At 43.5% G+C, this 142,799-nt stretch overlaps 8 protein-coding genes, 1 long non-coding RNA gene and 2 pseudogenes across 17 annotated transcripts in view; 6 read left to right on the forward strand and 5 right to left on the reverse strand.

The window, feature by feature from the left end:
• The window catches only part of LOC307178313, a 22,622-nt gene extending 13,683 nt beyond the window's left edge, over positions 1 to 8,939 (reverse strand). The window contains exons 1-2 of the long non-coding RNA XR_013825171.1: positions 8,743 to 8,939; positions 6,215 to 6,334 (exon numbers count right to left, since the gene is read on the reverse strand). This is a non-coding gene — a long non-coding RNA (uncharacterized lncRNA). The remainder of the gene's footprint in view (positions 1 to 6,214; positions 6,335 to 8,742) is intronic.
• LOC307178311 (mitochondrial import inner membrane translocase subunit Tim8 A-like) lies at positions 105 to 868 on the forward strand. The gene has a single exon (XM_079906380.1). The coding sequence runs from the start codon at positions 399 to 401 to the stop codon at positions 642 to 644; it is 246 nt and encodes an 81-aa protein (XP_079762506.1). The 5' UTR covers positions 105 to 398; the 3' UTR covers positions 645 to 868.
• A 5,428-nt stretch (positions 8,940 to 14,367) lies between the features above and the next one.
• On the forward strand, positions 14,368 to 26,671 carry LOC307178296 (uncharacterized protein). Of its 2 annotated transcripts, none has more exons than XM_079906349.1 (4): positions 14,368 to 15,079; positions 18,379 to 18,417; positions 20,365 to 20,491; positions 21,791 to 26,671. In XM_079906349.1, the coding sequence occupies exons 2-4, from the start codon at positions 18,385 to 18,387 to the stop codon at positions 23,344 to 23,346; spliced, it is 1,716 nt and encodes a 571-aa protein (XP_079762475.1). In that variant the 5' UTR covers positions 14,368 to 15,079; positions 18,379 to 18,384; the 3' UTR covers positions 23,347 to 26,671. The 2 variants fall into 2 exon arrangements, with proteins under 2 accessions (XP_079762475.1, XP_079762474.1); XM_079906348.1 differs by lacking the exon at positions 14,368 to 15,079 and adding an exon at positions 15,467 to 16,207.
• A 4,730-nt stretch (positions 26,672 to 31,401) lies between these two features.
• On the reverse strand, positions 31,402 to 41,496 carry LOC307178298 (uncharacterized protein). Its single transcript, XM_079906352.1, has 4 exons — positions 41,166 to 41,496; positions 40,558 to 40,596; positions 40,005 to 40,131; positions 31,402 to 35,314 (listed from the first exon to the last, which is right to left on the reverse strand). Exons 1-4 carry the CDS (start codon positions 41,196 to 41,198, stop codon positions 33,744 to 33,746), a joined length of 1,770 nt encoding a protein of 589 aa, XP_079762478.1. The 5' UTR covers positions 41,199 to 41,496; the 3' UTR covers positions 31,402 to 33,743.
• A 486-nt stretch (positions 41,497 to 41,982) lies between these two features.
• Positions 41,983 to 48,307, reverse strand: LOC307178504 (vomeronasal type-1 receptor 1-like; the record flags this gene model as incomplete). The annotated part of the gene is made up of 2 exons (XM_079906695.1): positions 41,983 to 42,335; positions 47,419 to 48,307. The coding sequence occupies 2 exons, from the start codon at positions 48,305 to 48,307 to the stop codon at positions 41,983 to 41,985; spliced, it is 1,242 nt and encodes a 413-aa protein (XP_079762821.1).
• A 9,894-nt stretch (positions 48,308 to 58,201) lies between these two features.
• Positions 58,202 to 59,051, reverse strand: LOC307178310 (large ribosomal subunit protein eL6-like; annotated as a pseudogene). The gene has a single exon. The product of its transcript is annotated as a large ribosomal subunit protein eL6-like (transcript).
• Positions 59,052 to 62,703: 3,652 nt separating this feature from the next.
• On the reverse strand, positions 62,704 to 63,428 carry LOC307178312 (large ribosomal subunit protein eL33-like; annotated as a pseudogene). The gene is made up of 2 exons: positions 63,294 to 63,428; positions 62,704 to 62,922 (listed from the first exon to the last, which is right to left on the reverse strand). The product of its transcript is annotated as a large ribosomal subunit protein eL33-like (transcript).
• A 291-nt stretch (positions 63,429 to 63,719) lies between these two features.
• On the forward strand, positions 63,720 to 96,148 carry LOC307178303 (uncharacterized protein). Of its 3 annotated transcripts, XR_013825168.1 has the most exons (6): positions 63,720 to 63,917; positions 66,879 to 67,005; positions 68,899 to 71,462; positions 72,391 to 72,435; positions 95,955 to 95,992; positions 96,116 to 96,148. XR_013825168.1 is itself a non-coding variant. In XM_079906359.1 (3 exons), the coding sequence occupies exons 1-3, from the start codon at positions 63,885 to 63,887 to the stop codon at positions 70,263 to 70,265; spliced, it is 1,527 nt and encodes a 508-aa protein (XP_079762485.1). In that variant the 5' UTR covers positions 63,720 to 63,884; the 3' UTR covers positions 70,266 to 71,613. The 3 variants fall into 3 exon arrangements, 1 of the variants encoding a protein (XP_079762485.1); XR_013825169.1 differs by lacking the exons at positions 95,955 to 95,992; positions 96,116 to 96,148 and having other exon boundaries at positions 72,394 to 73,305; XM_079906359.1 differs by lacking the exons at positions 72,391 to 72,435; positions 95,955 to 95,992; positions 96,116 to 96,148 and having other exon boundaries at positions 68,899 to 71,613.
• LOC307178301 (uncharacterized protein) lies at positions 80,777 to 88,423 on the forward strand. The gene is made up of 3 exons (XM_079906356.1): positions 80,777 to 81,127; positions 83,982 to 84,108; positions 85,366 to 88,423. Exons 1-3 carry the CDS (start codon positions 80,822 to 80,824, stop codon positions 86,580 to 86,582), a joined length of 1,650 nt encoding a protein of 549 aa, XP_079762482.1. The 5' UTR covers positions 80,777 to 80,821; the 3' UTR covers positions 86,583 to 88,423.
• A 1,804-nt stretch (positions 96,149 to 97,952) lies between the features above and the next one.
• On the forward strand, positions 97,953 to 108,158 carry ZNF134 (zinc finger protein 134). Of its 4 annotated transcripts, none has more exons than XM_079906377.1 (3): positions 97,953 to 98,505; positions 103,383 to 103,477; positions 104,144 to 108,158. In XM_079906377.1, the coding sequence occupies exon 3, from the start codon at positions 104,245 to 104,247 to the stop codon at positions 105,382 to 105,384; it is 1,140 nt and encodes a 379-aa protein (XP_079762503.1). In that variant the 5' UTR covers positions 97,953 to 98,505; positions 103,383 to 103,477; positions 104,144 to 104,244; the 3' UTR covers positions 105,385 to 108,158. The 4 variants fall into 4 exon arrangements, with proteins under 4 accessions (XP_079762503.1, XP_079762502.1, XP_079762504.1 ...); XM_079906378.1 differs by lacking the exon at positions 97,953 to 98,505 and adding an exon at positions 100,882 to 101,637; XM_079906376.1 differs by lacking the exon at positions 103,383 to 103,477.
• Positions 105,593 to 116,273, forward strand: LOC307178505 (vomeronasal type-1 receptor 1-like). The gene is made up of 3 exons (XM_079906696.1): positions 105,593 to 105,731; positions 111,276 to 111,686; positions 112,371 to 116,273. The coding sequence occupies exons 2-3, from the start codon at positions 111,519 to 111,521 to the stop codon at positions 112,755 to 112,757; spliced, it is 555 nt and encodes a 184-aa protein (XP_079762822.1). The 5' UTR covers positions 105,593 to 105,731; positions 111,276 to 111,518; the 3' UTR covers positions 112,758 to 116,273.
• The last annotated feature ends 26,526 nt before the right edge of the window (positions 116,274 to 142,799 follow it).

The raw sequence follows: 142,799 nt of genomic DNA on the forward strand, positions 1-142,799 counted from the left end.
CCTGCCAATGACATGAGTTCGAGTCCTGATCTGGGAAGATCCCACATGCCACGAAGCAACTAAGCCCGTGCACCACAACTATTGAGCCCGCGCTCTAGAGCCCTCTAACCACAGCTACTGAGCATGCACACCACAGCTACTGAAGCCTGCACGCCTAGAGCCCGTGCTCTGCAACGAGAAGCCACCACAATGAGAAGCCCACGCACCCCAACAAAGAGTAGCCCCACTCGCCACAACTAGAGAAAGCCCGTGCGCAGCAACGAAAACCCAATGCAGCCAAAAATAAATGGTAATAAATAAAATATTAAAAAGTCTTAACAAACAAAACAAAACAGAAGCAGACGTGAAGGTTGGTGAGTTGGTGCGGAGTTCGTCTCAGCACACGTGGCCGCGCTGGGATGGATTCCTCCTCATCTTCCTCCACAGTGGGTTTGGGCTCGGTTGACTGGCAGCTGCAGCATTTCATGGACGTAGAGACTCAGAAGCAGCGCTTCCAGCAGCTGGTGCACCAGATGACGAAACTTTGTTGGGAAAAGTGCACAGACAAGCCTGGGCCAAAGTTGGACAGTCTGGCTGAGGCCTGTTTTGTGAACTGCATTGGGCACTTCATTGATACAAGCCAATTCAACTTGAATCGACTGTAACAGACCCAGAAATCCAAGCCAGTCTTCTCAGAAAGCTGTTCTGACTGACTTCAGCATTATCTCTTTGGAAAAGGAAGGTAGTTCAAGAAAAGAAGAGCAGTTGATGGGATGGTTGAAGAAAAGGTGGGGGATCGGCTCCCACTTTGTCACTCTTGGGACATCCTGTCATCTGAGAATGAACAAAGACCAATTTTTTTGTGGGAGGGGTGTTTGAGGGTCAAATGTGTTTGGGGTTGTGTTTTTTAATGTTAATCTGGGGAAAACAAATGACAGATGAATGGAAAATTCTACTAGATGTATATTACTCTATGTGGGATGAAGCTTTTCTCATAGTCCCATTAACTGCTCCCTACAATTTTAATAGGGGAACTGCTCTATAATTTGATAGTGGGGCCACATAAGTAATAATCTGTTATTTGTGTGGATTCGTTTCAGATTTCTAGAGAGATCGACATACGTCTTTGTGTCTCTCAGAAAGGGCAGCAGCAGGGGAAAGAGTAATTTGGTACTTGACTGTAGCCCTCCTTATCTAGTGTTTGACTATCAGTGCTGGAAAAAAAGATGTATTGAATATTCATACAGTACATTTCACCTTTCTAGATTATCTCTCTCCCTTATACTGTGATTCACTTAAATATCTATATAAATTACAGTCTTGAGCTAGTACAGGTAACCTGAGAGTCTAGAGGCCTTTGGTTAAAGGAATCTAGCCAGTGAACATAATTCTCATACTAAACTGCCACAAGGAAGAAGTTAACTTACCCTGTATATTGGGGTCCAAAAAAATTGAAAGATGTGCCTAAATGAAAAAATAAGTTATAAAGATTTAGGCCACTCAAAAACTAACAGCCGTTTCAGGTAGATGTGCATGCCTAATGTAAATCAGCATAGTTTCCGTTTAGTGCGTTCTTTTAATCACTGAAATAAAAGATTCTACAAGAAAAAAAAAACAGAAAAAGAAACAGACTCACAGATACAGAAAACAAACTTAAGGTTACCAAAAGGGAAAGGGAGTGGAGGAAGGGATAAGTTAGGAGCTTAGGATAAACAGATACAAACTACTATATACAGATAAACAACAAGGTCCTACTGTAGAGCACAGGGAACTATATTCAATATTTGTAATAAACCATAATGGAAAAGACAAGAGTAAATGAGGCCAGCTGGGAGTCTCTTGGGCTGTGGTGAGAGAGGTGGGGTTGGGCTTTGGATGAGAGGAGGTAGATAGAAAAAAGGTGTGACTGGTGTAGAGTCAGCACATGCAATACTGGAGAGGACGTAGGGCTTGTGACTTCCACACAAGGTCAAAACCTGCGTTCCTGTTTTATCGGGTTGACCAAAAAGTTCGTTCAGGTTTTCCCGTAAGATGCTACCGAAAAACCCGAACCAATATTTTTGGCCAACCCAGTATTTTGTAACTCTCGCAGTTTTAGGTTTTTCTATATATGTCTATGATCCATAGTTATTTAATTTTTATAAGTTCTCTTTGCATACCCAATTGCATACCCAACTGCTACCACACACTGATCTAACAAATCATTCTTTCTATACCAAATTGCTTTTGTCCCTTCACTGAAAAACAACTGATCAGTTGTGTGTATGTTTATTTCTAGACCTCCTATTCCCTTACATTTATCTATTTGTATTTATGCTAGCACTTTCTTGTTTCCAGGTTGTTTGGCTATTCTTGGTCCTTTGCACTTGCATTTTCATTGTAGAATCCACTTCGCAATTTCTATTAAAAAAAAAAAGAGCTTACCGAGATTTTGACTTGGATTTCACTTAACACATAGATCAATTTAGAAGGAAATATTGAGCGTTACAATCCGTAAATGTGAGATATCTCTCCTTTTACTTGGGTCTTAATTTTTTTTCTCTAATTTTTAAAATTCTGTTTACCCATCTTGCATGTATTTTCTACATCTGATGGTATGCTAAATTTTAATTGTATTGACTATATTTTCTTATTTTTTTGTATTTTTCCTACTCTGGCCTTTGGGGCCTTATTCCTGGCAAGGCTATCCCTCTCAGAGCTAGTTAATTCCTGCAGGTAAAAAATCCCTCCCCTATAAGCATGCTTGTTATACACAAACCGACCAATCTGGAGCCCACACCCCCAACCATAACCTTATCAAACTCACATACCAAACCAATAATCCTCCCTGCCCTATACCGTACCTAGCTCTGGTACCTATACCAGAGCTAGGTACGGGACAACTAGTGTCCACCCTTCCAAAACAGAGGCCGCTGAAAAATTTCAAACTGTCTGTCTTAGTCTTATAGGTCTGCTATAACAGAACACCATAGACTGGGTGATTTATGAAGAACAGACATTCATTTATCCCAATTCTGGTGACTGGAAGTCCTCCAATGCCATAAAGGTGCCTCATGATTGGGTGAAGATCCTCTTCTGGATGGCAACTAGGGATGACCCCTGAAACCCAAAGTCTGCCAGAATTTTTCAAGGCTGTGAGCCATGCTCTTCTTGACCTGCCTCCTGAGCAGAAGGTGGAGGCCCAGCATATGCGGCCCAGTATGACATGCTGTGCTTCCTGTTTCTAGGGAACCGTGTAAGTGTCCTTCTTCAAAGTAACTTCCATGTCTGCATGTCTCACAGTGCATGATTAAAACAAGTCCCTGGTACATTTCAACACAGACATTTGGGGCGGGGAGGGGGGATCTGAAGTTCTCAACTGTTTATTGCTATTGCAAATAGAATGGTTTCTTTTATATGGATCTTGAATTCTTCAAGCTTCAGATACTCAGTCGTTCTAGCAGGGTCTTTTGGTTAATGTTATGTTTTGTTTTTTATTGAAGTATAGCTGATGTACAATATTATATAAATTAGAGGAGTACAATATAGTGATTCACAATTTTTAAAGGTTGTACTCCATTTATAGTTATAGAATATTGGCTATATTCCCTGTGTTGTACAATACATCCTTGTAGCTTATTTTGTACATCACAGTTTGTACCTCTGATTCCCCTACCCTTATATGGCCCCTCGCCACTTCCCTTTCCTCACAGGTAACCACTAGTTTGTTCTCTGTACCTGTGAGTCAGCTTCTTTTTTGTTATATTCACTAGTTTGTTGTATTTTTAAGATTCCACATATAAGTGATATTATACAGTATTTGTCTTTCTTTATCTGACTTATTTCCCTTAGCATAATACCCTCCAAGTCCATCCATGTTGTTGCAAATGGCAAAATTTCATTCTTTTTTATGGCTGAGTAGTATTCCATTGTATATGTTTATTCTGGGTTATGCTTTGTTTGGAGATCCCATAGAGTTTTCTCCGTAGATCAGTTTTATTTTTTCCTTAGCAATGTGAGTAATTTTACTTTTTATTGCCTCATTATTGTGACAATAACCTCCATCTCAATATTGAATAGAAGTCTAGTTTTATTAAAATTTCCAGTATAATATTGAACCAAAGTCTTGTTTAATTTGGCTTTGTCTTATTTTTCTACTTTTTTAAGGGACAACATGCCATTAAATTGAGGCCATTCTTTTCGCACATGTGTTTGGTCTATAAATTTAAAAATTACAAATAAAAATATAGGTATTTACTCCATTAAAAAAAAGCTTCACAGTGAAATCTAGACTGGTATTTGAACAATATTCAGGTATCACAGCCGAGTCAAGTTGATATATAAAATTAATCATCACAAGTTCACCTCTTGTCAACTTGGCACCATACAAACTTAAACCACTCCTTATCTCCAAATAAAGACAACAACAAGGTCATGATACAACTATCCTGTGTACAACCAAAAATACAATAACTCTTTCTTCAGAAAGGAGACAGATTCCCTGGGTAACATTCACTCTCCTCCTTGATATCCTATAACCAAATACTATGATATAAATTTAACAATACTTAAATACTGTGATGTGAAGTCAACACATCATCTGTTAAATGACAAGGGCGTGAAAGAAGGAAGAAAAAGATATTGGCTGGAGCTTCCCTGGTGGCGCAGTGGTTGAGAGTCCGCCTGCTGATGCAGGGGACACGGGTTCGTGCCCCGGTCCTGGAGGATCCCACATGCTGTGGAGCGGCTGAGCCTGTGAGCCATGGCCGCTGAGCCTGCACGTCCGGAGCCTGTACTCCGCAACGGGAGAGGCCAAAACAGTGAGAGGCCCGCGTACCGAAAAAAAAAAATTAGGAAGAAATACTCATGACATTACTGATTACTATCCTCACTTCTGTTAATGGTCACATGAGCTAACTAATATGTAGCTCTTCCACAATCCATTCCATGCTCCTTTTGTCCTCAGCAGCACCTCGAATGGTCTTTTTTTCTTCTTTTTTTTGCGGTACGGGGGCATCTCACTGTTGTGGCCTCTCCCGCTGTGGCACGCAGGCTCCGGACACGCAGTCTCAGCGGCCATGGCTCACAGGCCTAGCCGCTCCGTGGCATGTGGGATCCTCCCGGACCGGGACACGAACCCGTGCCCCCTGCATCGGCAGGCGGACTCTCAACCACTGCGCCACTAGGGAAGCCCTCGAATGATTATTTTTTATTCCCTGGTGGGGTGACCAAAGCATTCTTTCCTGAAGGGTCTGGGCCATGAGTTGTCCTGCCTGAAGTAAGTTGTGGATAGTTTTCCATTGACTTTACCATAGATCATGACAAGACATCTTAAGGGATCTCTGCATTCCAGACACACACTTCCTTTGTGCAAGTACCAGTGGGAAGTATAGTCCAATTTGCACCTGATAATCACATTCAGTCACCAGAGCCAGCACAGTAACTCTTACTTTTCCTGTTGATTCAGAAGCATGAGTAGTGCACAGTGGCAGACTGGCAGTGTTACTCTCCAGGACAATGGAATCATTCTACTGCAGTAGTGAAAGCACTCTTCCCTTTGCAACTAAGACCTCTACACAATCAGTGCTTCATGAAGACAGGAAGCAAAAATTTTCCCTAGTGCCTCTCTATGGATAACTGTCAGTGGTGCCACTCACATATCTACCCCTTGATTCCTGGACGCATCAATCCAGGCTATGGGACAAATAGTCCTATTTGTTGTTTGATGATTCAGAGCCTATACAGCTTCCTGGGGAATCTTTCCCTGGCCCTCCAAATATTGCCACATAGCAATCTGCCCAGGCCACAGGAAACATGTGAGGATCATGTAGACACCAGGGACCTTTGAACAAAGATTGTGCTGTTTAGGAAGATCCCTGGGTGGCACTGATGACAAATGCCATGTAGGGGTCTGCCTGACTCACCATCTCTTCTGAGAACAGCCCTGCTAACTGGGCTGTGGGGACACCTGACCTCAGCAGGCTGGGCCAGTCAGCTTCCCTCCTGTGGAATCAGGAACAGGGACCTCAGACTGAGGCCCAAGGGTGCTGGACACTGGGATGGGGGCTGGTGTTCAGAAGGACATTGTTTCTATCCCACCAATCACTGCTACAGACACAGCGAGACCAGGCAGGAGAAGGGACCAGAAAACTGCAGGACCTGTGGGGAGGAGGAAAGGTGACTCCTGTGTCCTTCCTGATCAACCCAGAAACAAGGTGGGTGGGGTCCCTCACAGGTGTGAGAGCTGAGCACTTACCCAGTGAGAATAGTAGCTCACAGGTCTCCAGCATCACATCCTGGTACAGAGTCCTCTGGTCCAGGTCAAGTTGTCCCCACTCCTCTTGGTCACAGCCACATTCTTAAAGGTCACCACCACCTGGAGAGTCAAACACAGGTAGTGGTGTTGGCCTTGTGCACTTGGCTGGGATCAACCCTGTCACTCTGTTGCTGGTGAAGATGCAGAGAAACCCAGGCTTGAATCACCGAGGCCTCTGGATCGCCAAGTTCTGTGTTGGGCTCAAGGGGGAAGCAGATGCAACCTTGGAACATAATGCAATTGTGGCTGAGAGAAAAACCTCCCATGAAGGAAGTCACTGGAGATGACATAGACAGTGTCACAGTGACACAGACAGTGGTGTTCCATGAGGACTGGGGAGAGATGGTAAGTGCTCTGGGAAAATGATCATGATGATAATTCCAACAATGGTAACAGTAAAGTGATAGCACTTAAGCCTCCCTGGTCCTCACAGTGCACCTGCCCCAAGTTGAGGCCTTTACACAATAAGATTCCTTGCTCGGGAACCAGACTTCCAGGGTTTGAATCAAGACTCTGGAATTTGACACTTCCTGCCAGTGTGACCACAGAGAGGACATCCCATCATTTCTCTAAGCCTCGATTTCTGCATCAATAGAACAATCAGTCCCACTTCACCAGGCCATTTGGAGAACTAAAGAGAAAATGTTTACATGTGAGATGCTGGACTGCCTGGCACAGTTATGTGTTCAATGTATTTTGTGACTCTTACTAACCCTCCCACAGCCCATGAGGTAAATGCCATCATCACCTCCGTGTCACAGCCAGAGGTCTGAGCCCCAGGCAGCTCTAGAAAATCAGCCACAACCTCAAATTTAAGGAGCAGAAGTGGGAATTGAACATCCAGTAAAAGCGGGAACAGAGTTGCCGGAAGATTGGCAGGTGGGGGCAGGGGTACCTTAGCCAGAATTATTATAAAACAGCCAGGAAAAGACTATCCTAAGAGGTGACACTGATGCACAGGAAGGGTGGGGAGAGATAGCCCTGCAGAGATCTGGGAACAGGGCCCCAGACAAAGAGAAGTGCAAGCTGAAGCTGGAAACTGGGCAGGAGTTTAACAAGTTCAGGACTGCCTGGCCATGTGCGGTGAGTGAGGGAAAAATGGAGGGAAAAAACCTTGGAGGTAAGCAAGGGGCAGATCAAGTAGAGAGAGCACTGTGGGCCATATATAGTTGGGAGAAAGACTGTATTTATTATAAGTGTGAAGCAAGCACCTGAGGGGGAGACCCATTCATTCACTGAACCATTTGTTGAGTACCTTTTATAAGCCCAGGCTGTTGTTCTATGTCCTAAGCAGCAACAGGTGCTCATGCTCAGGGGCTGGGAAGAGATCCTAAACAAGCAACTAAATAAATGAACAAGACAATGTCACAGGGACCCAAAGATTCCAAAGTCAAGAAAATAGCGCGAGATGACAAGAGGTTACAGTCTGCTTTAGACAGGGCACCACGAAAAGCCTCTTTCAGGACAGTACACTGGAGTGAGTCTGATATAAAGTGAGGAAGGAGCCAAGTGAATGGGAAGTTAACAAATAAGACAAGTCCTGACAGCGATCAGGACTATGATGAGGGTACTCAGGGTCACGGCTATGGAATTACCCAGGACCTGTTGTGTTTTAATGTCCAAAGGGACACCACACTCCTGCACACTATCACCACTTACCATATGTAACTGAACCTCAAACAGGAAAACAGATTCAGTGGGAAGCCAGTTCGACTGGCTGTAAACTGAAAGACAAATTCCTTGGCCTTCTGGGCGCCCTGTCTTTCCTGACACCTTTTCTATCCTAGCAGGGCTGCAATCCCCAAGCTGCTGCAGGCTACTCCTGCCTCTTCCCCACCCCAGCCCTTATCTCTGTAGAGGTTACACAGCTGGGAAACCCAAGGGTCAGATTCTCCCAGGAATGAGCCTCTAACATCAGCAAAGGCTCAAGAGGCACCTCCGTGGAAAGAGAACCAGAGCAATGCTCCCTGCACCGTGCTGGACGCGGGGGGATACACGTCACCCATGTGCTTTTTCTAGTTCCCTCAAACCCAGTTGGAGGAACTTTAATATTCCTGTTTTGTGCCCGAGAAAACAGAAACCAAGGGCAACAGGGAAAGCTGCTCAAGGTCCTAGACTCGGGAAGGGGCGGGGCCGCAACACACAGAAAGGTCTCCGGACTGTGCGGCCTGCACTCCTCCCTGCGGGTCCTTCCACGCCAGCGGTATGGGGTCAGGGAGATTCGAGAAACCACATCTCTCCCTACCACACAGCGTCCCACTGACTGACAGAAATGAGACACTCCGCCTGAAGCTCCTAACCTGGATTCCCACCCGGAGCACAAGCGACCCCATCCCGAGGCTCCGACAAACAATGCCCTGGGGAGGACAAGGTGACGACTCACAGGACACCACCATCCTGCACAGCAGGGCGCCTCGGCCACTTGGGTGGGGTCCAAGCGGGCGTGGCCTGGCGCACCTTCCACTCACCTGCGCCGGGGTCACCAGCGTTGCCATCGCACCGCGGGGAGCGTAGGGCCACGTGAGGGCGCCGGAGACCGGCGGGTCCAGCGGGCTTAGCTGACCCTCCCCCAGGTCGTACAAAGGCACAGGTGGGCCCTCCAGGCTGTCCTCCCCGCTCCTTCCCTAAGTCCCGGGAAGAGCTCGTAGTGGGTGGGGACACACCAGCCTCACCACAAAGAAAACCCCGCTCCTCCGGCGCAGGAAGTCCCGCCCCTGACAACGCGAGCCAGTAACGCCCCTTTTCTGTGACGCCATCATTCCGGCCCTCACAGCCATCCCGCAAAGCACAGCCTACTGGGTAGTGTGATTCCTTTTTAAAAATTATTTTATTTATTCACTCATTCATTCATTCATTGTGCGCTACGTCTTCATTGGGGCCCGCGGGCTTCTCTGGTTGTGGCGCACGTGGTAGCGTAGTTCTTGTTCTGCAGCCGGCCGGGAGAGGCTGTCTCTGTTTCTTCTAGGAGCCTGGGGTCCAGAGGCCTGGAGAGGAGCTGGCAAAGGAAATGCAGAGGCTCTAATGAAGGAGGCGAGGCATGGGATGTTCCTAAAGGGAACGATCCAGATTTCCCTGTTGTGTTTTTTGCGTCTTGTCATTTAAGATGCTCGGAACATAACAAGTGGACATACTGTATTGTAAATTTTTTAATGTTCGTATTCTGCTGCCTCAACATCCCCACAGACTGGCTGTGAGCACATCCCCACCCCACCACCCCACCCCGGGTGACTGGGTACACCAGAGTGATGAGGCTGTGGCCCCAACTCAAGTTCCCCTTCTTGTCCTCCCATGACTTAGTGACATTCCAACCCACCAATGAAATCCCCCCATGACTTCTGCCTGGGTACTCCGCCCTGATCCCCAGTAATGGCACTTACCTAGGGGGCCCCACTCTTCTGCTTCGTTGAGGATGCTCTCCAGGTGCTCCTCCTATATGGCTCCTGTGTGAGGTGGCATGCCAGTCTCTCCTAGGACCTGTGAATATAATAAATCCTTTATATGCCTCTAAGGGTACAATTTCCACAACTGTGTTGTAGTGCTCCATAAAGACCCCACAGGTGGGACTTATTTCTCTCTTCACCATATGGGGGAGTAACACATGATATGATATCACTCAGATACAAAGTACCTTCACTCATAGCCGCAAACTAATAAACATTATCTTGTTTCTTTTCAAATACATGTGGATGGAAGCTTTACAATCAGTTTTCTCAGTTTCACTATGTTTGCTCAGAGTCAAGAGAGAAAGGGCTTCACACAGGGCCATTACTGGGATGTTGGGGAGGAAGAGGTTGGTGTCCCTAAAAAAGATGGACAGTAGTGAAATCTTTTCTATAAACTTTTAAATAAATTGATGAAGTTCATCAAAAGTAAGTTGGGAAAATATAGGGTAGATTTTTTTTAAATGAGGGTGCTTTGACATAAATTATAATTTTAAGCATATGTTATTATCCAAGTATCTTTATTTTGTCTCTTCTGTTTTTTGAAGAGGTATTCCCTTTAAAGGGAGATATTGTTTTGTAGACTGCATTCAGCCAACAGGAACACAAAGGAAAACCTGAAAGCACACACTGCAATGTCATTCCGTCACAAACTGCATGCTTTTTTTTTTTTTCTGGCCGGGCTGCACGGATTTCGGGGATCTTAGTTCCCCGACTAGGGATCAAACCTGGAGCCATGGCAGTGAAAGTGCCAAGTCCTAACTACTGGACTGCCAGGGAATTCCCAATAAACTGCACTGCTCTTCAACTCTATGTAGCTCAAAGCTTCAGAGATAATTTTGTAGGCTTCAGTATGTGCAATCAAGGAACAATTAAAAAAGAGTTAAGCCGGGATCATGACAGGGGAAATGGATGATATCTGTCAGGATGCCAAGTCGGAAGTAGATGATGTGGTATTCTGCCTGTTTCCCACACAAAATAATTCTTTCCTGCATGAGTACATCTCAGTGTTTCTGTTGAAACCCCAACAAGTCCAACTATTTTTTCCATATATTTCTAACTCAATTTCCTGAAATAGATACTGCTATGGTCTCAATGTTTGTTTTCCCCTCAATTCTTATGTTCAAAACCTAATGCCTAATGTCATGATATTAGGACATAGGATACTTGGTAGGTGGTTAGGTCAGAAGGGCTCTACCCTCATGAAAGGAACTGTGCCCTTATAAAAGAGGGCCCGGAAAGTTCACTGCTTTTACAATGTGAGGACATGGCAAGAAAAAGGAGGCTTTCTATGAAACAGGAAGTGGGCTCTCACCAGACACTGAATCCATGGGAAACTTGAGTTTGGACTTCCAGCCTCCAGAGCTGTGAGAAATAAATGCCTGTTGATTATAAGCCACCCAGTATATGATGTTTTCTTACAGCAGTTCGAATGGACTAAAACAGATAAAATTAATTTTAAAATATGAGACTTATCTGGGACTTCCCTGGCAGTCAAGTGCTTAAGATTCAGCACTCCCAATGTGGGGGGTATGGGTTCGATCACTGGGAGGGAAACTAATATCCTGCTTGCTGCATGGCGCAGCCAAATAAATAAATAAATAATAAAATAAAATAAGATGGACTTCCCTGGTGGTCCAGTGGGTACTTCCTGCTCCCAATGCAGGGTGCCTGGGTTCGAACCCTGGTCGGGGAACTAGATCCCGCATGCATGCCACAGCTAAGAGTTCCCATGCCACAACTAAGAGTCTGCAAGCTGCAACTAACAGCCCACATGCCACAACTAAAAAAGATCCCGCATGCCACAACTAAACATGCCACAACGAGGATCCCACGCACTGCAACTAAGACAGGGCACAGCCTAAATAAATAAATAAATATTTTTTTAAATAACAAAATAAAATAAGAGACTTATCTGAAAAGAAGAGCCACTTACTAAATGTTTTTTCCTACTAGGAGAGTGCCTACCACGATCACAGTCTTAGTATGTGTGCAACAGGGACACCTTATCCCTGAGATAAACATTTCATTATTATTTGAGCATGATGTTAGTTGTCCAAATAATTATCCTGAAAAATTGCTAGAGTTGAGGGATCAAGCTCTTGCCTCCCTGATCTTTACAAACTGTATTTTGAGGTAACTGAACGGAAGATTATGGAAAAACTCTTCTTTACAGAGGATTTCTAGCTAATAAATGCAGAAATAGCAGAAGTAGGTGAAATGTTTCAACAGCTTATAAAATAATTAACGACATCAGTGCATGCTGATACAATAGATGAAATAGATAAAAATACAATAGATAAAAGATGCATGGAAACTTCGTACCTGGAGAGAAACGCTAATAACATTGGAAACCAAACACAAAAGAGAGACACCCAGACATCAGAACAGGCTTATGTGATACAGTCACAATTTCTTAACATTGTATGTGGAGTATTAAGGCCAAAGGATGAATCTGAATTTCAAACTTGTTTGGATGGCAAGACTATTCACTGAAATTGGAAATGAATTTCTGTTATTCATGATGAGTTCATGGTGTGTTTAAGACATTCAAGTGGACGCTTTGGATTGAGGAGGTTGATGGGCATTCGGAACAGAATTAGGATCTGAGTTAGGGCTGGACACAGACACTTACCAGCTGGCTGAGCAGAATGAAGGATGTTTTGAAAACAAGAAATATGAAAATATTTTTCTTCTTATTTAAGAATTTACTGTATATCTACACTAACTTTAGAGCAATGGGAAAGCGTAGAGAATGTAGATATTTACAAACCCTAATAATGTCAATTTATTTCCTGTAAAGTTGCCAAAGGCATGTAAGGGGGAAAGGATAATATATTGAACAAATTTGCCGGAAAAATTATATGGTGGGGCTTATGTTAAAAGTAAATTTAGGGGGCTTCCCTGGTGGCGCAGTGGTTGAGAGTCCGCCTGCCGATGCAGGGGACACGGGTTCCTGCCCCGGTCCGGGAGGATCCCACATGCTGCGGGGCGGCTGGGCCCATGAGCCATGGCCGCTGAGCCTGCGTGTCCGGAGCCTGTGCTCCGCAACGGGAGAGGCCACAACAGTGAGAGGCCCGCGTACCGAAAAAATAAATAAATAAATAAATAAATAAATAAATAAATAAATAAATTTAGGGACTTCCCTGGTGGTACAGTGGTTAAGAATCTGCCTGCCAATACAGGTGACACGGTTTCGATCCCTGGTCCAGGAACATCCTACATGCTGTGGCGCCACTAAGCCTGTGAGCTGCAACTACAGACCCCGCGTGCCTATTGCCCACGAGCCACAACTACTGAAGCCTGTGAGCCACAACTACTGAGCCCACATGCTGCAACTACTAAAGCCCATGTGCCCAGAGTCCGTGCTCCGCAACAAGGGAAGCCACCGCCACAAGAAGCCCGTGCACCGCAACAGAGTAGCCCCCGCTCTCTGCAACTAGAGAAAGCCTGCACGCAGCAACGAAGACCCAGCACAGCCAAATATAATAAATCAATAAAATAAATAAATTAAAAAAAAAAAAGAATGTTGCCTTCAGTAGCTCCCTGGTGGTCCAGTGGTTAGGACTCGGCCGTGGGCCTGGGTTCAATCCCTATGCGGGGAACTAAGATCATGCAAGCCGGGCAGTGGGGCCAAAAAAAAAAAGAATATTGCCTTCTCAGGTTTTAAATCTTCCTCTTTTTAATTTGTAGTACTTAAAAAAATAGTAGTAGTTATTGAATTTATTATTTATATATTAACTCTTTTAAAATTATAGGTAGCTCAATATCTTCTTAAAGGGTTTTTTTCTTGTTTCAATTTTAATTTTTTTTAAATAAAAGAAGCCTGCTATTATCATATAGTTTGTGCATATGCTATGAAAATTTTTATATTTGCTTTGAGAACTCCTGCAAGGCATGACAAATTAATAGTGTTGTAGAATGTGAAATAAAGTGGAATCACTGATGTCAAGGGGTTTTAACGTGGAGCTGGGAGGCTATTAATTAGTGGACATCCTGCACCTCCCCACCTGGTGAAACCATGAACTTTTGATCTGAGCCAACCTGCAAATATTCCAAGGACTCTGCAATAACACTTGCAACTTGTCACACTAATGGACTATTACTTCCTTCTAGTGATAGTCTTAGTACATAATCCTGTTCAACCAAGACTAACTTCTGCCTCCAATTCCAATTAAAATTCTGTAATACAAAACTCTCTTTGCATTTAAAATCCCCTGTATTTTACTCCCTAGCAGAATACCTTTTGGGTTGCTACTTGAATGCGTGTCCCGAATTGCAATTCTGTGATCCCAAGTAAATGTGTTGTGCTTGATTACTGCCTCTCAGGTTTACTGAGGTGGACAGTATCAACGATAGACTAATGTTATCTAACTTTATGTAGTTATTATTTTAGACAATAATGAAGCACACCGAGATATTTTTTTGCATATAATTCCCTTTTTCATTCCAAAATCTTATTGAATTGATTTTTCTTACTTGAAAACTCTTCCAAGATTTTCATAAAGAAACAAAAACAACAAATAAGGACTGTGGCTTGTCTCAGTCTTTTCACAACTGGAATGCATTTTTTTCTAATCCTATATAAAGTTTTATGCTGAGAAATAGGAGCTAAAGCAGAATTTTATAAATGTGGATACAGGTTTTGCTGGGTCTAATTTTATGTGTTTTATTTATTTATTTTTTTTAATTTGAAATATAGTCGAAACTAAGGTTCCCTTAGTTTCAGGTGCTGTAAATACATTTTTTTCCTGGCCGCGCCATGCACCTTGGGGGATCTTATTTCCCTGACTAAGGATCGAACCCGCCCCCGCTGCAGTGGAAGCCCGGAGTCTTACCCACTTTACCGCCAGGGAAATCCCTTGACGCGTTTTTAATTTGTCCTTCCCGCACCTACTTGGCCCATTAATGCCCAAACAGGTTGGGGGTGGGTCTAGTCCGCACCGCACTCGGTGGCTTGAGGGGAACTACATTACCTAGAAGACTGTGCGCGGATCGGCTTGTTCTCCGCACCAATGAAGGCCCCAAACAGAGGTTCTTCCGGGATTGTGAAATACGAGGGGACGGAACTTCCGGTGTCTTTCTGTTGGCGGCGGTTTGGGGACTTTCCTGCGTTTGCAGGACCCAAAGCTCTAGATCACTAGGTGCAGCCCAGGTAACGGAAACTGGAAAAAGCTCGAGGGGACGCCGTCCACACTCCGCGGGAGTGAGCGGGATGCGGAACCTGCTTCCGGAATATTCGGACCACGTTACCACCATTATCCCGCCGCGCTCAACGGGTCCTACGGCAACCAGCGGGCTACAAGACCCGACCTGTAAGGTCGGATCTTAACAAACGGCACCGCGAAACAGAGGAAAGCTTCAAGTGAGCTTTATTAGGGAGCGCTCCCGGGCGAGGTTCACTGGTCCGAGAGAAAGGGGTCAGAGAAGTCGCGCCCAGTACTGGATGAGAGGGATTTTTATTGGGGTAAAAGCAGAAGGCGGCTTGCAAGGGGAGGGGGTGGTTTGCTATACAGGGTAATTCCTTATTTGGTGAGGATACAGCAGGGCCAGGTGTTGGTTGGTCTGTTGTGGGGCGTAAGCCCATTTTCCCTTCCCATCAGCCCCATGGTTTTCTGGGCAGGAAGTTAGAGTCTCTTGTTGATTCCCAGAACAGGTGAGGTCGTTATGTCCCAATGCCTCTCCTACCTCATACTGGTCGATGTTTACTCTTACCCCCCGGGCCTCCTTTCACCCGGGCCAACAGACCTTACACGACCTAGGTGACTGTTGGGGCCCCCCAGATCCTGACCCGAATCCTCAAGCCTACAATGAGGGTCTCCTGTTCAGGGCACTGCGGTTCAGGCCCCTGTCTCCAGAACTTTAGGTGTGCGTGTGTGGTGGCCCTATTTCTGACAGGCCGTGTGGACAGTGTTAAAGGCTGGGGGCTTGGCACGTGCAAATCCTTGGAGAGTCACAAGAGCCGGGAACATTCTGGAAACCTGGGGTTGGAGTCCCTTCTTCAGAGACGTGGCATTATGGAGGAGTCGTATGAGCCCTTCTGGGCCAACAGTCGGCATTTTGGAAGTCATGGAGGGTTGTGAATAAATCAGGAAGACACACTGAGTTAGTTTTAAAGTATTTCAGAGGCTGTTCAGGGGAGAACAGACTGGGAAGGGGGAGCTGAGGGTGGAGGCAGGGAGACCTGGGAGAGCCTAGTGCATTCCACTCCAGAGAGTAAGTTGGTTTCTGGACCAGAGTGGTGCCTATGGAACTTATTGACCTGAAACAAATAGCCTCCCAGCTATTTCTTCTGCAAAGATGAGTTTTTTTCGGGATCATCAGGGAATTGCAATTGAGATGTGTGGCCATGATGAACTAACACTTTTATAGAGATTAAAGAGGGAAGTTAGAAGGGCTATAGTCACCAGAGTCCATGGCTTTTCGTTGCCTGAGTCCTTTCCAGGAGAGAAGAGAGTCGTCTTCTTCCTTTTGGATACTGTTATTGTCTCAGGTCAGTAAGGGCTCCCCCTTCTGGTGTGCCAACTCTAACTGAGGTTTCTGTTTATTAATTTTTTACAAAGGAATACAACTAATAAGGTTCATAATAAATCTGCAAGATAATTGACAATGAATGTTGTTCTAAGCAAAAGGACAGAGTAAAGGACAATAAAGATTTTCTTTTGGCTGAGCATCTGGAAGACATGTCAGGGAGAGATTAAAATTGGATTTTGGAGGGAGTTCCCTGGTGGTCCAGTGGTTAACACTTGGCGCTTTCACTGTTGTGGCCCTGGGTTCAACCCCTGGCGGGGGAACTAAGTAAGATCTTGCAAGTTGTGTGGGGCAGCCAAAAAAAAAAAGTAAGGAGTTAACAGTCGGGGCCAATTGGTGACACAGGGGCTGCTGGAGTCCCTAATCTGGAATTGGGGGAGGAGGTCACTAGCTCAGTAATGTCCATGTGGTGACAGCCTAAGTCCTGGACTCTGGCCATGTCTGGACTCAAATTTAGGAGGGAAAGTCTTGTCACTTTTCTGTGCAAGGAGACCTCAGATCAAAGTAGAGAGACCTGGGGTTGGAGGGCAGGGCAAACTGGGTGGGACTTTCTGAGGTTGCCTGAAGATGGGAGGGTCCTGTGGTTCCAGGGCTTTCTGGGGAAGCAAGGGTATAAGGAGTAAGGAGCCTTGCCTGAGATGGAGATGGAGAAGGAGTTGTGAGATTGTATAGATTCACTGTTCTGAACACTCAGCCGACTGCCCACTCCTTGTGGAGTCAGAAAAATGTCAGCCATGCTGGTGGAGCAGCCCAGGCCCAGTCAAGGGCACACGTGCCTCAGCTCTCCCAGGAAACTACAAGGTTAAAAATGTATAGATTTGGCAAGTTAATCTTGTGTAAGCAAGTAATAACTGCTTAAAATGAGAATATATATCTGTGTTATAATAATATATATATGTTTAGGTTTTGTCTTGAGTTCTTCACATAGAGCTCTGAACCCCTTAGAATTGCCTGGGAATTAGGACTGTTTTTGTTATTCACAACTAGCCCTTTTTATCACGTGGAAGTTTATTATAATGAAGTGACATAGGGTGGATTCTCCAGATACCCTCAGGATGGGACTGCTCTCTAGAAAAAACAAGTGAGTAGAAGTTTCAACTCCCAGACCTACCCGGCAACTCCTAAGGATCTGAGGGGACCTGGAGATTAAGTATAAAAACTGCTGAACAATGAAGTTCAAGGTTCCTTCAGATTGGTGAACACATTGAAATTGTGGAAGTGCTGGAAGGGTGGCATGTACTGAAAGGGCCTGGAAACCCCTGATGCCCTCTACCTCCCCCACCCTGACGTAGACGTCATTTCCATTTGACTGTTCCTAAATTGTATACATTACAGTAAACCGGAAAAAGTAAGAAAAGTGTTTTCCTAACTTCATGGGTCATTTCAGCAAATTATCAAAACCGAGGAGGGGTTTATGGGAAACCCTGAATTTGTAGCCAAGTGGGACAGAAGTCCTGGTAGCCTGGGGACCAGGGATCGGAACTGGTTTCTCAAAAGAGGGCAGTTTATTGGCCTGATGCCTTAAACCAGTGGATTCTATCACTAATTTCAGGTAGTGTAATAATAGGAATGAATTGTAGGGCACCAGGGTGGTGTCATAAAATTAGATAATTGGTGGTTGAGAAAAGATACTTTGTCTCAGAAAGCCTTGAAAGACATGTAAGAAAAACGTAATTTTCAAAAACATTTATAGAAATCTTAATCCTGTGTTCTGTAATAGCTGAATCTTACCATGGGAGAGGTAATAATGCATTTGGTATGTACACATTATGAGACAGACATCCTAAGTGTTGCCGTTTACATGAAGACACTGAGACTCAAAGAGGGTGAGTGGGTTCTTTTTGCCACACCACACGGCATGTGGGATCTTAGTTCCCCAACCAGGGATGGCACCTGGGCTCCCTGCAGTGGAAGCTTGAAGTCTTAACCACTGGACCACCAGGGAAGTCCCAAGGACATTGAGTCTTTGTCTAAGGCTATCGAGTTGTCAAGCTATAGTTCTGAAGAGTGAGGATCTGAGGTCAGAGGTCAGCCTCAGATGACTCATGTCCAGGAAAAGGAAGGGAAGAAACAGCTCAGCCTTTACATCCTCACCATAATCACCTTTATCTCAGATACTCCCTCTTTTCACAGGTTCCCATGGTAGAAGCAGCATTTATGGTCCCTGGACAGGTAAGTGGAAGAAGCCCCTGTACCTACCCAGACGTCATCCCTACCCCTGGTCCTGACACACAGATATAGGAGACAGTGTTGTCCTGGGATTATGGACCCTTAGGTCTGGACCCTGGCATCATCTCAGGCACAGGATCATTAATCAAGGCAGAAGTTGTACAGAGGTGTTCCCATGTGTCCAGTGGAGAAGGTCAAGTGGTGACATGTCCTTGGGCACAGCCTGGAGATGAAACTGAGAGGGGAATGTTCAGGGAACTGCAGGACCCATGACTTGGGCTGATAAAGACTGAAGTCATGAGTCATTCCTGGGATGGGAGCCTGAGGAGCTGGGCCTCTCCTGAAGGGGCGGGTCCATGCCATGTTGGCCGCAGAGGAGGGAAGTGATCTGACGCTGGGTCTGAAGAGGCTGCTCTGCCTGCAGAGAGGAGGAAGATGGTGGTGGTAGTGGGGGTGGGGTGCAAAGGAGCCAGGGGTCCAGTGGAAGGCACAGTCCTGTTGAATGTCGATTGTGGCTGGATCCTGGCAATGGCTCTGTAGCAGGAGAGGAAGTGAGTTTCTCAATCTCATTGGTGGTACACCTGACTTTCTGCTGTACAGGATGAGAAAGAATAGTCTGACATGACCCCAGGATGTTTGCCTCTAAGTGATGGTGGGGATGCCATGTCTGAGACGGGAAGTCAAAAGTAGGAGTAATGGACAGAAGGAATCTCCAGAGTTCTGTGTCCCCATGCTGAGTCTGAGATATTGTTGGGGTGTCTCACAGGAGGTGTCAACTGGGCCATTGGAAACACACCTGGAGTTCAGGGAAGGTGGGGTTCAGGATTGAAGATACCCCTTAGCAGGTGGATGGCATGTGGACCATGTCAGATTCCAGGCCCTCAGGTCATGTGTGGGTGCCATGAAAGTTGTAGGGTGGGGAGGGTGTTCTCCGTGGACTGGCTCATCTCCCTGGGCACAGGGACAGGGGTGGCTGTCATCACTAAGATGGATGAGGCAGTGCAGTGACCATGAGTGTGGGGGGGGGTGCAAGTGGCCTCAGGGGAAGTCCTTGTCGTGGCACAGGATTTGAAAGGGTGGATAAGGTATGGATTCAGAGCAAAGCAGGAATGGAGGTCAGATGACAGGGAGGTAAGGCCTGGGGCATTGTTTCCCCTCCACAGGTTCAAAGTTTTGTGATGACAGTGGTTGGAACCTGAAGAGTGTGAGACTGGATGACAGAACAGCTGAGGGCAGATGAGAGCAGCTGGGACAGCGTCTTGGGCTTGGCTGGGGGGTGGGGGGCGGGGCTTGGAAACAGAGGAGCAGAGAGAGGAAGGGGTGAGTGCTGCGGGGTCAGCACGTGGGACACTGTGGAGGACTAGGGCTCTGGGCATCTGACCCCACACAATGTCTGGGTGCTGATGTGGGAACAGGGATCAAGGCCTTGTGGGGGTATGGAAAAAAGTGCTGGGACCACCTGTAGCAGCGGGTCCTACAGAGGCCTGGGGAAGCACCGCGTGCTGGGTGGCACATGGGGAACAGAGTGAGGTGCCGAAGGCCTGAGGCTGAGGTGGTGGCGTGGGGGTCACGGTCGGGCACATGAGGGAGTTGTGAACCTGCAGCGCTGGGCAATGGAGAGGGAGGGAGTGTGAGCATGGACTCAGGGCCTTTATCCCCACACTTTACTCCAGGGGGCTGAGGACAAGTGTCATTGTATGTGGGATGGTCTGTTTGATCTCAGGAGAGTCGACTCTGAGGAGAGTGGCTGGGGTTTTGTGTGGCAGCCCCAAAGCATCTGTGAGACTGCTTGTCTCCCTCTCTGTTTTAACTGAATGATGTAATTCTAGCAGGTTCCTGTGACATGAGGACCTGGTGTGTCCTCTGAGCTGGGTCACTGGGGTAGACGACCATGATCTGGGGTCCTGGTTGCAGAGGCTGCTGTGAACTCACTTGTCCCCCTCATGACAGGGCCATGTGATCTTTGAGGATGTGGCTGTGTCCTTCTCCCAGGAGGAGTGGGATCTCCTTAACGATGCTCAGAGACTCCTGTACTGTGACGTGATGCTGGAGAACCTGTCACTTATAGCCTCCCTGGGTAAGGACCCCTGTTCCACACCATTGCCCCGTATGGGACTCTGCCCTTCTTTTTGCATGGCTCACTCCATCCTTCCCAGCCTGGACCTTGGACATTGCTTACTTCCCCGATTTCCTGGCACTTGAGCTGCATTCCCCCACCCTGTGTGTGTTCAGCCCTGTACCATAGGCTCTGAAGCCTTTCACAGAAGCCTTTGGTCTCAGAGGCTTGAAGCCTGTCCAGCTGATGCCACTTAGCTTTGCCACTGCTAGGTGTGTTGACTGTTCAGATGTGTGCAAGATCCGTGTCACACATTCTAACCCTTTTTTTGCACTGCCTGTGTCAGGAATTACAGACACTTACATGGTCAGCATTTGTGGTCAACCCTAGATTATTTTTGCAAGACTCCTTAAGGTTCTTCTAGTGATACATTTTTTTTCCTGAAATCTGTCATTGGTTGGTTCACTCTGGGCCAGTGTCTTTCTCCTAATGGCCCTATTTTCCTCTGAGGAGTTTGATCTGGTAGGGCTCATAGTCACCCAGCCTGAGCTGAGAGGTGGAGGCAACCCTGGGTGCCTGACGAGGTAGGCCCCTGTCTAGTCATAGGACGAGGGTTAATTACATCCTGAGCCTGGTGAGCAGGAGCTGTAGGAAGGCATGATATCATTGATGAGTTCTAATCCTACAGGAAAATGTCCTTTGCTCTCTCTTCTTTCAGCGTCAAGACTCATCATGCTCATACTTAATTTCTTTCTTCCACTTCTCCCCATTTTGACACTTTGCCCACTTTTCATTTCTACTGTGATTTCTGACTCCTGTTTTCCACCTTAGTGTCCTCCACACCTCTCCTTTCCCCCTGTTTGCACTGTTCTCCAATTTTATGTATTTTGTATATTGTATATGCATATCGTTAATGTATCATGAGAGATACATGTTTACTTATATTGTCTTTGAACACTGATAGTCCGGTGTAATTGCATTTTCCTGGATTGAGACACGCATTCTACAGAGCTGACCCTTGTCACCACCAGAAAGTCTTGCTGAAAGCCATTGGCCGAGGAGTGGGTTGTTCTAGCCTCTCCTCTCAGCACGGCGCGACATCCTGGTATCCTGTGTTCTTGCGGGTTTGAGACATTTCCTATTCTGTGACCATCAGAGCCCTAGTATTGCACAGTATCCCCTTCTACCACTTGACCCTTCCTCCCTTGTTTTAATAACAAACCCATGGGCTTACACCTACATGTGTCATGCACAAATTTGTAGTAGACTCCTGTACCACCAATGTCTCCATACAGTTTATCAGCATTTTTGTGCTTTCAGGGTGTTGGTGTGCAGTAGGTACTGAGGAGGCTGCTTCTGAACAATGTGTTTCTGTAGAACTAGTGACACAAGACAGGAATCCAAATCCAGACAGATCTATCCTGAAGACTCTTACTTTGGATATGGGTGCCCTGGTAGAGAAATGTGTTTTGTACCTGGCTGAGCACCAAGGAGTGCATTCTGGGCTGAAACCATCCTCTTCTGGGGCCTGTGGGAAAATGTTCACTTCTCACCTACAACATCACCAGAAGCAGCCCAGTGGAGAGAAACACCTCAGAAGCGAGGAAAATGGAGCCTTGCTTATGACAAGCTGCAAAGTCTTTTTACCCAACAATATGTTCACATGCAGAGAGGTTGAGAAGGCATTCCTAAGAAGCTTGGGCTTTCCCCATCACCAGCCGTCCCACGATGGAGAGCACCCAGGTAGAAGCAGGCAGAGCAGGGAGGTCTCTCACCCTGGGCAAGGGCATTATGAGTGCAATGAATGTGGCAAAGCCTTCAGTAAGAAGTATAAATTCATGGAGCACCTGAGAGTTCACACTGGTGAAAAACCTTATGAGTGCAGTGACTGCGGGAAGTTCTTTAGACTCACCTCCAGTCTTACTCACCATAGGAAGGTTCACATAGGAAAAAGGCTTCATGAGTGCCCTAATTGTGGGAAAGTGTTTGCCCACAAATATAAACTTGTTGAGCACCAGAGAATCCACACTGGAGAAAGACCCTATGAGTGTAATCAATGTGGGAAAGCTTTCCTTCAAAAGGATACACTTGTTAGGCACCAAAAAGTCCACACTGGAGAAAGTTCTCATAAGAGCAGTGAATGTGGGAAGCCCTTCCTTTACAAAAAAAACCTCCTTGTGCATCAGAGGAGAAAAGAAAAGCCTTATGAGTGTAGCAAATGTGGGAAGTCATTCGTCTTCAAAAAAAGGCTTCTTGATCACCAGCGAATCCACACCGGAGAAAAGCCTTATATGTGCAGTGAATGTGGGAAAGCCTATGTCTACAAAGGAAGTCTTGTTGTGCATAAGAGAAGTCATACTGGAGAAAAGGCTTATGGATGTAAATGTGGGAAGTTCTTTACAAGCAGCTCTGCCCTCAGTAAACACCAGAATGTTCACACTGCAGAAAGGCCTTATGAGTGCAGTGAATGTGGGAAAGCTTTCAAGGTCAAAATTAAACTTGTTGAGCACCAGAGAATCCACACTGGAGAAAAACCCTATGAGTGTAATCAGTGTGGGAAAGCCTTCAAGCTCAAGTATTCACTTGTTCGGCACCAAACTGTCCACACTGGAGAAAAGCCTTTTAATTGCAATGAATGTGGCAAGCCTTTCAGTTACAAAACAAGTCTTCTTGAGCACCAGAGAATCCACACTGGAGAAAGGCCTCACACATGCAATAAATGTGGGGAAGGCTTTGTCTACAGAAGAAGTCTTGTTGTCCACCAGAGAATCCATACTGGAGAAAGGCCTTATATGTGCAGTGAATGTGGAGAAGCCTTTGTCTATAGAAGAGGTCTTATTGCCCACCAGGGAATCCATACTAGAGGAAAACCTTGAGTGTAGTTCCTTGCAGGCAGCTCCAGGCTCATAAAAAACAAGAAAGTTCACACTGGAGAAATGCCCTCCAGACTTAAACTTTCCTTCACTTGAGTTAATATCTAGCAGCATATAGAGTAGGTGTCATAGAGTAAGTGAAAATTTAACTTACGTGGAGCCAAACTTTCGTAGACTGGTAGTATCCTGTTACAGTCTTACCAGAAGCACCAGAACGTGAGTTCCTGTTCTTTACATTCTTATCAACACTTGGTATGGTCAGGCTTTCTAACTTCAGTGATGTAAGAGGTGTATAGTGGTATCTAGTGATTTTAACTAGTATTTCCCTATTGACATGATGTTGAGTGGTTTTTCATGTGATAATTTCATTCATAGTTTTTTGAAATTTCTGTTTATATGATTTGTCATCTTAATTACTGAGTTTTGACATTTCTTCATGGATTATTGATTAAGGTTCTCTAATGGAAATATCTGACATTATTTTCATCCAGAATTGGTCTTCTCATTTCAGTAGGTTTTCCAGAGAAAAAGTTTTCAGCTTTAATGGAGTCTTACTTGTGCATTTATTCTTTTACTGCTTATGCTTTTGGTGTTCTATCAATAAATGAAAAATGTTTCCCAAATTTAAAGACAGAAGTTTTTCTATGTTTCCTTCTGAAACTTTAAAGTTTAGTTTTTTTTATTGATGTAAATGATTCATATTTAGTTCATTTTTGGAAGTTCTTTTTAAAATATGGATACCCAGTTGCTCCAGTGATACTGACTTAAATACCTTCTCCACTGAATTGCTTTTGTATCCTCATTGAAGGTCAATCATATGTATATGTTTACTTCTGAACTTTATCTTCTGTTGCATTTATCTACTTTATTTATGTCAATCCTTTCATGTGTTGAATAATTTGTTGTTTTAATATGCCTTGAAATCAAGGTGATGTACTCCTTGGACTTTCTTTTTCAAAGTTGTTATGGCCATTCTTACTCCTTTGCCTTTCCATGTGAATTTTAGAATCCACTTGTGAATTTGAACATCCCCAAAACCAACTAGGATTTTGACTGGAATTGCATTTAATCTTTAATTTAGAAAGGCATACTGAGTGTCCCAATTCATAAACATGATAGCTTATTTTATTTAGATCTTAGATTAATTTTTGTTAGCAATGTTTTTTAGTTTTCTGTTTATAAGTCTCGTATGACTTAAACATCCCCAGGTATTTTCTACATAGACTGATATAGTGAATGGAAACTTTAAAAAAATTTTTCAATTTCTGAATTTTTCATAGCTATTACAGTTAGATATTAAACTAAGGATAGAAGCAATCCTTCTTGATCTTATAAACATCTACAAAGAGTTATTAGAGGGACTTCCCTGGTGGTGCAGTGGCTTAGAATCCACCTGCCCTGGTCCGAGAAGATCCCACGTGCTGCGAAGCAACTAAACCCATGTACTACAACTACTAAGCCTGCACTCTAGAGCCCATGAGCCACGACTACTGAGCCCATGTGCCACAACTACTGAAGCCTGCATGCCTAGAGCCCGTGCTCTGCAACAAGAGAAGCCACCACAATGAGCAAGTCAAGCACCACAACAAAGAGTAACTTCCACTTGCTGCAACTAGAGGAAGCCTGCCTGCAGCAATGAAGACCCAACACAGCCAAAATTAAAAATAAATAAATTTATTTAAAAGAGCTATTAGAAATACTATACCTTTGATTGATTATTAAAATATTTGTGTTAGAATAAAAGGAGGACAGCTGCTTATTGTTCTGGAGCAGGCCCAGACCAAGAGTACTCCCTGGTGAGTGCCTTGGAAGGGTGGCTGGGTTGGAGCAGCCCAGGCAGGGAACAGTTTATTGGGGTTTTCTTTTTTGTTTTTTTGTTTTTAATTTATTTGGCTACATTGGCTCTTAGTTGTGGCAAGCAGGATATTCACTGCAGCATGCAGGATCTTTTCATTGCGGTGCATAGGCTCTTAGTTGCACAGGCTTCTCTAGTTGTGGCCCATGGGCTCCAGAGTGTGTGGGCTCAGTAGTTGAGGTGCATGGGCTTAGTTGCCCTGCAGCATGTGGGATCTTATTTCCCTGACCAGGAATTGGACCTGCGTCCTTTGCATTGGAAGGTGGATTCTTAACCACCAGACCACCAGAGCATTCCTTTTATTGACGATTTCTTTTCTCTTTCTTTTTAAAATTAATTTATTAAATTTATTTTTGGCTGCGCTGGGTCTTGTGGCTGTGTGTGGCCTTTTCTCTAGTTGCAGCGAGCAGGGGGTACTCTTTGTTGTGGTGGCTTTTCTTGTTGCAGAGCACACACAGGCTTTAGGCATGAGGGCTTTGGTAGTTGCAGCATATGGGCTCAGTTGTGGCACGTGGGCCCTAGAGCACATGGGTTTCAGTAGTTGCAGGGCGTGGGCTCAGTAGTTGTGGCACATGTGCTTAGTTGATCCACCACATGTGGGATCTTCCTGGACCAGGGATCGAACCTGTGTCCCCTGCATTGGCAGGCAGATTCTTAACCACTGGACCACCAGGGAAGTCCTATTGGCGTTTTCTTAAGCAGTACTTTAGGGAAAATTTATCCCACATTTAACACTTATAGAAAAAAATGTGTCAAATCAAGGAACTCAGATTCCACCTTCAGAAACTAGGAAAAGAAAAGAGAAATCCAGAGAAAGCAGAAGAAATTAATATCAAATCAAATATGAATGCCCTACAACTACTGAGCCTGTGCTGTAGGGCCTGCATGCTGCAACTTCTGAAGCCCATGCACCTAGAGCCCATGCTCCAAAACAAAGAGAAGCCAGTGCAATGAGAAGCCTGTGCACCACAATGAAGAGTAGCCTCTGCTCGCCACAACTAGAGAAAGCCTGTGCTTAGCAACAAAGACCCAACGCAGCCAAAAATAAAAATAAAATTTATTAAAAAAAACAAAAAACAAAAAAATAAAATTAACAAAAAACAACCCAATCGAGAAATGGACAAAATGGGAATTCCCTGGCAGTACATAGGTGGCCAACAGGCACATGAAAAGATGCTCAACATCACTAATTATTAGAGAAATGCAGATGAAAACTACAATGAAGTACCACGTCACACTGGTCAGAATGGCCATCATCAAGAAGTCTACAAATAACGTGCTGGAGAGGGTGTGGAGAAAACGGAAGCCTTCTACACTGTTGGTGGGAATTAAATTGGTGCAGCCACTGTGGAGAACAGTATGGAGGTTCCTTAAAAAACTAAAAATAAGAGCTGTCATATGATCCAACAATCCCACTCCTGGGCATACATCTGGAGAAAACTCTAATTGGAAAATATAGTGCACTGCTATGTTCATAGCAGCACTATATACAATCACCAGGGCATGGAACCAACCCACGTGTCCATCTATAGATGAATGGATAAAGATGTATATGTTAGGAGTATGGGATTAACAGATACACACCACTATATATAAATAGATAAACAATAGGATTTACTGTATAGCATAGTGAACCATATTCATTATCCTGTAATAACTTGCAATGGAAAAGAATCTGAAAGAATATGTTTTACATATATAATTTTGTAAAATATATGTATATATTTTACATATTTTTTCATATTTTGATAGATGTACTGCAAAGCAATTCAGTACACCAGAAACTAACGCAACATTGTAAATCAACTATATGACCATAAAAAGACATTTTTTAGAAAATACACATACCAAATGAAAGTATTAAAATAGATACGAAAATTTTTCTTTTTTACAAGATCCTCAGCAAGTGAAAGGAGAGCCCAGTCTACAAGCATGATAAGAACCTACTAAAGAATAAACTATTAGGCTATTTCTTGGGGTGGAACTATCAGAGTCTGACTTGGGATGGAAAGGGCTTTGAGCCAGGGTTGCCAGTTCAGGATGTGTAGTGAATTCCATCAGTGACCTCATTCTATCCACGTGCTCCCCATCTCCTCCAATGCTGCCACCCCAGCCCTCCCTACAGAGAGAAGGTGACCACCGACTCCTCACCTGTTCCATCTTGCCCTTCCTGCCAACGCCCTGAGTTCTGCCGCCTGCCATGGTCTTCATGGGATAACCCCCATCCAGGCCAGAAGAACTCCGTATGGGTGGGGGAATCTTGTGTGATGGGGCTGCCAAGAACACCTCAGTGGGCCGTACCAGCCACTGCAGGTCTGGGCTGGTCCGGATGGCAGTCACCCTTGGGATGAGGTTGGCACTGGAGCCGGCCAGGTCTATGCACAAGTCCTAGAAGGAAACAGGAGGGGAAAGCTGAGGGGACCAAGCAGGTTCTGGATACAGGTGGAGTGAGAGGGAGGAGAAACTGTCCTGGACTGCTCATTTCTTTTTATATGCCCCTCATCCTCGATGGAAGCTCTCCCCCTTTCTTCCCAAGAATTCTGTCCCCTCATCCTGGATGGAAAGTCTCCCCCTTTCCTCCCAAGAATTCTGTCCCTTCATCCTGAATGGAAGGTCGCCCATTTCCTCCCAAGAATTCTGCCGCGCACTGCCTTTCTCCTCCATCCTGCGACTGCGTTCCCATTATGCCCTCAGCATCACCGGCTCGAAAGGGGGTTCTTATAAATGTACTCGACTTCTGTACTGACGCAGGAGCCCCTCAAGAGTTTCCCGAGTGAACTCGCTTTTTATCGGTGAACCGCCTTACCACCAGCCCGCTTCCCCTCCTCCCCGCCCCTCCTGCCTGCTCCAGGCTGCCAGCGGAGGGAGGGCGCCCACTTTCTGCCGTCTCCCCGGGGAGCCGGGGTCCTGTGAGCAAGTCTCTGCTTGGCACGCGTTTGCTCGGCTCCCGCCGGACACAAGCCACAGCGCGCGGGCCGGAGCGCTCCGAAACAGCCGGCGCGGAAAAGGGACCATTCTTACCGGGACAAGCGTGCGTGCGCTTCCAGCAAGTCCAGGGCTCCCGGGACCGGGATGCTCCGGCCGGGACAGCCTCCCTCCCCGGCGAAGGAGGGACGCCGAACCGCGAGTCCCGCGAGCCCAGCCTTCCTGCGCATGGTCGGGAGAGCCAGTGCCGGAGGACTCGGCCAGGAAGTGACAGCAGGAGGAACCGTCCACGGCCCGGAAAGCGATGCAGCAGCGGGAGGACACCACGTGGTAGCACGCCAGGGGGTAGCGGGCGCTGAAGCGTGGCGTGCGTTGAAGCCGGAAGAATTCAGGGTGGTGGTAGGGTGCGGCTGGAGCGGGGCCGGGGCGGGGCGCGGTCCCTGCCCATCAGGCCGGCGGCTGGGTCCCCGACTGAGGAGCTAGCAGCCCAGAGGCGGGGAGCACTCGGCACCGCCTCCACTCTTTATAACAGTGTTTATGAATGAGACCTTACGTCACGGGGGTAAACCATCGCGGCGCCGGAGGGGTGGCGTGCGGGCCTGGACACATCTGCGCCCTCTTGGCCGCCCTCGCTTCTCTCGCAGCCCCTGCCGCCCGTCTGCCTGTGTTCCTTTATCATACGAGCGTTTAAGTAATGGGGTGTTAGGGTCCCGTGAAGCCCCCTAATTGAGCGAATTCGGGGATGACCTCCCTCAAGAAGGCAAGGAACGTCCGTGAAGCCTGCTGACGTAGACCTCCTTTGGGCATTACCTAATTTGGGGGAGGAACAGGCGGGAGCCGCTCCCGGGTACAGCCCGCCAGAAGATGCAGGGCGAGGCAGACAGGGCCGCGCAGAGCTCCCGGGACACTCGCACGTGTTCAAGGCGGACCCTTGTGCCCCGGGTCTGGTGGGGGCGCCTTTTTGCCAGTGTAGGAAGAGAGCCGGAACAATTCTGGGTCTCATGTATAGAAGAAACAGGTCCATGACTGCAAGGGGGTAAGCCGCGGTCCTGGAAGGAATGCGCCCCGACCCCCATTTCCGATGTTAGTCCTAATTCAGTGCGAACGGTGGAAGCAGACCCTCACCCCCTCGCCCCAAGCCCCCGGGCCCGACCAATACTAGGATTGTCACTGCGTATGGAAGCAGAAAGTCGGGGGTGTCCAAAATAAGAGACTAGGATAAACGACTTCCATGCTGGGTTTTGTTTTGTAAAACTTTTTAAATGGAAACAGCGCATTTATTATTATTTTTCTCGGCCTATGTGAGGATATTAGTGTTACTGTCAAATTCCGGCAGAATTTTCGGAAGCTGCATGCAAGGATGTCTGAGCAGATCGTTAGCCTCGTTCTGAGCTGGGGCTCCGGAGATGCGTGGAGGGGGCACGTTTTGTGGACAAGATCGTCAGCTCTGGGGAACCGGGTGGGGTGAGCTTCTTGGGGGAGCGCAAGTCCGAGCTGGGGAGGTGAGAGAGGTTCGTTCCTCCAGGGTGCTAGGCTGACTGACTGGGAGCCCCCAGCTGGTGATTTTCCAGCGCGGACTTGGGGCGCTGGAAGGACGGTGCACAGCACAGCCCAGGGCAGAGAACACTTACACACACACACACACACACACACACACACACACGCACCCCAAATCCAGAACATGGCAAATTCTGATGGGCAAACGACAGAGCAACTTCAACAAATGAATGGCCCAAGAATTTTAAAAAATGAAGTGATATCTATAAGTGAATTGAGACTTCCCAGATACATCTACTAAAAGTCATATAGATCCATTTTGGATCTGACTACCTTAAAGAACAAACATATTTTTGGGAAAATTGAAAAAGACACTGAACACTGAAAAAATATATATACTTTAAAATGTATTTATTTATTTTTGGCTGCATTGGGTCTTCGTTGCTGTGCGCTGGCTTTCTCTAGTTGCAGAGAGCACGGGCTTCTCATTACGGTGACATCTCTTGTTGCTGAGCATGGGCTCTAGGCACGTGGTCTTCAGTAGTTGTGGCACACGGGCTCAGTAGTTGTGGCTCATGGGATCTAGAGCGCAGGCTCAGTAGTTGTGGTGCATGGGCTTAGTTGCTCTGCCACATGTGGGATCTTTCCAGACCAGGGATAGAACCCGTGTCCCCTGCATTAGCAGGCAAATTCTTAACCACTGCACCACCAGGAAAGTCCTGAAAATATATTTTTAACAACTCAAAATTTTGTCTGAAAGTTATTAGGATTATGAAAGAGTCCTTACGTTTTGGAAGTACATTCTGAGGAGATTAGGCATTGAATGACAAGATGTTGGGATTATAAGTAACACAACCCAGTTATATGCGTGAGGACAGGTGAAACAAGAATGGCCATGAGTTGATCAATAATGATGGGGTTGAGGCTTCCCTGGTGGTGAAGTGGTTAAGAATCTGCCTGCCAATGCAGGGGACATGGGTTTGAGCCCTTGTCTGGGAAGATCCCACATGCCACGGAGCAACAAAGTCCATGCGTCACAACTACTGTGCCTACGCTCTAGGGCCTGTGAGCCACAACTACTGAAGCCCACGTGCCACAACTACTGAAGCCCACGTGCCACAACTACTGAAGCCCAAGCACTTAGAGTCTGTGCTCCACAATAAGAGAAGCCACTGCAATGAGAAGCCTGCACACTGCAACAAAGAGTAGCCCCCACTCACCACAACTAGAGAAAGCCTGCGTGCAGGAACAAAGACCCAATGCAGCCAAAAATAAATAAATAAAACCAATTACTTAATTAATTAATTTTAAAAAAAGAGTTGTCATTTCCAAATTATTTTACTATGTTTTACTCATATATATTCCTGAGGTTATTTGTGACCACTCCATCAGCATGGTGGAAATACATTATAATATTGTTCTACTGCACACTCTTCCCAAATCCATGTTTAGTGCCATCCTTTTGGCAACTTGAAATTGGCCAGGATGGGCATAGATACACCAGAAAAACTGACAAAAACTCTACCTTGTTTATTTGAATGGCTAGACTTACGAAAGTGGTGGAGAATATGTTAGGAAGGTAGACAACGCTTGAAAGTATATAGACTCTGGGAGTGTTACACTCCCAGAATAGCAACAAACAATTGAGAAAATATTCTGATAGTATTCAAAAATAATACTTCCTTTTAGTAAAGATGACACATCATTGCTGAGGAATGAGTGAAGTTCCAACACCTGTCTTTGTTAGACATATGTCTTTTATTTATTAATGGAAAGGGAAACATCAGCCAACATCCATTTCAAAATAAGCAACTGGTAGTAATAGTCGTTAAAGAAGATATACAAGTGGCAAATAAACAGGAAAAAAATGCTGGACATCATGAACATCAGAGAACTGCAATTAAAATCACAGTGAGATGCTATTACACCCCTGTTAAAACAGCTAAAATTAAACAGACTGACAATACCGAGTATTGGCAGGATGTGGAGGAATAGGAGCTCTCATATACTGTTGGTGGGAACACAGAAGTGTCCAACCAGTTCACAATTTGGCCGTTTGTTAAATATTGAAACATTCACATACTCTGAAGTAGTGGCACAAGAGAATTAAAACACATATTCATATAAAGAACTGTATGCCTATGTTCATTGCAGCTTTATTTCTAACAACACCAAACTGGAAACAACCCAACTGCCCATTAGCAGATGGATGGATAAACACATAGTAACATATCCATAGACAAGAATACTACTCAACAGTAAAAAAATGAACTATTCATACAAGCAACATTGATGAATTTCAAAATAATTAGGCAGTATGAAAAATATCAAAAAAAAAAGAGCAAACACTTTTATACTTCAATTCAACTAAAATTCTAGACAATGCAAACTAATTTATTGTTGAAGGCAGTAAATCACTGGACTCCTGTAGGCTTGGGAAGGGCAACAAGAGATTGTAAAGGGGCATGAGGTAAATCATGGTTATGTTCATTATCGTGATTCTGATGGTTTTATGGGTTTATACATATGGCAAAATTTTTCAAACTATACACCTTAAATATGTATAGGTTACTGCATGTCAATTATGCCTCAATAAAGTTTCTAAAACAAATGGTTCAAAATAAAAAATATCTGGACCTCCCCCTCTTTCTGGAAACCATAAAGTTTAACAACTCAATATTGACTCCACTCTATTTTTTTCCTTTCCTCAGGAAGGGCAGCCCTGAATCAGTGCTGGAAATATGGGCAAGCAATGGAGGCCGCTGCAGTCTGGGACAACAGGACCACTGGCTAGACCACAAAAGACACATCCCTGGACAACAGGATCTCCATTCTCTGTTCTCATTTCCCTGCCTTTACAGCAATGGACTTGAGTTGACCAGCCCAGAAAGACAATGAGAATTTACAAAACCTTTAGATTGTTTGCTGACAATGAATTCAGCTATAGGAGGTACACAGCCTTTGGAGGGTCTGTGATTCCTCACAACCACAGTCTCTGGAAGATTTATGGATGCACATTAGAAGAGGCACACTCCATTTAATTTGCTGCATGCTCTTCCACTGACTATTAATCCCACCCAGGATTTTACTACCAAGTATGGTTGAAACCCAGCTCCTGTAGTGTGAGAAGGGATACCAGTCCACAGAATTATGAACATCGGGACACTTGGTTCCTTTGTAGAACCTGGTGAAAAGCTTCCCCTCAACAGTACTGGGCATTATAGGACACGCTCTGGGAATATGAGACAAAGTCATGGCAGTCCCAAAGGCCCTGGAGCTTGCCAAAATAAGTGACCCCTCCTCAAGGTAACCTGTGGTCATACAATATGTAGACTGCCAGGTCCCAAATTAGGACCACAAAGCATTATTTTAGTTCCTAGGAGGTCTTGGGGAGCAATGCAAATTAGGCTAAAACTGGAATGAAAACTATTCTCCTGTCATTATACTGTCCCTGCTGAGGCACAAGAGGCTGAGGACCCATCCCTTCATACAAACAGGCCAATTCTGTTTTCCACCCACCCCCCCACAGTGAATACAACCCCCAAGATTAAAGGTAGATTAAACAATAAGACCTTTATTGCTGCACAAACCAGAGCAATGGGGGGGGGGAGGGGGCAAGGCAATTACCAGTTGGTGACTTTGAGGCAGGAATATCAACCACAAATGTCATGTGAAACCAACAATTTTGATGAAGGGTCAGACTCATACTTAATCAACTGGAAATAGGAAAATGTAAGGGCACAGACTACTCAAGATTTCCTCCAGGGAAAAGGAGAGAGCACAGACATCTGCCTTGTGTGTTAGCACATCAGGGTGACCAATGAAATACTGTGCAAGGCAGGAGAGGTGAGGTGGGTTCTACCAGAGAAAATGTCAGAGATGTAACTCTGACAAGGGCCCTGGGGAGTTTAGAACATGGACTGTAGCTCCTGTAAGCTTCACAGGTCCCTGGAACTCATTGGGAATTTCACCCCTCTGGAAAGTGGGAGGTATGAGGTTCAATTTCAAGGCAGACGGCTCCCTCACAGAAGCTGTCTAGTGCTATTATAATGAATGAGGAGACAGCAATTCCTTGAGGTCTAAGGCCTTTCTCAGAGTGTGGACTTCCTGGTACTAAACAATGTTAGCTGTTTGGAGTAAAGTATTTCCCATACTTCCTGTGTTCATGGGGCCTCTCCCTGGTGTGAAATTTTCGGTGGAGATTGAGGCTGGAGCGCTGGCTAAAGGATTTCCAACATTCGCCACATTCATAAGGCCTTTCTCCAGTGTGAACTACCTGGTGTTGAATAAGGACAGACTTTTGCCTGAAGAATTTTCCACACTGCCCACACTCATAAGGCCTTGCCCCAGTGTGAATACTGTAGTGCTGAATAAGGCTGGTGCTTCTACTAAAGGATTTCCCACACTCGCCACATTTATAAGGCCTTTCTCCAGTGTGAATTCTCTGGTGTTTAGTGAAGATGGCTCTTCTGCTAAAGGACTTCCCACGCTGGCCACACTCAAAGGGTCTTGTTCTACTATGAATTCGCTGGTGTTCAACGAGGCTGTAGCTTTGTCTGAAAGACTTCCCACATTCACCACACTCATAAGGCCTTTCTCCAGTGTGACTTCTGTTGTGCCGATCGAGTTTGGATTTGGATCCAAAGGCTTTCCCACATGCCCCACACTCATAAGACCTTTCACTAGTGTGAACTCTCTGGTGTCTAACGAGAGTGGCTCTTTGGCTAAAGGATTTCCCACACTGGACACACACAAAAGGCCTTGCCGTGGTGTGAATTCTCCGGTGTTGAACAAGCGTGAAGCTTTGTCTAAAGAATTTCCCACATTCACTGCACTCATAAGACTTTTCTCCAGTGTGGGTTCTCTGGTACCGAACAAGATTGGATTTGCACCCAAAGGCTTTTCCACATTCCTCACACCCATAAAGCCTTTCTCCACTGTGAATTCTGTAGTGTTCAATAAGATTGGAGCACTGACTAAAGGATTTTCCACACTGGCCACATTTATAAGGCCTTTCTCCAGTGTGAACTCTCTGGTGTATAATGAGGGTGGCTCTTTGCCTAAACGATTTTCCACATTCACTGCACTCGTAAGGCCTTTCTCCAGTGTGGACTCTCTGGAGCTGAACAAGTGAGTACTTACAGCGCAAGGCTTTCCCATATTTGCTAGACTCATAAACCCTTTTCCTAGTAGAGACACTTGGGTGGTAAACAAGATTCTGTTTGTAGCTGGAAGCTTTCCCACATTCACACAACTTGTAATGACTTTTCCTACCATGAAAGGCCTCCCCACACTTGGTGATTTTGTTGAGTTTCTCACAAGTGGGAGTGATCTGGTGCTGGAGAAGACCCAACGTAGCTGGGAAGTCCTTTCCAACCTTCCTACAGGTGAAGGGATGCCCTGACACATGGAATATGCAACTCTTTACAAATGATGCCCTATCCATGTCACTTTTATTTGCACTGAAATGCTTCTGAAGCTGTCGTAGGTTTGCACATGCCCCAGTCAAGTATGGTTTCTGCCCAGGTAGGTAAGCCAAGTGCAAAATGTCTTTCAAGATTGGGACACATTTCTCACTGGGGTGAGCCTTCTGGCTGATTAGACCTACTTTTGGAGTCCTGACCTGTGACAAAACTTCTAGGGAAACATTTTGCCCAGAATGTGTCTCTTTCTTCTCTGTTCCATGCAAACAAACTGAAAGAAGAGAAATATTTGTGAATCATGCTGATTATGATGGGAGAGTATTAATCATGTTCTTTTATAAGCTTTCTGTATAATATGATGTTTTGACATCTTAAAAAACCTTCATGGGCTTCCCTAGTGGTGCAGTGGTTGAGAGTCTGCCTGCCGATGCGGGGGACACGGGTTCGTGCCCCAGTCCGGGAAGATCCCCCATGCCACGGAGCGGCTGGGCCCGTGAGCCATGGCCACTGAGCCTGCGCATCTAGAGCCTGTGCTCTGCAATGGGAGAGGCCACGACAGTGAGAGGCCCGTGTACCGCCAAAAAAAAAAACCCCAAAAACAAAAAACCTTCACGGCCAGGGAAACAGTGGACTTGAACACTATAAACCAAATGTATCTAACAGACATATATAGAACATTTCATCAAATACAGAACACACACTACTCAAGAGTGCAGGGAAAATTCTCCAGGATAGATCATATGGTAGGCTACAAAACAAGTGTTAACCAATTTAAGAAAACTGAAATCATATCAAATATCTTTTCTGACCAAAATAAGATAAACATAGAAAATAATGACAGGAGGAGAATGGGAAGATTCACAAATATGTGGAAATTAAATAACACACTCTTGAACAACCAATGAGTTAAAGATGAAATCAAAAGGGAAATCAAAAAATATATTGAGACAAATGAAAATGGAAACACAAAATACCAAAACTTATGGGACCCAGCAAAAGCAGTTCTAAAAGGGGAAGGTTTTATAGCAGATACATATCTACACTAAGAAAAAAAGAAAGATTGTAAACACACTATCTTCACACTTCAAAGACTAGAAAAAGAACAAACTAAGCACAATGTTATCAGAAGGAGGGAAACAGTAAAGATAAAAGTGGAAATAAACAAAATAAAGACTAGAAAAACAATAGAAAAGATCAAAACTAAGATTTTTTGAAAAAGATAAAATTGACAAACCTCTTAGACTAAGAAAAAAAAGAGAGGACTCATAAATAAAATTATAAATGAAAGAGGAAACATTACCATTGATCCCACAGAAATACAAGGATCATAAGACACTACTATGAATAATTATACACCAACAAATTGGATAACCTAGAAGAAATGGATACATTCCTAGAAATATACAACCTACCAAGATTTAATTTTGAAGAAATAGAAAATCAGAGAAGACCAATAATGAGTAAGGATATTGGATCAGTAATAATAAACCTCCCCCAAAAGAAAATCCCAGTGTTTGATGGTTTCACTGGTAAATTCTATGAAACATTTAATACCAATCCTCAAAAAAACTGAAGAGGAGGGAACACAACAAAACTCATTTTACAAAGCCAGTATCACCCTTACACCAAAGTCAGATAAGAACTCTACAACACAAGAAAATCAAAGGCCAATATCCCTGATGAACATAGATGCAAAAATCCTCAGCAAAATACAGTAAACCAAATTCAACAGCACATTAAAAGTATCATACAGGGCTTTCCTGGTGATGCAGTGGCTAAGAATCTGCCTGCCAATGCAAGGGACATGGGCTAGAGCCCTGGCCCGGGAAGACCCAACATGCCACAAAGCAACTAAGCCCATGTGTCACAACTACTGAGCCTGAGCTGTAGAGACCACAAGCCACAACTACTGAGCCCATGTGCCACAACTACTGAAGCCTGCGTGCCTAGAGCCCATGCTCCACAACAAGAGAAACCACAACAATGAGAAGCCCGTGCACCACAACGAAGAGTAGCCCCTGCTCACCGCAACTAGAGAAAGCCAATGCAAAGCAACAAAGACCCTACACAGCCAAAATTAAATAAATAAATAAATTTATTTTAAAAAAAAAGTATCATACAGCATGTTCAACTGGGATTTACCTTTGGGATGCAAAGACATTTCAGCAAACACAATAAATGTGATATACCACATTAATAGAAAGAAGGATAAAAATCAGATAGCTGCTGAGCCTGCGCGTCCGGAGCCTGTGCTCCGCAATGGGAGAGGCCACAACAGTGAGAGGCCCGTGTACCACAAAAAAAAAAGAAAAAAAAAAAAGAAACTAAGAACCAATTCCTTTTATGATGATAAAAAGACAAAACAAAAAACACCCTTAGGAAGAGATTTAAACATGGAGGTGAAAGGATCTTTACACTGAAAACTATAAAACATTGATAAAAAATATTAAAGACAGAACTAAATGGCAAGAGGTCTTCTGTTCATGGATTGGAAAAATTAATATTCTTAAATATACTACCCAAAGCTATCTACAGACTCAATGCAACCCTTTTCAAAATGCCAATGGCATTTTTCACTGAAGTAGAAAAAAAAAATCCTAAAATTCATATGGAACCACAAAAGACCCTGAATAGCCAAGGCATTCTTAAGCAAGAAGAACAAACCTAGAGGCATCACACTTCTTTTTCTTTTTTTTTTGCTGTACACGGGTCTCTCACTGTTGTGGCATACAGGCTCCGGACGCACAGGCTCAGCAGCCATGGCTCACGGGCCCAGCCGCTCCGTGGCATGTGAGATCTTCCCGGGCCGGGGCACGAACCCATGTCCCCTGCATCGGCAGGCGAACTCTCAACAACTGCGCCACAGGGAAGCCCCGTCACACTTCTTGATTTCAAATTATATATATTACAAAGCTACAGTAATCAAAATAGTATAGTACTGGCATAAAAACAGACACATAGAACAATGGAACAGAGTAGAGAGCACAGAAATAACCCTCTGCATATATGGTCAACTAATGTTTGCGAAGGGGGCCAAGAATACAAACTAGAAAAGGGTAGCCTGTTCAATAAGTGGTGCTGGGAAAACTGGATATCTACATGCAAAAGAATGAAATTGGACCCTTACCTTACACCATACACAAAAACAACTCAAAATGGATTAAAAACTTACATGTAAAAAAACCCCAAAAAACTTACATGTAAACTCAATATCAAAGAAAACAAACAAACAGCCCAATTAAAAAATGAGCAGAGGATGTGAATGGACTTTTTTCCAAAGAAGACATACAGATGGCCAACAGACACATGAAACAATGTTCAACGTCACTAACCATCAAGGAAATGCAAATCAAACCACATGAGGTATCACCTCACACCTCTCAGAATGGCTGTTACCAAGACAACAAATAACAAGTGCTGGTGAGGCTGTGGAGAAAAGGGAACGCTTATGCACTATTGGTGGGAATGTAAATTGTTGCAGCCACTATGGAAAACAATATGGGGACTCCTCAAAAAATTAAAAATAGAACTACCATACAATCCAGCAATTCCACTTCTGGGTACTTATCTGAACAAAACAAAAACACTAATTTGAAAAGATATATGCACCTCTCTGTTCATTGCAGCATTATTTACAATAATTAAGATATGGAAGCAACCTAAGTGTTCTTACCACACACACACACACACACACACACACACACACCAATTAATAATGATGATAATAATAATAAAGGGGTGGGAGGCAGTGGATATGTATGTTTATGGTCTTGATGGTGGTGATGGTTTCAAGGATGTATACTTATTCCCAAACTTATTGAGTTGTATCCAGGAAATGTGTACACCTTTTTAAATGTCAATCATTCCTTAGTACAATGGTTTAAGTATAATGGTTTAAATATAAATAAATAAATAACTTTTAACATTTACTAAAAGGGACCAATGGTCAAACTTCGTAAACGTAATTATTAGTGGGGCTCAAATTATATGTGAGGATTCCACTACTTTTTTGGCCACACAGCATGCAGGATCTTAATTCCCCGACCAGGGATCAAACCCACACCCCCTGCAGTGGAAGGACAGTCTTAACCACAGGACAGTCAGGGAAGTCCCAGGATTACACTATTTTTACACACCATAACTGTATACTCTTAGGAATGTAACTAAATACAAAACAGAGAAAAATAGGTATGTCTCACTTGAACTGTAGCCTTTCTTAAATTTTCCAATGTCATAGCACCCAAAACTATCCCATATTGGGCACAGCTGCTCTAACATGCTGAATAATAATTTTAAATTAACATAAGTCTTTGACACAAATTGGCTTAATAAAATGGTACCTCACAGGCCACCCAGTTAAAATAGGTAATATAGCCCAATGTATGTTAAAACAGGACCTTCAAGGATTAAAACTTACTATAGAAAATCTAATAAATGAAGGGGTGATTATCCCCACTGTCTTTCCATTCTAAAGCCCAATTATGTCTGTCCTTAAATCTGGAAAAATTAAAGGTGCCTCATGATGGATTACTATAATATTGTGGTCCCATCCATCAGGACCCCATATCTAACATCAGTAAAATATATCATATATACATATTGTTAAATACTAATTATAAATATTATTAAAATTACTGACTCAATCAGAACTCGGGACACCAGGTGTCATGGATCTGGACACATTCATTCTGCCAGAGTGAGGGCAAACAAGGTGAGATGCTTTGTTTTAGGCTGGCTGCAAGACTCCTAAATCCGAGATCCTTCCCTGCAAGCTTGGTGCAACAGGATTTAGAACTACTTGGGGCAGGCAGTGCACACAGCTCAGCACTGGTACCCACAACACATATGCCAAGAAAGTGGGGAAGTTAGCAGAGCCCATGGTCTGTCTGTGGAAAGGGCAGAGCTGCCTCTGGGGGACAGAAGGTAAGATAGAGACCAGGACCCTTGGGTGAGGGCCTTACCCATTGAGGCTGTAAGTAAAAAGTTCTCCAGCATCACCTTGTGGTACAGGCGTCTCTGAGCCTCATCAAGGAGCCCCCACTCCTCCTGCGAGAAGTAAAAGGCCACGTCCTCAAAGGTCACACAGCCCTGCCAGGATGAGGACAGATAATTCCATGATCAACTTCTCTTCTAGAACCCAAGTTCCTTCACCCAGACATCCATCCCCTGCTCATCCTCCTTCCAGTGTTCCCACCTTAGAGGAAATATCAGGCCCTGGGGCCTCAGATACCTGCTCTCTTCTCATGGTATCAAGATCACTGTGTCTGCCCACACCAACAACAAGCACCTGGGCAGGGAGACGCCATCTAAACTCTGAGCCTGGCATTAGGGCATATGTCCTCTTGTCAGGTAATTCCCCTGGAGTCCCAAATTGTGCCTCCCAGAGACAACCAAATGTGGGCTTGGGGTTTCTTCAGGGTCTCCAGGTTCATGGACTGGAAAAATCCCAGGACGCAATCCCAGAGACAAAGGGTGGGTCAGGACCATTGAAGGCCTGGAATATCCTCCACTCACCTTTGTACAGTCCATAAGGACTTCTGTAGTCATGGGAGTCTGTAGGAAGAGGGAGGTCATTAGAGAGATGTAATCATGGCAGGTTCAGTAGGCTCAGGTCTCCCTGTACCCCTGTCCAGCCCTGGAGCAAGGTGACCTGGGATGACTGCATTATCTCTGAGTCTCTGTTCTTCGTGCTCTTACAACTGTATGATCTTGGATAAAAACCCAACCGCCCTGTGGCTCAGTGTTTTCATCCCCTTTCCAGTCTGTTCTTACTCTGAGCAACTTCTGGAAAATTTGAAAAGCCTAACTCACACCATGTGCCTCTTCTATTCACAGCCCTCCATACCGTCCTGAGATTAAAACTCCTCAACTTGCCATCCCAAGTGGGAATGATTCTGGCTCAGTCGCCCCTCCACAACTTTACATAAACCGGTCCCTCTGCCTGTAACACTCTCCCAACATCTCATCACACTGTTTTTTAGATATGGGGACTCCACCCATGAGATACTCACTCTTCTGGACACAGGGATCTATACTGCATAGACATGAGCAGGCGCCCCGCACTTGGGTCTTTAGTGTCTGGTGGGGTGAGGGCGGTCAGGGCCAGTAGGACGAGCGTTTACCTGAGGCGGGTCCCTCGGCGCGGCCGCCGCCATCGGAGTCTGGGAGGAGCGGGGTCTTAGGTGGTGGGCGACAGAGACGGAACTCGTGTACAATCGTCATCTACCGCCGCGGCTCTGCAGACTCGCCGCTGTGCAGTGGGGACAACCTCTCCTCTAAAGCCTCCTCGCTCTGGTCACCCCGATCCTGACTCCGCTCTCCTAAAGTACCCGTATCGCTGTTGGACACTGGAGCAGCCATAGTGACTGCCACAACAGCGGCGCCAGAAGTCCCACCCACATCCTCTGGTCCGAACGAGAAAACGCCCTGCTTTCGGGCGTTCATTGGCTGCTAGTCTTGGCCCTCGGCCTCCGGCATTGTGGGTAGCGTAGTTCCCATGGCCCCACCAGCCACAGAGGAGGGAGCTCACACCGAGATCGCGGAGTCCCGGAGGCCGTGTTAGGGCTCTATGGCCCGGGCGGCGGTCTACCCTGTGGGCCTGTACGGAGGTTGCCTGGAAAGTGTCCGGATGAGGGGTCGGCGACGCTTCGACCCCACATGGGAACCCCTACGCTGACCCGGGTTGTCGCGGGCTACATGGGAGGTCTCCCCCGGCGCGGGGATTGGGGGAAGACACAGTCAGCACCCTTTGCGAAAAGTCCTGAGTTCCCTCCCTTGTGTGAGAGCCGCTCCCACCCCTCTCCGACCCCTGACCGCAAAACGGGCTTGTGATCTGACCAGATCAGGGTTGGCAGGTTTGGCTGCGCCTCCTGGGGTGTCGCCTGGAAAGGTCGGGAGTTGACTTTGTAGGCGAAAATTTGAGACTCTGCCTCGAGGGCGTCAGGCGGGGACTCGGCTTCCGGAGAGCAGCGCGGACTTGTCGCTGGCGACCGGGGTGTGCGCTTGACCTCTGTAGGGGGAGGGGTGAGGACCTTCATCCTGGGACCAGCAGTAGAGACCTCGCGCCTGAATCCCAGCGGGGCCGAGGGAGACCGTCTGGGGGCTCCAGGTTGACCCTTCCCAGTAGGACTCTGGTGAACCCAGGAACCTCCGCGGGGTCTGGAGGCCCTTTGAGCGTCCCTGCAGCTCCCTTCTCTCCCCCGGGGAAAGGCCCCAGGGCAACTGGTAGCCCGCATCTCTCCTGGACCGGCCGGCGCCCCCTGGCGGCTGCGTGTGAAAGTTGGGATTCGGCCCTTAGGTGAAAATGGGGGACCGCAGACTCTGCGGCCAGGAATGGAGACTCAACCCCAAGGGGAGTGCCATTAAAGACGTCCACGGAGGTGCCCACTCTCCCTGGATGTCTCCTCCGGCTCCCGCACCCCCCTCCTCTCTGCCTGAGTCACTGTGAGCCCGCAGCCAGCGTGCTCAGTGACTCAGGCAGAGAGGAGGTGCCCACTCTCCCTGGATGTCTCCTCCGGCTCCCGCGCCCCCCTCCTCTCTGCCTGAGTCACTGTGAGCCCGCAACCAGCGGGCACTGTAGGGTCCGGAGTTGCAGCCTGTCCCTCCTGCCACACCCACTGTGCCTAGGCCTCATTGTCCTCTCCAAGATGCGACCTCAGATCACACATGGCTTCGCTGCCTTGAAGTTCCTGGAGGAAAAGTTCCTGTTCCTGGAGGAAAAGAACTAACGGCGTTCCCTTGGAACACGGGAGAAGGGAGAGATTGTCACAGAACCACCACCCCCCCCAGCGTGGAGCACAGGGAGGACCCTAGACCAGCCTGCGCTTGGGCCAGGGTCCTTCTGAGGGAGGCCCTGCTGCGGATGGGGTAGGCTGGCAGTGGTTTCCCCACCGCCCACACCTGCACGTCTTCCCAGAGTCGGGGTGTCTGGAAAAGCGACACAATTCAATGCGCGATTCTGCTGAAGCATAACTCATCCCGTTATTAAAAGAGAGGGTTGTAAATTACTTGAAGAGAATTCCTAGACTAGGAAACCCCTATGGGGAGGTAGGACACCGTCAAAGCCTAAATGCAGGCAGCTAGGGGATCGTTGCTGCTCTCATTCCCTCCTTGCCCCTCCACCAGCTGCTGCAATGCTGCCTGACCAGGGTAGGAGCATATATATTAGGGCACCCTGTTACTCCTAGGTGAAGCCTTTCTGGGGTCTCCACTGACCACCTAAGTTGTTCAGGGAGGTATCCCCACTCTGGTCGGTCAGGATTCTAATATCACCGGCGCTGTGCAGCCTGTGCAATCTCCGGCCGGTTCTCAGCCCTAGCCGCAGTTCTCTGTGCATCCCTGTGAAGTCTCACGCTGAACAGGCACAGTTTAGCTTTCTTCCAGACACCTTGGTGACCCATGCAGATTTCTCAGGCATCTTCATTGCTCACATACCATTTTCGGTCAGGTCCACACAGGAATTCAATCCTCCTCCTCTGCCCTGAGCTTTGACTGCATGGAAATCCACATAGTACAGCATGAAACTTCCAAATAATTTAAAGGCTGGGAGAAATATGATTTGAGTAGGAGCCCCTTCTAGAAAGAGACTTACTGGAGTTAGGGAAATTATTTTTTGAGCTGAATAAGAGGGGAGGAAAATCCCAAAATGACAGGCTCAAGTCATATTATATACTACATCTGTTCCTAATAGGATATGTCTACATCCTGTTGCAATCAGTTTTGCTATGCGTAGTTTACTCACAGAAAGAAAGATGGCTTTCCCTGACTTATTTGGGGAATAGAAGAGGCACTATGAGGAAAGGAATTTTACATGTGGGCTGCAAGCGCGACTGGGATGGGCACGGGGGAAGAGGAGCCAGGGAGCCTCAGAAAATGGAACAGATAAAGCTTTAAGGAAGTGGTGGGCGAAAGGGAGTTTTCCCGTTAAGAAAGTAGGTATCAGTCCATGTTTGTTCACTGATGGGAGGCCAGAAGAGAGGGGAAAATGGAGGAAAAGGATCATGAAAAACAGGAGTAAATTACTGTAAAATAAAGGATCAATAAAAACAGGAGTAAAATACTCCTGTTTTTCAGTAAAATGTCAACATCATTATACACGTGGGAAATTCTAATCAAAACCGTGAGATACCAGTCTACATCTACCAGGATGACTAGGGGGAGAAAAGGGGAAATAACAAGTATGGATGAGACTGTGGAGAAATTGGAACACTCGGACATTGCTGATGGGAATGTAAAATGCTGCAATGTGAAAAACAGTTTAATAATATGAAAACCGGTTTAGCAGCTCCTCAAAAACTTAATACAGAAATGCCACTGGACTCAGCAATTCCACTCCTTGGGAAACCTGAAAGAATTGAAAGCAGGGACACAAACACATTCGTGTGCAACAATTTTCATAGCAACATTATTCACGATAGCCAGAAGGTGGTAACAACTGAAGTGTCCATTAACACATGAATAGATTTTTAAATGTGGTACATTCATACATTGGAATATTATTCAGTCATGAAAAGGAATAAAGTTCTGATACATGCCACAATATGATGAACCTTCAAAACATGCCAAACAATTAAAGCCAGACATGAAAGGAAAAATATTGTACAATTCCACTTGTAAGGAATATCTAGAATAGAAAAGCTTGTACAGACTGAAAGTAGATTAGAGGTTTCCAGGGGCTGGATGGAGAGGGGAATGGGGGATTATTTCTCAATGGATACACATTTTCCATTTGGTTTGATTTTTTTTTTTTAAGCTAGGGGTGGTAGAAGCAAAATATTGAAAATAATCGGTGGGCTAAAAATTTCGTTTTTTTTTTCTGTAAGATGGCTATAGTAGCACTTAGTTGTCTTTAACTTCATTCGAAACAATGTTGTTAGATCTTATGTGACAGCTGTCATATCAGTATGCATTTTAAAAAAGACTTATCGAAATTGGTGAATTTTTGTGTAGCCATTTGAATATTGAACATGGAAGAAAAAAGGCAACCTTTTGGTATATTATACTTTATTATTTCAAGAAAGGTAAAAACACAACTGAAATGCAGAAAAAGATTTGTGCAGTATATGGAGAAGGTGCTGTGACTGATTGAACATGTCAAAAGTGGTTTGCAGGGGCTTCCCTGGTGGCGCAGTAGTTGAGAGTTTGCCTGCTAGTGCGGGGGACACGGGTTCGAGCCCTGGTCTGGGAGGATCCCACATGCCGCGGAGCAACTGGGCCTGTGAGCCACAACTACTGAGCCTGCGCGTCTGGAGACTGTGCTCCACAACAAGAGAAGCCGCGATAGTGAGGGGTCCACGCACCACGATGAAGAGTGGCCCCCGCTTGCCACAACTAGAGAAAGCCCTCGCACAGAAACGAAGACGCAACACAGCAAAAAAAAAAAAAAAGTAAATTAATTAATTAATAAACTCCTACCCCCAACATCCTCTTTAAAAAAAAAAAGTGGTTTGCAAAATTTCATGCTGGAGATTTCTTGCTGGACAATGCTCCACGGTCATGTAGACAAGTTGAAGTTGATAGCGATCAATTAAGACATTAACTGAGAACAATCAACGTTATACCACACAGGAGATAGCCAACATACTCAAAATATCCAAATCAAGCGTTGAAAATAATTTGCACCAGCTGGGTTATGTTCATCGCTTTGATGTTTGGGTTCCACATAAGTTAAGCAAAAAAACCTTCTTGACCATATTTCCACATGTGATTCTCTACTGAAGCATAATGAAAATGTTCCATTTTTAAAACAAATTGTGACGGGCGATGAAAAGTGATACTGTACAATAATGTGGAATGGAAGAGATCATGGGGCAAGTGAAATGAACTACCACCAATCACACCAAAGGCTGGTCTTCATCCAAAGAAGGTGATGTTGTGTATATGGAGGGATTGGAAGGGAGTCCTCTATTATGAGCTCCTTCCGGAAAACCAAACGATTAATTCCAACAAGTACTGCTCCAAATTAGACAAACTGAAAGCAGCACTCGATGAAAAGCGCCCAGAATTAGCCAACAGGAAACGCATAATCTTCCATCAGGGTACCACAAGACTGCATGTTTCTTTGATGACCAGGAAAAAACTGTTACAGCTTGGCTGGGAAGTTCTGATTCGTCCGCTGTATTCAACAGACATTGCACCTTCGCGTTTCCATTTATTTCGGTCTTTACAAAATTCTCTTAATGGAAAAAATTTCAGTTCCTTGGAAGACTGTAAAAGGCACCTGGAACAGGTCTTTGCTCAAAAAGATTAAAAGTTTTGAGAAGATAGAATTATGAAGTTGCCTGAAAAATGGCAGAAGGTAGTGGAACAAAAGGGTGAATACGTTGTTCAATAAAGTTCTTGGTGAAAACGAAAAATGTGTCTTTTATTTTTACTTAAAAAACCGAAGGCACTTTCGGGCCCATATTTAATGCCACTGAATTGTATACTTGAAAATTATTGAAATGGCAAATTTTTAAAAATAAATTTATTTATTTTTGGCTGTGTTGGGTATTCGTTGCTGGGCGCGGGCTTTCTCTAGTTGCGGTGAACGGGGGCTACTCTCCGTTGCGGTGGCTTCTCTTGTTGCAGAGCATGGGTTCTAGGCATGCGGGCTTCAGTAGTTGTGGCACGTGGGCTCAGTAGTTGTGGCTCTCAGGCTCTAGAGTGCAGGCTCAGTAGTTCTGGCGCACGGGCTTAGTTGCTCTGCGGCATGTAGGATCTTCCCGGACCAGGGCTCGATCCCGTGTCCCCTGCATTGGCAGGCGGATTCTTAACCACTGCGCCACCAGGGAAGCCCACAAATTTCTTGTTATAATTTACTAGTATATATACACACACCAAGAAACTGCAAAGTAAAAAAAAACAAAAACTGCAAAGTGACAGATTTTTGTCCAAATTCCCAAATTAAAAAATTTTCTGTTGGACTATTTCAGAATTTCATGAAATTTTTTTTGATGTAGCTAAAACAGCTAGTTTAATTGTATAAATATTCACCTACAATATTAGATCTCTTATAGGAATATGAATTTTAGGACCTAATTGTTCCCATCTGTATAGAATATACTTTCCTATCAAGAATATGAAAATTATTAGTCAACCAAATATTAATAGATGAGGAAAAAAATTGAATTTCTGTAGAGAATAGAATAAAGTGGTCACAACCAAATTAGCAAAAAGTGTTTTCCAGGCTTCCCTGGTGGCGCAGTGGTTGAGAGTCCGCCTGCTGATGCAGGGGACACGGGTTCGTGCCCCGGTCCGGGAAGATCCCACATGCCGCAGAGCGGCTGGGCCCGTGAGCCATGGCCGCTGAGCCTGTGCGTCCGGAGCCTGTGCTCCGCAACAGGAGAGGCCAAAGCGTTTTCCTTGCCTAGAAGATTAAAAAAAAAACTGCCTTACGAGTGACACGAGTATCACTGCAAATCAGCAGAAAGGGGCTGAATGTTGGGAAACATAAAGACAAAAATATAGAGGTATCCACCAGCCACTGGTCTGGAATAACAAATGAACTCATCCAAATAGACAAAAGAGAAGACAGTGAGTAAAAGGAGAAAAAGGAGCTCACAAGGATTAAGATGGTATATGTGGCTCTGGCCTCAGCAGCATATCTAGAAGAATGGCTGTTGCTATGAATGTGTTGGACTTGATACATGTGCCTGTACAGGGAAAAGACCATGGAGCCACTAGTCCAGACCATGAGGCCTGAACATATGAAGTCTATTGTGAAGAATATGGTTGTAACTACAAAACTTATAATCCTGTCTGGATTCAGTGAGGAACAGTATCCATAATTTACTTTTATATTAGTACTAAAGTTTTCACTGTGCTTTGGATTAGTCATTTGAAAAGGAATAAGGATATTTACCAAAAAATGCAAGATCCAGCAAAGGAAGCAACAGAAGGCAATGCACTTTGGTGATCTCATTCTGAGCTCCATCCACTTAGAGAAATTGGGGCAAAACCTAATGCTTTGGAAGCCACTGAGGATGGAAGTAGTGCTAAGACAAATCCCTCTGGCCACCCTTTGAAAATAGAAGAGAAATTTACATCCAGCCTCACTCAGGAAATATTTTGATCCAAAAGCTGTCATCGTATGAGGGATCCCTCTAGAGAAAAGCACCAAGGAGTTGGCTAGGACTGGTTGATTGAGAATCAAATCTGTGGGTCTGACCTTGTGTCCAGTGAGCAAAGTGAAGTTATAAAGGCAAAGGAGGAATGAGTTCCCGAGGATTCCCACTCCCATCTGAGTGACTAAGATAATTCCCATTTCCCACTTTGAAGAAGCCATCACATCAGTATCTATGGGACATTGATTTTAGTTGGAGCCAGAGGAATTCGCAATTCAACCAACAAAAAGAAATATGTTACCATCACCACCATGCCCAGTAACTTCCAGTGCTAAGTGTAACACAGACTTTCTCAATTTAAATGAGCATTAAGTATGTGTTTATGGGTGCAGGGGTTACTCCTGAAGATTCTGGTTCTACTTGGAAACATGTAATGCCTATTTATGGGATCTGGGTGAATGCATTATGGTCCATCTGTGCAACAGAGTTTTCTACACTTGTAAACGGAGTGAAGAGAATCTCTACACTCTGATCTACAGTTATGACCTGGATGCATTATGCATTGAAAAGCCAGCTACAAAACTGTGTGCAGAGTGTGCTGGAGTTTTTCCAATTATATGAAGGAATGAAAATACAGGCATAGAACACATATTTGTATAGGATCGGGCAGAATTTAAAGCTAGACTTTCAAGGAAAAAACTTGTTAGAGTGTTTTATTTGTACAAGTGTACGTGTTTCGCATAATTATTAAATTATATTAAAGCAAAGTAAATGTTTTAAAACCACTAAATACACAGGTTAAAAACAGTGATTGAATATCCAGTTGTTGGTCTCCATGTGTAAATGAAATACTTCAAGTGAATTGCAAATACAGAATTTTGACTGTATATCCCTAAGGGGAAAATATGAGGCAAAACTACCTACAGGGCTTCCCTGGTGGCTCAGTGGTTGAGAATCCGCCTGCCAATGCAGGGGACACGGGGTCGATCCCTGGTCCGGAAAGATCCCACATGCTGTGGAGCAACTAAGCCCGTGAGCCACAACTATTGAGCCTGTGTGCAGCAACTACTGAAGCCCATGTGCCTAGAGACCGTGTCCACAATGAGAGAAGCCACCGCAATGAGAAGCCTGCACACGGCAACGAAGACCCAACACAACCATAAATAAATAAATGAATAAATAAATATATAAAAACTACCTACAAAGAGACCTTATGTATTGTTTATATATTTTACTATAATGCATTGGTAGAGTATTTTGGAATAAAACATTTTAAAATAAATGGGAAAGAGTTTTTATGTGAGACAAAAGAAATGCAAATATAAAACCAAAGAATTTTAATAAAACTTAAAATCCACATTTGATAAAAACAATACTAACTAGTATAGTATTAGATTTTAAACTGATATGTATTTCGTTTCCCTTTCCATTGAAAAAAAATTCTGGAAAATTTGGACAACCCTACAAAAATGCCTAATTCTAGTACACAGTTTATGGACTCAATATAAGACCCAGTATAAGTAAACAGAGTGTCTTGAGGAGAGGAAAAAATACCTTAATTACATTTAGGACACCAGCTTTCCAAGATAATCCTGAAACTATTTGCCATGTAAGAGAAGCAAGGAAATTGAGCACCGATGTCACAGAATTCCACCTGAAGAAGCTGCTCCTGCACAATTTTGGTACAGCAGTAACTCCAAAAAATTGACGCATATAAATGAAATGTCTATAAATTATATAAAAATAACTACAAAAGTTAATGCTGGGGCTTCCCTGGTGGCGCAGTGGTTAAGAATCCGCCTGCCAATGCAGGAGACATGGGTTCGAGCCCTTGTCCGGGAAGATCCTACATGCCGTGGAGCAACTCAGCCCGTGCGCCACAACTCCTGAGCCTGTGCTCTAAGGACCGTGTGCCACAACTACTGAGCCCACATGCTGCAACTACTGAAGCCCACGCTCCTAGAGCCCATGCTCTGCAGCAAGAGAAACCACTGCAATGAGAAGCCCGCGCACTGCAATGAAGAGTAGCCCCCGCTTGCCGCAATTAGAGAAAGCCCACGAGCAGCAAGGAAGACCCAACACAGCCAAAATAAATAAATAAAAATAAATCAATTAATTTTAAATAAATAAAATAACACAAATTTTGTAAAAAAAATCAGTTTAACAAAATGAACTTGCCTTACTATGTATAAAGTATAATAATAACTATAGGATGCTACTGGCAAAAGCCAAAAAATAGAATAGAACAAGGAGCTTGCTAATTATCTGTGTTTGCAGTTATTTATATGATAAGTCTAGAGAAGTTTATACATGATAAAAGTTGATGAATTAGTTTGGAGAAATGACTTATTTAATATATGCTATTAAAATATTTGGAGATTTAATTAAGACATTAGAGCTATATTTCCAACTTTAATCTTAGAGAAAATAAATAGACACTAGATCTAAACATAAGGAACAGTCAATCTCTTAGGTAAAAATGCTGCAATATATCTTCATAATTTTGCCTGGGCAAAGTATTAATAAGCATGTACCAAACCTGTGGACTTAAAACATCTTTAGCACATTTGTATTTATAAAAATTAGAACTTTTTTCACTTTTATCATACCTATTACTGAAAGATTCCTAAAACAAATAAAAAAGTAAAACTCAATGAAAACATGTAAATATACAGAACAATAAGAGGTGATTATAATCTCAGTGCTTTTTTGGGGGGAAATGTATATGAATAAGTAATTCTTAGAAAAAAAATCACACATTATAAGATATGATTTTCTCATAAACACCAGAAAAAGCCAAGTTGCATTGAAAAGGACATTGAATGTTTCATATATACATTGGAAACTGACATTAAGGTCAGTTTCCTATAATAAAGAATTATGTTGGGAATTTCCTGGCGGTCCAGTGGTTAGGACACCACACTTCCACTGCAGGGGACACAGGTTCAATCCCTGGTCAGGGAAATAAGATCCTGCATACCGGGCAGTGTGGCCAAAAAAAAAAAAAAAAAAAATAGAAAAGAAAAAACAAAAATTATATCATCTGTCTTTTGTATCAAAAACAATAGTCAGGGCTTCCCTGGTGGCACAGTGGTTAGGAGTCTGCCTGCCAATGCGGGGGACACAGATTCGAGCCCTGGCCCGGGAAGATCCCACATGCCACGGAGCGACTAATCCTGTGCACCACAACTACTGAGCCTGTGCTCTAGAGCCTGAGAGCCACAACTGCTCAGGCCCCCGTGCCTAGAGCCCGTGCTCTGCAATAAGGGAGGCCACAGCAATGAGAGGCCCACGCACCGCAGCGAAGAGTGGCCCCCGCTCGCCGCAACTGGAGAAAACCCGCATGAAGCAACGAAGACCCAATGCAGCCAAAACAAAACAAAACAAAACAACCAATAGTCAGATGATTTAAATTTTAGATATTTTTAAAAATTGGCTTGCTACATTGTAAACTGTAAAAATTCAGGTTTTCCTGCTGCCTCAACACCCTCACAGACTGGGCATAAACATCCCACTAGAGTGACCAGGTGCACCAGTGTGGAGGCTGGCCCCTGCCACAAATTCCTCTTTTTGCCCTCCCCTGACTGTGACCAAGGAACATTCAAACCTTCCAGTGAAATCCTCCTTCACCCTTTGTCCCCTCTGGAACTCAATAAAGGCACTAGCCCACAGATTCCTCCCCCTCCTTCTCTTTCCCTCCTCCCCACCTACTTGATTGAGCCCACTCCCTTGGTGACCTCTCCCCATGTGTTCTCCTCTTGCCATGAGTGCCTGTGTCTCTAGGGCTTGTGACTATAATAAAATTTGTTTTCCTGGGCCTCTCTCACGTTCCGTTTTGTAGCTGCATCTGACAGAACATATAAAAGGTTACAAAACAACCAAAAATTTAAATAGTTTTGAAAATCATTTAGCATGATGAATACATACAATTTTATATGATATATTTTTCTAATCTTGTTTCCAAAATGATTGTGCACTTTAGGATTCAGTAAATTAAATGCTTTGTAAAATATATATCAATCATATTTCAGTAACTGAAATAAAGAGAACAATTTGTATTTAAGTGTGAGGACATGCCTCGGTAAACAAACTACAACACTAGTGATAAAATGATCTAGCTGGGGGTGGGGTGGGTGAGTAGGAGAAGAACATATCTTATTACTCATGTCCATTCATATCCCTTAGACATTGATTAGTATGTTGTGTAAGAGACGAAGAAGATGAATTCACTCAGCCATAAAGCAGCAGATGTGATTTAAGAGAAATCTTAGTGACTGAATGTAAATTCTCCAAAAGGATACTTCACTAGGTGAAGCAGAGTTACCTATCTGAGGTGAGACGGTGGAACGGAGCAGGGTAGGGGGTGTCAGAGTGAAGATTCACCTTAAATTTATACACCTAGGGCTTCTCTGGTGGCGCAGTGGTTGGGAGTCCGCCTGCTGATGCAGGGGACACGGGTTCGTGCCCCGGTCCGGGAGGATCCCACATGTCGCGGAGTGGCCGGGCCGTGGGCCATGGCTGCTGGCCTGCACTTCCGGAGCCTGTGCTCTGCAACGGGAGAGGCCGCAGCGGTGAGAAGCCGCGTACCACACACCCAAAAAATTATACACCTATAGATTTGTTAAAATTTTCACAATGAAATTTATAGTTTTATAATTAAATTTTTTAATATTATAATTTGGAAAACACCACTTAAGATTGAAAGGAGAAAATTTGGGTATAACTAATGAAATAAAAATATGAAATAGCATTTATTTTTTTGCCCAAAGGCAAAGATTTGTGAAATTTTAGGAAGAGACATCAAAAAATTAAATATAGGGACTTCCCTGGTGGTGCAGTTGTTAAGAATCCGCCTACCAATGCAGGGGACACGGGTTTGATCCCTGATCTGTGAAGATCCCACATGCTGCGGGGCAACTAAACCCGTGCACAGCAACTACTGAGCCTGTGTTCTAGAACCCGCGAGCCACAACTACTGAGTGCGCGTGCTGCAACTGCTGAAGCCCGTGCGCCTAGAGCCTGTGCTCTGCAACAAGAGAAGCCACCGCAATGAGAAGCCCACGCACTGCAACGAAGAGTAGCCCCCACTCGCTGCAACTAGAGAAAGCCCACGCGCAGCAGCGAAGACCCAACGCAGCCAAAAAACCAAAAACGAAAGTCCTTTCTTTTATGAAATGTGGGTGAGAGTAGATGATAGTTGATGTCTGCGAGATGTCCTCTTTGGACCAAAATCATCAGCAAATCATCCTCTCCCCGACCACTGTGACCATTAAATCCTACCACTCACACTTCCCCCTTACCTCATGTCTACCTTCCTCCATGGCTGTTGGCCCCACACAGCTGCTATGAGTTGTTTCCTCCTTAGTGTAGCACCCAGGAACACATCTCTGGAGCCATTCCACATGGTGTCAAATCCCAGCTCTGCTACTTTTGAGCAGTGTGACCCTGGGCAAGTTAATGAACTCTGTACATCAGTTTCCTTCTTGTTAAAATGGGGTAATATAGCATCTACTGTGCAAAAATGTTATTAGGATAAAATGTTTAAGAGAAGAGTACAGAACACAGCCTGATGCTGTGGGTGAATTAGTGGTTTTTATCCCTGCTGTCATTAGCATTGTGATCATCCTGCCTGATCTCAGCAACTTATGGAAATAAAGTCTATACACTTCTATTCCTTGGTCATCAATTTTAAAGATTCACCTATATCTGTTTCGGAACTTCTCTTTCCCTTCTTGTCCTCCACAGTAGAATTCTTGCATCAGGCCATGGCCAATTGCTATAACAGGGTATGCATCATACTTTCTCATGTTTTCTCTGTGAATTTACTTCATTTATTTCCTGGATCTTCTGTATCTTAGTCATCTCTACTCAACAAAAACTATGCTCCAATTGGATGAAAAATAAAGCCAACAAAAATATTCTTCAGGGATTCCCTGGTGGCGCAGTGGTTGAGAGTCCGCCTGCCGATGCGGGGGATGGGAGTTCGTGCCCCGGTCCGGGAGGGTCCCGCGTGCCGCGGAGCGGCTGGGCCCATGAGACATGGCTGCTGAGCCTGCGCGTCCGGAGCTTGTGCTCCACAACGGGAGAGGCCACGACAGTGAGAGGCCCGCGTACAGCAAAAAAAAAAAAAAAAAAAAATTCTTGACTTTACTCATAAAATCAAGCTATTAGAAGAAGTTGAGTAGTTCTTGAAAGGTAAGTGTGTTGTTCCTTTTTTAAATCCCATTTACTCTTTTTGTTTTTTGGCTGTACCACATGCGGGATTTTCGTTCCCTGACCAGGGATTGAACCCGTGCCCCCTGCAGTGGAAGTGCGGAGTCTTAACCACTGGAGTGCCAGAAAATTCCTTCCACTTACTCTTTATTTCATTTTTTAACTAAAATGTACAATGATGCACACAAATCTTATGGGTTCACTTAAATTTTTACACAGGTATAGACCAAAATATTCTTCACTCAGATCAAAATTTAGAATATTTCCAACACTTCGGTAGGTTCCTGGTGACCCATCCTTGTCAATAGCTCCTCCTACAATGGTAACCACTATTTACACTATCACCATGGATTTTTTTTGACTATAATTGAGTGGAAGTAAATGGTGACCTACAAAATTTTCTCTTTTGTGTTTTCCTTGTTTTGAACGTTATTATGTCTGTGGCATTCGTCTGTTACACATACCAGAATTAAGTTAGGATGAGGTCAGAATGCAGTAGTGTAAGCCCTTAATTCAATATAACTGGAATCCATATAAGAACAGAAAATTTGGATACAGTCCTTAGAAGAGAAAGCCAGGTGAAGATGAAGGCAGAGATTGGGTTGATGCTTCTGTGTAACAGGAATCATTAGAGATTGTAAGCAAATCATCAGAAGTTTTGGGAAAGTCATGAAACAGCTCTCAGAAGGAACCAACCCTGCTGACGTCTTGATCTCAGGCTTCTAGCCCCCAGAGATGTGAGAAAATAGAGGGAACCAGAGACATATGTCACCCTTGTCTACTTGCTTTATGGCTGCCTGATTTTCTTCTCCACATTCTCTCTGATAGCCTGTCTGAATTCCTCTTTCATTTCTGACCAAACTGACTGATCCTCACATCCATTCTAAAGCCTTCACTCCACATGCACTGAAGATCAGTAAAGAGTGTGTTGAACTCACAGCTACTGAGCATTGTTTTAGCATCTCTATAGCCATTGTTTACATACACTATTAAAAATTATTTTCCAGGTGCAATTTGCTAGTGGAAGTTGATAGGAATTTTTCTCTAAATTTCTCTCATCACTGAAAGAGATGATCGTCCTTTCCCATTTTGTGAACTGAAAGAGTCACATAAGAAAAACATGACTGAATGTTTGCAAGTTTCAAATGGCAGGAATGATCAGGGATGTGAAGAATTCCCAGATATAAATGTTACTGTGAAATAGAAGCATGTTTTATATGTACTTAATATCTTAATTCCAATAATATCTCACCTCCATTCAGTATAAAGATCTCAGATACTTCTTGGTTCTTAGTGTACCACTTACAAGACATTAAACAGTTTGGTTCAACCAATATTCAGACCACAAACACTGTGCTGAGTATCTTCATATCCCTTTCTTGGAGAGAGGCATTTTTTAAAAATAAATTTATTTATTTATGGCTGCGTTGGGTCTTCGTCGCTGTGCACAGGCTTTCTCTAGTTGCGGCGAGCAGGGGCTACTCTTCGTTGTGGTGCATGGGCTTCTCATTGCTGTGGTCTCTCTTGTTGTGGAGCACGGGCGCTAGGCAGGCGGGCTCTAGAGCGCAGGCTCTGTAGTTGTAGCACACGGGCTTAGTTGCTCCACAGCATGTGGAATCTTCCCCGACCAGGGCTCGAACCCGTGTCCCCTGTGTTGGCAGGCAGATTCTTAACCACTGCGCCACCAGGGAAGTCCGGCATTTTCTTAATTAACTCCAATTACACCCCTGTAGAATCTTTTTAATCAGAGGAATGTTAAGAGCCTTTATTTGTTATTGAATGACTGCAGTTCTTAAGGGTCAGCTGTGGTCAGTAAGGAGGGCAAATTTTGGATTTAAAAGCCTTTCTTGTCTCTAATACAAACTGTTTATTCCTACTCTAAGATGGTCAAACTTTTTAACAAATTTATTTCCTAATTTCTCTTAGCAGTAGTTCTGTTTCTTTCCTTATAGCTCTTACTATATTTCGCTTCATCAATATAATTTTTTGGTATTACTATTCTACTAGTCATCTCTCTTTTCTGTTTAATTTTAGTATTTAATTAATTAATTAGTTTATTTATTTTGGCTGCTCTGGATCTTGGTTGTGGCACGTGCTGTCTTTGTTGTGGAATGTGGACTTCTTAGTTGCAGCATGTGAAATCTTAGTTGCAGTGTGCGGGATCTAGTTCCCTGACCAGGGATTGAACACCGGGCCCCCTGTATTGTGAGTGCAGAGCCTTACCCACTGGACCACCAGGAAAGTCCCCTCTGTTTAATTTTTTTTGTATGTGAATGTTTATAGTGGCTTTATTCATAATCTCCAATAATTATAAACAAACCAAATATCTTTCAATGGGTATATTTTAGAATAAACAGTGATACATTGATACAATAGAATGCTGACTGACAATAAAAAGAACTACTGAACCATTAAAATGTGAACAAATGTCACAGATATTATGCCAGAAAACATATTACCTGATGTTCTGGAAAAGACAAAACTAGGAAAACTAAAATTTGATCAGTGGTTACTAGGAGTGGAAACTGACTTTTGAAAAAACATGAAGGAACTTGGGTGATGGTGGTGCTTCCCAAACTGTATAGATACCACAGCACTGCACACAAAAAAATCAATTTTACCAAATGTAAATTATCAATAAAACCAACTTTAAAAACCCATCAGTCATTTTTCACCTATCTATTGCCAAAAATCCAAGTCTAATGACCCATCATTTTAGGGAGCCTGTAGGATAACGGGCACTCTTATACATGAGCATAAATTGGTACAACCTCCATGGAAAGCAGTTTGGCACCATCTACCAAAACTGCCTAAATCCTTTGACTCAGCAAAAAGCTAATTCTTACCTGGTACTTGCTCATCTGTATGCACACTTCAAGTTACTACATCGCACTCCGGTACCCAGTACTTTCTGAAAGTTTGCTTTAACCGAAAGAACTTCATTCGTACCTGTCTTTGTTAACTGGAAAAAAATTGAGATTTTCACATTTATGAAAAAAGGCAGAGGGGGAAAACAGCAGTTTGTTTTGCAGAGAGCCACTAGAGACGGCAGCATGTCTGGGCAGTGGGAGTGGCACTGCCAAGCTCTTTCCCTGGGAACTACTACACTCTGGCATCTCAGCATCCAGAGCCATCACTTTGAATTGTCTGTGAGCATCTGTGTTTTATCCCATTTTATGCCTCTGTTAGCAAGATGTGTCATAAGGCAATTTCTTCAATTTTTGCTATTTTGGCTTACAGAAGGTTTCAGAGGCATACTCCACTTTTGGATAGCAGGGGAAACCTGTATAATTACAAATAATGGAAACCCAAATATCCATAGAATGCACTACTATACTATGCATCAGTAAAGATGGACACTTCCTATGGAATAATCAAATTCATTTGTTATCTGTATAACAGCATGTACTGCACATGGGGTTTTTGGTTAAAAACGGGGAAAGGTAATTATACTAATTTGTTGTGTATGCTTTAAGAAACTAGATACACAAGAAACTAATAGTAATGACTATGGAGAAAGACTGAATTGGGCAGAAATGGATGTTAATTAATGGAAAGGGAGGGAAGTTTGTGGCCTGAAGAGCCCACAGTTGTTTCTTATCCATGTACAGTTAGTACGGACTTGTTCAGTGATCGTTGGGGAAATGCCACTACTTTGTATTTGTAGGTGCTTTGTGAAAAACTGAGAAGACACTTAGGAAGCTAAGAATGTTGATCCAAAGAGGGAATTCCACTGCAGCTGATAGCACTCCCCTCCAATCCCACTCCTCTTAGTAGAGGCTAACATCCCATCAAATTGGCTGAGTCATACCATACCTTCAGGCAGATTTAAAAAAAAAGAGAGAGAGAAAAGACACAAAGGAAATGGACTGAGTTATTTAATTAGGTTCTTTGTAAGAAGTTTAGAACACTGCTTTGTGAGGATAAATTCTGTTTGTGAGAGCAAACACAGAGAGGAGGTAGCCCTGGAGCTGAGGAACAGCTTTGATTCTTCGCAGAATTTGTGAGTCCACATCTTTTTGATCAACCTTGCGCTGCTCTGTAATCTCGTATTTCTCTCTCTCTGTGTTGAAGATCTCACCTTCCTGGTGCCTGGGCTTATGCAGCTTCTTCTTGAAGTAAGCGTCAGTGAGATGTTCTGGGATTTTCACACCACTGATATCAATTTTGGTGGAAGTGGCAATGACAAATTTCTGGTGTGTTCTCCGCAGAGTATCTCGATTGAGGGACAGAGGCCCAGTCCCAAGTAGCAAGCCACAGATCAGCTGCTTCAGAAAAATGACCCTCTTGCCTCTGTGGTGCCCAGTGAGGATAACCAGGATGGTCCCAGGAGTGATGCTGGCGCAGTTTTCTCACATGCTTACTGAAGGGTTTTTTGCCGTGACTCAACAGCTTTCAAGGCACATCTTCAGTAGGATAATACCCAGGCATTTTGCGAAGTTTAACCACCTGGGTAACACCATTCTTGTCACCACCAACTGGTTTTGTGACAGTAGCAAGGACCTTCACCTTCTTTTTCTTTTCAACCTTGGATTTAGATGCTGAATACTTCCTCTTGTACAAGGCCTTTCTGGAATACATAGCCGATCAGGAATATCTGCCAATTCCTCTGACCAGGACAGGGTTTCGGCTGCAGTGGGGTTTCCCCTTCTTAACCTGCTTCACCTTTTGAACCTTGTCACCAGTCTCAGCCTTCTTGGCTTCAGGTTTTTTCTCCTTAGTATCTGGCTTCTCAGCCTTTTCACCTGCCATCTTGCAAGATGGGAAAGAGCCCCTCTGTTTAATTTTAAAGAATGTTAATAGGTTCATCATTTAGGCAGGGTGCTGAAGCAGTCTTGAGGTTTCTACTCCCTACATTCTTCTGCGATTTATTCTGATTCTCCTCTCTGCACTGCTGTTACCTCCCATTAAGCCCTCACCCTCTCCACCTGGAATATATATTTAAACTTGACATATATGTCATGTGTTACCATCAAATGCAGGTATGTGTTAAAACTGGGGATATAGTCGGGCACAAAACATAAAAATCCCTACCTGTCCAGTGGTAATGAGCTCCCTTCAGCTTTTGTTTATCTGGTAATGTCTTTATTTCTCCCTCATTTTTAAAAAAATTAATTTATATTTATTTTTGGCTGCGTTGGGTCTTCGTTGCTGCACGCGGCTTTCTCTAGTTGCGGCGAGTGGGGGCTACCCTTCATTGTGGTGCCCGGGGTTCTCATTCTGGTGGCTTCTCTTGTTCTGGAGCATGGGCTGTAGGTTCGCAGGCTTCAGTAGTTGTGGCATGTGGACAACTGGGAAAAGTGAAGACTATGCCCAGGGAAGCCCTCTCCTTTTTTTCTTTTTAAAATACATATATGCTCTTTTTTTAAGTAAATAAATTTGTTTGTTTATTTATTTATTTATTTTTGGTTGCATTGGGTCTTTATTGCTGTGCATGGGCTTTCTCTAGTTGTAGCGAGCAGGGGCTACTCTACGTTGCCGTGTGTGGGATTCTCATTGTGGTGGCTTAGCTTGTTGCGGAGTATGGGCTCTAGGCAAGCGGGCTCAGTAGTTGTGGCTCACAGCCTTTAGAGCGCAGGCTCAGTAGTCGTGGCGTGCCGGCTCGGTAGTTGTGGTACATGGGCTTAGTTGCTCTGCGGCAGGTGGGATCTTCCCGGATCAGGTCTCGAACTCATGTCTCCTGCATTGGCAGACGGATTCTTAATGACTGCGCCACCAGGGAAGTCCATCCCTCATTTTTTAAAGGGAGTTTTGCCAGGTATAGAATTCTCAGTTGACAGTTTTGTTTTTAATCTCTGTGGGGGAAAGAGGGCTTGGAGCTTACTAGTCCACCATTTTGCTGATGTTACTCCTCACATAGTGTTTTAATTGAAACTTTTTTAACTTAAAAAAAGAATGGGTCTAACAACCTGGATTGGATGACCTGGTAACACAGTAAAAACTTGGTCAGAACTAGGAAAAAACTAGGAAAAAGAGCACACTATGTTTTTGCCTTTTCCTGTTTGCACATCTGTCCATATGGCATTTCTTTTAAGAAGTTTTTAGAAACAACATGTATGTAATTTCAAAATTTAAATAAATTTTTTACTCAAAATATTATCATGGAAATGTTTGATCTTTATTTCATTCTCTTATTTATTAATGTAGAACACTGTCATATTAACTTTAGTTTTCATTGGAAATAATTCCTCTTTTTTGGTTAAATCCAAAGTTTGTTACACAGGTTTATTTTAGTTTTGTTTTCATTTATGTGACTATATCTTAAACTATTTTGTTATATCTATTCAGACGCTATAATTACATAATTCTAAAACAAAAACAAAACAAGTACATTCTGAGCGCTATAGTTTCATCCTTTCTCCTCTGTCCTCTTCCTTCTCCTCATCTCACCGGTGCTCCTTGTATACAGTTTTTATTTTTCCATTATTAAGATATAAATGCATAAATATATAGAAATGCATAAACTATATGAATTATATTCACTTTCTTGCCAAAATAAAGCTAACTGCACAAAGTATTCTGATAGTTACTGACAGTTTAGGTCTGCATAGTTGAAATAACTTACTCCTCATGTCCACAACTGCCCAGTGCTCTCTTAGGAGGATGCACCCTGATTTATTCAATCTTGGTTATTACCAAAAATGCTGCAAAAATAGTTCTGTGCTTGTGAAAAAATCTTTTAAGTCTTTTTTTTTTTTTTTTTTTTTTTTGCTGTACGCGGGCCTCTCACTGTTGCGGTCTCTCCCGTTGCGGAGCACAGGCTCCAGACGCGCAGGCCCAGCGGCCATGGCTCACGGGCCCAGCCGCTCCGCGGCATGTGGGATCTTCCCGGACCGGGGCGGCAGGCAGACTCTCAACCACTGCGCCACCAGGGAAGCTCCCTCTATTGACTTGATTCTTAATCAGTTGGTCACGGCCAGCTCTTTGGTGCTTTCCTTCCAAAGAAATCCCTCAGATAATAGCAGCTTTTGGATGGCAATATTGCCTGTATGATTTTGGATGTAAAGTTCTACTTACACTGAATGGGCAGAGGGGTTTCCCTCAGCATCACCTGCCTCTTGAGTGACTTCTAGGCCATTAAGCTTTGTCCAATTCCTTTACCACCTGTCACACTTGGGGCAGACTCTCCACTTTTCCCAGTTGTCCAAGCTGGCAGAGGGGTCCTGTGTGGGGGTCAAGCCATCAGAGTGAGCCCTGGACTCTGGCTGAGAACAGTGCCAGCCCTTTACCACACAACTGCTGAGACAATCTCGGGACTGGCCTGAGGGAGCAGGACCTGTCCAGGACAATGTAACCATCACCGAGGCTTCCTGCTATCCTCAAAGTACTGTGGCCAAATGCCGCCCCAACCTTGCAACCCAGACTTACCTGCGTCCCAGGACCCTAAGAGGACATCTTCACCTATTCTCTTTCATTCTAATGTACTTTTAATTTAGCACTTCTTTCATGTTTCCTGTCTGTGTTCCTTAAATGGTCGAAAACTCACAAGGACAGGCTTGTCTGTCTTGTTTTCTGACTTTTCTTGTGCACCTACAGTAGTGCCTGAAACTCAGTAGATGCTCACTGAACATTTATTAAAGAACTTAGGGACTTGCATGGCGGGCACTGGTTAAGAATCCGCCTGCCAATGCAGGAGACACGGGTTTGATCACTGGTCCGGGAAGATCCCACATGCTATGGAGCAACTAAGCCCATGCTCCACAACTACTGAGCCTGCACTCTAGAGCCTGCGAGCCACAACTACTGAAGCCTGCACACCTAGAGCCTGTGCTCCACAACAAGAGAAGCCATCGCAATGAGAAGACCGCGCACCGCAATGAAGAGTAGCCCTTGCTCTGGGCAACTAGAGAAAGTCCGCACACAGTAATGAAGACCGAAAAATAAATAAATAAAATAAAATAAAATTTATTAAACATGACACCCTAGATTCCACATCCATTTTTGCTTTTTACTGTTAAGCCTACTTTGAAAGTCCTTTTAAGCTATACTTCAAAGTATTAATATTTTCACGAATGAAAAAATAATCACATTTCTAAAACAAAATCCTGAGTGGCCAAAGTTTCAGCATAGCCACTGCTCAGATAACCGTCTCTTCTCAGACTCCAGTGTGTCCTGTTCAGTTTTCTTTGAGATCTTAACTTTTGTTTTCTAATCCTCTACTGATATTTTCCCAGAGCTATCCAGCCATTATCTTTAAATAAGTACATAATCATTAGTGGCTTTCAGTGATTTTCATTTCACAACTTTTTCTGGAATAATCTCAACTCCTCATGCCCATGCAATCCCTGCTATAACAGTAAGAATGATAATCACTTCTCATCAAAGAGATCAGATTTTGTGTCCCCTCAATATTTGTTTCATTTTGTTTTTTTCCACACTTTAATGTATTCATTTTTCAATAAGTTTAAATCCTTGAGGTGTATGGCATCACACAGATTCTGTGTCCACGGCCTTGGCAGCAAGGTTGTTTGGGAATTCGGCACGAACCATGCCACTGTCTCCGTGAACACAAGCTACCTTTCCCCAGGTTACTCTGGTTTTGTTCGGTTTTCCACCAGGAGTTACTTTGTTTTCTTTGCTTTGTACACGTAAGCACGTCTCTTGCCTAGATATTTAGAATTCTCTTTCATTTCGAGCATAGACCCCTTCAATTTTTTTTAATATAAATTTATATATTTAATTTTGGCTGCATTGGGTCTTCGTTGCTGCGCGCGGGCTTTCTCTAGTTGCTGTGAGCGGGGGCTACTCTTCATTGTGGTTCTCTGGCTTCTCATTGTGGTGGTCCCTCCTGCTGCGGAGCACAGGCTCCAGGAGCACGGGCTTCAGCAGTCGTGGCATGCACGCTGAGTAGTTGCAGCGCACGGGCCCAGCCCCTCCGCGGCACGTGGGATCCTCCCAGACCAGGGACCGAATCTGTGTCCACCGCACCGGCAGGCGGACCCTCAACCACTGCGCCACCAGGGACGTCCCAGACCCCTTCAATTTTAAGAACACCAGGGAAGTCCCAGACCCCTTCAATTTTAAGTGCTATATGCTCCCTCTGGTTCCGGAGACTGAGCTTATAGCCAGCAAAATGGCCTTGGACCACAGCCTTCCAGGCATATTTGTCCTTTCAGAAGTCCTGTTCCAAGCGGGCCTCCACAGTCTTAAAGATGATTGAAACAGAAAAGCCTATGTCCCAAACTTTTATCTCAGGGTTCTGGTATCTTTGCACAGGTGCTCTAACCGGGCCACTTTACCGGGAGGTCCAGGTAAGCAGCGCTCCACTCTCGGTCCCAGAGTTGTTGGAACTACATTTCCCAGAGGACGCTGCGCCGGGGGCCTTCGACGATTAGCCAATTAAAGCTCAGGAGGAGGGCACTTCCCTGTGAGAGCACCGCGTAGGGGCAGGACTTCCGGCATTCTCCTCGTGGCGGTCGTTTTGTAGGTGCTTGGGGTATGTTCGCTCCGTCTCAGGTTCCACAGCGGCGAGTCGAGACCGAGAAAGTCGGAGAGGAGACGCTGTCTGCGCCAGGCCTGGGGTAGGGTCCACTGTGCCCGCGTCCCCCCTCCTCTCCCGCCGTTCCCCACCCCGTCCACAGTCCGATGGCGGCGGCGGCGCTGAGGAACCCGCCTCAGGTAAACGCTCGTCCTCCGGCCCTCACTGCCCTCACCCCACAAGACACTAAAGCCTCGAGTGTGGGGCGCCGGCTCACGTGCCCGCAGCCCAGACCCCGGTATTCAGGACGGTGAGGCGGCCGTGGGTGGGGCCCTGTTTCTGACAGACGGTGTGACGGCGCGTTGCAGAGGGTCACAGGCGGAGAGACCGGCAGGTGCAAAGGCTTGGAGGTCGGGTTGAGCCGGGAGGATTCGGGAACTCCGAGATCTGCCTTGTGTGTTCAGGGAACAGAGAAGGTGAGGCAGAGTCGCGCTTGAAATGCCAGGCTGCCATTTTCAGGAGGCCGGGAGCATTGACATTTGTTAACAGAAAAGGACTCTCCTGATTTAGGCTTTCAGAAGTTTTCCAGAAGCTCTTCAGAGTGTTAGACTGGTTGCCTCGCGTATAGGTACCAGAATGTGCAGGTGCTTGCAAGGGAGACTGAGCTAGTTCAAGGGAATCTCAAGTCTCCTTTGTTTCTCATGAGAACAGAGAGCAAGGGGGCAGGAGTCAGGCCTGGAATGGCCCTCTGAGAAGTTGAGTGTCTATTCTGCAGGTGATGGGAACAATGGGAGGTTTGGAGCGGAGGAGGGAGATGATCTGACCCAGCTCTTATCAGGCTTCCTGTGACTGCAGAATGGAGAACCGAATGGGGCGGGGGGTGAGGAAGGTGGTAGGAAAACCAGGGAAGACGCTACTGTAACCAGTCCAGGAGAGTCTTGATGATGTGGACCAGTGTGGTGACCTTGGAGGTGGTAGACATGATTAAAATTCTGAATTCAGTTTTTTCATTAGATCTGCTCAGATTTTCTGATTTTGTGAAAGTAGAAGTCAGGGATGACCGTAAGGTTTTGGGGTGTAGCAGCCAGAGGGATGGAAGCTCCATCAGTTGGGATCTGGAATTTGGTAGTAGGATTAATTTTCTTTTTTTTTCTTTTTTTTTTTTTTGACTGCGTTGGCTCTTCGTTGCTGTGCCTGGGTTTTCTCTAGTTGTGGCAAGTGGGGGGCTACTCTTCGTTGCGGTGTGCGGGCTTCTCATCGTGGTGGTTTCTCTTGTTGCAGAGCATGGGCTCTAGGGACACGGGCTTCAGTAGTTGCAGCTCGTGGGCCCTAGAGTGCGCGGGTTTCAGCAGTTGTGGTGCGCGGGCTCAGTAGTTGTGGTGCACAGGTTTTGTTGCTCTGTGGCAAGTGCGATTTTCCCGGACCAGGGATCAAACCCCTAACCCCTGCATCGACAGGCAGATTCTTAAGCACTGAGCCACCAGGGAAGCCCCAGGATTAATTTTCAATCAGTATTAGGGGTTTTGTTTTGGTCATGTTAAGTGTATGAGATGTTTCAGAGAACAAATCAGTAGAGGTATTAAGTGGGCAGCTGGACACACAGGTCTAGGTCTCTGGGGAGGGTTTCAGGACAGACACCTGAAGAAGGTGGTGGATAGTATGTGGACCAGGGTGGAGCTGTGTGTCTTGGCTTAGACGGCTAGAATAGAATACTTTTTATTTCTCACAGTTCTAGAAGCTGGGAATCCAAAATCAAGGTATTGGCAGGTTGGATTCCTGGTGGGGGACTCTGTTCCCATCTTGCAGATGGTTCCCTTCTCCCTGTATCCTCACGTAGACTTTTCTTGGTACAAGGAGGTGGACAGAGCAAGAGATGCCTGTCTTCCTCTTATAAGGGTTCCTTCTTACAACCTAATCTAAACCTGATTACTTCCCAAAGGCCATGCCTCCAACTACCATCACATTTGGGGTTAAGGCTTCAACATAACAAATTTTGGGGGGATGCATACATTCAGTCCATAACACTGTGGGTCACATTTAGTGGCGATAGTCTTGGTCATGATAGTGTTAATAATAGCCCAGGAAGGGGAGAGTGGGGTCTGAGGGCTGGGCCTTGTCCTTGGGCACCAAGGTGGAGGATGATAGTCATCACAAACATAGGTGAAGGAGATAAGTGGTCATGGGAACAGTGTGGGAAAGAGGATGAGCTACTAGGTGATTTAGATTTCTGAGGGATGAGTGCACATGAGACAGAAATGATGGCAAAGGAGCAGTTGAGGCAAGATTGACAGTGAGGCCAGGTCTACTGCTTATTCACTGCTCTATGGGCTCACCAGGGTTTTGCTGTGACCTTCTGTTTCTGGGGGGTTTTAGTCAGGTTGGTGGCTTAGTTTAAGGGGCACAAGTGGTCATCTGGGAGAGTCACTGGACCTGGGGTGGAAAGTGTCTGGGACTCTATTTTGAAGGATGGTTAGGAAAGGAGAGGAAGTCTGTGACGGGAGAGCACATCAAGTGTAGCTCATGTGGAAGAGGGACATGACTGTATGAGATGCACAAGTGGTTCTGGGTGGCTGAGGTTGAAGCAAGGAGCAGAGTCAGGCAGGACTGCCAATGGCAGTGGGGACCAATGGAGGTCTGGGTAGTTGGATCCTGCTTGAATTTGCTGAGCACTCTATATGCCATGTGTTCCATGACACGTAGGAAGGAGAGGCAGATGCCTGTGTTGCAGGGCAAGAAAGAGGTGGTGACTGAGAGAGACGTTGTACAAAGAGTGATGTGGAAAGGGAGTGTGAGCTGATGGCCTGAGGGCCCTGGCACTGAGGACATAAGGTTAAAATGTGAGCCCACACCCTTGGTTATGTCTCGGAGGCATGATCTGGGACATCCTAGGAGAATTGCCTTGTAAGAGGTAGTCCTTCCCTGTGTGCCAGGCCCAGAGCATAGATATCATCTGTCTGTCCACCTGCCTGGTGCTGTGGGTGGACAGGGTAATCAAAGGGACCATGAGAAGAGTGTTCACATCAATGACACCAGGGCCTGGTATCTCCTCTGAGATGAGGAAGTGGCGGGGGGCAGTGATCAGGGTATGAGTGGGTGGGTGGAAGAACTTGGGGTCCTGTGAGAGAAGCTGATCATGGAACAAACTGTACCCATCATGGCAGGCCTGTGTGACCTTTGAAGACGTGGCCATTTACTTCTCCCAGGAGGAGTGGGGGCTCCTTGATGAGGCACAGAGGTTCCTGTACCATGATGTGATGCTGGAGAACTTTGAACTTACAACATCCCTGGGTAAGGCCTTCATATTCCTCCCAGTGTCCTCAACTGTCCTCTGTCTTTCCCCCATCCAAGAGGCAGCTCTCTCCATTCCATGGCTAGACCATTGTCTCTGCTAACTTCCCCACTTACCTGGCATATGTGCTGTGGATGTCAGTGCTGAGCTGTGTACACTGCCCCAAGCACTGTACTCCTCAAGCAGCCCCAACGTCTGATACCCCGAGGAATGCAGGGAAATGTCTGGGAGTCAGTCTGGCAGTCAGCCTAATAGAGCTCACATTTCTTGTCCTCTCCTTGGCTAGATGACTGTGTCCAGATCTATGGTACCTTGTGTCCCAGATTCTTCCCCTTTCCTCTTTTTTTTGAGATGTAATTGGCATAGGACATATTAGTTTCAGGTGTATTACATAATGATTTGGTATTTGTATATATTGCAAAATGCTCACAATAGTAAGTCTAGTTAACATCTATCACCATATAGAGTTACACATTTTTTTTCCTTGTGATGAGAACTTAATTTTAAGACTTCCTTGTGACTGTATCAGGATTGCAGGTATTGTCATTGGCACTATTTATATATAAGCTTTTCTTGAAAGACCCTGTTTTGGGATTTTGTTGTAATAGTCTTTCCTTTCCCGGGGTCTGCTGTTTCCTGAGTTGCTCTGAGTCAGTGCTGACCACTCACATGTCCTGTCTTTCCCTAAGGACTTGTTTCGTTCCAGTCTCACGTAGTTACAGAACAGGGGGTGTGTGGGGAGAGCCCTGATTACTTTACAGGGTGAACATGGTAAGTTGGTCTCAGAGGAGACCTGGTCCTGGTGACTGGCAACTGGAGGGGGGGCGAGGGGAGGGCATGAAAATGAGGCTGTGTTTAGTCATACCGGGAACCTACCCTGTATCCACCAGTGTTTTGGTGCAAGTGCCACTTGAGGCAAATTATTTCTACACTTTCTTCTGCATACTTGACACTTTTCTGATTTGTCATTTCCAGTTTCTGACTGTCCCCACCTTTCAGAGCTGTATGCATCATGTCCCTCTCCACTGCACCATCTGTAGTTTCTCCCACAGTGACTTACGCTTATCCAGACACCTTGGAGATGTGGGTTCAGTTCCAGACCACTGCAATACAGTGAGTCACGTGAATTTTTTTGTTTCCCACTGCATATAGAAGTTATATTTATATTATACTTTAGTGTATTAAGTGCAGTAGAATTATGCCTAAGAATCAATATACTTACCTTAATTTGAAAGTACTTTTTTGCTAAAAAATCCTAACCATTGTCTGAACCTTCAGTGAGTCATAGTAGTAACATCAAAGATCACTGATCACAGATCACCGTAACAAATATAATAATAATGGAAAAGTTTGAAAGATTGTGAGAATTATCAGAATGTGACACAGAGATACAAAGTGAGCAAATGCTGTTAGTAAAATGGCACCGATAGACTTGCTGGATGTAAGGTTGCCACAAACCTTCAATTTGTAAAGAAAAAAACCAGAATGCAGTATCTGCAAAGGGCAATACAGCAAAGTGCCATGATAATGACATATGCCTGTAAAGTGTTGTGAGGTGTGCACACATTCTTAAATAGTCCTTGAACACCAGCTACACAGTTCCAATTGTATTTCCCTGGGCCTGGACACAGTCATCTTTCTGCATAGTATGGACATGTTCCCAGCTGACAAGATCTAGCTGAAGGCTGTTGGCAGAGGAAGGAGTAAGTGATACTGCCTCTCCTCCATGTTTTACACCCTGTATTTGTGCCCTTTGTCCTGGAAAGTTACCCCCCTTCTGTGAACTTTAGAGGCCCAGTACTGCAGAGCAGCCCTCCCTTCAAATTAGTGCCTCATCCTGAAAACATTCCCATGGATTCATTAGCACTTTATTAGCATTCCTCTGCTTTCAGATTGTCAGTGTGGAGCAGAGGATGAGGAGATCCCTTCTGAGCAGAGTGTTTCTGGAGGAGAGTCACAGGTCAGGACTTCTCAGTCAGTTCCATCAAACCAGAAGACTCATCCCTGTGAGAAGTGTGTCTCAGTCTTGAAAGACATTTTGCAGCTGACTGAGCTCCAGGCAGCATATCTTGGGCAGAAACCATACTCTGGTGGGGGGTCCAGCAGCTTCTGGTTGAATGCAAGCCTTCACCAGTATCAGGAGCATGACAATGGAGAGAAAAACCTTAAAATGGATGTGGACAGGTCCTCGATTGTGACGAGCTGCAGACTCCATGTGTCAGGGAAGCCCTTCCCCTGTGGGGAGGATGGAAAAGACTTCCTAGCTACCTTGGGACTTCATCAGCACCAGGCCACTCCCAACAGTGAGAAGCCACACAGCAGCATTGAGTGTGGGGAGGCCTTAAACAATGGAAAAAGTCATAACAAGTGGATTGAATGCAGGGAAGTTTTTGGCAACACTCATATACTTCACCACCAGAGAGTCTGCACTGGAGAAGGTCTTGATGAGTGTAGCAAATGCAAATACAGATTTGTTCAGCACCAGCAAATTCACGTTGGAGAAAGGCCTTATGAGTGCAGTGAATGTGGGAAATTCTTTAGCCGTAAAACCCACCTCATTCGACACTGGAGGGTTCACACAGGAGCAAAGCCTTATGAGTGCAGTGAATGTGGGAGGTCTTTTAGCCAGAAATCTGACCTCATTCAACACCAAAGAGTTCATACTGGAGAAAAGCCTTATGAGTGCAGTGAATGTAGGAAATCTTTTATCCAGAAATCCATCCTCATTAAACACCAGAGAGTTCACACTAATGAAAGGCCTTATAAATGTGATCAATGTGGAAAATCGTTTAGCCAAAGTTCTGGCCTCCTTCGACACAAGAGAGCTCACACTAGAGCAAGGCCTTATGAGTGCAGTGAATGTGGGAAAGCCTTTAACTGTAAAACCCACCTCGTTCGACACTGGAGAGCTCACACTGGAGTTAGGCCTTATGAGTGCAGCGAATGCGGAAAATCTTTTAGTGAGAAATCTGTCCTCATTCAACACCAAAGAGTTCACACTGGAGAAAAGCCTTATGAGTGCAGTGGATGTGGGAAAGCCTTTAGCCAGAAATCTGTCCTCATTCAGCACCAGAGAGTTCACACAGGAGAAAGGCCTTATGAGTGCAGTGAATGTGGGAAATCCTTTAGCCGCAAAACCCACCTCATTCGACACCAGACGGTGCACACTGGAGCAAGACCTTTTGATTGCAGTGAATGTGGGAGATCCTTTACTCAGAGCTCTGGTCTCCTTCGACACAGGAGAGCTCATGTGCAATGAGTATAGGAAATCCTTTACCTGCAAATTTAACGTCGGTCAACACCAAAGAGTTCACACTGGAAAAAGTCTTGCACATGCAATGAATGTGCTTCTTTCTTACTTAGCATCATTGTGTTGGAGGAAAGCCTCTGTGAGGAACCATCTGCATGAACCGAATCTCATGTTGAGATATCCACAGACTAGGGATTGATTCACCATAAATTTCACGGATGTGTTGGAAGCATGTGTAACCTGCCCAAGGTCACTGCCAGTTTCTGTGGCAGAAACTATCTCACCTCTAGCATCTGGCAGGCCCTCACAGTTGGCATCAGTCACAAGCCTAGTATGCTCAGAGCAACTGGCCTCTGTGCTGTCCCATTTGTTGGAGGAAATCGTGAATATCCTGAGCCCTTATGGAGTCTTCATTCCCTTTTCTCTGACAAGTTAGGGCATGGACCTGACCTGTGTTGGCCCTGAGAACGCTATCTGAGTTCTGCTGGCAGCTTGCAGAGAAGAACTAGCTTTTTCAGGGACACAGTTGGTCTCGGGTAGTTGTGATGAATATTTCCAGCTTCCAAGTCACCCAACTAGAAATTGCCTGTTGCACGTTGCTCTGGTTTGTGTAATAGTAAAGACCTTTTTGTTTAAGCACCTTAATTTTGGAAATGCTCTTCACTGTGTGGAATAGTTTGAAAGCACAATAGGACCGTCAACTTGAGGGATAAATGACTTTTGTGGAGATCCAAACTTTGGGTGCCTCAGAGGACATGGTATGATGGCCAAATATAAGGCTTTCATTTTGGCCTAGTTTGCATTGCTGCCAAGGCCTCCTAGGAAAGAATACTTTGTTATAATTTTTTGCCTGGATACGAGAGTTCTGTGCATTCTAGTGCTTCTGGAGACAACATGGATTCTTTTTTTTCTTGCCCACAGGGGATAACACACAATGGCCAGCACTACTGAGGGAAATCTTAACCCCAGTTCTCCTCCAAAGCAACCATATATACCCTGATACCTGGAATTCCACAGGCTAGTGTCCATAGTTGTAAGGCTGCAGGGGCAGGGAAGACCACAATTGGTACAGAAACACTGGTTACTAGGGAGTGGAGGAGACTGCAGCAAGCTACGTGGAACGTACCACTTCTAAAGGTACATCCACAAATGTTCAACTGACGATGACTGCAGGATGAGTGTGTCCAGAAATCTCAGGACCTCCAGGTATGTTTATGTTGTGAAGTCATTGGCAGACAAAATAAGGGTTTTGGGGGATTCCTCTAGCCTTTCTGAGCTGTTGACCTCAAGGCCATTGCTATACAGGCAACAGAAGAAGGATGGTGAGATACTGTGGTCCAGGCATGTGGTTTTTGTGACCCAACCAGCAGTCCTCTTGACTCAGCCGGAAATGGCCTTCACTGTTTGCCAGTATTTCCTGTCCCTGAGGAGAGGCTGCCCCTCAAGGCATGAAGAATGAGGTAGTGGAGTAATTTTCTGAAGAGTGGTATATTTAGATTTTTATTATGAACCACTTTTTAAACCTGCATGATGGTATAATGGGCATAGAAATGTTGTACATATTTAAAGTGTACAATTTGATAAGTTTTCACATGTATACACTTGTGAAACCATTATTATTATCATGATAATGAGCTCTCTGTCACCAGCATATTTTCCTCATGCCCTTTTCTAGTCTCCTTGCTCTCCCTGGCCATACAGACAACCATTTATTTACATTCCTTTACAATAGATTGCATTTTCTAGAATGTTATGATTGATCATAAAGTGTTTACTTTTTTTTTCTGGCTTCATTGATGCTACATAATTACTTTGAGAATAATTCATTGTACTGACATGAACATTCTTATTTCTAAGAATGCTTAGAAATGGAAGCTTTCTCTTCCATGTATAATTGACTATGTTCATACATTCATCTGTTTATGGGTATTTCAGTTATTTCCAGTGTTTAGCTTTTATAAATAAAAGCTGATATGAACATTAGTTTACAATTACTTATATGGATATGTTTCATTTTTCTTGTATTAATAACTCAGTGCAGTACCTCAGTCATGGGGTAGGTGAATAGTATAACTTTTTAAGAAATTGCCAAACTGTAATCTAAAATGTTTGTGTTTTTTTGCATTCCCACCAGCAGTGTGTGAGACTTCCAATTCCTTCACACCATTGTCAATACCTGGTAAGGTTACTTTTTAATTTTACCCTTTTAAAATAAGTGTGTAGAGGTAATCCACTGGTTTTAATTGCATTTCCCTAAGGATTTACAACGTTTAGCATTATTTCATGTGTTTGCTGTATATCTTCTTTAGTAAGATGTCTATTCTTTTCTTTGTCCTATTTTCTATTTTGTGAATTTGGCTATTTGCTTTTTAGTTACAATAAGACAAACAACAAAGACATGTTGGTATTTTACTTATTCTTCAATGATGTGAGTGACTTCTTTGCTGCATGGAATCATTGTTGAATACTGGAAGAATATTTTGTTATTTTTTACTTTTTTTTTTTGATGGAATGCACAGTGTATGGACACCTATACCAAACATTTAAGTTTCATCAGCATTATTAACATATTCTCCATCACTTTTCTAAGTGTAGACATTCAATATACTGCATTCAGTAATACTATAAATCAAGCCTTGGTTTGTAGTGTTTGCCAGTTTCTTTGGTATAAATACCATGAACAATTTCAAACTACCAACCTGATGTCACTGAATAGAGTTGGGAAGAGTTGGCAGTATCACATCATTCTAAACAGAGAAATGATTAGAGAGTGATGATGTTTCAATATTTGTAACTTAAAAGAGTTTAATTGATATATAATTGATTTATGTATATATTAAAAATGTCAATTTTGATGGTTTGATGCATAAAATTTCCTTACGCCCTTTTTAAATTTGTGCTTTTCAACTTATAAGATTTCTGATACAGGATATAGTCTACTGTTTGTAATTGCTATTTTCAAATATATACAAAAGTAGAAAAGACTGTCTTATGGATTCCCAATCTTCTGTCATTATTTATAGTCATTCGCATTTCATCTCTCATGCACATTGGTGGGTTCTTTTACTTAAAACCCAGAGATTGTGTCGTTTAATGCATAGTTTCTTGAGAATGCTTTTCTAAAATGTAAGAGTATTTCCATAATGACAATAACTTTCTCACACAAAATAAAAATATTTCAAAATGTGATAAATATTTATCAGTGCTGAATTTTATCAATTTTCTCAAAAATATATTTGTTTTTTAAGGCAGACTACAGATGTATCTTGTTTTATTGTGCTTCACAGATACTGTATTTGTTTTTAGTAAATTGAAGTTTAGTGGCAAAACTGCACTGAGCAAATCTATCAGCACCATTTTTCAAACAGCATTTCCTCATTTTGTTTCTTTGTGTCACATGTAATTCTCACAAGTTTTCAAACTTTTTCATTATTATTATACTTCTTATGAGATCTGTGATTAGTTATCTTTGATGTTACTTTTTAAATTTTTTTTGTCTGTGCCATGCAGCTTGTGACATCTTAGTTCTCTGGCCAGGCATTGAACCCGGGCCCTCGGCAGTGAAAGCACAGAGTACTAACCCCTGGACTGCCAGAGAATTCCCAGCTGGTTTTTTTTGTTACTTTGTTTTTTGTTTTTGTGATGTTACTATTGTAATTGTTTTGGAGCACCATGAGCTGTACGCCTGTAAGATGGTGAACTTAATCGATAAATGTGCGTTCTGACTGCTCCATTGATTGGCCATTACCCTGTCTTTCTCTCTCTCCTTGGCCTCCCTATTCCCTGAGACACAACAATATTGAAATTAGGCCAACTAATAACCCTACAATAACCTCCAGTGTTGCAGTGAAATGTTAGAATCACTTCATGTCTTTCACTTTAAATCAGAAGCTAGAAATGATTAAGCTTAATGAGGAAGGCATGTCAAAAGCTAAGAGCTTGTACGTCTGTCGGGAGTGGGCCCAGAACAGTATTTATATACTTTTTTCAAACTTACATACATATATATATATATATATACATATATATATGTATATATATATATATATATATATATATATATTTTTTTTTTTTTTTTTTGCAGTATGTGGGCCTCTCACTGTTGTGGCCTCTCCTGTTGCAGAGCACAGGCTCCGAACACGCAGGCTCAATGGCCATGGCTCACGGGCCCAGCCGCTTGGCGGCTTGTGGGATCTTCCCGGACCAGGGCACGAACCCGTATCCCCTGCATCAGCAGGCAGACTCTCAACCACAGCGCCACCAGGGAAGCCCCAAACTTAAACTTTTGGCATTGCTTGGGCCATGCACCTTTATAGCAATATGTGTATTTACTAGGAGAGTCAGGATCCAGCAAAAGGAACAGCAGAAGCCAATGTAGTTTGAGATTCTAATTTTGAGCTCCATCCAATTAGTGCTACTGGGACAAAGCTTTAATGTTTGGAAGCCACCAAGGAGGCGGGTAATGCTGAGGGAAACCCCTCTGGCTACTCTATGAAAATAGAACACAAGTTTATATCCAGCAACGACCAGGAAATATTTCAGTCCAAACACTGTCATTTGATGAGGGATCCCTTTGGAGAAAAGAACTAAGCAGTTGGCTAGGACAAGGTGGTTGAGGATTTGGTCTCTGGGTGTGAGACTTCTTCCAGTGAGCGAAGTGAAAGTAAAAAAACAAAGAAGTGAGGAGTTTCCCAGGATCCCAACTTTCATCTGAGTGAGGAGGATAATCACCCAGTCCAGGTTAGTAGAAACCATCACATCAATAACTTAGGGATAATGTTTAATCGGAGTCAGAAGAATCAAATTGATGTTTGATGCCAGGACAGTAACTGCAGGGGTAGCATCCATGCAAGTGTGGAAAGGAGTCATCTGGACACTAATGCAGTCACCCAGAGGAAGAGCTCTCCCCCAGTCCCTGGGGCTCCAGGTATTCCTGCATGCTGGCAGGTTGTGTTCCTTTCTGGAGGCTCTGGGGAACCAGATTCTTGCTTGGTTGGGTTGTTGGCAGAGTTCAATTCTATGTGGTTGTAGGACTGTGGACTCTCAACTCCCTAGATGCTCTCTGCTTATGTTGAGGGTATCTGCGAAGTCCCAGTTTCTTCAAAGAGGTTTTTTTGTGACTGACAGCTCTGACCTTTCCATCTTGCTGAGTCAGGACTAAGGTTACTGGCTGTCAGACGTGTACTGTCCTTAGCTCCTACGGTTCCTCTCCCGTCCTAGCACAAAGCTGTTATCTCAAAACCATCAAACGCCCTTATCATACCGCCATATCTCTGACTCTGATGTCTGCAACTTTATCCCTGCAGCTGGGATAGTTTCTCCACTTTTTAAAATTACTTAATTAATTAATTAATTTATGTTTTTGATGGGTTTTGCTGGACGTTACAAGTACTTTTTTTTAAAAATTAATTTTTATATTTGGCTGCATTGGGTCTTCGTTGCTGTGCGCGGGCTTTCTCTAGTTGCAGCGAGTGGGGGCTACTCTTCATTGTGGTGCTTGGGCTTCTCATTACAGTGGCTTCTCTTGTTGTGGAGCATGAGCTCTAGGCACCCAGGCTCAGTAGTTGTGGCTCACAGGCTCTAGAGCACAGGCTCAGTAGTTATGGCACATGCGCTTAGTTGCTCCGCAGCATGTGGGATCCTCCTGGACCAGGGCTCGAACCCGTGTCCCCTGCATTGGCAGGCGGATTCTTAACCACTGCACCACGAGGGAAGTCCTAGTTTCTCTACTTTTAAAGACTTATCTGTATTTTTTTAAAGATTATTTTCTTTGTATTGTAGTAAAAAATACATAACATCAAATTTATCATCAACCATTTTTAAATATATATGTAAATATATTTATTTATTTTTGGCTTGTTGGGTCTTCGTTTCTGTGCAAAGGCTTTCTCTAGTTGCGGCAAGGGGGGGGCTACTCTTCGTTGTGGTGCACGGGCTTCTCATTGAGGTGGCTTGTCTTGTTGCGGAGCACAGGCTCTAGGTGTGTGGGCTTCAGTAGTTGTGGCTTGCAGGCTCAGTAGCTGTGGTGCACGGGCTTAGTGGCTTCATGGCGTGTGAGATCTTCCTGGTCCAGGGATCGAACCCGTGTCCCTTGCATTGGCAGGTGGATTCTTAACCACTGAGCCACTAGAGAAGTCCCCCAGCACCATTTTAAAAGCCTTGACATAAGTGACTCCATTTTGTTTCACATTTCACACTTGGGATTAGAACAAAAACACTGACGGAGGAGACATGTTCCTATGAGACCTCAGTGCACATGATTTAAAGTGTTCCTTTTTGTCCTGTTAATCTGTCTTGTGTCAGGTTTTGTTTTTTTTTTTTTGACCACACTGCACGGCATTCGGGATCTTAGTTCCTGGACCAGGGATCTAACCCATGCCCCTTGCAGTGGAAGCACAGAGTCTTAACCATTAGACGGCCAGGGAAGTCCCTTGTGTCAATTTTATTATTAGTCCAGCCACAGGAACTCAAGAGGAGTAGAGGGGGAAATTTCTCCCTCCCTGACATAACCTTGTCTCAGTCTCCCATAGTCACAGTACCCATTTATTTCAGATAATTCCATATTGGGCATAGATGCTTTGGCACAATAGAAATGGATTAAAATCAAGACTTTGACATTTACAAATTGGCTTGATAAATGTGACCCCATGTAAGTCAAAACAGGACCTTCAAGGATTAAAACTTATGTGTAATAAAATGGTGATTATACCCCACTGCTTCTCCATTTACAGTCCAATTTTGCTTGTTCTTAAATCTGAAAAAAATGAGCACCACTTGATAGATTACTACAACCTTAATGCTATGGTCCTGTTCATCAAGGTTCCATATCCAATACCCAGTAAAATTTACTGATTCTGTTCAATCAATAACGGGTGAATATTTTTTGCTCTATAGATTTGGCTGACATGTTCTGTTCAGTGTCTGTTTCAATAGCCTCTACTGCAGTTTGTTTCTATCTTAAGAGGGATACAATACACATTTTTCTGGCTACTCCAACATATTCGTCATTACAAATTTTACTTCCAAATTAAAATCAGCAGGCATTCCTGATAGTGCCCTCAGAAACTCTACCATAGAGGATTTGGCCGTTTCTCCTTAAACTTGCTGGAGTCTGGACACATGATGGCTGTAAGTTGACCAAGGGCTTCTGATACAAGAAGCTGGCCTTCTCTGCCCATGCTGTCTGCCATTAAAACCACCAATGGGGCTTCCTTGGTGGTGAAGTGGTTGACAGTCCGCCTGCCGATACAGGGAACACGGGCTCGTGCCCCTGTCCAGGAAGATCCCACATGTCACGGAGTGGCTAGACCCGTGAGCCATGGCCGCTGAGCCTGCGCGTCCGGAGCCTGTGCTCCGCAACGGGAGAGGCCACAACAGTGAGAGGCCCGCATACTGAAAAAAAAAAAAAAAACCACCTATGACTGTCTACCTCCTGTGTCTTCTGGAAATAGAGGCTCTCACAGACCCTGAGCCTGTGACTCTCTGTATTCAGCTGCCCACCATACTTTGAGTCATGGAAACAACACAGTCCAAGCTCAGCACAGCTACTGAGGCCTCCGTAGATTAAAACAGCCTGGAAACAAACCTGGAACCTCTGGCATATTCCACCTGTAGGAGTGGTGGCATCCTCTGTCTTTAGTTACATGCCAGATTCCATGGTGCTGGAAGGTCACCTCCATTCAGGCCCCTTGCCTACCTGGAGAGCCCCTTGGGATTAACTGAGTGAACTGCAGTGGAAGATGAACAGCACTGCCAACCATCAGACATGGTGGAGCTCAGTGAAATGTTGCTTCTTTCCATCCTTTAGCCAGGACATCCCTGATAAAGCACAGGACCCAAGGGACAACACCCTTGGGCAAACTTCAGGCAAGAATCTTAGCATGGGATGACCTGGCTCACAATGGCCACATCTCCACATTTATTATAAACTGTTGGGTCATTACTTAAAAATTGTCCCCTTGGTAAAAATAGCAAGAACCTCTAGGAATCTCTTGTCTCACAGTTAAATCAAAATCACATGTCTCAACCTGTATTAACGCCACAATATGAGGCCTTGCCAGGACATTCCTTTTTCACTTCAGAGTTATAATTTAAACCTAAACTTCCTCCACAAATAAACCAAAAACCTGTCAAGTGCAGCTACACACCATTCTTGTGACTTGATTTTTCTGCTTCTGGTCTGAGTACTTTTATCAATTTTCAAGAAGCTCCAACCCTCCAAGGAAGCCATTGTTTCAACTAAACATGGCAAATGCTGAGGTCCACATCAACTCAAGCAGGTACCCTCTTAGAATGGACAGTCCCATCCAACATCCCAGACAACATCATCCTGACCCAGGAGCTTGTTGCTGGAGATGACATCACCTCAGATGATAACAGTTCAAATGACGTTGTCCCAACCCAAGACCTCAAAGTTGGAGTTGACTTCACCCCTTACACTAAAATCTTCACCCCGGCAATGCCCATGGACTGCCTCTCCTAAGGCACAAATTGGATGCAGGACATGTATTGCATTTCTTCCTTTCTTTTATTATTATTATTTATTTTTTTTATTTTTAAAGACATTTATTTATTGAGGCTGCGTTGGGTCTTCGTTCCTGCACACAGGCTTTCTCTAGTTTCAGAGAGCAGGGGCTACCTTTTGTTGTGGTGCGTGGGCTTCTGATTGCAGTGGTTTCTCGTTGTGGAGCACGGGTTCTAAGGCGCGTGGGCTTCAGTAGTTGTGGCGCAGGGGCTCAGTTGCTCCGCAGCATGTGGGATCTTCCCGGAGCAGGGCTCGAACCTATATCCCCTGCATTGGTTACGTGCATGTAAAGAACAATAAATAAAAGCTGTGAATCAAGTTTATTCAGTATCTTACTGAGAACTACCGCCCAGGAGACAGCCTCTCAGATAGCTCTGAGAAACTGTTCTGAAGAGAAAAGGGAGGTCAGGGGACTTCCCTGGCAGCCCAGTTGTTAAGACTCTGCACTTCCAGTTCAGGAGGTGCAGGTTCCATCCCTGGTCAGGGAACTAAGATCTCACATGCCTCTAGTCACGAGGAATTTTAGTTAATGGTTTTGGTGTTTTTCTAAGTATGGGAAGATGCAAGAATCCAGGTTCATAAAAAATTTCTCCTCAAAAAATGTAACTTTCTGAAAGCCTGTTCTGCCAGTTTTCCCAGAGCACAGAGTGCCTCATTCCTTATTTCTGCCCTGATCTTTCTTCAGCGTGTGCTGGGGATCAGTGACTGCAGTGGCTAATGACTCAATCCTTATAGATCCAGATGGCTAGCAGCATTCTTTAGTTGGCACTAACAATGTACATATTTTATGTCCAAATGACTTTATGGAATTGTTTGTCCATTTGTATCTGTAGACTCTTCATTGGAGTATAATTGCTTGACAATGGTGTGTTAGTTTCTGCTTTATAACAAAGTGAATCAGCTATACATATATCCCCATTATCTTCTCCCTCTTGCGTCTCCCTCCCACCCCCCCATCCCACCCCTCTAGGTGGTGGTCACACAAAGCACAGAGCTGATCCCTCTGTGCTATGCGGCTGCTTCCCACTAGCTATCTATTTTGCATTTGGTATTATATATAAGTCCATGCACTCTCTCACTTCATCCCATCTTACCCTTCCGCCTCCCCTTGTCCTCAAGTTCATTCTCTACATCTGCGTCTTTATTCCTGTCCTGCCCCTAGGTTCTTCAGAACCTTTTTTTTTTTTTTTTTTTAGATTCCATATATATGTGTTAGCATATGGTATTTATTTTTCTCTTTCTGACTTACTTCATTCTGTGTGACAGACTCTGGGTCCATCCACCTCACTACAAATAACTCAGTTTTCATTTCTTTTTATGGCTGAGTAATATTCCATTGTATATATATGCCACATCTTCTTTATCCATTCATCTGTCGATGGACATTTAGGTTGCTTCCATGTCCTGGCTATTGTAAATAGAGCTGCAATGAACATTGTGGTACATGATTCTTTTTTTTTTTTTTTTTTTTTTTAGCCGTACGCGGGCCTCTCACTCTGTGGCCTCTCCCGTTGCGGAGCACAGGCTCCGAACGCGCAGGCTCAGAGGCCATGGCTCACGGGACTAGCCGCTCTGCAGCATGTGGGATCTTCCTGGACCGGGGCACAAACCCGTGTCCCCTGCATCGTCAGGCGGACTCTCAACCACTGCGCCACCAGGGAAGCCCACATGATTCTTTTTGAATTATGGTTTTCTCAGGTTATATGCCCAGTATGTATCTGTAGACTTTGGGAACACTTATAATATTACTTTTACCGTCTGGGAACATGCTTAATGGGGTCTGAAATAGTGTTTCTGAAAACTTTTAGTGATTACTTGCAGACAACACTCCCCATAAGTCTCCCTACAGCCACTCTAAGAAGTAACGAAAGTCTCCTCTCCAGCCTAGTTAGACCCCTCGCAGTGCTTCTGGATTTGTGGGGGTGGGACCACCAGCTGGAACCCTAGCTAGACCTCTGAGAACTACATTTCCTAGAGGACAGTGCGCCGAGAGGCAGTATGTCTAAGCCAATGAAAACCCAGGGTAAAGACATTCCTGCGCATGCGCTTCTCATCGGAGAGGGACTTCCGGCCGCCTCCTCGTGGCGGCCATTTTAATCGCTCTGGATTTGTTCTAGTTCCAGAGCGCTCCGTGGGGGCTGAGATGACTGAACTAAGGAGTTCCGAGTGGAGGTGTCCCCGTTGCACAGAGGCGGGTCTGAAGTTCAGCGACACCGCCCGAGGTGTCCCGCGTCAGCCCCTGGATAAGGCCGGCCGTGGCTGGGTCCCCTCTGTTCTCCCGCCGCTACCGGCCCAGCTCCACCCACAGAGTCCGAATGCGGTGGCGGCGCTAAGGGACCCGCCTCAGGTAAACGCTCGTCCTCCGGGCCCTCACCCTCTCACCCCACCAGACACTAGATCCCCTGCCCACGTGCCCGCAGCTCAGGCCACTCTGTCCAGGACGGTGAGGCGGTCGTGGATGGGCTCTGTTTCTGACAGTGTGATGGTGCGTGGGAGAGCGTGACAGGCGGGGGGACCGGCAGGTGCAAAGGCTTGGAGGTGGGACTGAGGAGGGAGGATTCGGGAAACCTGGAACTGTCTTGTATTTGCATGGAGTGGAGAGTGTGTGGTGGACTCGCACCTGCACTGTCAAGCTGAGGGGTTTGTACCTCCGTTCTGAGGACCCTGGCAGCCATGGTGGGTTGTGAAGAGAAGAGGGATATAGTCTGATTTAGGGTTTTAAAAGCTTTCCAAGAGTTACTCTGAGGGAGAACAGATTGGAATGGGGGTGATGAGGGTAGTGAGGCACAGGGAGGTTGAGTCCTTGTCCAACATAGAACTGGGAGGAGGCAGCACTGAGGTCTGAAGCAGAGAGTTTAGTCTTTTAGCCCAAGGTCATCTGGCCTCCAGGGCTGGCGAGGTGTACAGGGAGTTTTGAGCCCCTTGGAATACACCTTTATGGCTTGCTTCTGCCCACAGGTCCCCATGACTGAGGAAGCACTTAGGGAACCTACACAGGGAAGTGGAGGGTGTCCCAGGCCCTCACTGGCTTGGATCTCACTCGTATGAACTTGAGATTGTGGTGTCGTGGGACTCTTCACCTGCCATTTCCCCAGCCCTTGGGTTTGGGGATCTGGGAGAAATCCTCTAAACACATTCTAGTCCAGGCCAAGGGTTTCATGGAAGAGTTGCTTTCTGGTCATCTGTGAAAAATGGTGTAGAAGGTTATCCCAGAAACAAGTACCAGCATGTTCAAATGTTTGGTAGTGTGTCCACAAACTGGGAACAGAGCACAGCATGTCTCCTTTCTTTTAGCAACAGAGAACAAGGGTACAGGAGTCAGTCTTGTAATGTGGCTGTCTGAGAAGTTGGGCATCTGTTGTGGAGGTAATGGGAGATTTGGAAAAGAGGAGGGAGATGATCTTACTTAGGTCTAAACAGGCTCCATCTGGTTACAGAGTGGAAAACAGACTCTGGGAGGAGGAAGGATGACCAGGGAGGAGGGTACTGCAGAAGTCCTAGTGCGTGTTCATGGACCAGAGTAGTGGCTGTGGAGTTGGAAGAAGTGGTTGGATTCTGGATCCATTATTTAAGAAGGGCTGCCCAGGGCTTCCCTGGTGGCGCAGTGGTTGGGAGTCCGCCTGCCGATGCAGGGGACACGGGTTCGTGCCCCGGTCCGGGAAGATCCCACATGCCGCGGAGCGGCTGGGCCCGTGAGCCATGGCCGCTGAGCCTGCGCGTCCGGGGCCTGTGCTCCGCAACGGGAGAGGCCACAACAATGAGAGGCCCGCGAACCGCAAAAAAAAAAAAAAAAAAAAGAAGGGCTGCCCAGATTTTCTGATTTTGAGGGTGGGAGAGAGAACGGTAAGAGTCAGTGATGGCACTAAAGTTTTGGTCTTAGCAGCTGAAAGACTGGAAGCTTCATTAACTGAGATGAGATAATCAGTAGTAAGAGTGATTTTCATTGGGGATATCAGGAATTTTGTTTTTGGCTGTGTTAAAATTATGAGATTTCTCAGAAAACAAAGGAGTAGTGACATCAGGTGGGCAGAACAGAGGTCTGGAAATCTGGGGTGTGGTTCGGGATGGAGACATCTGAAAGTGGTGGCTAGTGTCTGCACCAGTGTGGAACTATGGATTGTATTTAGAAGGTGGAATTCAGGCCATGGTGATAATGTTACTAGCAGGTCAGAAAGAAGTGTATGAGTTCCAAGAATTGATCTATTGCTTGGGCACCTTGTTGGGGGTTATGGACATCATAAACACAGACGTGGGAGAGAAATAGCCGTGAAGCGAGTATGTGTGGGGCCGGAGGTGTTGGCAGGTGTCCAAGACTTCCAAAGGAAGAGTAGACCGACAGATGCAGAGGCAGAGAACTAACAGAGATAAGATGCATTTGCTAGAATTTTGTGGTGAGTTTTGGTGGGATGTTTCAGTAGATAATGTATATAACATAAGGGCAAATGTGGTTATCTGTGAGAATCACTATGCTTAGTGTGGGTAGCTTTGTGGCTGGGATTTTAATGAGGGTTAGGTGGAGAGAAGAGGATTGTGGCTGCTGAGGGAATGAGTACAACCTAGAAGTAGGAGAGGGTTATGGGTATCTGAAATACACATATGGTTCTGTATGACTAATGTTGAAGCTAGAATTAGAAACAGGCAGAAAGGCCTTCAAATTGTGTTGGGATCCATCAGAGGTCTTGGGTAGAATTGGATTCTGTTTGAATTTGCCAGGTTCTCTGGGGTGAGTCCAGGAAGATGACTATAGTGTGGGACAGAGAGTTGGCAGTGGCTGCGAGGATGCAACCGTTGGGTCTGGAGACGTGAGAGAGGTACATGTGGAGAGAGGGAGCATGAATTGATGGACCTGGGCCCTGGTACAGGGGACTTAAGGGTGATGGGTGACTCCACATTTTATTGTGAGGCATGATATGGAAGACCCCCTGGAAATTGCCCAGCAGGAAGAGATGGAGCCATGCAGTTCTGTCCCTGAGCATCTCTCTGATGGCATCTCTCTGCCTACCTGTCTGTAGTTGCTGAGGGCTGGGCACAGTGATTAGTGGAACCATGAGGAGAGAGCAGTACCAATGGCATCAGGTTCTGGTGTCTCATCTGAAGTAGGGAGCCTGGAAGAAACTTGGGCATGGGCTGGATGTGTGCAGGATGGATTGTGGGTCCTCAGGAGAGAGGACCAGTGGTTTCATCTGTCCCCATCATGACAGGGCAGTGTGACTTTGGAGGATGTGGCTGTGTACTTCTCCTGGGAGGAATGGAGTCTCCTTGATAAGGCTCAGAGACACCTGTACCATGATGTGATGCTGGAGATCTTTACACTTATATCCTCACTGGGTAAGGCCTGCACACCCACCCCTATGACCTGGGCTAGACTTTGCCTTTCTGCTTTTCCTTAGGGGCTGCTCTGTCCTTCCTGCATCCAAACCATGGGGACTATTTCCTTTCCTAATTCCTTTGGAAGGTGCTGCTGTTGCTAGGGCTGGGTTGTTTGCACTGCCCTTTTCTCTCCTTGGAGACCTAATACCTGCTTTTCTGAAGCCTAGTAGGAAGCCAAATGGGTTCATCTTGCTTACCTCCTCCCTAGTTGGGTGACTTTCCAGATCCATGGTTCCTAGGTTTTGCTCCCTTCTTCTGACTGTTCTTTCATGCCTGCCTGTGCCAAGAATTGTACGTCACTGGGCATAGGCACTAGTTAGGTGCACCATGAGCTGTGTTTGTGATACCCTCATCTGAGGTTCTTTTTGTAACATTTATTTTTCTTTTCTGTGCTCTGTTATGTGATGTTTCTTTGGGCTGGAACTGGCCACTTGCCTGTCCTGTCTGTCCCTTAGGACTTGAATTTTCTAAGTCTCATGTAGTTAATGTGGGTTGCAGGGGAGAGTCCTGGGTGCTTCATAGAATGGCCCACTGTGGCATGATGGGCTAGAGGGGACCTGGCAAGGACATGACATCAGGGTTGTGTTCACATCATACCAGGAACCTGTTCAAACTAGTGTTTTGGTGCCACTGCTGTGTGCCACACCTCATTTCCATCTCTTCTTCCCCGTTCTTTATACTTGGCCAGCTTGTCACTTTAACTCTGACTTCTGGCCCCTGGCTATACCCAACTTTCCTTCCTCCACCTGTTACCTATTCTTCTCTACTGCTGCATCTGCAGTGTTCTCCAGTGTTGGCTCACATGTAACAGGTGGTGTGCACATATCCTTGATAGTCCTTGAAAACCAGTTAGTCATTTTCAAATGGATTTTTCTATCCCTGGACAAAAATTTCTGTACAACACTCACATGTTAGCAGCAGCTAAAGCACTGCTCAAGGTGTGAGGAGTGAGTTTAAAATTGCCTGCCTCTTCTCACTCTGCTGCATCACGTTCTTAAAAGTTTTTCATCTTGTGAGGCTTCCCTACTTCTGTAAACTTTTAGAGTCCCAGTACTGCAAAACAGCCTCTTCCTCGTCCTGACTCCAACTCTGTCATCCTGAAAACCACCTCACGTATTCATTCTTTGGTGTGTCAGACACATATTTGTGATGCGGCTGCCACCAGTCCCCAAAGTGAAGTCCCCACGTACTTCATTAGCATTTTTCTGTTTTCAGGTTGTTTGTGTGGCATAGAGAATGACAAGGCTCCTTCAGGACAGAGAGTTTCTCAGGAAAGAATGCCACAAATCAGGACTCTAAAGCCAGATCTGTCAACCCAGAAAGCTCATCTCTGTGAGATGTGTGTTCCTGTCATGAAGGACGTTTTGTACCTGGCTGAGCATCAAGGAACATATGCTGGACAAAAATCGTGTACATGTGTAGCATGTGGGGAACAATTCTGTTTCAGGGCAGATCTTGACCAACACCAGAAGGAGCACAGTGGGGAAAAACCCTGCAGCAAGGGTATGAACAGGACCTCCTTTGTGAAGAGCTATGGAATCTATTTGTCAGGGAAGCCTTTCACCTGTGGGAAGGGTGGAAAGGACACTGTGGGCCTTTTCCAGTACCAGGCCACTCCCAAAGCAGTACTGAAAATACACAGCAGTACTGGCTGTGAGGAGGCCTTTCACTGTGGAAAAAGTCCTTACAAGTGTGGTGAATGTGGGAAAGCCTTCCGCTGCAAACGTACACTTGTTCAGCACCAAAGAATTCACTCTGGAGGACTGTATGAGTGCAGTGAATGTGGGAAAACCTTCACTTACAAGCACACATTTCTTCGGCACAAGACGCTTCATACTGGAGAAAGGCCTTTTGAATGCAGTGAATGTGGGAAGGCCTTCAGGTTCAAATATAAACTTGTTCAGCACCAGCATATTCACACTGGAGAAAGGCCTTATGAGTGTGCCGAATGTGGGAAAGCTTTTGGCTGCAAATCCAAACTTGTTCGGCACCAGAGAATTCACACTGGAGCAAAGCCTTATGAGTGTACTGAATGTGGCAGACTCTTTAGACAAAGTTCCAGTCTTGTTCAGCATCAGAGAATTCACACAGGAGCAAGGCCTTATGAATGTGGTGAATGTGAGAAATCTTTTAGCCAAAGCTCCAGCCTCATTCAGCACCGCAGAATTCACACGGGAGAAAGGCCATATGAGTGCAGTGAATGTGGGAAATCCTTTAGCCAAAGCTCCAGCCTCATTCAACATCGAAGAGTTCATACAGGAGCAAGGCCTTATGAGTGCAGGGAATGTGGGAAATCCTTTAGCCAAAGCTTCAGCCTCATTCTACATCAGAGAATTCACACTGGAGAAAGACCTTATGAATGCAGTGAATGTGGAAAATCTTTTAGCCAAAACTACAGCCTCATTCAGCACCATAAACTTCACACTAGATAAAGGCCTCAAGAGTACAGCCAACATGAGAAAGCCTTCAGTTACCAGTCTGCTCTGATTCAACACCAAAATCTCACAACTCAGTTCTAAGTTTTAGGAATTCAGCTAATGTGGAAAAAATACCTTCTGTATAAGGAAATCTACATAAGATAATGGCCTTTGAACTTCAGGGAATTTGCTGTCTCTTTGCTCAGTGTGATAGCACTAGAGAGCCTCTATGAGGAGCAATCTGCCATGAGTTCCAGGTATGTGAGAAATTTTCAGGAGCGGTATTTCATATTTTACCTGCTCAGGAACCTTGCCATAATTAAGTCACTGCCAGATTCTGTGGCAGAAGTCAACTCGCCTCTACCATCTGGCAGGTCCTCATAGTGTGCATCAGTCACCACAGCATGCTCAGAGAAGACAGATGTTGGTACTCTCTCTCCCATTCTCTAGAGGAAATCGTAGTCAAAACCCCTAGGGAGTTCCCATTCCCTTCTCTCTAACTAGTTATGGCATGGACCTGACCCAGTTTGGGACCAAAGGACCCAGTCCGGGAACTGCTGCTGGCTTGTAAAGTTTTCCTTCTTCACGGCATTGTTGGTCTTAGGGGTGAAACTTTTGAAGCATTTTCTGTCCTCCAAGTCGCCAACCTGGGAACGATCTGCTGCATATTGCTCTGATTTGTACAATAATAAAAATCTTATTGTTTAAGTCACCTTTAATCTTAACAGTTTTATTCACTATGTGGGGTAGTTGAAAACAGAATTTGAAAAACAAAATGAAAATAGAATTTGGCTTTGCTAGTGTGAACAGGTGGACAGGTTTCATGAGGGTCTCAGGGAACAGTATGGTGTATGAAAGTCTGTCTTACTGCAGTTTTTGTCTAAGCTGTATTCCTGTCTGGTAAAATAAAAAAGTAAATATTTGATGTTTGTCCCCAGTTCCTGGCAGAGATCTTCTAAAACCCTTGGAATTTCCTGAGTAATAAGAGTTTTTTTGTGTGATAATGAAATGACTCAAGGTGGAGACCTGTACAGATCTTCAGCATGGGGGCTGGTCACCAGATATTAGAGGGTTAGAACTTTTAAGCCCCACCCCCGACATCTGGGGGGGGAAGGAGCTGGAGATTGAGTTCAGTCACAATGGCCAGTGATTTAGTCAACCGTGCCTATGTAGTGATACCTTAGTAAAAAATCCCTAAACAGTAGGGTTTGGGGAATTTCCATGTTGGTAAACACATCCAACCAGGAAGGGGGGTATACCCTGATTCCACTGGGTTAGAGGCTCCTGTGCTTGGGGTTCTTTTGGACCTCAATTTATCTGGCTGTTGACTTGTGTCCTTCATAATAAACTGTAATTGTAAGTATAGCATTTTCCTGAGTTCTATAAGTCATTCTAGCAAATTATCAAACCAGATTTGTAGTCAACTTGGCAGAAGTGGGGGTAGCCTTGGGACCCATTTTGTGGTTGGCAGTCTTATGGGACTGAGTCCTTAATGGGTGGGGTCTGCACTAACTCCAAGTAGTTAGTGTCAGAATTGAATTGAATTGTAGGATACCCAGTTGGTGTTGGAGAATTGGTGATGGAATGACATATTTGGTGTCAGAAGAAACCATACAATGTACAAGGCATTCTGGGAAAGACTGCTGGCATCTGTGGTCCTAATAAGTACCTTGGATGTCAGGGTTTTTTTGTAGGCCCAAAGACCACCCTCAAGAGAGCACAGCTGTTACAAACTACAATACTTTTGGAACTGCAGTATCTAGGATGTGATAATTGTTCTCAGGTATAGTGAGAAATCAGTAGCACTTAGATTATGCAACATGACATTATTGAAGCCTGATAATCTAAAGTGAATTCAGAAAATACAAAGTGCTGATTAATCTTTCTTTGGCTCTGAAATTATTGTGAGATTCTTAAATATTAAAACCAGTTTTAAAAATCTTCATATCAATATTTACCATTAAACTTGGAGTTAAATTTTAGGATCATCTCTGCATGGAAATTTTATTAAGACCATAGATGATGACTTCCTCATTGCACAATTTCCACCTACACTTTTATCAGCCCAGAGAACCTTTGCTGCAGTCTCCATGTTCCATTTGCTCAGCCACCATCTCTTACAAAGAGCCTCACTATAGGCGTACCTCAGATGTTGTGGATTCGGTTCCAGACCACTGCAGTAAAGCAAATATTGCAGTAAAGGAGGTCACATGAATTTTTTGGTCTCCCAGTGCTTATAAAAGTTATGTTTATACTGTAGTCTATTAAGTGTGCAATAGCATGATGTCTGAAAGAACAATGGACATACTTTATTTAAAAGGTACTTTATTCCTAAATAAAAAATGCTAACCATCACCTGAGCCTTCAGTGAGTCACAATTTTTTGCAATAGTAACATCAGAGACCACTGAGAAAGATCATAACAAATATAATAATGATGAAAATGTTTGAATTGTTGCAAGAATTACCAAAATGTGACATAGCCATAAAGTGAGCAAATGCTGTTGGAAAAAAACAGCACCAATAGACTTGCTTGATGCAGAGTTGTGACAAACCTTCAATCTGTAAAAAAAAACTCGGTGTCTGCAAAGCACAATAAAATGAGGTATGCCTATAAGTTGCCTTTTGTTTGAAGGGAACACATATTGCAGAGCTGAACTGTAGTTCTAAAATATTTTTTTAATCTTGTTTTTGTTTTATAGTATTTATTTTTTAATTAATTAATTTTGTCTGTGCCAGGTCCCAGTTGTGGCATGCAGGATCTTAGTTGTAGTAGGCAGACCTCTTAGTTGCAGCATGCATGCAGGATCTAGTTCCTTGACCAGGGATTGAACCTGGGCCCCTTGCATTGGGAGCACGGAGTCTTACCCACTGGACCACAAAGGAAGTCCCTATTTTTGTTTTTTTACCCTAAATCTGCACTCTTTGATCTGACATCCAGAATGCTAAGGGCTTCTTAAAATCTTAGTTTTGCTTTGTAGACTCACCCCACTTGAATTCTTATTATGAACTCAGTAGCATCTTCATGGTGTGTCATAGGCCATTTATAGTGGAACATATAATTCCTATTTATGGTTCTAATGAGAACTGTCCTTACAGCACAACCACTAGATCCCAGCAGTTAGGGAAGTGTACTTGTACCCTACCCCAATAACCCTTGGCCCAGTTGCACATGCTAGCCACTTACTGCAGGGAGCATAAGATGCAGATACAGTGGAAGGCCAGATCCATCATCAGGTTCACAAACACATTCTCTGCTCTTCAAAGCTACATAATTCCTGAACTCAACAATCACTGCTCTAACATTCCATTGCTCCTGTTGGCTAAAAAGACTCTGTATTTCAATTACTTATTAGCCTTACTAACTGCCACCACCTGCAAACTTCACATCACTTAGTTGGGGAATGTCCAGATAACCTAGGACCTCTTCTAGCCTGAATTGTCCTACTAATTATCTATAAATGTTTAGTCCATCTGCTTAAAGAGCTATCATTACTGATCTCTCATTTAAAAGATTCCAAATCCTGGTCAAGGACTTAACCTGAATGCTCCAGTTGTCCCCTATTCCAGCAGCACCTTCCCCACTTCTGCTACTTGCCTGTCCAGCTTGGTGTTCCTAGCTTAATATATTCACCGAAAACCTCAACAATCTCAAAACTATTTGTTACTTCATATAAAGTTCCCCCAGGATTACTTCTATATTAACATTCTGCCTTTATACAGAGAAAAGAAAATCATTATTTGATTTTATTTGACAATACCCTCTGCCTCCCAAATCTAAAACAAATATCTTATGGGCTCCCTTATGTTGAGAAGGTAGTGATGCCTCCCCTGAATTTAGAGTCAATCCCTCCATTAATGCCATCTAAGGATGATTTTCCCATGACTTAGCTTCTGAGGGGTTTTGTTCTTGGTTTTGTAAATCTATTGATGATAAACCACCCATCATTAATCTTCAGTCTTTTAATCTGTTTTACAAATAGCATCAATAAAATTTGTGTACTTCATAAAATAGCTACCCTTCACTCTATGATCTAGTACATTTTCTGTTCTACCATTTCTCTTCCTCATGCTTTATGGCTAAACTTTTATGAGCATTTTCTCTCTCTTTTTGTTTCTATTACCGCAACTCCTATGTAGTTCTCTAATCGTTCTAATGAGAGTTTTTATCTTCACAACTCCATCATCATTAATGAATTTAAGATTTTCCTTAAAGTTCCTTTCAGGAGCTTTTGACACCATTTTTTTTTCCTTTGTATTCTTAATATACTGGATTTGTTTTATTTATTTATTTATTTATTTTGCGGTATGTGGGCCTCTCACTGCTGTGGCCTCTCCCGTCATGGAGCACAGGCTCCAGATGCGCAGGCTCAGTGGCCAGGGCTCACGGGCACAGCCGCTCCACGGCACGTGGGATCCTCCTGGACTGGGGCACGAACCCATGTCCCCTGCATCGGCAGGTGGACTCCCAAGCACTGCACCACCAGGGAAGCCCTGGTTTTTTAATTTTTTAATTAAAAAAAAATTTTTTTTGGCTTGTTGTGCAGCTTGCAGAATCTCAGTTCCCCAACTAGGGATTGAACACGGGCAACAGCATGAAAGCCCAGAAGGAATCCTAATTACTGGACCACCAGGGAAGTCCCTGGATTTGTTTTTCTTAAATGCATTCCCTTAATATTGTAATAAACAGGAGCTCAATCAGCAGTTATTTCTCTCTTCACAACCTATACAGAGACAGGAGAAGATGGCGGAAGAGTAGGACGTGGAGATCACCTTCCTCCCCACAGATACATCATAAATACATCTACACGTGGAACTGCTCCTATAGAACACTGACTGAACGCTGGCAGGAGACCTTAGACCTCCCAAAAGGGAAGAAACTCCCCCACGTACCTGGGTAGGGCAAAAGAAAAAAGAAAAAACAGAGACAAAAGAATAGGGATGGGACCTGCACCAGTGGGAGGGAGCTGCGAAGGAGGAAAGGTTTCCACACACTAGAAGCCCCTTCGCGGGTGGAGACTGCAGGTGGCAGAGGGGGGAAGCATCAGAGTCACGGAGGAGAATGCAGCAACAGGGGTGCGGAGGGCAAAATGGAGAGATTCCTGCACAGAGTATTGGTGCTGACCAGCACTCACCAGCCCGAGAGGCTTGTCTGCTCACCCACCGGTACAGGCTGGGGCTGGGAGCTGAGGCTCAGGCTTCGGAGCTTAGATCCCAGGGAGAAGACTGGGGTTGGTGGTGTGAACACAGCCTAAAGGGGTTAGTGCACCACGGCTAGCTGAGAGGGAGTCCAGGAAAAGTCTGGAGCTGCTGAAGAGACGAGACATTTTCTTGCCTCTTTGTTTCCTGGTGCGCGAGGAGAGGGGATTAAGAGCGCTGCTTAAAGGAGCTCCAGAGATGGGCATGAGCCACAGCTATCATTATGGACACCAGAGACGGGCGTGAGATGCTAAGGCTGCTGCTGCGGCCACCAAGAAGCCTGTGTACGAGCACAGGTCACTTTCCCTACCTCCAGTCCCCAGAGCCTGTGCAGCCCGCCACTGCCAGGGCCCCGTGATCCAGGGACAACTTTCCCAGGAGAACACATGGCGTGCCTCAGGCTGGTGAACCGTCATGCCAGCCTCTTGTCGCTGCAGGCTCACCCCATACTCCGTACCCCTCCTACCCCCGGCCTGAGTGAGCCAGAACCCCCGAATCAGCGGCTCCTTTAACCCCGTCCTGTCTGAGCTAAGAACAGATGTCCTCAGGAGACCTACATGCAGAGACAGGGCCAAATCAAAACTGAACCCCGGGAGCTATGCGAACAAAGAAGAGAAAGGGAAATTTCTCTCAGCAGCCTCAGAAGCAGTGGGTTAAATCTCCACAATCAACTTGAGGTACCCTGCATCTGTGGAATACCTGAATAGACAATGAATCATCCCAAATTGAGGAGGTGGACTTTGGGAGAAAGATAGATTATTTTCTCCCTTTTTCCTCTTTTTGTGAGTGTGTATGCTTCTGTGTGAGATTTTGTCTCTATAGATTTGCTTTCACCATTTGTCCTAGGGTTCTGTCCGTCCATGTTTTTTGTTTGTTTTTTTCCTTTTTTTTGTTTGTTTTTTTACTTTTTAAAAATGTTTTCTTAATAATTATTTTTATTTTAATAACTTTATTTTATCTTATTTTATTTTATCTTCTTTCTTTCTTTCTATTTTTTCTCCCTTTTATTCTGAGCCATGTGGAGGACAGTCTCTTGGTCCTCCAGCCAGGCGTCAGGGCTGTGCCACTGAGGTGGGAGAGCCAACTTCAGGACACTGGTCCACAAGAGACCTCTCAGCCCCACATAATATCAAACGGCAAAAATCTCCCAGAGATCTCCATCTCAACACCAACACCCAGCTTCACTCAACGACCAGCAAGCTACAGTGTTGTACACCCTATGCCAGATAACTAGCAAGACAGGAACACAGCCCCATCCATTAGCAGAGAGGCTGCCTAAAATCATAATAAGGTCACAGACACACCAAAACACACCACCAGAAGTGGACCTGCCCACCAGAAAGACAAGATCCAGCCTCATCCACCAGAACACATGCACCAGTCCCCTCCACCAGGAAACCTACACAACCCACTGAACCAACTTTAGCCACTGGGGACACACCAAAAACAATGGGAACTACAAACCTGCAGCCTGCAAAAAGGAGACCCCAAACAGTAAGATAAGCAAAATGGAAAGAAAGAAAAACACACAGCAGATGAAGGAGCAAGGTAAAAACCCACCAGACCTAACAAATGAAGAGGAATAGGCAGTCTACCTGACAAAGAATTCAGAATAATGATAGTAAAGATGATCCAAAATCTTGGAAATAGAATAGAGAAAATGCAAGAAACATTTAACAAGGACCTAGAAGAACTAAAGAGGAAACAAGCAATGATGAAAAACACACAATGAAATTAAAAATACTCTAGAAGGGATCAATAAGCAGAATAACTGAGGCAGAAGAACGGATAAGTGACCTGGAAGATAAAATAGTGGAAATAACTACTGCAGAGCAGAATAAAGAAAAAAGAATGAAAAGAACTGAGGACAGTCTCAGAGACCCCTGGGAGAACATTAAATGCACCAACATTCGAATTATAGGAGTCCCAGAAGAAGAAGAGAAAAAGAAAGGGACTGAGAAAATATTTGAAGAGATTATAGTTGAAAACTTCCCTAATATGGGAAAGGAAATAGTTAATCAAGTCCAGGAAGCACAGAGAGCCCCATACAGGATAAATCCAAAGAGAAACATGCCAAGACACATATTAATCAAACTATCAAAAATTAAATACAAAGAAAACATATTAAAAGCAGCAAGGGAAAAACAACAAATAGCACACAAGGGAATCCCCATAAGGTTAAGAGCTGATATTTCAGCAGAAACTCTGCAAGCCAGAAGGGACTGGCAGGACATATTTAAAGTGATGAAGGAGAAAAACCTACAACTAATATTACTTTACCCAGCAAGGATCTCATTCAGATTTGATGGAGAAATTAAAACCTTTACAGACAAGCAAAAGCTGAGAGAGTTCAGCACCACCAAACCAACTTTACAACAAATGCTAAAGGAACTTCTTTAGGCAAGAAACACAAGATAAGGAAAAGACGTACAATAACGAACCCAAAACAATTAAGAAAATGGGAATAGGAACATAAATACCGATAATTACCTTAAATGTAAATGGATTAAATGCTGCCACCAAAAGACACAGACTGGCTGAATGGATACAAAAACAAGACCCGTATATATGCTGTCTACATGAGACCCACTTCAGACCTAGGGACACATACAGACTGAAAGTGAGGGGATGGAAAAAGATATTCCATGCAAGTGGAAATCAGAAGAAACCTGGAGTAGCAATTCTCATATCAGACAAAATCGACTTTGAAGACTATTACAAGAGACAAAGAAGGCCACTACATAATGATCAAGGGATCAATCCAAGAAGAAGATATAACAATTGTAAATATTTTTGCACCCAACATAGGAGCACCTCAATACATAAGGCAAATACTAACAGCCATAAAAGGGGAAATCGACAGTAACACAATCATATTAGGGGACTTTTACACAACCTATACACATTCTATTAGTAATCTTATGCAATGGCATGGTTGTAAATATCATTTTAAGCTCAAAACTTCCAAATGTATGTTTCCATCCAAAAATCCAGTGATTGTCTAATGATCTACTTTGTAACCTATTCCTGGACATCTGGTAGACATAACACACTCAACATCTTCAAACTTCTCAGCTTTCATTTTTAAAATTTTTTTAAACTTTATTTATTTAGAGCAGTTTTAGGTTGACAGCAAAATTGACAGGAATGTACAGCAATTTCCCGTATATCCCATGCGCCCATATATGCATAACCTTCCCCATTATCAACACCCCCCACTAGAATGATATATTTGTTACAATTGATGAACCTAAAATTACACATTTTCACCCAATGACCATGGTTTTCATTAGGGTTCACGCTTGGTGTATATTTTATGTGTTTGGATAAATGTATAGTGGCATGTATCCATTGTTCTGAGCTGGTCTCAGTCTGTCAGTGAGGAATGTTGTGGTTGGACTGGCTCTTGTGGTTCTCATTGTGATTGCAAGATGCCCTTCAGCAATATCCAGGAAACTGAAAAAAATACAGGTTTATTATTCTTTTAAAACAGTTTTTTTTACTACATTTATTTATTTATTGATATTATTTGGCTGTGCAGCATGTGGGATCTTAGTTCCCTGATCGGGGATCGAACCTGCACCCCCTGCAGTGTAAGCGTGGAGTCTTAACCAATTGACTGCCAGGGAAGTCCATATAGGTTTATTATTTACAAACCTGGAAATTACATACAACATCTGAATCCACATAGCAAGGTCGAGGTGAGAAAGAGAGTTCATGGGCCTGGGGTTCTGCTTTTATTGTGGTCTAGAGTGGGGGTGTAGGGTTTCATGGGCTCACTCTTTATTGGGGAATTAAAAACATAAGAGTAGGAGTTTATAGCACAGTAAGAGAAAAAAACAAGTAGCCCAAATTGTCAGTTACTGAAATCAACCAACAGCTCCTAAAGCAAAGGAGCCGCAGTGGGAAAGGCAGCCTGGCTGTTTATCTAATCACTTGGCTGACAATGTTGTTTATTACAGATAGACATCTTTGAAGTGGATGCCTCTTTGATGCCTTGGCAAAAAAAGTTTACTGTCAGGCACTTGCGTTACAAAAAATAAAATAAAACAACTGTCAGGGCTTACACTTGAATCCACTATTAGAGTTCCATTCAGATGAGTTTCACTGCCCTAGAAATTCTCCACCTTTTTATCCCTCCCTCTTGCCTAAGGCCTGGTAACCACTGATATTTTTACTGTCTCCATAGGTTTGCCTTGTCCAGAATGTCAGAGTTGAAATCATACAGTACGTAGCCTTTTCAGATTGGCTTCTTTGCCTTAGTAATATGCATTTAAGTTTCCTCCATGTCTTGTCGTGGCTTGATAGCTCATTTCTTTTTAGAGCTGAATAGTATTTCCTTGTCTGTAGGTACCACAGTTTATTTATCCATTCACCTCCTGGACATCTTGCTTGCTTCCAAGATGGAACATTGGCAGTTATGAATTAACTTGCTAAAACCATCCATGATGTGCAGGTTTTTGTGTGGACAAACGTTTTCAATTCCTTTGGGTAAATACCAAGGAACAAAATTTCTGGATTGTATGGTAAGTCTATGTTTAGTTTTTTAAGACACTGCGAGACTGTCTTGCAAAGTGGCTGTGCCACTTGCATTCCACCCAGCAATGAATGAGAGTTCATTCAAAAACACCAGCATTTGGTGTTTTCAGTGTGTGAGCTTTCTTTTAATTCTGCTCTGGTCACAGCTTTCCCATTTTCAGTCGATGCCAACCCCATCCTTCCAGTTGCTGAGACTAAAAATTCTAGGGATCATCCTTGACTCCTTCTTTTTCTCATAGCACAGAACCAGCCCCATAGGAAATCTGATTGGGTCCACTTTCAAAATATATCTTGAGTCTCACCACTTTTCATCACCATGTCTGCCCCCAGCCTGATTAGCACCATCCTCTAGCTGGATTTTTGCAGTGGTCATCTAACTGATTTTCTGTATCCTAAGCTTATTTTTTTGCAGTCTATTCTCAACTCTCCAGCCAACATGACCCTTCAACACTATGAGTCAGGTAGTGTCCATCTTTGATTAAAATCCTGGAAAGACTCCTCCTTTTACTTAAAGAAAATTCAAAAGTTTTGCAAGACCCTGAGGCACTTCACAGGCCTTTAGCCCATGTTCCTCTCGACCGCCTTTTTTTTGAATTAAAAAAGGATATTTATTTAGGGCTTCCCTGCTGGTGCAGTGGTTGAGAGTCCACCTGCTGATGCAGGGAACATGGGTTTGTGCCCGGTCCGGGAAGATCCCACATGCCGTGGAGTGGCTAGGCCCGTGAGCACGGCTGCTGAGCCTGAGCGTCCAGAGCCTGTGCTCTGCAACGGGAGAGGCCATAACAGTGAGAGGCCTGCGTACCGCAAAAAAAAAAAAAGAAAAAAATTATGTATTTAGGCTGCACTAGGTCTTACTTGCAGCATGTGGGATCTTTAGTTGTGGCACATGTGTGGGATCTAGTTCCCCAGCCAGGGATGGAACCCAGGCCCCCTGTATTGGTAGCGTGGAGTCTTACTCACTGGACCAACATGGAAGTCCCTCTGACCTCTTTTTTCTTTTTTCCTATAAATTTACTTATTTATTTTGGCAGCCTTCTCATTGTGGTAGCTTCTCTTGTTGCAGAACATGGGCTCTAGGCACGTGGGCTTCTGTAGTTGTGGCTCACAGGCTCTAGAGCGCAGGCTCAGTAGTTGTGGCACTCGGGCTTAGTTGCTCCATGGCATGCGGGATCTTCCTAGACCGGGGCTCAAACTTGTGTCCCCTTAATTGGCAGGATGATTCTTAACCACTGTGCCATCAGGGAAGTCCCTGACCTCCTTTTTAAAACTCCCTTCCTCACTCACCTAATTCCATGGGCATCAGCATCTAGCTTTGCTTAGGACATGACACTGGCTGATACAGTTCTTGGATATGCACAAAAATGCCACATGATTTAATTAATCATTTTTCAAGTCTTGCCTGAAGTATCCATGAGGTTTCTCATTACTACTCTATTTAATATTACACCGTCTCATTCCCTGCTCTTCCCCGAAATCCAGCTTTTTTCCCAAAAGGCACCTATCATCATACAGCATATCGTATAATTTACTTATTTTTTCATATTTGCATCTTTGCTTCTCTCTTCCATCTGTAAGTATTTTAAAAACAAGAAAATATGAGTTGACTCAAAGTGACATTTGAAGTGGTGTGTCCATTAGGTTTTATAGCTTTGGGGAATATCTGAGAGAACATTTCTAAACATTTCTTCGATCCTTGCAGTGTACACTACACGGAAACTGGGCGATGGCATCTTAAGAAGAGTGAAGCTCCGCCCCGTCCTCGGAGCCGCAAGGCCCCAGCGTCCCTTGCGGTTCCACGCGAGGGCGTCAACGAGTCGCTGCGGCCGATGGCTCAGCGGGAACTACATTACCCAGGAGCCCGTGCGCCGCGCAGCGGCGGCACTCTTAAGGGAATTTCCATACGTGCGGAAGTCTTCTGGGAGGGACTTCCGGTATCTTCGCGGCGGACATTTTGTTGGCTCTTGGTCGACCCATCAGAGCATAACATCGGGAGCTGTGGTTCGATTCAGAGGTGACGGAAAGTGAGAAGGCGCGAGAGGCTACCCTGTCCTCGATGCAGAGTGGCTCGGTGGTGGCAGCGCTCGCGAGAATTCCGCCGCCTGGCCGAGCGACGGCTATGCCCGGTTTCCGACCTGAGATCCCTCCCGAATCTATGTGGTCCAGACTGTGATGGCGGCGGCCTTGGGGACGGACCGGCTTAGGTGGGTGCTGCGTTTCCCGGATCTTGACGCGTCCCGCCCCCCACCTTCGAACCGTAGGACCCCGAGTGGTGCCTATTGAGGCTCTTCTGGTCCAGACTCCAGGGCGTTTGCAGATGGAGCTGCCATTTCTTTTTTTTCTTTTTCTTTTTGCGGTACGCGGGCCTCTCACTGTTGTGGCCTCTCCTGTTGCGGAGCACAGGCTTCGGACGCGCAGGCTCAGCGGCCATGGTTCACGGGCCTAGCCGCTCCGCGGCCTGTGGGATCTTCCCGGACCGGGGCACGAACCCGTGTCCCTTGCGTCGGCAGGCGGACTCTTAACCACTGCGTCACCAGGGAAGCCCAAGCCGCCATTTCTAATAGCCAGTGTGGTGAGACGTTTAAGAGTGGTACCCCGCCGAGCCACTAGCAGAAGCAAAGATTTGGGGTTGTCACTGAGTCGGGAACTTTCGGGAAACTGGGGTGTTCACATCTTAAGGAAGCAGAGAGTGTGAGTAGTAATGCCTGGAACGTCAGGGTGAGGCGAGTGCTTTCATTAGGAGGACGTTGGGAGCCGTGGAAGAACATGACGTGATCAGGGATTTTTAAAAGTATTCCCAAAGCTCAGGGGAAAACAAACTAGGGTGGGGTGGAGATGATGAGGATGGAGGCAGGGAGACCGGTGAGGAGGCCACAAACTCCAGGAACGTTGTGGTGGTGACTGTACCAGAACAGTGGCAGGGGAGGGATTGGGACTGGATAAATCATTAAATTCTGGAGAGATTTTAAAGATAGAACCAACAGAATTTTCTGGTGTGTTAGATACGGCTGTGAGTGAAAAAGGGATGTGAAGGACCACCCAAGTTTTGTTTTGTTTTTCCCTGAACATCTGAAAGAATGGAAATGGGTAAGTTGGACGAGGGAAGCACCTTTCAGGGGGAACAGGAGTTGGACTTAGGACATGGTAAATCCATAGTGTTTCACAGTATTGGCGTTACATAGGCATTTGGATATGCTGGTCTGGAGTTCTGCACAACAAGCTGGGCTGGAGACCTCTGAGGAGTGAGGTCTTATCAAAGCCTGGAGATGAGGTTTAGGGGGAGAATGTTAAGGTTGTTATTTTATGTGGTCCCTGAGGTGAATGAGTACTGGGAAAAGGGATGGACGTCCCTGAGATTTCCTCCAGAAAGGAGAGGTCCTGGAATATGAAAGGGTTATGGGTGGTGTCAGCAGGAGAGAGGGCTGTAGGGTATTAGGAACCTGACCTGAGATGGAGAGCAAGGTGTAAGGTGCTATAAATTTGTCACTCTGTGGACTCAGCATGCCCCTCTGTGGAGCCGAGGAAAAGTCAGCCAGGCTAGTGGAGCAGCCCCACCCCAATCCAGGGCACTGTTACATCAGTTCCCTGACTTATCAGGTGAGGAGAGATGATGAACACCTCTAATGAAGGGCCACCAGCATGCTCACCTTCAGAGGAATATATACCAGGTAGGCTGGTTTGGTGAAAGGATCTAGTGTATACCTGGCAAGTATACGTTAGCAGGCAGTTAAAAATTAAAAATGTTTAGGTATGATAAATTTATACCACTGCTTAAATAATTGAAAAACTTGTCTCTAAGTATGTGATTACAACGAAAAGTCTTAAATATCAAGTTTTATTAAAGACTTAAAAACAAACCCAAAACTTACAAGAACCTATTATGTACTTCATTCAAGCCAAAAACATTTGCAAAACTGTTAAGAATGTGGACGGTAAAAGTGAATTCAAAGGTACTTGACGCCTAACACATCTGATACAGACAGACCTGTTAGGTGGATACCACCATTATCCCTGCTTTGTACGTGAGAACACAGAGAAATCTTGGATCATGGTTACATAGCTGGTAGGAGGCAACACTAAGGTCTGAGTATCTTAAGTTAGACAATCTGAAATCATCCTCACCAAAGGGCAAGGTAGGGATGAGAGGAACAGTTGTCTTTGAGATCCCACTGTGGTAACCTGCCACTCCCAGCTCCCTCTTCCTGCCAGATTGCTGTGGTGGCAGAAGTGGTTAAGATCCCTGGATAGGTGAGTGCAAAGTGTACAGGTCCTCAGTCAACCATGATCTTGGCAACCCATTATGGCAGATAATGGTGTCTTGGGAATCTTAACCTACCCTTCTGCCTGCCATTGGGTTTGGGGATCCTGGTGTCACCAGAGGCCTTGTGCCCTGCAAGCTATTCTGGAATTATATGGAAGGGTTTCCATTTTCAGCAAGTAATGGGAAGAAGTATGGAACAGTGCCCATGGGAACCAGCATATGCAAATACATCACTTGAGACTGAACTGGTCTTGTTCGGGGAACTTTAATTCTCCATTATGTCTAGTGATCAGAGAGCAGGGGACAGGTTTCAGCTCTCAAATGGCAGCCTGTGGAGCTGGGCTTCTGTTCTGAAAGTGGTGGGACCCATGGAAAGTTTGGACCAGAGAAGGGAGTGATCTTATTCTGGTCAGGGTTTCTGTGGCTGCACAGTGAAGAAAAGACTATGGGGGTAGTAAAGAGGACTGCTGATGATGGCTGGGCCAGAGTGGTGACTACAGGGGTAAGAGACAAGTGCTTGGATTCTGGTGGGGTTTGTTTGTTTGTTTTTATTTTTAAAGTAGGACCAACCAGATTTTCTGATGTGGAGTGTGAGAGAAAGATGGGAAAGGGTCAGAGATGACCCCACAGTTTTTTGCCTGAGAAGACATAAGGAAGAAGAAGTTCTCAATTGAAATAGTGAAGTTGGTGGTGAGAGTAACTTTCAGAGGTAATATCCAGGGTTAGGTTTTTATTTTTATTTTTTTTTATTTTTTGCGGTATGCGGGCCTCGCACTGTTGTGTCCTCCCCCGTTGAGGAGCACAGCCTCCAGACGTGCAGGCTCAGCGGCCATGGCTCATGGGCCCAGCCGCTCTGTGGCATGTGGGATCCTCCTGGACTGGTGCACGAACCCGTGTCCCCTGCGTCGGCAGGCAGACTCTCAACCACTGCGCCACCAGGGAAGCCCCAGAGTTAGGTTTTGATCATGTTGAATCTGCAGTGGTCCAAAGACATCTGAGTTGACGTATCAAGTGGACAGGTGGACACATGGGTATGGAGTTCAGAGGAGCGATTCAAGTTGGAGACATCCACAAGGTAACAGCCAGTATGTGATTAGGGTAGAGCTGTGTATCAGATTTAGAGAGAGAACCTTTATGTCATGGTGGCAGTGCCTTTGGGGGTCTGGAAAGGAAGTGGGCACAGTGGAGTGGAAGTAAGAGTTACCTTAGAGGCAAGAAAAGGGAGGTTAGTGTCCATGGTGAGCAGGGAAAATAGGATCTGGCAGTTGATGAAAGGGAGAAAGTAGATATGAGATAATTCTGAAGTAAAGCAGTAATAGAGATGACATGAAAGACCAAAGCTGGTCCTTCTTCCCCTCTCCGTGTGCTTTTCAGGTTTTTGTGGTGACCTTTGGTGGGGACTGGGGAGTTTTAGTTGAGCTGGTAGGTTAGTTCAGAGCTAAATTGGATCAGCTGCAGAGTCACTATGCTTGGGGTAGAAGGCCAGTGGGTATGGGCTTTGAATGATAGTTTAGTGGTAAGTGTTAAGCCTGTGACTGATGAGGGTATAGTATCCCCAGCATGCAGTAGCAAGGTGGAAAAGGTCTGGCTTTATCTCATAATCTGCATGTGCTTCTGAATTGCTGAAGTTTAATCAAGGAAGGAAGAAATTAAAAGCTGAGTTTGAAAATACCTATGGCAGTGGAGGCTGTTGACTGGTGATGGATGTAACCCTGGATGCATTAACCAAGCATTCTCTGAATGCCATGTGCAGGTTTACATCTGGGAGGTACCTACTTTGGGAACCTACTTAGATAACGAGGGAGGTGTGGTCTAAAGAGTGATGTGTCCATGGAGATGGAATCTGAATTCATGGCCTGGGGGCTCAGGTCCTGAGGGATTTAAGGGGAACGTGGAGGTCAAATTTGTGTATGAGAGGCATAATCTCTGGATCCCATGGGAGCTAGCTGGCTGAAGAAGGGTTGGTTCCTGCCTGCCAGGCCCAGACTATACAGTGTGTCTATCTGTCCACTTGCTTTTTGTTCTAGGCTGGGTGAAATTATTAATGGAAAATGAGGAAAGAGGTGGCATCAATTACACCAGGGCCTGCTGTATTGTTTTGCTTTGGGGGCCTGGGGAGGAATGTGAAATTGTGGTGGATACACTGGGAATCCTGGGGAGAGAGGCTGCCCTTGTGCTATTGTGCTGTTCATGTAGGATCATGTGACTTTTGAGGGTGTGTTTGTGCATTTTTCCTGGGAGAAATGGGGACCTCTTGATAAAGCTCAGAGACTCTCATATCACAATGCAGTGCCTTCTATGCTTTGCTCTTATGGTTTTCCTGGGTAAGGCCCTGCATATCCCAGTTTTCTGGGCTATGTTCTGCTCTTCCTGTTTTTCCCCTAGACGTTGCGATTTCCTTCCTATATATCTGGACCGTGAGCACTCCCTCACATACATCCTCTGGGTGCCAGGTCTTGGCTGGGTATGCTCCCTATGCTTCCCGACTTCTGTTGCCCCAAAATTGCCAGGAAGGATTTGAAGGTCAAGAGTCTTATGGTCAGCCCAGTGGATACTATCCTGCCTGGCTTCTTCCTGGGTGGATGGCTCTGTCTACACTCATGATGCCTTTTTGCTCCAGATTATGTCCCCTTTCTTTGATTGACATTCCCTTGGGCCTATCTCTGTCATGAATTACAGTTATGGTCACTGATTGTGGGGCCCATAGGTTGTTCCTTTAAGGTTTTCATTTTGTATTTAATCTCTCCTGGGCGGGCTACCCTGGGTCATTGCTTTCCTCTTCGCTTGCCCTGTCCTTCCTGTGTGACTTGTATCTTCTAGATCCTCTGTTGTTGCTGAACTGTAGCAGGGGAAAGATTAGTGCCTGATTGAGAGGTCCTGACTAGCCACAGCAAAAGAGACATGGACAGGCCCTGGTGAGTGGGAGCCTGGGCAGGATATAACTTCAAGGATGGATGCAAATAGCACCAAAAACCTGTCCTATGCCCACTGCTCTTTGGTGCCCAGGCTATAGGCCATACCTTATTTCTCTTTTCCTCCCAATTCTGGACTCTTTACATACTTTTCACTTCTTTTCTGATCTGTGACCCAGGGCTGCCCACCCCACTCATCAGTGCTCTCTACTGCTCCCTCTGTGGTGCTCTCGTCTGTTGGACAGTGTTAATGTGTCATGAAACATAAGCATGTACTTAAATAGTTTTTGAATACCAGTTACTCATTTTAAATCACATTTTCTGGGCCTGGACATAACATTTCTGGATAGTACTCACCTGTCACCAATAGTCAGTCAAGGCCCTTCTAAAAGTCATTTGCAAGGTGTGAGTTGGAGATCTTGCCTGCCTCTTCTCTCTCAGCTACACCCCATCCTGTGTCTTTGCTGTAAGACCCTCCCCATTCTGTGACCCACAGAGTCCAGTACTGCACAGCAGCTCTTTCTTTAACCTAATCCCAAAGCTGCTGTCCTGCCACCAACCCTGTGGACTCAATCCTGGGTATGCTAGATGCTAGATACACATTTGTGATGGGATTACCCACTCCCACTGAAGACAGCATGCTGTTCAGCAGCATTTTTCTGCTTTCAGGTTGTTGGCATGGAGTGGAGAATGAAGAGGAACCTTCTAAGCAGAGTGTTTCTGTAGCAGTGTCACACGTTCATACTTTCAAGGCAGATTCATCGACCCAGATGGCTCACCCCTGTGACTTATGTGGCCCAATCTTGAAAGATATTTTGCACCTGGATGAACACCAAGAAACACACCATGGACTGAAACCTTACACATGTGGGGCATGTGGGAGACAATTCTGGTTCAGTGTAAACTTTGACCAGCACCAGAAGCTGTACAATGTAGAGAAACTCTTAAGAGGAGACAAAGGCAAGACCTCATTTGTGAAGAACTGTAGGGCCTGTGAAGAACCTCACCTGTCAGAGAAGCCCTTTGCATGTGAGGAGGAGCAGAAGAACTTCCAGACCAGTTTGGGCAGTCACCAGCAAAAGGCCACCCACAGTAAGAGGAAAACAAGGAGCACTGAGAGTGGGGAGGCCTATCATATTAGACAAATGCATTACAAGTGCAGTGAATGTGGGAAAGCTTTCAGTCGCAAAGATACACTTGTCCAGCACCAGAGAATCCATACTGGAGAAAAGCCTTATGAGTGCAATGAATGTGGGAAAGCGTTCAGCCGCAAAGCCACACTTGTCCAGCACCAGAGAATCCACACAGGAGAAAGGCCTTATGAGTGCAGTGAATGTGGAAAAGCCTTTAGCCGCAAGGACAACCTTACTCAGCACAAAAGAATTCACACTGGAGAAATGCCTTATAAGTGTGGCGAATGTGGCAAATACTTCAGCCATCACTCCAACCTAATTGTACACCAGAGAGTTCACAATGGAGCAAGGCCTTATAAGTGCCACGATTGTGGGAAAGTCTTCAGACACAAATCCACACTTGTTCAGCATGAGAGTATCCACACTGGAGAAAATCCTTATGTTTGCAGTGAATGTGGGAAATCCTTTGGCCACAAATATACCCTTATTAAACACCAGAGAATTCATACCGAGGCAAGGCCTTTTGAGTGCACTGAATGTGGGAAATTCTTTAGTCGAAGCTCTGACTTTATTGCACACCAGAGAGTTCACACAGGTGAAAGGCCTTTTGTGTGCAGCAAATGTGGGAAAGATTTCATCAGAACCTCCCACCTTGTTCGGCACCAAAAAGTTCACACTGGAGAAAGGCCATATGAATGCAATGAATGTGGGAAATCGTATAGCTTAAGCTCCCATCTCATTAGGCACCAGAAAGTTCACACTGCCGGAAGGCTGTAGGAGTGCTTCCAACACAACAGAACTCATGGCGAGGAGCTGTGTCTGCCTTTAGAGAGGGAGACATCAATCATGTGTCAAACCACATATATCTGGACATTAATACTGTGGTGTATTTTATGAATGCCAGGTGCAGGGGAAGCTTTCAGAAGCTATGTTGCACTTTCAGACCTGCTCAGGTTCGTTGCCAAATTTGTTAGTGCCTGTGGCTGAAACCATCTCAACTCAACCAGCTTACCCTAATATTTTTAGGGGAGGCAGAACTTCATGCTCCCTTCAATCCCTGGAGGAAATTATAAGAAATCTGAATTAAATGGTGGTCCTCATTTGTTTCCCTCTGACCGGAAAAGGTATGGACATGATCCACCTTTAGCCAAGATGATCTAAGCTGTGCTCTGGTAGCAGAAAAGTTTTACTTTATTCATGGACATTGTTGGTCTCATGTGATACTTGTGATGAATTTTTCCAGCCTCCAAGTCACCCAGGCTGGATAACTACTTGACTCATGTTGCGCTGGTTTGTGTGGTAATAAATACCTTATTATTTAAGCCACCTTTAATCTCTGAGGTTCTTTTTAGTGTCTGGAGTGGTTTAGAAACCGTTAGACTCTGCCAAACTGAAGAGGTAAACTGTTTGTGGTGGGCTCCCTACTGTGTGCCTCAAATAGAACAGGTTGACAGAGAACAGTTCTCAGTCCAATCTTGGTGTTAATTTCCATTGCTGACAAAAGCTTGGGTGAGAATTCAGGGCTTTGTGGGCCTGATTTTGTCTAGATTTCAGTTATTCGAGGGTCCAGACATCACCTTGAGAAGGGTGGTATTGTTAACAACCTACAACATGTTTGGGAGCAGCATGGCTTCAGTGTCTTGTTTTCACCATATATGCCACATTCCCTGGCACTGTTGAGGGGCAGCTGTTCCTTAGGACCTGCCAAGTGCCATATGCCCTGAATCTGGTACAGGAGTCAATGGCTGTAAGACTTACTGTGTCCAGGAAGGAAACAAAATTGATGCAGAAACACTGGGTGTGAATAATTGAGATTGGAGAGACTGCTGCAAACGAGAATGGGTGTGTCCATGCTAAAAACACATCCATAAACATTCAAGTCACTATCGCTGGATGAGATCATGTATGGAGATTGTCATGCTCTCTGGGGCTGTCTCATTCTTATGACCAGGGTCAGTGGCAGAGCAAAGAATGTAGTTTTCCTCAATTTCTGTGCCTCCTTGGGCTCTTCAGCTGATGCTGCATGGGCAGGAACCCTGGGAATGAGAATAGAACTGTAGTCAACATGCAGTATACTGCACACACTGTACAGTTTGGTAAGCCTTAATATATGTATACACATTTGAAATCGTCTAATCATGATATTAGATATATCCATCACCCTTTCTCAGTGCCTTTTCTAATACTTTACCTACCACCCCTAAGCAACCATTGATTGACTTTCAGTATAGATAAATTTGCCTTTTCTAGAATTTTAAGTGGAACCTTAAAAGTTTACTTCTGTCTGCTGTCTTGCAACATGATTATTTTGAGAATCATCTATAGCTCATTCTCTTTATTGCTGAGTAATGTTCTATATGGATATACCACACCATATCAATATATCTTAAATGATATTTGGAGTCCCCCCCCCCCACAGATTCTAAATATAAAAATAAAGCTGCTGCAAATATTCATGTGCAAGTCTTTTTATGGACATTTAGCTGAGGACATTTCTAAAAAGTGTTGAAAGTTGTGGCCTCATTTCTTCTTACTGATTATAGTAAAATGTGATAGGGAAAAGTAAATATAGGGAAGACGTGAAAAACAGAAAAGACCCAAGACTTGATGATTTGGGAAATTCTCAGCAAATTTTTTTTTAAGACCTTTTTTTTTTTAAATTTATTTTTGGCTGCCTTGGGTCTTCATTGCTGCATGCGGGCTTTCTCTAGTTCAAGTGAGTGGGGGGCTACTCTTCATTGCAGTGTGCAGTCTTCTTACTGCGATGGCTTCTCTTGTTGTGGAGCATGGGCTCTAGGTGCGTGGGCTTCAGTATTTGTGGCACGTGGTCTCAAGTTGTGGCTCATGTGCTCTAAGCCCATGCGCCACAACTACTGAGCCTGAGCTCTAGAGCCTGCAAGCCACAACTGCTGAGTCCAGATGCCACAACTACTGAAGCCTGTGCACCTAGAGCCTGTGCTCCACAAGAGAATCCAGGACAATGAGAAGCCCACACACTGCAATGAAGAGTAGACCCCACTCACTCCAACTAGAGAAAGCCCATGCACAGCAACGAAGACCCAATGCAGCCATCCATAGATAGATAAACAAATAAATAAATAAACCGTGCCCTTTGATTTAAAAAAAAAATAAAAAATTTAAAAACCAAAGTAGGCAAAAGGAAAGAAAGGATAAAGAGCAGAAATTAATAAAATAGGAAACAGAAAAATCAGCGAACTCCAAAACTGTCCTTCAGATCAAGAGAATTGATAGATCTCTAGGTAGATTGATCAGAAAAAAAAAAAAATTACCAATACGAAGAATGAAAGGTGGGATGGCACTAAAGACATTAAAAGGATTATATGTGATATTTATTTATTTTGTTGCACCAGGTCTTAGTTGTGGCAGGCAGGCTCCTTAGTTGCAGCATGCAGACTCTTAGTTGTGACATACATGTGGGATCTAGTTCCCTGACCAGGGATCAAACCCAGGCCCCCTACCTTGGGGGCATGGAGTCTTAACCACTGTGCCACCAGGGAAGTCCCTATATGTGATATTTTAAACAATTTCCAACAACTCTACAAAAACCAGAAATTGAGAAAAAAATTTCTTGAAATACTCCAACTACTCAGGTTCACTGAAGAAGAAATGAGTAATCTGAAATGCCCTCTATTATAGATATTGAATTGGTAGTTTAAAAATTTCCTACTATGATTTCATGCCAAAATGACTAATGACTTCTAGACATTTAAGGAAGAAATAATTCCAATTCCACTCAAATTATTATTTTTTTTCAGATGGAAGTCTTCTCAGCTAGTTTTGTGAGATTATCTTTAACTTGATACCAAAATCAGGCAGTACTGTTAATAGCAAACTGCAGACCAACACCCACATGTACATAGATGAAAAACATCCTTAACAAAATATTAGGAAATTCAAAACCCTGTCATAATTTGAGATAGAAATGATCATCTTTCAGGTGATTAAAGATGCAATTTACTGTGAAAACATGGTAATACAATACCTGCATGTACCAAAACAGCTTCACGTGGGAAAAGCACAAGGGATAGAACTTCCTGGAGAAAATGACCAATCTGGATCTGACCCTGTGCTTGATCAGATCTCCTTTGATTTGAACCACTGATGCTCTGTTTTTTTCTTTTACAAACTGCATTGTAAATACTGTCTTTTCTATAAACAATAGTCTGCCTACTCCTTGGCCAAATATGCTCCTTGCTTCTTTCATGTCTCTTACTTTTGTGTGACAGTTTTTCAAGAGACTTTTCTGTATTCCCTGTTTTCCTATCCTGAACTCTTATTTCATTTCTGTGGGATCTCACCCTGTCTTATGACTGATATACCATCTAACAGTTCTCAAATGGATGTATTCAGCCAAGTTACTTCTCCCAAATTTCAGATTTGTACCTAACTCCTACTGGACATTATCCTTAGATGTCTGGCAGGTACCTGAGACTGAATAGGTTCATAACCAAGCTCCTTCTTTTATTTTTCCAAATCTTGACTTTATTTATTTATTTATTTATTTTGCGGTACGTGGGTGTCTTACTCTTGTGGCCTCTCCCATTGCAGAGCACAGGCTCTGGACGTGCAAGCTCAGCGGCGATGGCTCACGGGCCTAGCCGCTCTGCGGCATGAGGGATCTTCTCATACCAGGGCACAAACCCATGTCCCCTGCATCGGCAGGTGGACTCTCAACCACTGTGCCACCAGGGAAGCCCTTGACTTTATTTTTTAATATAGAAAATGCACTTTTGGAAGCCAACACTAATTTTCCCCCTAACATAATTCTTTACCTGTTAAACAAAATAAAGTACTGGGAGTTCCCTGCCAGTCCAGTGGTTAATACTTGGCCTTCCAATGCAGGGGGTGCAAGTTCAATCCCTGGTTGGGGAGTTAAGATCCCACATGCCTCGGGGCCGAAAAACCAAAACATAAAACAGAATCATATTGTAACAAATTCAATAGACTTAAAGTACTAATTCTATATACATCACATGTACCATACAAAAATGTATCCAAAGTTTCTATTTCCCTAAAAACCTACTCCAGGGGCTTCGCTGGCAGTCCAGTGGTTAAGACTGCACTTCCACTGCTGAGGGCAGTGGTTTGATCCCTGGTCAGGGAACTATGATCCTGCAAGCCACGTGGTGTGGGCAAAAAGAAATAATAATAAAAAATTTAAAAAGTAATAAAAACCTACTCCAACTTCAACCTCCCCTATTTCTCTCAAGAGCACCTCATATTCCAGTTGTCCAGGAAAAAATTCTCAGACTCATCCTCGAAGCCTCTGTTTCTCTCCTCACGTCTATCACATAGGAGTCCCATTGCCTTCACCTTCCAAAGCTACCAGGGTTTGACTACTTTTCATCATCCACCCTGCTCCCTCCGAGTCACAACCACCATCATCTCACACTCAGAATCTTCTACATGGTTTCTGTGCTTCCACCTAGCCCCTTCCACAGCATTTTAAAAAATTTATTGGGGCTTCCCTGGTGGCGCAGTGGTTGAGAGTCTGCCTGCCGATGCAGGGGACACGGGTTCGTGCCCCGGTCCGGGAAGATCCCACATGCCGCGGAGCAGCTGGGCCTGTGAGCCACGGCCGCTGAGCCTGCGCGTCCAGAGCCTGTGCTCCGCAATGGGAGAGGCCACAGCAGTGAGAGGCTCACGTACCACAAATAAATAAATAAATAAAATATTAATTTATTATTTAATTTTTGGCTGCGTTGGGTCTTCGTTGTGCATGGGCTTTCTCTAGTTGCATGGAGCAGCGGCTACTCTTCGTTGCGGTGCATGGGCTTCTCATTGCGGTGGCTTCTTGTTGCAGAGCACGGGCTCTAGGCACACGGGCTTCAGTAGTTGTGGCACGTGGGCTCAGGAGTTGTGGCTCATGGGCTCTAGAGCACAGGCTCAGTAGTTGTGGTACATGGGATTAGCTGCTCCACAGCATGTAGGATCTTCCCGGACCAGGGATCGAACCTGTGTCCCCTGCATTGGCAGGCGGATTTTTGACCACTGCGCAACCAGGGAAGTTCCCTGCACCCTGATTTTTATTGCAATTAAAATACGTTTTGATGATAACTCCATAGTAGTGTAGATAATTTCCAGATTAATTTGTTACAGCTGCAAAGTTTTACAGTCTGTGTATATGGCAGAGTATGTCTGCTGGTACCCTACTTTTACATTGTTTTCAGAACTGTGCTTTTACATAAAGTACTTCAATAATAATTTAAAAAACCTTTGCTTTCATAAAGACATTCTAAGGTTTTTTTGTTTTAAATTTTATTTATTGGTGGCACCAGGTCTTCATTGCTGTGCACAGGCTTTCTCTCTAGTTGCAGTGAGCAAGGGCTACTCTTCATTGTCATACATGGGCTTCTCACTGTGATGGCTTCTCTTGTGTGGAGCACAGGCTCTAAGTGCGTGGGCTTCAGTAGTTGTGGCTTGCAGGCTCTAGAGCGCAGGCTTAGTAGTTGTGGTGCACGGACTTAGTTGCTCCACGTCATGAAGGATCTTCCCGGACCAGTGATCGAACCCGTGTCCCCTGCATTGGCAGGTGGATTCTTAATCACTGAGCCACCAGGGAAGCCCTCAGTTTGCTTTTAATGTCAGATTAAACATTGAACACTTTTGGGAATAAGATTTAATATAGTCTTTCTTTTCTTTTTCAGATTCTTCTGACTACAATTAAACATTATCCCTCAGGTACTGATGTGATGGTTTCTACTAACCTAGACTGGGTGATTATCTTCCTCACTCAGATGAAAGTTGGGATCCTGGGTAACTCCTCACTTCTTTGCTTTTATACTTTCACTTTGATCACTGGATGAAGTCTCAGACCCACAGAACAAATCCTCAACTAACTTGTCCTAGCCAACTGCTTAGTTCTTTTCTCCAAAGGGATCCCTCATGAAATGACAGTGTTTGGACTGAAATATTTCCTGGTTGTTGCTGGATATAAACTTGTGTTCTATTTTCACAGAGTAGCCAGAGGGGTTTCCCTCAGCACTACCTGCCTCCTTGGTGGCTTCCTGAGGGGAGGGGGAAGCTGGGGTGAAGTGAGAGTAGCATCGACATATATACACTACCAAACGTAAAACAGATAGCTAGTGGGAAGCAGCAGCATAGCATAGGGAGATCAGTTCGGTGCTTTGCGATGACCGAGAGGGGTGGGATAGGGAAGATGGGAGGGAGGCTCAAGAGGGAGGGGATATGGGGATATATGTATACATATGGCTGATTCACTTTGTTGTACAACAGAAACTAACACAGTATTGTGAAGCAATTATACTCCAATAAAGATATATTAAAAAAAAAACAGGGCTTCCCTGGTGGCGCAGTGGTTGAGAGTCCGCCAGCAGATGCAGGGGACACGGGTTCGTGCCCCGGTCCGGGAAGATCCCACATGCCATGGAGCGGCTAGGCCTGTGAGCCATGGCCGCTGATCCTGTGCGTCAAGAGCCTGTGCTCCACAACGGGAGAGGCCACAACAGTGAGAGGCCCGAGTACCGCAAAAACAAAACAAACAAAAAAAACTTTGTCCCAGTAGCTCTAAGTGGTTGGAGGTCAAAATTAGAATCCCAAAGTACACTGGCTTCTGCTGTTCCTCTTGCTGGATCCTGAATCTCCTAGTAAATATGATGTTGCTATAAAGGTGCATGGCCTAAGCAACACCAAAAATGTAAGTTTGGGAAAAGTATATGAATACTGTTCTGAGCCTACTCCAGACAAACTTACAAGCTCACTTCTGGCAAGGATAATATTTTTCATTGACTGTGTTTTTGTGTCTCATGGTCTGGGCTAGTGGCTCCACGATCCTTGTCCTGCACAGACACAAGCAGCAAGTCCAACACATTCACAGCAACAGCCTCTCCCTGGGACCATCCCACGAGGCCAGAGCCACAGGCACCATCCCGATCTTGGTGAGCTTCTTTGTTTTACTTTATTCTCTTTCTTCCATTTTGACTTTCTGTGTAGTCTTAAGTGTGAATCCAGCCCAATGGCTGGTGAACACATGTGTGTTCATGGCTTTATGTTTCCCGACTCTCAGCCCCTTCGTGCTCATCACCCATGACACGCGTGTCTCTAAGTTACGCTTTGCGAAGATTGCTTTTTTCTTCATGGGGTGTAATATGTCCTCTACAGGGCACTAAATTACCCTTTTCCTTCTTTATTCACATGCAAATGTCTACCAAGTGCCAGTTCTCTGAGGTAGCACTGCTCAGTTTGTGGGATCTTAGCTTCCCAACCAGGGATCGAACCCATGCCCCCAGAATGGAAGCACAGTCCTAATCACTGGACTGGCAGGGAAGTCCCATCTCCAAGGCAGTTTTTTTGTTTGTTTTTCTTTTTAATTAATTAATTAATTAATTAATTTTTGGCTGTGTTGGGTCTTCGTTTCTATGCCAGGGATTTCTCTAGTTGCAGCAAGCGGGGGCCACTCTTCATCACCGTGCATGGGCCTCTCACTATCGCGGAGCACAGCCTCCAGACGCACAGGCTCAGTAGTTGTGGCTCATGGGCCTAGTTGCTCTGCAGCATGTGGGATCTTCCCAGACCAGGGCTCGAACCCATGTCCCCTGCATTGGCAGGCAGATTCTCAACCACTGCTCCACTAGGGAAGCCCCTGAGGCAGTTTTGATTAAGGTAATGTATTAAAAATGGAATTATAAAAAAACAACAACAAAAAACAGAAACTGCCCTATTAGATTTAGCCAAATCGGGACCTATAGGTAAATAGTTATACAAAGACCGTGAACCTAGTTTTACCACGTCCTTCAGAAATGGCTGAGGATATTTAGAAATAGTATAAAACTTCCCTGGTGGCACAGTGGATAAGAATCTGCCTGCCATTGCAGGGGACACAGGTTTGAGCCCTGGTCTGGGAAGATCCCACATGCCACGGAGCAACTAAGCCTGCCAGCCACAACTACTGAAGCCCATGTGCCTAGGGCCCATGCTCCGCAAAAAGAGAAGCCACTGTAATGAGAAGTCCGCGCACCGCAACAAAGAATAGCACGACCCCCCGCCCCACCGCACCTAGAGAAAGCCTGCACGCAGCAACGAAGACCCAACGCAGCCTAAATAAATAAAAACAGAGATAGTATCCCTTGTCAGGGAACTAAGATCCCACATGCCCATGCAGTGTGGGCCTCCCCCACCAAAAAATTTTAAAAAAAAGTGTTTCAATTTAAGATTTTATTTTACGTAAGATACTCAGGGATTTTATGGCACTATTTTTTTTTTTTGGCTTTTCTATATTACCACTGGAATTACATTTCATTTTTCTTTTTAAGTTTCTTTACTCAGTTTTATTCTCCTGTGGATATACAGGGGAGTCTTCCAAAGACTTCATGGGATATTCACAATTAACTGTGTGAGGCTGGAATTCCTCTTTGTATTTCAAACAAAACATCCTATTATATCAGATTGAATGCAGAGGCAATATATTTCATTTCTTGAGAATGTATATACACACACATGTGTATACAATTGTGCACCAAATTTTTCCACTATAAAGCTTGTTCACACTATTTTGGGTTTACCTTTTCCATTTTTTTAATAGAAGTTCATATATTCCCTAATATTCTTTTTTTAAAAATTGAAGAATAGTTGATTTACAGTGTTGTGTTAGTTTCAGGTGTGTAGCAAAGTGATTCAGTTACACATACATGTTAATATGTATCTTTTTTTTTAATTCCTTTTTCTTATAGGTTATTACAAAATATTGAGTATATAGTTTCCTGTGCTATACAGTAGGTCCTGGTTGTTTATCTCTAATATTCTTTTTGCCTGTGAATACACAGTAGACAAAGAAGAATCCTTAATTCTCCCATTACTTCAAATCTCACAGGACTTAGGTTTGGGAGAGGAGTGAGTACTTTTCATGTCAAACCAATCCAAATGCTTTCCAGTTAGTAAACCAAGGTTGCCAGATGACATTTGCTGACTGCAAACATTGGGTCACTTTCTACTCCAATTCATAACTATAAAGTGAAAATTGTGGTCTAGGGCTTGATCCCGCTCAGATTAATCTCAGTTTACATGGGAACATGACGCACCCCTAGAGGAAACGATTCCTACCCTACCTTGATGGGATCCCCTCCCAGGCGAAACCACCTCAAAGTAACAGTAAATACTGACTTTGCTCAGACCCCTTCTTACTCAGTCCTTGCTACTCCTTACTTCTATATCCTTTCCTTGTTCATTTTATATTTTCTAGCAACAACAAGATCTGCTCAAAAGAGATCTTAAAAACTCTCAGATGGGGACATCCTGAGTGGTCTGTGGGTTAGATTCCTGGTCAGGGAGCTAGGATCCCACATGCCTCGGGGCCAAAAAACCAAAACAGAAGCAATATTGTAACAAATTCAGTAACGACTTTAAAAATGGTCCACATTAAAAAAAAAAAAGGGACTTCCCTGGTGGCACAGTGGGTACGACTCCACACTCCCAATGCAGGGGGCCCAGTTTCAATCCCTGGTCAGGGAACTAGATTCCCCCATGCATGCCACAACTGTAAGTGCACATGCCACAACTAAGGAGCCCACCTGCCACAACTAAGACCCAATGCAACCAAATAAATAAATATATTTTTTAAAAAAACCCTCTCAGATGTAGTTCCTGTCAATTTGGAAAATCACACAAAACTTACCTGGTATTTGGAGATTAGTGAGGTGCCCTATAGTTTGCTCTTTTTTATCCTGTTAGATTCCAAGACACAGTACCAGGTTTTCAGGGTGTAATCAAAGCTCTTCCTCATGGTATAGGGGTCACAACTCTCAGAATCACTTTTTTGAGAATCCTCAGTAAGGTATGGCACTGTAGGAGACGCTGCTGTTACACATGCTGCGATGACCCTGGGAGTTTATAGACTGTGAAGCAAAACGGAAATTCGATTAAGCCTGACAAATAATATTTAAAACTAATGAACTTAAATTTACGTTTAGTTACGTATGGAATGGACAACAGTAAAATGCATGAACTCTTTCTCCCCTGCATTAAAGAGAGATTCAGATTTGCACAATTGTCCATAATATACAACATGATTTTCACTGGGCACAAAGGTAGACCAACAAACTTGATTCTTCATCAAGTTGCTTCAGCCAGACTTTGTTATTTTCTCAGAAAGGATCCCTCACACAATGGCAGCTTTTGGATTGAAATACTTCCAGTAAACTCTTCTATTTTCTCAGAGTGGCGGGAGGGGATGTCCCTCAACCCTATCTGCCTCTTAAGTGGCTTCCAGAGACACAAGAGAGGCCTCAATCATCTATTTTTTAGGACATCATTTAATGGTTTTTCCTGATAGTGTTCCCTGTAGTGTATAATTCTTCGACATATAGTCGAAAATTTCCTGTATTATACCTTTGTATAAATGCAATCATATCTTATGGAATCTGTTTGGTCTAACTTCTTTCACACAATAAATCTCTGTAAGACTCATCCACGTCACTGCATGTTCTCTGTCTTACTCATTTTCACTGCTGCTAAGAATTCTATTGTCATAAATTATCTAGCCATTCTCCCGCTGCTGAGCCTTTGGGTTGCTTCCAGTTTGGGACAGGTACAACAATGATACTATACATGTTTTTGTCTACGTATTATAATGCATATAAGCAAATATTTTTCTAGGCTAGAAGTTCTCAAAACTTTTGATCTCAGAACACTTTTTAAACCCTTAAATGTAATTGAGAAATTCAAAGAGGTTTTGTTCATATGAATTATATCCATTGAGTGTTTTTTCCATTTAAAGATAAATCCCTCTGTAATCTATATGCAATCCATCTGCAATTGATTTTTTCCCTTATTTTATTGTGAAGGTTTCAAATAAACAGCAAAATAGAATAAATTTCATAAGGGACAGCTAACTGTAAACTTAGCACCTGGCTCTATCCACCCATAAATCCATCTTATTTTTTTATACATTCAAAGTAAATTACGCACATCTGTACACTTCCCTTAAATAATTCAGCATGCTAATCACGGAGTTCAATATTTGTTTACAGTTTATTTATTTATTTATTTTGGCTTTGCTGTGCGGCTTGCAGGATCTTAGTTCCCCAACCAGGGATCGAACCCAGGCCCCCAGTAGCGGAAGCCCAGACTCTTAACCACTGGACTGCCAGGGAATTCCTAACAGTCCATCCTTTTGATATAAAATATAGATACAGTGAAATCCTCTAATTGTAAATGGATATTTACTGAGTTATATAGAACATTACCATCACCTAGGGAGTCCTCTCATGCTCCTTCCCAGTCAGCCCTCACCCCAAGTCCTAAAGAAAACAATGGTTTGAATTTATTTTTCCACCAAATATTAGGTTACTTATTACAGAACTCTATATAAATGGAATTATTTTGTATGTACTCTTGTTGGTAAGGCTCCTTTCTCTCAGCAGTTTTGAAATCCATCCATATCAATGTAAATCATGGGTCCATCTCTCTCTCTCTCTCTTTTTTTAAACATTTTATTTATTTATTTGACCGCACCATGCCACTTGCAGGATCTTAGTTCCCCAACCAGGGACTGAACCTGGGCCCTCGGCAGGGAAAGTGTGGAGTCCTAACAACTGGACCACCAGGGAACTCCTGAGTTCATCTCTTTTCATTGCCAAGTGACAATATGTTATTTGGATACATCACATTTGCTTCTCCATCATCCTGTATGTGTATGTGTGTATATCCACATATATGTACATATACACACACACATATGATTTTTATTTTTAAATTTTAAATAATTGTAGGTTCATATGAAATTGCAAAAAAAAAAAAAAATGTACAGGGATGTCCCATGTACTTTTGTGCTGTTTTCTGCAATGGTAACAGTTTACAAAGATGTACTAAAATATCAAGGATGGGGCTTCCCTGGTGGCGCAGTGGTTGAGAGTCCGCCTGCCAATGCAGGGGACACGGGTTTGTGCCCTGGTCCGGGAAGATCCCACATGTCGCGGAGCGGCTGGGCCTGTGAGCCTTGGCCGCTGAGCCTGCGCGTCTGGATCCTGTGCTCCGCAACGGGAGAGACCACAACAGTGAGAAGCCCGTACCGCAAAAAAAAAAAACAAACAAACAAAAAAAACAAAAACAAAATATCAAGGATGTTGCAAAAAACCTGCAAAATAACCAGGTTTTTTCAGATTACACCAGTTTTATATGTACTTGTGTGTATGTGTACCTGTGTATAGTTCTATGCAATACCACCAAATTCAAGATGCAGAACTTTCCTGTCACCACAAGTTTCCTTTGTGCTACAATTATAGCCTCACCTTACCTATTCCCCCCGCTGCCACCCCCACATTCCCAGTCCCAGGCCACCACTAATCTGTTTTCCACCTCTATAATTTCGTTGTGTTATACATGTTATACAAATGGAATTTTATAGTTTGTGACCTTTTAAGCTTGGTTTTTTAAATTCAGTGTAATGGACTTATGATCTGTGCCAAGTCATTGCGTGTATCAACAGTCATCCCATGTTACTGCTGTGTAGTATTCCATGCTATGGCTATACCATTATTCATTTAACTATTCTCTTGGTGAAGGATAACTGAGTTATTGCCAGTTTGGGACTATCACAAATAAAGCTGCCATTTGTACAGTGTGCAGATTTTGTATTATTATGTTTTCACTTCTCTGGGACAAATACTTAGGAATGCAATTGCTGCGTCATAGGGGCAGTGCATTTTTACTATTGTAAAAAACTTCCAAACTATTTCCACAGTGGCTGCATCATTTTATATTCTCACAAGAAACGTATAAAACTTTCACTTTCTCATGTTCACCAGCATTTAGCGTCATCACTATTTTTTCTCATTTTAGCCATTCTGATATATGTATCTGATTCTGGTTTTAATTTGCATTCCCTAATGCCTAATAATATTGAATATCATTTTATGTGCTTATTTGTCATCTGTTTCTCTTCTTCAGGTTCTGTCTTTTGTTTATTTTCCTATTGGACTGCTGTTGAATTTTAAGAGCTCTTTATATATTCTAAGAACAAGGCTCTTGCTGAGTATTCTGTTTGCAAATATTTTCTCCTACTCTGTAGCTTGCCTTTTCACCCTCTTCACAGTTCTTCAATAGAGAAAAAGTTTTTAAATTTGAGGAAGTTTAACTTTTTTTCCCCATAGATTTTACTTCAGTTGCCATGTCCAAGATCTCTGCTTAGTCGTAGGTGAGAAAGATTTTTTTATGTTTTCTTTAAAAAAATTTTTTTAATTACTTTATTATTATTTTATTTTTAGGAATTTAAATGTTTTCTTTTAAATTTCTTTAAATTGTTTTACAATTTAGATTCAAACCTGTGATTTATTTTGAGTTAATTTTTGTATATTGTTTGAGGCTTAGGTTGAGGTCGGTTGTTTTTTTTTTTTTCCTATGAATGTCCAATTGCCCCAGCTACATGTGAATTGTTGTGTAGGATATCATTCCTCCATTTAATTGATAATGCAACTGTAAAAAATCAGTTGGGGGCTTCCCTGGTGGCACAGTGGTTGAGAATCCGCCTGCCAAAGCAGGGGACACAGGTTTGAGCCCTGGTCCAGGAAGATCCCTCATGCCATGGAGCAACTAAACCCATGCACCACAACTACTGAGCCTGTGCTCTAGAGCCTGTGAGCCACAACTACTGAGCCCGTGTGCCACAACTACTGAAGCCCACATGCCTAGAGCCCGTGCTCTGCAACAAGAGAAGCCACCACAAAGAGAAGCCCATGCACCACAATGAAGAGGAGCCCCCGCTCAACACAACTAGAGAAAACCCACATGCAACAACGAAGACTCAATGCAGCCAAAAATAAAATTAATTAATTTTAAAAAATCAGTTGGAATCTATATGAAAAATTAACTGGAATCCTTATGAAATTCATCTAAATTGATTTTTTTTACATAAAGGCTGTTGTTTGAATAAATGATGCACCATTCACATACTATCTTTCTCTACAGGCATAATTTGAATGAAGGTCCTCCTTACCATGCCCATGCGTGATGTTACCTTCAGGAAATATTCTTTTGTTTTCTTTTTTTTTTTTTTTGGCCACGCAGCATGCAGGATCTTAGTTCCCTGACTAGAGATTAAACCTGTGACCCCTGCAGTGGAGGCGCAGAGTCACTGGACCGCCAGAGAAATCCCCAGGATATATTCTTAAGGGAAAAAATGGAGGTGAGTTATATCCACAAAAATTCAATTAACTATCAAGTTAAAAAGAAAAAAAGAGAATTTTATTCAAGCCAAACTGAAGCTTATAAGCTGGAAAGCAGATTCTCAGAAAGGTCTGAGAACTGCTCTGCCTGTTAGAAGTTGAAGGCACAGTCATATACATTTTTGAGAGAAAAGATTGTACATCAAAATGACATATATTTTACATAAAGTCCACCAAGGATACAAAGTCCAGGTAAGCACATACAAAGCAAACAGCAAGTCATCATGACCCCCTAGAGAGCTGGGAATGAACACCATTTTAAGAAGTAACACTGCAGAAGAAAGGAAAAAATTGATCATTACGATTGAGCAGGCACTTCCACCTTGAGGAGCTCTGGTTAATGTGTAATGCAGATGCACACTGCACATTTGGGAGGGACGGAGGAGGCTCAAAAAAACACAAAGAGAATTTTATGTGTAATTTTTCTTGTCCTGTCTTAAAGTATAAATTTTACTTCTGGGACTTCCCTGGTGGCGCAGTGGTAAAGAATCTGCCTGCCAATGCAGGGGAGACGGGTTCAAGCCCTGGTTCAGGAAGATCCCACATGCCGCAGAGCAACTAAGCCCGTGTGCCACAGCTACTGAACCTGCGCTCTAGAGCCCTTGAGTCACAACTACTGAGCCCGTGTGCCACAACTACTGAAGCCCGTGTGCTTAGAGCCCATGCTCTGCAACAAGAGAAGCCACTGCAGTGAGAAGCCCGCACACTGCAACAAAGAGCAGCCCTGCTCACCGCAACTAGAGAAAGCCTGCGCACAGCAACGAAGACTCAACACAGCCAAAAATAAATAAATAAAATAAATAAATTTATTAAAAAAAAATTTACTTCCTCAGGTAGAGTGTACAGTATTCTACAATTATTCTTATGATTATGAAGGAATAAGAATATAAATGTAAATAAACACACATGCACATATATACAACTGCATTTTAAATACATATTTTAATATTTTAAAATATTTAAGAATTAACTAGAATCTTAAAAGAGTGATGGGGCAGAGACAAAACAGTATGGAGGAACAGGAATAGAATCTAGACATATGCAAATTTACCTGAGTTATAGTTTTGAATTTTGGACAAAAATATTTTATATATAATTATCAAAAAATATACCAAAATGAAATTAAAACAATCAAATTCAATGACAAAATTATGACAAAACATATAAAATTGACCATATAATAAATCTGTAGTTTATCCATACAAAATTGTAATATTTCAAGTATATTTTAAAATATAAATTTTGATTGTATATTTCTACTGAAATACATGCACTGAAAATACCTATAAAGATCTTAACATTTTATGTGTAATTTTATTTTACATAAAATATTGATATTAATATTTTGGTATTAATAAGTAAGTACAATACACAGTGGAAACTGGGGCTTTGATCAAAAGGGGAAAAAAATTGAAAAGAATTAAAGTAAACACTGTATAACTTTAAATTTGCTTAGAAGAATAAATATTAACTTGATCTGTATTTGATTTAAGCCATGTATATTTATTTTACCTCTTTCCATTAAACACATCTACATATGATGGTCCTCTCTGGAGTAATTACCATCCCAATTACTCAGGTGTGTTATTCAAATGCAATTTCTCACTCAAAGAATATAGTGTATTTTTAAAAATTGCCAATTCCAGATCTGAAGCAGGAAATGTTCAAGATAGAACATCTAGGGCTTCCCTTGTAGTGCAGTGGTTGAGAGTCCGCCTGCGGATGCAGGAGACACGTATTCGTGCCCCGGTCCTGGAGGATCCCACATGCCGCGGAGCGGCTGAGCCCGTGAGCCATGGCCGCTGAGCCTGCGCGTCCGGAACCTGTGCTCCGCAACGGGAGAGGCCACAACAGTGAGAGGCCCGCGTACCGCAAAAAAAAAAAAGAACATCTATTCAAACCAGGACACAAGGAAACTATCAGAGAACTGGGGTGAGGATGAGGATGCCACAAGATTCAACTTGAATAGAATCCCATTCCCCAATAAACATCAAAGAAAAGCACCTGAACAAGATTTAAACACAGCAAGTATTTTAATATCCACATTCTCCTAATTGATAGAAAGCTACATTGTTTAAGGAATTGACTAGTTATTCTGGAATCTGAAAAATAAAGGGAAAATAGGAATCATTTCTCCTGCTTTTCTAGTACAGACTACTTTAGGGTAACCAAATAGAGAATAGGGAAAAGGTCTTCTTTACAGAATTCTAAGTGAAAATTCACAACTAGAAATAAGATATCAACATTTTGCTTCCTCTAATAATAGACCTACAGAATGATCATCAGTAACAACTGAAACCAGCAAACAACAGGTTGGTGGGAAACTGGTATTGGGGAAGCACATGGACTGATCAATCGTCACATCACAGAAAGAGCTATGTACATGTCATAATGGCACCCAGTTGTAGGCAATGAAAAAGACACTGCACTACCTCTGAAGTATCAATTGACAAAAAGCTGAACTTGATTTAGATTATCCTCTAGAGTTAATTCTGCATTTGTTGGCAATTTGAGAGAATGCGTTAGGCAACATCAAAAGGCAGTAGTTACGGAATTCCCTCGTGGTCCAATGGTTAAGACTTGGGCTTTCACTGCCATGGACTCGGGTTGATCCCTGGTTGGGAAATTAAGATCCCACAAACCGGGCTGTGCGCCCCCCCCCCCCACAAAAAAAGTTGCAATTAGCTAATATACTGGTGGAAATGATCCTAAACAAATGATCCATTTTCTTCTTCAAAAAAGAAAACAAAAAAAAAAGTAAGAAAGAGAGAGAAAAATTAAAAGAGGCCTAAAAGACAAAATAGGTAAATGCAATGTAGGTAACAATGCTGAGATCCTGATTCAAATGATCTAAACCTTTAAAACATTTTTCTTTTGATAAATTTGGGGAAGTGTGAACCCTGACTGTGCAATTTGAAATTGCAGTCTGAAATGCAAGAAACTGAAATCTGTTCCTGTGGGCTCTATACTTGTCAGCCCTGCAGAGGAAAGAGCAGGGAGTGACGGAGGTGAGATCCCTGTCTTCAAAAGTTCACATCCAGTAAATAATGTGAGACATTCTTCTGCTCTGTCCATGCAGAGGTGATCATAGTTAATTTCATTTCAAACACAGAACAACACTACCGCGTGAAGACATTTAAATACAAGTGAATAGTGTAACTGGCACTCTCCTTGCCCCACCAGACACAACTAACCCCCGTTAAAATGTTCATGTTTACATCCTGTCTTTCACATAATGTGCTTTACTATGGCAAATCAGCAAATTGTAGGAGCACCTACATAAAAATTTTATGTATGTTCAGCAGCAGCTCTCAAATCTTCATATTGTCTCTGTCCTCCCATTGAGAATTCCAAGGAGGCAATTTTAAGCCTTAAGGTTCATTTCATTTCCATACATAATGTAATCTTACAAGGGAAGGTGGGAATGTAGTTAATATGGGCAGACATAAGCCCATAAAGCAGGGGCGAATATATTCAAGCGGAAAACTTGTAGTTTCCAGGCAACCGCACATCCGGGTTCCGGTATCCACAGGCTCCACCCAACTCCATCTTTTAAAAAAATATCTGTTTATTTTTATTTTTGGCTGCATTGGGTCTTAGTTGTTGCCTGCGGGCTTTCTCTAGTTGCGGCGAGTGGGGTCTACTCTTCATTGCGGTGTACGGGCTTCTCATTCTGGTGGCTTCTCTTGTTCCTGAGCATGGGCTGTAGGCACATGAGCTTTAGTAGTTGCAGCATGTGGGCTCAGTAGTTGTGGCTGGCGGGCTCTAGAGTGCAGCCTCAGTAGTTGTGGAGCACAGGCTTAGTTGCTCCCTGGCACGTGAGAACTTCCCGGACCAGGGCTCAAACCTGTGTCCCCTGCATTGGCAGGTGGATTCTTAACCACTGAACCACCAGGGAAGTCCCCCACCTTCTCATTTTAAATGGGCATTAATATGTGTTTATGGATTCAAAGCCTAGTAATTAGAATCCCATGTTGGAAACAAACATACAACTAAAAGAAGATGTTTAAATAAATAATGCACCATTAACACAACAGAATATCAACATTTGTAAAACTGAATGAAGAACCTCTCTAGACATGTGTATGACGTTATCTCCGGAAGAGAAGAGGAGATGGGAAAGAGAATGCATAGTATGCTACAATTTTCTTAGGATTCTGAATGAATATGAATACACACATGTATATGTATTAACTTGCTTTAAAAATCCGTATTAGAATGAACCCCAAATCCATATAAGATGAGTGATATAGAGATGCATAAACAATACAAGCTTGGAGGTTCAGAGATGAAAACTTGTTGTATATGGGTTGATCATGTGTTATAGTTTTTACTTTTAATAAGAACTGAAAGCTCACTTCACTTAAAATGTAATTTAAAAAGTCCTAAAATTCAAAGGCAAATTTATGATAAAACATATAAGGCTCATTATGTAATATGTATGTGGCCTATCCATAGAACATAGTAAGACTTTAAGTAACTTAAAAAAATGTTTGGGGGGAACTTACTTGGTGGCGCAGTGGTTAAGAATCCTCCTGCCAATGCAGGGGACACGGGTTTGAGCCCTGGTCCGGGAAGATGCCACATACCTAGAGCAACTAAGCCCGTGCACCACAACTACTGAGTCTGCACTCTAGAGCCCGCGAGTCACAATTACTGAGTCTGCATGCTACAACTACTGAAGCCCGGGCGCCTAGAGCCTGTGCTCCGCAACAAGAGAAGCCCCCGCTCAACGCAACTAGAGAAAGCCCATATGTAGCAATGAAGACCCAACTTAGCCATACAGACATCCATAGATAAATTAAAATAAAATAAAATAAAAACTAAAATGTATATACCAAGCTAAAACAGGCCCTGCTGCATGAGGCACTCAAAGAGGAAGTAGCAACATACCCTCCACCAGACAGTAACTTGCCAAAACCTCCAGTAATGACTCTACCTCTTTTTCAGTGGGGACCAGAGGATGACCATTAGTGCTCTCAAAATAAGAAAGGCAATGGTCTTCCTTTATCAATGGAGCAAGCACAGGGTGTAAGGAATTCATACAATGCAGTCTATTCCCACTATTCACTCACTCCGATTTCCACGTGGGGAATAGACCACAGTGTCGAATAAGCAGAGTGCATGTAATTCTCCTACTGGTACCACATGCTCTGGATAAAATTTCCCTAACATTCATATTTTTACTGACTCCTAGTCAGTGGATAGTGGACTATTTGTTTGAGACTTTGGCAAAATTAGGGCAGGAAAATACAAGGCGAAATGGGGTGGGAGAAATCACCACAGTGGCTCCCCCTCTGCTAATCCTGGTGCAACACATGTCAGCTCACACAGACCAAGACATGCAGGAGGCACAATACAAGGCTAAAGCTGGCAAACTAAATAAACCACCAAAGCAGGTAAGCCTTTTGGTAGAGGAGAGCCACAGAATTTCAGGACAAACCACCATGTTTCTTCTATCTATGAGCACATGCGAGATCAGAGCAATGGGGCATTATAGGGATTATGGAAATAGACTGTTAATACAGGAATTGATCCACAGAGTATGATTTACATAAAGCCATTAGAGACTGTAACATACCAGGAAACTAGACACTAGGCCCACTATATGGGAGGATAAATTCACAGAGTGGACAGGACACCAAACGCTGCAAAAAGACTTCATGGGTACTCTTCCTACAGCACAAGTAGCCATTGAACATGCCTTAACAATTGGAGATTCCTATTTTGGTCTCCTCCTGGCCTACCCATGCAAGGTACTAACCTCTGATAATATTACTGAGGAGATAACAAAACAGCTTTTATACCCTTTGAGAACTTCCACGAGTTATACAGTTAGATATAGGCTACCAAGTCACCACAAGGAAAACACAACACTGGTTATTAAAAAAGCATTGCTGAAAGCTTTTCCTCCAAGAGCAGGAACAAGACAAGAATGCCTACTCTCACAACTTTTATTCAACATAGTACTGAGAGTCCCAGCCAGTACAGGTAGGCAAGACAAAGAAATAAAGGCATCAAAATGGTAAAGGAAGAAGTAAAACTGTCACTATTTGCAGACGACATATTATATACATAGAAAACCCTAAAGACTAAACACCAAAAAGCCTGTTGGAACTAATAAACAAGTTCAGTAAACTTGCAGTATACAAAATCAATATGCAAAAAACAGTTGCATTTCTATACACTATCAGAAAGAGAAAATTTAATCTAACAATCCCATTTACAATTGCATAAAAAAGAATAAAATATATAAAGAACTCATATAACAACTATTTGTAAAAAAGTCAAACAATCCAATTAAAAAATGGACAGAGGATCTGAATAGACATTTTTACAAAGAAGACATAAAAATGGCCAAGAGGAACATGAAAAGATACTCGACACAACTAATCATCAGGAAAATGCAAATAAAAGCCACAATGATTTATCACCTAACACCTCTTAGAATGCCCATTATCAATAAAACAAATAAGCGTTGGTGAGAATGTGGATAAAGGGAACACTTGTGCACTGTTGGTGGGAATGTAAATTGGAAAACAATAGTTCCGCCTAAAAATTAATAGAACTACCATATGATCTAGCAATTCCATTTCTGGGTATTTATTTGGGGAAAAAAATGAAAAAAGATATATGAACCTCCATGTTCAGTGCAGCATTACTTACAGTAGCCAAGACATGGAAAAAGCCTAAGTGTCCACTGGTGGATGAATGGATAAAAAAAATGTGATACATGGGACTTACCTGTGGTCCAGTGGTTAAGACTCCATGCTTCCAATGCAGGGATGCAGGTGCAATCCCTGGTCAGGGAAGTAAGATCCCACATGCCGTGGGGCAATAAAGCCCGTGCACGGCAAAGCCCGAGCACTCTAGATCCCCTGTACCAAAACTAGAGAGAAGCCCGTGGGCCGCAACGAAGATCCCGCGTGCCGCAACTAAGACCCAATGCAGCCAAATAAACAATTAAGTAAATAAATGTTTTTTTTAATGTGATACATACACAAACACAGAGACACATACACAACAGAATATTATTCAGCCATCAAAAAAGAAGGAAATCTTGCCATTTCGGGCAACACAAATGGACCTTGAGAGTATTATGATAAGTGAAATAAGTCAGATAGAGAAAGAAAAATATCATATAATCTCACTTATATGCAGAATCTAAAGAAACAAAAACATCAAAAATAAGAACCAAACTCAGAGATACAGAGAATAGATCGGTGATTGCCACTGGCAGGAGGTGGAGGGTGGGTAAAACGGATCAAAAGGCACAAACTTCCACTTATAAATAAGTCACGGGGATATAACGTACAACATGGTTACTGTAGTTAATACTGTATTGAATATTTGAAAGTTTCTAAGAGAATTTTGAAAAGTTATCACAGAAAAAGAATTTTGTAACTATGTATGGTGACAGATATTAACTAGACTTAGTGTGGTGATCATTTTGAAATAAACATATACAAATATCAAATCATTATGTTACACCTGAAACTAATACACTTCTATATGTCTATTACACCTGAATAAAAAAATACTCCTGTGTTCTTCAGTTACCCTATCATTGTACAGTAGCTGGTATCACAGAATGATATAATGGGCATTTAAAACAGGACTGCTGAGAGAACTTGGAAGACAATCCCCCAGTTGGTCAAGAATACTGTCCATAATTGTCACTACATTAAATCCAGACACCTATCACATAATTATACTATATTTAAATGCATGGGAAATGAGAAGACCACCAATTGAGCCATGGGGACCTTTGCTGATACACACACCCATGCCATAAAATGCAGTTTCCAGTTTCCCCGGACACGAGAGCCCTGATATTGCTACCCCCAGCAAGGGAACATCCACCTCGTAATTTCACGTTTCCCTCATAGAGAATCCAGAGCCCAGTCGCTTCTCCCTGGATCCCAGTGTGGACCTTAAGTGCAACACTAGCTCTGAGACCATCCTCATCCTGTGTTCACTTATCATCCAGTGCAAGCCAAAAAACCCCACCACTACTCTCTGAAGAGGCAACCTAATCTGCCAACCATGTACTTTGCTCCACTAAAGGCATTGTGGAACAACCCGGACCTGACTTCAACATCAAGAAGTGGAACTAGGGCTTCCCTGGTGGCGCAGTGGTTGAGAGTCCGCCTGCCGATGCAGGGGACACGGGTTCGTGCCCCGGTCCAGGAAGATCCCACATGCCGCGGAGCGGCTGGGCCCGTGAGCCATGGCCACTGAGCCTGCGCGTCCGGAGCCTGTGCTCCGCAGCAAGATAAGCCGCGACAGTGAGAAGCCCGCGTACCGCGATGAAGAGTGGCCCCTGCTTGCCACAGCTAGAGAAATCCCTCGCACAGAAACGACGACCCAACACAGCCAAAAATAAATAAATAAATAAATAAATTTATATATATAAAAAAAGTGGAACTAATCTCCCCCAGAACAAGTGACACAATTTGGGTGATACTCAAGGGACAAACAAATGCCCTACTACTGGTCTCCGGATGACCCCCTACTTTAATCCTTACTCTGTTGCTGTACCCCTTCCTTATCCGAGAAATTCCAACTCTGTGTGGACTACACATCCATTGGTGGACTAACAAATCCATGGTAAGCTACACTCTCTTCATGCACACCACAGGGAACCACACAAGCGTCAGATTAGGATCAATGGGAACCATGTTGTTGGCTATTTGGCTTGATCACTCCCACCAACCACAATGATAGATATCAACACTGAGACCAGTACACTTCCTATCTCTATTGCCACTAATAACTCCTCTTCCACCAAAGTCAGCCTCCATGATACTGCCTATAGGCCACACGTCTCCATACTACCATGGGTGAAATCTTGTTTCAAATGAGATTAAACACAATATTACCAACCAATGCCATCAAACAAGTAAAGATTCAGTACCTATGGAATCTCATGTAAAGACTGCCCATGCAGGGACTTCCCTGGCAGTCTGGTGGTTGGGACTCCACGCTTTCACTGCCATGGCCTGGGTTTGATCCCTTGTCAGGGAACTAGGATCTGCAAGCTGCATAGTGCAACCAAAAGAAAAAAGTCCATACAGCAACATGGATGGACCTAGAGATTATCATATATATTTTTAATGTGGACCATTTCTAAAGTCTTTTTTAACTTTCTTACAGTATTCTTTCTGTTTTATGTTTTGGTTTTTTGGCCGTGAGGCATGTGGATCTTAGGTCCCCAGCCAGGGATCAAACCTGCACACTCTGCATTGGAAGGTGAAGTCTTAACCACCAGAAAAACAATGATCACATCATATCACGTATATGTGGAATCTAAAAAAAAAAAAAAAAACTTACTGTACAGTACAGGAACTATATTTAATACCTTGTAAAAGCCTATAATGTAAAAGAATCTGAAAAAGAATACACACAACACACACATACACATATATAACTGAATCACTTTGCTGTATACCAGAACCTAACATAACATTGTAAATTAACTACACTTCAATTTTTTTAATGGTTAAAAAAGTATTTTTAAATAAAGAATGCCCAGACATAATGTGCATCCAATATCATAATCAAGATGCCCATGTCTGTGCAAGCAAATCAAGACTAAATTCACACCGAACCAGTACCAGAAAACACTTTGGGATTATGACATAAAATAACATCTCTTGCTTATCAATGAAATGATAATAAATGTCAAATACTGAGAAGAATGTACACCTTTAAAAATATTGGCATCCTTCCCTATCAATTATAACAATCTACTATCACTTCTGGTAAACCTCAATGAAGGTAAAATCCCGATCAAATGGTCAGTGCATATTGCTATAGCTTTCATCTTTAACCACTAAACAAAATTTACAGGAAATAGGATATATGCAAAATATCACCTGGGGGGTTGTATTTGAAAATATTTTTAATTTTCTGTGGATGTTATTGAAGTTATGAAAGATGCCTTACATTTTAGAAATGCACTATGAAGAGGTAATCACATGATGTCTAGGATTAAAAATAAGGGACTTCCCTGGTAGTCCAGTGATTAAGACTCTGCGCTTCCACTGCAGGGGGCAGGGGTTCAATCCCTGGGCAGGGAACTAAGATCCCAAATGCCCCTTGGTGTGGCCAAAACAAAAACAAAAAACCAACAACAAAAAATAAAATAATCACTCTGCATGGAGACAAATGAAAATGAACTAATGAAATAACGAAATAATCATTAGTAAAAAATAAAGATGCTTCCCGGTGGTGCAGTGGTTAAGAATCCGCCTGCCGGGCTTCCCTGGTGGCGCAGTGGTTGGGAGTCCGCCTGCCGATGCAGGGGACACGGGTTCACGCCCCGGTCTGGGAAGATCCCACATGCCGTGGAGCGGCTGGGCCCGTGAGCCATGGCCGCTGAGCCTGCGCGTCCGGAGCCTGTGCTCCACAACGGGAGAGGCCACAACAGTGAGAGCCTTGCGTACCGCAAAAAAAAAAAAAAAAAAGAATCCGCCTGCCAATGCAGGGGACACGGATTCGAGCCCTGGTCCGGGAAGATCCCACATGCTGCAGAGCAACTAAGCCTGTGTGCCACAACTACTGAGCCTGAGCTCTAGAGCCTGTGAGCCACAATTACTGAGCCCACACACCACAACTACTGAAGCCCGTGCACCTAGAGCCCATGCTCCACAACAAGAGAAGCCAACGCAATGAGAAGCCCACGCACCATAATGAAGAGTAACCCCCGCTCACTGCAACTAGAGAAAGTCCGTGGGCAGCAACGAAGATCCAACACAGCCAAAAATAAAATAAATAAATAAAGTTTAAAAACCAGAGATAAAGATATAATAAATAAAGATGGAGTATTGGGGGAAGGATTAACAAGGCTTCATAGTTTTTTTTTCCATTTTTTGTATTTATTTGAAAATAGTCATTAAAAATGGTAGAATGTCCTTTTATTATCATTTTATGTTAATAAAGATGAATTTTTAAAGGCAGGAGGAAATTTTTGGTTTCAGAGTGTAAGTATGTATCAAATATCAAATGTACACTTTAAATATGTGCAGTTTATATGTTGTCAATTACACTTCCACTAAATTGTTTTAAAATCAAATATTCAAGGGACTTCCCTGGTGGTGCAGTGGTTAAGAATCCGCCTGCCAATGCATGGGATACGGGTTCGAGCTCTGGTCCAGGAAGATCCCACATACCACGGAGCAACTAAGCCTGCGGGCCACAACTACTAAGCCTGCGCTCTAGAGCCCACGAGCCACAACTACTGAAGCCCGTGTGCCTAGAGCCCGTACTCTGCAACAAGAGAAGCCATCACAATGAGAAGCCTGTGCACGGCAACAAAGAGTAACCCCCGCTCTCCGCAACTACAGAAAACCCATGCGCAGCAACGAAGACGCAACACAGCGAAAAATTAAATAAATAAAGTTTAAAAATAGTATAATGGTGGGCTACTGGCAACTTTATCCAACTCCATGTTCAGTGATGCCACACTGGCACTTTGAAATTGGTCATGGTGTGAGAATGAAAAATTTTTTTCATGAAAAAATGCTCAACATCATGAATCCTTAAGGAAATGAAATTAAAACTATTGCACAGTTATTAAAAGGGTAATTTCAAAAGACTGACCATAATAAGTACTGGTAACAATAGGGAAGAACTGAAACTTTCATACATTCCTAATAGGTATGCAAAATCGAACAACCATTTTAGACCACTGTCTAGCAGTCACAAGTAAGCCTTCATCTATCCTGTGACTCCGGATACTTTGAGTTATTGGCTCAAAAAAAGTGAAACATATACACATATAAAGAATTAAACACAAATGTTCATAGCAGCATCATTTGCAATAGCCAAAAAGCTGGAAATAACCCAAATACCCATAAATTGGTGAATGGATAAACAAATGGTTATCCACAGAAAAGGTACTACTCAGGGAAAAAAAGAAAGAACTGCTCATAAGCATCACTAAAGAAATCTCAAAATAATTATATACAATGAACGAACTCAGAAAATAAGAAAACATTTTATTAATTAATTCAAATAAAATTTTAGAAATACAGATTAGTCTATTATAAATAAAGGCAAACTAATAGTTGCCTAGAGGGCTGAGTGTGGGAAGGAGAGGTTTCCAAAGGACATGAGGTAAATTAGGGGTGAGAGATATATTCATTACCACGATGATGATTTCATGGGTTCATATGTATGTCCAAAATAATTTTACACTTTAAACAACTGCAGTTCATTACACATCACCTATATTGACAAAAGCTTTACAGCGTTCAAAATAACATTGAGACCTCCACTGTCTTCATAAAATCAGGTTGGGCAACACTGTATTGACTCTCATTCCTGATAAACTAAAGAGGGGAAGACTTGCCTCAGTAGCAGTAAATATTGGTGAGCAATGAATTTCTTTTCCATCTCAGTCACCAGGAATGATGGCTGCATCCCAAATCCATACGGCTGGGTTAAGGGATCTCCCTTTTATCTAAGCCTGTTTTCTTCCTTGTGCATCAATGGCCTTGAGGTGAACATCCCACAGAAGCTACAGGAATACACAAAAACTTCTCTGACAATAAATAAAAAAGATGAACATGCCTAGAGGTCCTAATAGCTTCTGTGCACGTTGATCCTACAGTCACAATCACTGGAACATTTGTGGATACAGTTTTATAAGTGACACATACCATCTATGTGGCTGCAGTCTCTACTCTCTATTAATCAAGTGTTTCTGTACCAATGATTGCCCCCCCTTACCTCTGTACTTTTACAGTGACACTAGCCTACTGAATTCTGGGTATCAGGATACATGCCTCCTTTGCAGTATTTGGGGTAGGGATTCCCAGCAGCAGTAATGGGCATTATGTGAACAAGAAAAGCGATTCATTTTGCTCCCAGAAGCACTGATAGTCACAACATCTTCCCACCTCCTCAAAATGTTTTCTGAGCCCACAAAATAATCCTGGCATCCAGCCCAGAAGTAGAAACACAAAATCCTACAGTCCTTCCTAGGAAGCCTTGGGCAAAAATGTGGCCCAAGAGAGCAGCTTTTGGACCTAGGCCAAAACTGGAAAGACAGCTATATTCTTCCATCATTATCTCACCTCTGAGAAAAAGTATGGAATTCCCCTAAAAGCTGTTCATCCCTTAACACTGGCAGAGCCAAATTCTATTTTGAAACCACCTCACACAGTGAATAGAACACAAAGATCAAAGGCAGATTGAACACTATTTTACTGCAAACCCCAAGGCACTGTGAGACAGAAAATTCTCAGGTTGGTGACTTGGAGGCTGGAAGTATCACATGAAACATTTACCTGAAAAGGCAGTCTTTCTCAGCAAGCCACGAACAGAACTGAAATTGCGGTATCTCGGCCAAATCTGGGTCAGGTCCCGCCTAACATCATCAGAGAGAAGGGAATAAGGATCCCAGAACAGCTAAGACTACTGACGCTTTCCTCCAACAAATGGTGAGGGGGCAGAGATCGGCTTCCCTAAACATGATGGGGTGAGGACGAACGCACACTGTTTAGACATGCCAGGTGGCAGAGGTGAAATCGCTGTAGCCACAGAAACTGGCACCAATATAAATCTGCTAAGAGACACGGGCACGTTAGAAAGTGCAACTCAGATCCTTACAGCTCCCCATATACCTGGGATGTATGAGGAATCTCCCCACCGTAGACACACCTCTAGGTATATGAGAGGCAATTCAAGTAGACATCCCCATCACAGGGATTCTCTTCCAGTGTAATTCTATTAAAGAAATTGCGCATCCCTGTACATCTCAGTCCTTTCCCTAGTGTAAACACACTGGTGTTGGATGAAGATGAAGTTTCAACTAAAAGATTTCCCACATACTCATAAGGTCTTTCTCCACTGTGAACTCTTCAGTCCTGAATGAGGGTGAACTTCCGGCTAAAAGATTTTCACATTCTTTGCACTTAAAAGGCTTATCTCCAGTATGAACTTCCTATTGTTGAATGAGGCTGGATTTCCCAAACTCAGCACACTCATAGGCCTTTACCAAGTGTGGACTTTCTGATGAGCTAAGCACTTCGAGTTATGCTTGAAGGATTTCCCATACTCACGACATTTCAATGGCCTCTCATTACTGTAAACTCTCTGGCATTGCATGAGGCTGAAGTTTCAGCTAAACAATTTCCCATATTTGCTGCATTTATAAGGCCTTTCTTCAGTGGGAATGCTGATGATAAATGAGGTTGAACTTCAGCTAAAAGATTCTCCACGTTCTTTGGACTTACCAGGCATTTCTCCAGTGTAGATTTTCCTATGGTTACTGAGGTCATAGCTTCAACTAAAGGAATTTCCCATATTCACTGCACTCATAAGGCCTTTTTCTAGTGTAAACTCTTTGATGTGTAAGGAAACCATACTGGCAGATAAAAGATTTTCCTGAATCATTGCATTCATACGGCCCTTTTTGCCAGTGTGAACTCGCTGATGTAGAATGAGAGGCACCTTTAGATAAAAGATTTCCCACATTCACTGCACACATAAGGCTTTTCTCCAGTGTGAAATTTCTGGTGTTGAATAAGGTTAGTCCTTTGGGTGTAGGCTGTCCCACATTTGCTGAACTCACAAAACCCTTCACTAGTGAGGACTCTCTCATCCTCAACAAGTATTTCTGTCTGGCTGGAGGCTTTCTTGCCTTTTCCCCAGCTGTGATGACCTTTTTCACTGTGAAAAACAGCTTCACACTCCTTAATGTTGTTTTGTTGCTTCCTGGTATTAGTGGCCTCTTGCTGAAATCCCATGTTGGCTATGAAGTCCTTCCCAATCTCCATGTAGGTAGAGAGATTCCCTGTTGCATAGACTGTGCAGCTCTTCAAAAACGAAGTTCCCCCCACATCACATCAGAAAGTTTCTCTCTAATGTGCTGCCTCTGGTGCTGCTGAAGGTTTGCAGTGAAATAGAATTATTTCCCACATGCCCCACATGTGTATGCTTTCTGGCCCCTATTTATTACTTGCTCTTCAGCAAAGTGAAAAATGTTTCTCAAGACTGGGACACACATCTTACAGGGCTGGGCCTTCTCAGGAGATGAACCTGCCCTGGGAGTCCTCATCTGTTAACACTCCATCCTCAGATATGTTCTATTCAGATATGTTCTATTCATTCTTGACTCCACACCAAGAACCTGAAAACAAAGAATTGATGGTGAAGTTCTTGTTGACTCCACTTGTGGTGCTGACACCGTCACAACTGTATGTCTGACACGTGAAGGAAACAGTCCAAGGGATCGTGTTCAGGAAATGAAGTTGGGGTCACACTGAGGAAGCAGCTGCTCTCACCAAGTACAGAGCACAAGGACTGGCTGAGGCCCAAGACAAAAAGCGAGTTCTACAATTCACTCCTCTGTCAGTTGCTTTTACCAGGCCCACATCTCCTGGTGACCTGCAATACTGTGCAGAAGTGTATGTCCAGCCCCCAGAAAATCTGACTGGAACAGATAGCTGGTGTCCAAGAAATATTAAAGGATACCTGTGTATTTGAGAACATAACAATGTCTGTAAGTACTATAGGGAAAACAGTATTATGATCACACGAGGTAAGTGGTTTAGAGAGGTGGTAGGGAATAGATTCTAGCTTAGCATCAGACTGAAAATGGGAGTAATAGAAATAACAAATTGGCAAAGTGTCAAGAAAGGAGGAAGGAGTAGAGAAGTGATTTGGTGCCACCGGCAATGGCACTAAAACACTAGTCACACAAGATAACGTTCCTCATATGACTTGAACAGAGACTTGATGTCAAGCCCTCTTCTAGCTGCCATTCATCTTATCCAGGCTACCTCTTAACTCTTTAAGCTGAGACCAGAGTCATGTCCATCCCATGAAGCATCAAGCACTCTTCACCCCCAGCTGAAAAACTACATGGGATGCAAATGATGCAAGTCCTAATGGAAAGTAAGGACAGGTGAGTGGCCAACACTGGCCCAGAGGAATTCATCACACAGCAGACAAAGAAATGATATTTAAGTGTTCCAAAAAGAACCTCCAGTACAGCCAGAGAGAAGGATGTACAGCAGATGGAGAACCAAGTGTTAGGAATCCATCTCCTCACCTAAACAACAATTGTACGGGCACAATATAACTGAGGTAACTATTTTGCAACCCTGGATTCTACTGAACATTTGCAGTGCACCAAAAAACAAAGTTTGAAGAGACAAAGAAAGCTTCAGAACCAGAATTAGATAACACAGTGATGTTGGAATGATCATATTGGGAATATATAAGAATCACAATTAACATCCTAATTAATATCTGCTAGTGGATAAAACAGACAGCATACAAGACCAGAAGGGCAATGTAAGCAGAGAGATGGAGATTCTAAGAAAGAACCAAAAAGAAATGCCAGAGATCAAAAACACCAGAACAGAAATGAAGAATGACTGTGATGGGCTTATTCATAAACTGGACAGAGCTGAGGAAAGATCTCTGAGCTTGATGTTCTCGTAGTAGAAACTTTCAAAACTGGAAAACAAAGGGAAAAAGGACTAAAAGAAGGAAGAAAGGGAGGAAGAAAGGAAGAAAAAGAGAAAGAAAAAAAGGAAACAGAAAGAAAGAGGGAGGGAGGGAGGGAGGGAAAGAAGGAAAGAAAAAGAAATGCAAATCAAAACTACAATGAGGTACCACCTCACAACAGCACAGAATGGCCATCATTAAAGTCTACATGGGGGGCTTCCCTGGTGGCACAGTGGTTGAGAGTCCGCCTGCTGATGCAGGGGACACGGGCTCGTGCCCCAGTCCAGGAAGATCCCACATGCTGCGGAGCGGCTGGGCCCGTGAGCCATGGCCGCTGAGCCTGTGCGTCCGGAGCCTGTGCTCTGCAATGGGAGAGGCCACAACAGTGAGAGGCCCGTGTATCACAAAAAAAAAAAAAAAAAAAAAAAAAGGTCTACAAATAATATGCTGGAGAGGATGTGCAGAAAAGGGAAACTTCCTGTACTGTTGGTGGGAATGTGAGCTGGTGCAGCCACTATGGAAAACAGTGTGGATGTTCCTCAAAACGCTAAACATAGTGTTGCCATATGATCCAGCAATCCCACTCTGGGGCATATATCCAGAAAAAACTATAATTCAAAAAGATACATGCAGGTTCTTATTAGTTATCCATTTTATACATATTAGTGTATATATGTATAAAAAAAATAAAATTCAAAAAAAAGATAATCGACTAAATTAGTCACCTGACATCAGAATTAAACATCAACCAATAAAAATTTTAAAGATTTAAAAAAATAAGATACATGCACCTCTATGTTCATAGCAGCACTATTCACAATATCCAAGACAAAGAAACAGCCTAAATGTCCACCAACAGATGAATGGATAAAGACGATCTGGTACATATATACAATGGAATACTACTCAGCCATTAAAAAAAAATAATAATCCCATTTGCAGCCACATAGGTGAAACTAGAGATTATCATACTCTAGTTGAAGTCAAAAAGAGAAAGATGAATACCATGTGATATCACCTATATGTGGAATCTAAAATATGACACATATGAATTTATCTACAAAACAGAAACAGACACAGAGAACAGACATGTGGTTGCCAATGGGGAGGGGGAGAGTTGTGGGGGAGTAGGAGTGGGAGTTTGGGACTAGCAGATGCAAACAATTATATATAGAATGGATAGACAAGAAGGTCAACTGTATAAGCACAGGGATTTATAATTAATATCCTATAATAAACCATGGTGGAAATAATACATAAATAATAATGTATGTATAAATGAATCACTTTGATGTACAGCAGAAATTAACACAACACTGTAAATCAAGTATACTTCCATTAAACAGAAACAAAAACAAAAAAACAGAATACCCAAAAACTCTGGAACAACTGCAAAAGGTTTATTCATACTATAACTTATCCATATATAAACTTATAACCTTATAACTTATTCATCTTATAAATAAAACTCTGTAGCTTCTGGCACCCTTCACCTATTTCATCCAAGGCACCCTTCAACTATTTCATCCAATCTACTTTCTCAGCTCTGGCCACAACTAATCTGTTATTTGTATCTGAGTTTGGTGGGGTATTTTGTTTTGTTTTGTTTGCTTTTAAAGACTCCACATGTAAGTGTAATCAGGTAGTATAGCTGACCCTTGAACAACATGGGTTAGAACTGCATGGGTCCACTCACATATGGATAGTTTTCAATAAATACACAGCATTACATGATCTGTGGTTGAATTCACAAATGTGAAACTTCAGAATCAGAGGGATGACTATGGGACTTCAGCATCCACAAATTTCAGGATGTGCAGAGACTCCTGGAATCAATACTCTGCAGAAATGGAGGGACAACTTTGTCTCCCCCTGTCTGACTTATTTCACTTAGCAGAATGCCCTCAAAGTCCAACCATGTTGTTGCAAATGATAAGATTTCCTTATTTTATGGTTGAATAATATTGAATTGTATTCCATATATACATGTTTGTTATCCATTCATCCATCAGTGGACACTTAGGTTGTTTCCACCTCTTGGATATTGTAAATAATGCAGCAATAAACATGGGGTACAAATATCTTTTTGAGATTATGACTTCAGCCCCCTTGGATAAACACACACTGGTGGAACTGCCAGACCATATTGTAGTTCCTTATTTAATTTTGTAAGGATTCTCCATGCTCTTTTCCATAGTGCCTGCAACAATGTACATTCCCACCAACAGTGTACAAAGGGTCCCTTTTTTCCACATCCTCACCAACACTTATTTCTTGTCTTTTTCATAACAGACGTGATAACAGGTGTGAGGTGGTAGCTCATTGTGGTTCTAATTTGCATTTCTCCAACCATTAGTTATATTGAGCATCTTTTCATGTATCTCTTTGCCTTTTGCATGTCTTCTATGGAAAAAGCCTATTCAAATCTAACAGATAACACTGTTCAAAATAACACTAGCAACAGTGTACTCCATTGTGCGTTTTTATACACACACACAGTATGTATTTTTCTGTAAAAGTGAAATGAATGACAACAATGATACAATGGAGGAAAGTAATGAGGATTTTTTAAAATTAGAAGGTACTCAAATTACCTGTCAAGCCATACAGTGTTATTCGAAAGTGGACTTCGATTAGCTGTAAAAACATATTGTAAATGCCAGGGCAACTACATAAAAAAAAATAAGAAGTACAACTGATATGCTAACAAAGCAGAGAGAATGAAATCATACAAAATAGTCGATTAGAATCATAAAAAGAAGAGTGGAAGATTAAAACAGGAACAAAGACAATGAATAGGAAATGGTAACAAATACATTAGATACTTATTCCACTATATCAATAAATTAAACATCAATAGTCTCAGTGCACCAGTTCAAAGAAAGATTACCAGAGTAGATCTAAAAACATGACTCAATTATATTTTGTCTCCAAGAAACCCACTTTAAACCCATAGATGCTTACAGATTATATGTGAATGGATAAAGAAAGATAAGACACAGCTGAGGAAAGAATCTCTGACCTTGATGTTCTCTTAGGAGAAACTTCCAACTTTGGGAAAAAATAAAAAAGAGAAAGGACTAAAAAAAAAAAAAAAATTAAACACAATATCCAAGAACTGTGGGACAACTACAAAAGGTTTAACATATACATATGGAGAGACCTCCCTTCTGGTTCAGTGGATAAGATTCTGTGCTCCCAAAACAGGGGCCTCAGTTAGAGCTCTGGTCAGGGAACTAGATCCCACATACCCCAACTAAAGATCCTGCACCTAGCAACTAAGACCCAGCACAGCCACATAAATAAAAATTTTTTAAAAATACACACACACACACACACACACACACACACACACACACACACACACACACACGGAAACATCACAATGAGAAAGAGACAAAAGAACAGAAGAAATATTTGAAGAAATAATGGTAGAGAATTTGTACCAAATTAATGTCAGACACTAACCCACAGATCCAGGAAGCTCAGAAAACAACAAGCAGGTTTAATGCAAAAAAAACAAAAAAACAAAAACCAATAAACTAAACAAAAAAACCCCTACACCTTGGCATATCACATTCAAATGCAGAAAAAAATCCTGAAAGAGCCAGAGGAATAAACCCCTTTACCACAGAAGAGCAACAAAAAGAATTACATTTGAATTCTCCTCAGAACTCACCCAGACAATAAGGGAATTGAGTGAAACATTTGAAATGCAGGGTTGGAGTGAAGATGACACACACACATTACCAACCTAGAATTCAGTATCCAGCAAAATTACCCTTCAAAACTTATGTTCAAATAAAGACTTCCTGTGACACAAAAAAAGTGGGAATTTATAAAAAGAAGTTTTACACAGAGATGAAAAAAGATATAGATCTGAAATTTGGGTTTCATAGAGAATGGGAGAACATCAGAGAATTTAAAGAATTTCATTTTCATACAATTGACATGGAACACTGTATTTGTTTAAGCTGTATAAGGAGATTTGACATGTGTATACATTGTGCAATGATTACTACAATTAGTGAACATAGTTACAATTTTTCTGATGAGAATTTTTAAGATCTACTCTCTTATCGAACTTCAAATACACAACACAGTATTGCTAACTAGAGTCACTATGCTGTGCTTAAATCACCAGGACTTATTCATCTTATTATAAATAGAAGTCTCTCACTTCTGACACACTACACCCATTTTATCCACCCCCTCCTCTTCCCCCACTATGGCAACCACTAATCTGTTGTCTGTATCTGAGTTTGGCTTTTTGTTTGTTTGTTTTAAAGATTCCACATTTAAGTGTAATCATGTAGTACAGTTGAACCTTGAACAAAATGGGTTAGAACTGTGAGGGTCCACTCACATTTTTCAATAAATACACACAGCAGTGAATGATCTGTAGCTGGATGAATCTGAAAACGTAAAACTTCAGAATCAGAGACCTGACTATGGGACTTTAGAATCCGCAGATTTCAGTATATTCAGCGGCTCCTGGAACAAACCCTCAGCAGAAATGGAGGGACAACAGTATTTGTCTTTCCCTGTCTGACTTATTTCACTTAGCATAATTTGCTGAAGCTCCATCCATGCTGTTGCAAACGGCAGGATTTCCTTCTTTTTTATGGTTGAAAATATTGAATAGTATTCCATACAAACCACATTTTGGGTAGCCATTCATCCGCCAATGGGCACTTAGCTTGTTTCCATGTCCTGGATATTATAAATAATGTTGCAGTAAACACAGGGTCCAGATATCTTTCTGACATAATGATTTTACTCCCTTTGGAGAAGTACACAGAGGTGGAATTGCTAGATCATAATGTAGTTCCTTCTTTAATTTTTTAAAGATTCTCCATACTCTTTTCCATAGTGGTTGCAACAATGTACATTCCCACCAACAGTGCAAAAGGGGTCACTATTCTTCACATATTCACCAACACTTATTTCTTCTTTTTCTGATAACAGACATTAAAACAGGTGTGAGGTGGTATCTTATTGTTGTTTTGACGTGCACTTCCCTGAAAATTAGTGATAGTCAGCATCTTTTCAAGTATCTTCACAATTTGCATGTCGTCTTTACAAAAATGTCTACACAGATCTAACAGATACCAGTTTGTTCAAAACAACAATAGCAACAGTGCACTCCATTATAAATTTTTATACAACACAGGTAGGTTTATGTACTACTAAAACAAATAATAGGGGTTTCCCTGGTGGCACAGTTGTTGAGAGTCCACCTGCCGATGCAGGGGACACGGGTTCGTGCCCCGGTCCAGGAGGATCCCACATGCCATGGAGCGGCTGGGCCCGTGAGCCATGGCCGCTGAGCCTGCACGTCCGGAGTCTGTGCTCCACAACGGGAGAGGCCACAACAGTGAGAGACCCGTGTACCACAAAAAAAAAAAAGTGGTAGTAACTATATTAATCTCAGAGCAGATTTAAAGGAAGCAAAGTTATCAGGGATAAAGACGTCAATTCACCAGAATCCACAACAATCCTTAACATATCTGTACCTAAAACCAGAATGTCAAAATATGATGCAAAGCAGAACTACAAGTAGAAAGAGATGAATCTGTTATAATAGTTGGAGACTTCATTTATCATCCCTCTACCAGAAATGAACAGATCCAGCAAACTGAAAATTCATAAGGATTTGTTGAACTCAGGAACACCATCATCAATGCACTGGATAAAATGACACCTACAGACTACTAGGCTACTCCATCCAACAACAGCAGAAGAGACAGTCTTCTCAAGCTGACATAGAACATTCACCAGATAGACCACATCTGGGGCCAAAAGACACACCTTAACAAATTTAACTTAAGAACAGAAATCATTGAGACTTCCCTGGTGGTCCTGTGGTTTAGAATCTGCCTTCCAATGCAAAGGACGTGGGTTCGATCCATGGTCGGGGTACTAAGATCCCACATGCCACAAGGTAACTGGGCCCATGAGCTGCAACTACTGAGCTGACACCCTCAACTAGAGAGCTTGAAGGCTGCAAACTACAGAGCCCGTGTGTTCTGGAGCTCACGCACCACAACTAGAGAGAGAAAACTCGCACACCACAACTGGAGAGAATTACGTGTGCAGCAACTAAGACCCAATGCAGTCAAAAATAAAAATAAATAAATAAGTATTGTAAAAAAGAACAGAAATCATACATCTGCTCTCAGACCACAACAGAATTACACTAGAAACCAGTAACAGAAAGATAGTTTCTGTTACTATCAAAATGCTGAGAAATTAAAGAATACACTTACAAATAATACATGGATCAAAGAAGAAATCTCAAGATAAATTTTTAAGTATTTTGAAAGAAACAAACATACCACTTTTCAAAATACGTGGATGAAATGAAAGCAGTGTTTATAGGAAAATTTATAGCATTGAATGCTTATATTAACAAAAAAGAAAAATTTTAAATCAATCACCTGTGCTTCCACCTTACAAAACTAGGAGAAAATTAAATCCAGAGGAAGAAAGAAAGAAATAATTAAAACCAACAGAGAGAAATCAACAAAG

Source organism: Stenella coeruleoalba, assembly GCF_951394435.1.
Source record: "Stenella coeruleoalba genome assembly, chromosome: 20".
Taxonomy (NCBI): Eukaryota; Metazoa; Chordata; class Mammalia; order Artiodactyla; family Delphinidae; genus Stenella; species Stenella coeruleoalba.

Bases quoted from the DNA above. Each gene is read 5' to 3' on its own strand.
- LOC307178311 (XM_079906380.1), top strand. From the start codon at position 399: ATGGATTCCTCCTCATCTTCCTCCACAGTGGGTTTGGGCTCGGTTGAC.
- LOC307178296 (XM_079906348.1), top strand. From the start codon at position 16,130: ATGGCTTTTCGTTGCCTGAGTCCTTTCCAGGAGAGAAGAGAGTCGTCT. The intron at 16,208-18,378 runs GTCAGTAAGGGC...CTCTTTTCACAG, and splicing joins GGATACTGTTATTGTCTCAG to GTTCCCATGGTAGAAGCAGC. The intron at 20,492-21,790 runs GTAAGGACCCCT...TTGTGCTTTCAG, and splicing joins GTCACTTATAGCCTCCCTGG to GGTGTTGGTGTGCAGTAGGT.
- LOC307178298 (XM_079906352.1), bottom strand. From the start codon at position 41,198: ATGGCGGCGGCCGCGCCGAGGGACCCGCCTCAG. The intron at 40,132-40,557 runs GTGAGTGGAGGA...TCATCCTGGCAG, and splicing joins TCCTTATGGACTGTACAAAG to GGCTGTGTGACCTTTGAGGA. The intron at 35,315-40,004 runs GTAAGGCCCTCA...CTCTTCTTTCAG, and splicing joins TTTACTTACAGCCTCAATGG to TTTGTTTGCATGGAACAGAG.
- LOC307178303 (XM_079906359.1), top strand. From the start codon at position 63,885: ATGGCGGCGGCGGCGCTGAGGAACCCGCCTCAG. The intron at 63,918-66,878 runs GTAAACGCTCGT...CCATCATGGCAG, and splicing joins CGCTGAGGAACCCGCCTCAG to GCCTGTGTGACCTTTGAAGA. The intron at 67,006-68,898 runs GTAAGGCCTTCA...CTCTGCTTTCAG, and splicing joins TGAACTTACAACATCCCTGG to ATTGTCAGTGTGGAGCAGAG.
- LOC307178301 (XM_079906356.1), top strand. From the start codon at position 80,822: ATGCGCTTCTCATCGGAGAGGGACTTCCGGCCGCCTCCTCGTGGCGGC. The intron at 81,128-83,981 runs GTAAACGCTCGT...CCATCATGACAG, and splicing joins CGCTAAGGGACCCGCCTCAG to GGCAGTGTGACTTTGGAGGA. The intron at 84,109-85,365 runs GTAAGGCCTGCA...TTCTGTTTTCAG, and splicing joins TACACTTATATCCTCACTGG to GTTGTTTGTGTGGCATAGAG.
- ZNF134 (XM_079906377.1), top strand. From the start codon at position 104,245: ATGGCTCACCCCTGTGACTTATGTGGCCCAATCTTGAAAGATATTTTG.
- LOC307178505 (XM_079906696.1), top strand. From the start codon at position 111,519: ATGACAGTGTTTGGACTGAAATATTTCCTGGTTGTTGCTGGATATAAA. The intron at 111,687-112,370 runs CACTACCAAACG...GGATAATATTTT, and splicing joins GAGTAGCATCGACATATATA to TCATTGACTGTGTTTTTGTG.